The 143,176-nt window shown below is 39.2% G+C and overlaps 8 protein-coding genes, 2 long non-coding RNA genes and 2 pseudogenes across 12 annotated transcripts; 3 read left to right on the plus strand and 9 right to left on the minus strand.

Annotated features, from left to right (window-relative positions):
* Positions 1 to 11,713: 11,713 nt before the first annotated feature.
* Positions 11,714 to 14,195, minus strand: LOC121805876 (rac-like GTP-binding protein 3). Of its 2 annotated transcripts, XM_042205910.1 has the most exons (8): positions 13,788 to 14,181; positions 13,524 to 13,611; positions 13,294 to 13,403; positions 13,135 to 13,198; positions 12,853 to 12,917; positions 12,707 to 12,772; positions 12,269 to 12,366; positions 11,714 to 12,012 (listed from the first exon to the last, which is right to left on the minus strand). In XM_042205910.1, the coding sequence occupies exons 1-8, from the start codon at positions 13,890 to 13,892 to the stop codon at positions 11,976 to 11,978; spliced, it is 633 nt and encodes a 210-aa protein (XP_042061844.1). In that variant the 5' UTR covers positions 13,893 to 14,181; the 3' UTR covers positions 11,714 to 11,975. The 2 variants fall into 2 exon arrangements, with proteins under 2 accessions (XP_042061844.1, XP_042061845.1); XM_042205911.1 differs by lacking the exons at positions 11,714 to 12,012; positions 12,269 to 12,366 and adding an exon at positions 12,373 to 12,621 and having other exon boundaries at positions 13,788 to 14,195.
* Positions 14,196 to 14,545: 350 nt separating this feature from the next.
* On the minus strand, positions 14,546 to 16,792 carry LOC121805880. Its single transcript, XR_006051546.1, has 3 exons — positions 16,646 to 16,792; positions 16,367 to 16,574; positions 14,546 to 15,289 (listed from the first exon to the last, which is right to left on the minus strand). It is a non-coding gene; the product is annotated as an uncharacterized LOC121805880 (long non-coding RNA).
* Positions 16,793 to 17,574: 782 nt separating this feature from the next.
* Positions 17,575 to 19,193, minus strand: LOC121805877 (ABC transporter G family member 9-like). The gene is made up of 3 exons (XM_042205912.1): positions 18,779 to 19,193; positions 18,400 to 18,713; positions 17,575 to 18,318 (listed from the first exon to the last, which is right to left on the minus strand). The coding sequence occupies exons 1-3, from the start codon at positions 19,170 to 19,172 to the stop codon at positions 17,653 to 17,655; spliced, it is 1,374 nt and encodes a 457-aa protein (XP_042061846.1). The 5' UTR covers positions 19,173 to 19,193; the 3' UTR covers positions 17,575 to 17,652.
* A 2,425-nt stretch (positions 19,194 to 21,618) lies between these two features.
* Positions 21,619 to 23,451, plus strand: LOC121805878. The gene is made up of 2 exons (XR_006051545.1): positions 21,619 to 21,750; positions 23,083 to 23,451. It is a non-coding gene; the product is annotated as an uncharacterized LOC121805878 (long non-coding RNA).
* A 5,143-nt stretch (positions 23,452 to 28,594) lies between these two features.
* Positions 28,595 to 30,868, plus strand: LOC121802236 (39S ribosomal protein L47, mitochondrial-like). Of its 2 annotated transcripts, none has more exons than XM_042201855.1 (4): positions 28,595 to 28,739; positions 29,107 to 29,295; positions 30,120 to 30,277; positions 30,548 to 30,868. In XM_042201855.1, the coding sequence occupies exons 2-4, from the start codon at positions 29,133 to 29,135 to the stop codon at positions 30,653 to 30,655; spliced, it is 429 nt and encodes a 142-aa protein (XP_042057789.1). In that variant the 5' UTR covers positions 28,595 to 28,739; positions 29,107 to 29,132; the 3' UTR covers positions 30,656 to 30,868. The 2 variants fall into 2 exon arrangements, with proteins under 2 accessions (XP_042057789.1, XP_042057790.1); XM_042201856.1 differs by having other exon boundaries at positions 28,719 to 28,853.
* Positions 30,869 to 38,969: 8,101 nt separating this feature from the next.
* Positions 38,970 to 45,551, plus strand: LOC121805883. Its single transcript, XM_042205916.1, has 4 exons — positions 38,970 to 39,164; positions 39,263 to 39,704; positions 40,702 to 41,073; positions 41,157 to 45,551. Exons 2-4 carry the CDS (start codon positions 39,549 to 39,551, stop codon positions 45,399 to 45,401), a joined length of 4,773 nt encoding a protein of 1,590 aa, XP_042061850.1. The 5' UTR covers positions 38,970 to 39,164; positions 39,263 to 39,548; the 3' UTR covers positions 45,402 to 45,551.
* A 3,124-nt stretch (positions 45,552 to 48,675) lies between these two features.
* On the minus strand, positions 48,676 to 50,500 carry LOC121804260 (annotated as a pseudogene).
* A 7,247-nt stretch (positions 50,501 to 57,747) lies between these two features.
* LOC121802833 (probable CoA ligase CCL7) lies at positions 57,748 to 60,102 on the minus strand. Its single transcript, XM_042202534.1, has 6 exons — positions 59,006 to 60,102; positions 58,723 to 58,912; positions 58,508 to 58,653; positions 58,376 to 58,443; positions 58,175 to 58,277; positions 57,748 to 58,064 (listed from the first exon to the last, which is right to left on the minus strand). The coding sequence occupies exons 1-6, from the start codon at positions 59,990 to 59,992 to the stop codon at positions 57,951 to 57,953; spliced, it is 1,608 nt and encodes a 535-aa protein (XP_042058468.1). The 5' UTR covers positions 59,993 to 60,102; the 3' UTR covers positions 57,748 to 57,950.
* Positions 60,103 to 64,416: 4,314 nt separating this feature from the next.
* On the minus strand, positions 64,417 to 65,740 carry LOC121804261 (serine/threonine-protein kinase STY8-like). Its single transcript, XM_042203769.1, has 6 exons — positions 65,728 to 65,740; positions 65,327 to 65,463; positions 64,976 to 65,290; positions 64,691 to 64,825; positions 64,572 to 64,597; positions 64,417 to 64,426 (listed from the first exon to the last, which is right to left on the minus strand). The coding sequence occupies exons 1-6, from the start codon at positions 65,738 to 65,740 to the stop codon at positions 64,417 to 64,419; spliced, it is 636 nt and encodes a 211-aa protein (XP_042059703.1).
* Positions 65,741 to 78,653: 12,913 nt separating this feature from the next.
* LOC121803499 (transcription factor bHLH168-like) lies at positions 78,654 to 79,854 on the minus strand. The gene is made up of 3 exons (XM_042203153.1): positions 79,689 to 79,854; positions 78,941 to 79,267; positions 78,654 to 78,842 (listed from the first exon to the last, which is right to left on the minus strand). Exons 1-3 carry the CDS (start codon positions 79,821 to 79,823, stop codon positions 78,765 to 78,767), a joined length of 540 nt encoding a protein of 179 aa, XP_042059087.1. The 5' UTR covers positions 79,824 to 79,854; the 3' UTR covers positions 78,654 to 78,764.
* A 9,627-nt stretch (positions 79,855 to 89,481) lies between these two features.
* LOC121804262 lies at positions 89,482 to 95,799 on the minus strand (annotated as a pseudogene).
* Positions 95,800 to 115,515: 19,716 nt separating this feature from the next.
* LOC121804263 (transcription factor bHLH168-like) lies at positions 115,516 to 119,543 on the minus strand. The gene is made up of 4 exons (XM_042203770.1): positions 119,351 to 119,543; positions 116,525 to 116,667; positions 115,684 to 116,016; positions 115,516 to 115,593 (listed from the first exon to the last, which is right to left on the minus strand). The coding sequence occupies exons 1-4, from the start codon at positions 119,541 to 119,543 to the stop codon at positions 115,516 to 115,518; spliced, it is 747 nt and encodes a 248-aa protein (XP_042059704.1).
* Positions 119,544 to 143,176: the final 23,633 nt, after the last annotated feature.

The following is a 143,176-nucleotide window of genomic DNA, read 5'->3' on the forward strand; positions in this document are numbered from 1 at the left end:
GCGGTAAAGAAGCTCGGTATGGAAGCTCGGTAAGGAAGCTCGGCGTTGAGCTGGAATGAGCCGAGCAGGAAGAGTTCGGTTGTAAGCCGAGCCGAGAAGGAAGAGTTCGGTTGTAAGCCGAGAAGGAGTTCGGTTGTAAGCCGAGGAAGGAGTTCGGTATTGAGCCGAAGAAGGAGTTCGGTCTTGAACCGAGAAGGTAGAAGCAACCTAGCCGAACTAGCCGTTGGAGCAGCAGTTAGTTAGCTGAGATGTAGCGGTTATTCTTCTTGCTTTCTTGATTCTTCTTGTAGTTAGTTAGTAGCAGTTGCTACATGATTATGGAGCTTTAAATAGCTCACCGTGTATGTAGTTTAGAGTAGAGAGTTTAATCAATAAAGAGTTTTCCAGTTTTCTCTCCAAGATTATCATCTTCAATACTCAAAGTGTGAGTGTGTGTTTTCTGCATTGTGTGATCTCATACAACAGTGAGTGTGTGTGTGATCTGTTTGAGTGTGTGAAAGCCTTGTGTGCGTAAATCCCAACAAGTGGCGCCGTCTGTGGGAAAGGGATATTGAAGCTGATTTGCAGAGGATCAAACGGTTTCAGAGATGGCAGCAAGGCTTGATGCAGAGAAGTTCACAGGCAAGAATGATTATGGCCTGTGGAAGATGAAGATGAAGGCGATCTTAATTCAACAAGGCTTGGCGGCAGTTCTTGCAAAACCAGATGAGAAAGGAAAGGCTCCAGTGCTTGATGAAAAAGCTCAGGCAAAGATGGAGGAGATGCAGCTCAAGGCACATTCTGCAGTGATTCTGTGCCTTGGAGATAAGGTCTTGAGGGAAGTTCAAGAAGCCAAGACTGCGGTGGAGATCTTGGACAAGTTAGATGAAGTTTACTTGGCCAAATCCTTGGCTAACCGGCTGTATCTCAAGAAGAGGCTGTATGCCTATAGTTTTTCTGGAGATAGGTCCATCATTGAGCAGCTAGAGGAGTTCAACAAGATCATTGATGACCTGGGATCTGTTGATGTCAAGATCTCAGATGAGGATAAGGCCATTCTCACATTGAATGCCTTACCTAGCTCGTATGACCAGCTAAGTGATGCAATTATCTATGGAAGAGATAAACCTATCACCTATGCAGAAGTCTATTCAGCCTTGATGGCCAAAGAACTCCAGAAGACAGCCAACAGAGGCTCTGCAAGCTCCAATGCTCAAGCTGCAGAGGCCTTGAATGTGAAGAAGTTCAAGAAGCAGAACTTCAAGAAGAAGTTTGAGGGCCCTAAACCCTCAAGTTCAGATGCTCAGAAGGAAACCAGAGCTTGCTATTGGTGCAAGAAACCTGGACATTTAAAGAAAGATTGTCATGCATGGAAGAGAAAGATGGCCTCAGAGGGACACAATCAATCTGATTGTGTGGAGAGTGCTGATCCCCCGGCTCAACTCATGAATATCAGTGATAGTGGGGTCAGTCATAGGTGGATTATGGACTCGGGGTGCAGCTTCCATATGTGCCCCAATAGAAGCTGGTTTCATGATCTTCAAGAAGCATCGGGTACGGTTGTTCTTGGTAATAACCACATTTGTCAGATCAAAGGAATAGGGAAGGTAAAGCTAAGCCTACAAGATGGCTCTATAAAGATCCTAACTGGGGTGAGGTATATTCCAGAAGTAAAGAGGAACCTCATCTCATTGGGAATGCTGGAACAGAAAGGGTTCACCATATTGATGAGTCAAGGAAAATTGTTTGTGAAATCTGGAGATGCAGTAATGATGGAGGCTGACAGAGAGCATATTCTCTATTATCTGAAGGCTAAGGCTGTTGATGGAGAAAGCAATGCAGTGTCAGATGATTCCATAATGCTATGGCACAAGAGATTGGGCCACCCAGCCGAAGGAAGCTTGAAAGAACTCATCAAGAAGGGTCTGATCTCTGGAGATTTCAACAAGATGGACCCCTGTGAGCAATGTATACTTGGAAAGGCTAAGAAGGCACCCTATCCTACAGGTATTCACTCTTCTACAGCCCCTTTAGACTACATACATAGTGATCTTTGGGGGCCTTCACCGGTGTGTTCAATTGGTGGAGGAAAGTATTATCTAGCTATCATTGATGACTATACAAGGAAGTTGTGGGTATATATTCTTAAAGAAAAATCTGAAACACTCACAAAGTTCAAGATATGGTGTAAGGAGGTTGAGCTAGAGAAGGGTAGAAGTGTTAAATGCTTAAGGACAGACAATGGCCTAGAGTTCTTGTCTGCTGAGTTTGATCTGTTTTGTAAAGAGAAGGGTATGAAGAGGCACCGGACTGTTCCTGGTAATCCTCAGCAAAATGGTGTTGTGGAGAGGATGAATAGGACAATCCTAGAGAGGGTGAGGTGCCTACTTCTTGGGTCTGGTTTGAGCAGCAGATTCTGGGGTGAGGTTGTGTATACAGCAGCCTATCTCATCAATAAATGCCCATCTACTGCCCTGAAATCTGAAACTCCTGATTACATGTGGTATGGAGCTCACAGTGACTACTCAAAATACAAGGTGTTTGGGTGTGCAGCCTATGCTCATGCTAGGCAAAGTAAGCTTGAAGCTAGGGCTCTGAAATGTATCTTGCTGGGGTATCAGAGAGGTGTTAAGGGGTATAGGCTCTGGTGTATTGAGCCCGGTAAGCAGAAGGTCTTGGTGAGTAGGGATGTGGTGTTCTTGGAGGATCAGATGCCATTCCTGAAAGATAAGCCGGACTCCAATGAAGATGAGGGTGATTTCTTCAAGGTGGAGCCTGTGGGGGTTGGCCTAGGAGCAGGTGGAGTTATTGACTCAGGGAGTGAGTCTGATTCAGATAAAGAAGAGGCTCCAACTCAGGGCAACCAGGCTAGTGAGTCTATATCAGACTCTATCAGGGACTATCAGCTTGCAAGGGACAGAGTTAGAAGAGAAACAAGGCCACCAACAAAGTTCTCTGATGTTGTGTATTATGCTCTGTGTGCAGCTGAAGGAATTGATGGTGCAGATCCACTCACATATAAAGAAGCTATGCAGAGTAAAGATAGAGAAAGATGGATTGAAGCCATGAATGAGGAAATAGAGTCTTTACTCAAGAACAAAACATGGATTTTGGTGGACAAATCCAAGCTGAATACAGATGGAAAGGAGAGGAAGCTGATCAGTTGCAAGTGGTTGTTTAAAAAGAAGGTAGAAACCACTGATAAAGACAGAATCAGGTTCAAGGCAAGGCTGGTGGCTAGAGGCTTTACACAGCAGGAGGGAATCGATTTCAATGAAGTGTTTGCACCTGTTGTGAAGCACACTTCGATTAGGATTCTATTGGCTGTGGTGAATCAGCTTGACTGGGAGCTACAACAGCTTGATGTGAAGACAGCCTTCCTCAATGGAGATCTAGAGGAAACTATCTTCATGGAACAGCCAGAAGGCTATGTGAAGATTGGAGAAGAAGGCAAGGTGTGCCTGTTACAGAAAAGTCTTTATGGACTTAAGCAAAGTCCTAGACAGTGGAATAAGAAGTTTGATGCACAGATGAAGAAGATTGGCTTCTCCAAGTCAGAATATGATGATTGCATCTACATCAAGAAGGCAGGCAAGACTCCCATTGCCTACCTATTACTCTATGTGGATGATATGCTACTTGCAGGGCCTTCTATGACAGAAATTCAGAAAGTTAAACAAGATCTGAAGTCAAGCTTTGAAATGAAGGATCTAGGAGAGTCAAGGAAGATCCTAGGCATACATATTCAGAGAGATAGAGGCTGCAAGAAGCTGTGGATGCTGCAAACTGATTATATTGAGAAAGTGTTGCAGAGATTCAAAATGGAAAATGCAAAAGCTGCATCAACTCCTCTGTCCCAGAGTTTTAAGCTATCAAAGGAACAAGCCCCTAAAACTAAGCAAGAGGCTGGTGAGATGGAGGCTATCCCTTATGCTAGTGTGGTTGGAAGTGTAATGTACACTATGATTTGTACAAGACCAGATTTGGCTCATGCTATCTCAGTGACTAGCAGATACATGGCAGACCCGGGGAAGGAGCATTGGAATGCTCTTAAGTGGATATTGAGGTACATGAAGTCAACTAAGGACTGGGGGATTGTGTTCAATGGCTGGGAAGGTGAATCTGAGAAGGTTGTGCAGGGCTATTGTGATGCAGACTATGCTGCAAACCTGGACAACAGAAAGTCCCAAACAGGTTATCTTTTCACCATGTTTGGAACTGTAATCAGCTGGAAGTCAGGGTTGCAAAGTGTTGTTGCTCTCTCAACAACAGAATCAGAGTATATAGCTCTCACTGCAGCTGTACAGGAGAGTTTTTGGATTCAGGGAGTGATTTCTGACTTTGGTTTTGACCAAAAGACAATGGTGATTCATTGTGACAGCAGCTCAGCTATGTGCTTGGCTAAACATCCGGGTTTTCATGAAAGGAGCAAGCACATAGACATAAAGTTGCATTTCATTAGAGATGAGATTGAAAAGGGGAGAGTGAAGGTGATTAAGATTAACACCTTGCACAATCCGGCTGACATGCTAACGAAGTCTCTAGGTAGAGACAAGTTTGACCATTGCAAGAAATGGATCAATGTTTGTGCAAGAACTGAGATGAGCCCTCAGGTGGAGAATTGTAATAATGGAGTGCTCATTTCAGTTGGAAGAAGCTCGGCTAGAAAGGAGTTCGGTAAGCTCGGCTTACCGAGCTGGGACTAGCCTGGAACTAGCCGAGAAGAAGAAGAAGGCAGAAGTCGGTAAGCTCAGCGGTAAAGAAGCTCGGTATGGAAGCTCGGTAAGGAAGCTCGGCGTTGAGCTGGAATGAGCCGAGCAGGAAGAGTTCGGTTGTAAGCCGAGCCGAGAAGGAAGAGTTCGGTTGTAAGCCGAGAAGGAGTTCGGTTGTAAGCCGAGGAAGGAGTTTGGTATTGAGCCGAAGAAGGAGTTCGGTCTTGAACCGAGAAGGTAGAAGCAACCTAGCCGAACTAGCCGTTGGAGCAGCAGTTAGTTAGCTGAGATGTAGCGGTTATTCTTTTTGCTTTCTTGATTCTTCTTGTAGTTAGTTAGTAGCAGTTGCTACATGATTATGGAGCTTTAAATAGCTCACCGTGTATGTAGTTTAGAGTAGAGAGTTTAATCAATAAAGAGTTTTCCAGTTTTCTCTCCAAGATTATCATCTTCAATACTCAAAGTGTGAGTGTGTGTTTTCTGCATTGTGTGATCTCATACAACAGTGAGTGTGTGTGTGATCTGTTTGAGTGTGTGAAAGCCTTGTGTGCGTAAATCCCAACAATAAAAATACTGATTATATACTAGAATGTGTGAGTGATAAGAAAGAAGTGAAGTGACAAAGAGACAGAACATGGGGTTTGTTTGGATTGTTTAATCCCTAAACCATGTAGGGACCAACCCTCAGTAGCAGGTTGCTGAAGCCTTTATTTTCATGTAATACACCAAACATTTGTTAGCTAGGGATATATATCTTTAAATATTTGGTGATGCTTCCTTCCTTTCCAGTCACTACAGCTATTTATCTTTATATCCCTATACATACTCTGAGATCACATCATCACATGGTTCGCATCTAATTTCATTCTATCTTTTGGAAAATAATCCTTCCATGAACTGTGGAATTTATGATGGTATATATTACATTTGTCAAACCATATCAAACGGAACGGGATATTCCCACCAAGAGAGAAGATTGCGGAATAATTGATTTTCATAGATTGATTCATTTGTATAATGCTCTAGAATAGAGTGATTGATTACATTTATGGTATTATCATAGATAGGGATAAATCTACCATATATATTGAAGGGGTTGTAATACATTCAACATCATCTAAGAAATACACGACATCTTCTACTCACAAACTCTTCTTTCGCCAAGATGAACATCGCCTCTCTCGATTACCATCGTTAAGATGGTATCAGAGCAGGTTGATATTCGGGCTTGGGACTCAGAACAATGTCATCATAGTCCCGAGTACCTTTCCCGACGAACAAGATGTCAGAATCTGAAAACCCCTCAAACAAAAACTCAAACAGCCTCGTCATCCTCTCTGCAGAACAATTCGCAGAACTTATGAGACTAAGCATGTCTCAAAACTCTCCAAAACAACAGCCCCAATTCGAAACCCAACCAGAATCATTGGGCGACATAAATATGAAAACCAAGCTCGATGGGGAGAACTACCCCCTATGGGCGAAACTAATGGAACGGGCCATCGGGGAAGGGGTTGACCTCTCACATCTCTGGAGTTTCAAACCCCCTCCCTCACCGACCGACCCGAACTATACAAGATGGTTGCAACGAGATCACTATTTCTTCAACTGGATCATCAACAACATCGACGACAGCCTCGTGAATGAGGTCTCCCAATACGAGACGGCTCAAGATCTGTGGGAGAATCTGGCCATCACGTACGGAAGCGGCGCCGACCCATTCCAAATTTCAGACCTGCATTGACTAGCATACGGGATGAGACAAGGAAACTTGTCGTTGGAAAGTCGGTGGCAGAAGTTCCAAGACTTATGGATATCCATTGACAGCCGAGACCTCAACCCAATGGACACCCCATCCTCAATCGAAAAATACAATCAAAACACCCAACGACACAGGTTGTATCAGTTTATATGGGCCCTCGACGATCGATACGACACAATTAAACTGGAGATCCAAAACATAGACCCGATTCCCACAGCCAGGAAAGCTTACAGACTGGTCAGACGGGAGTCCGTCAATTGGAGGCTGATGAATCCAGAAACAAAGAACTCTGGAATCGGCGTCGGCCTCACCACATTTGATCGGAGCCGAGTGCACTCCAACCAAGGCGTCGGACACCAGCCTCCGCCAACGAAACCCTACCGGCGAGATGAAGACAAAAGCAAGTTGATGTGCAGCCACTGTGGGGTAAGAAGCACACGAAGGAAACGTGCTTTCACCTTCACGGATTCCCGGAATGGTGGGAGGAGATGAAAAAATCCCGCCAACAGAGGAATGGACACTGAAACCACGGCGGTGGCGGCGGAAGAGCAGCGGCAACCGTAACGATCAGTGACCGAGCCACCTACGCCGATACATCGGCGGGCGGCGTCGGTCCGATGGTGGTAAACGACGAAGGCAACGACAGAAGCAAGGCAACACCAGAAGCGACGGCAGTCGCCTCTGTATCGGCGGAAAGGGTGTGGTCCGAAGGTACAGTGACTGGAGACACTATCACCGTCCAAGGGCGGACGGCGACGACTAGGGTTCCCACTGGAGAAGACCCATCGGCGGCTAGGGTTCCGAAATTGAAGGCGACTAGGGTTCACAAACAAAGTCCTGAAATTTCCTTAAATACCGCCAAGTCTTGCAAATCCCAAACCAACCCCAAAACAATCCAAGAATCCCGCTCTGAACCCCCAGATTTTCCTAAATCCCATGCCGACCCCCGAACCCGAAATGTCGCTCACAAAATACCACAGAACTCCCACAAATTACAACCTGACCCCAGAACACGAAAACCACCCGTTTTTTACCCCTAGAAAAACAAAAAATTCCAATCTGACCCCCACATACCAAAAACCTTACAAATTACTCCCCAAACTTCTGACAATTTGGAAAACCTACCCTCTATACCGTGCAAAAATTCCTTCGATGCCTTAGCTTGTTCCTCAAAGTCCCAAACCGGCCCAAAAGATACCCATTAGATTTTTGATTGCGGGGCAACAGACACAATGTCTTTTGATACCTCAGATTTTTTGAACATCTCAAAATCCACCAAATCCTATGTCCAAACAGCCAGTAGGGACCTAGCTCGAGTACAAGGGGCCGGAACAATTGATATTTTACCTACTTTACGCCTGTCTAACTGTCTTTTTGTACCATCATTGTCACACAAGCTCCTATCTATCAGTCATGTGACTAAGGAGCTCCATTGCAAACAACTAATGCAACCCCGTTTTTGCATGTTACAGGATATCAAGACGGGGATGATAGTTGGGTGTGGCACTGAGCGCAACGGACTGTACTATGTGGATGAGATAGCCCAACAGAGTGCCGCATTGCTGACTCACGGACCGACATACAGGCAGGCTTGGCTTTGGCATCGTCGGTTAAGACACTCATCCATAAGATATTTTCGCATGCTTTTTCCTAAGTTAGTTACTTCCATGAATTCCTTTCATTGTGAAACTTGTTTGTTAGCCAAAAGCCACATACACACTTTTAAGTTGAACAATACGAGAATGAAACAACCTTTTGCTTTGATACATTCTGATGTTTGGGGCCCTACTCCTATTATTAGGGGACAAGGCTTTCGGTATTTTGTGCTATTTATTGATGATTATTCTCGCATAACTTGGATTTATTTTTTGAAGAATAAGTCCGACATTTTTGAAAAATTCACTGCATTATATACCCTAATTCAACCCAATATCACCAAAAGATTCAAATCCTTAGGTCAGATAGCGTGGGGAATTCGTCAATACAAAAATGCAAGATTTTTTTCCGGGAAAAGGGATTAGTTCACCAAACATCGTGTGCCTACACTCCTAAACAAAATGGGGTTGCAGAGAGAAAAAACTGATATATCCTTGAAATTACCCGAGCCCTTCTACTTGACTCCAAAATACCTAAGACATTCTGGCCCGAAGCTGTAGCTACTGCAGTTTACCTTATGAACCGTTTGCCCACTGGGATCCTAAACTTCAAATCTCCCTTAGACACTTTCTCCAAACACTTCGAGCTCCCATCATCCTTATCTTTAGAACCTAGGGTGTTTGGGTGTACTGTTTTCGTTCATATTCCTAAACACGAACGGACCAAATTTTCACCATGTGCTCTCAAATGTGTTTTTCTGGGTTCTGGCAAAAATCAGAAAGGGTATAGATGTTATGATCCAACCACTCGACGCTTACACACCACCATGAACTGTGATTTTGTGGAAAGAATACTTCTACAGCCAACCTAGTAGCCAGGGGGAGACACAACCTTCAAATGATCATCCGAACAGTGACCTACTAGATTGGCTACCTACACCCATACTTAACACTGGTCCAAGTGAAACCAACTTAGAGGGAGAGCCACAGCCAAGCCCTGTCACAGACGTTGGTCCAACAGAGGAGGTTAACGACACCACCGGGCCGTCAAATCCGGTAGTACAGGACGGAGAGCAACATGACATTGACCAAAGATCAACCCCGACTTCGATTCCTGAGGTAAATAGTTCAAATAATGATGAGAGTATATCTTCAGAGAATACTAACGTTGATAGGAACAATGGAGTCGAGTGTGAAACCAGTGGCAGTAATGGAGATATGGAACAACAATACGAGCTACCTCCAAGAAGTACAAGATGAGTTCCACCTCGGAGGTAACTCACCAGAATGGAAGGGAAGAAGGGTCAGATATGCGGTGGCCAATACAACACAGGGACAGCTATCAGAAATGGCTCGAGCATTCGAAGCCGCTCTATATGACGAAGAGGAAATTCCTCAATCATTTGAAGAGGCATCAAAACATAGACACTGGCAAGAAGCTATGAAGAAGGAGATAGATGCTCTCATAAAAAATGAAACATGGGAGAAGTGCACATTGCCTAATGGAAAGAAGACAGTTGGATGTAGGTGGATCTTCACCATTAAAAGAAGAGCCGATGGTTCAATCGAGAGATACAAGGCGAGACTTGTGGCGAAAGGATACACACAAGTGTATAGAATAGATTATGAAGAAACCATCTCTCCAGTTGCAAAGCTCAACACCGTCCGAACTTTATTGTCTGTAGCAGCATGCAAAGACTGGCCCCTGCACCAGTTCGACGTCACCAATGCCTTCCTTCATGGAGAATTAGAAGAAAATAAGGAAGTCTATATGGAAGTGCCACCAGGCTGTTCAGCAGAATTCGGAAAAGGCCAAGTATGTCGTCTAAGGAAAACCTTGTACGGGCTAAAGCAATCTCCAAGAGTCTGGTTTGGGAGGTTTTGCCAGGCAATGGCTAAACAAGGGTTCAAACAAAGTAAGTCAGATCACACGCTCTTCACGAAGAAAAGAGGAGATAAAATCACTTGCCTAATCATCTACGTGGACGACATGATCATCACTAGAGATGACAATGAAGAAATTCAAAGCATGAGAGAAAACCTGTTCAATGAATTCGAAATGAAAGATCTAGGAGCATTGAAGTACTTCCTTGGAATAGAAGTGTTGAGATCCAGACACGGAATATTTCTAAGGTAAAAGAAGTATGTCCTAGATTTGTTAACAGAAACAGGCTTATTGGAGTGTAAGCCGGTAGAAACCCCCATGATCCCAAACCATGGCTTAAAAATGGAAGAGGGAGTTGTACTTGCAGACCTCGAGCGGTATCAACGACTAGTAGGAAAGCTTATCTACCTATCCCACACTCGGCCAGACATTACTTACGCAGTTGGCATAGTAAGTCAGTTCATGCATCAACCACAAGAGTACCACATGGAAGCAACCTTGAGAATCGTCCGATATCTGAAACGAACAGTGGGTTATGGAGTATTCCTAGCTAAGAGAGAGATACTGGAAGTTGACGGATACACTTATGCGGATTGTGCAAGCAATCCCGTCGATAGAAAGTCCACAAGAGGCTATTTCACGTTTGTTGGAGGCAATCTCGTTACATGGAGAAGCAAGAAGCAAAAAGTGGTGGCCCTATCTAGTGCCGAAGCAGAGTTCAGAGGAATCAAGAGTGGACTCATGGAGATCATGTGGCTAAGAAGGTTGTTAACAGAAATTGGCTACCCACCTACACGGAAGAGTCAACTATTCTACGACAACAAGGCAGCGATCAGTATCTCCGAAAATCCGGTGCAACACGATAGAACTAAACATGTGGAAGTTGACCGACACTTCATTAAAGAAAATCTTGAGGCAGGCACCATTGAGTTCCCGTTTGTACGCTCAGAAGAACAGCTAGCAGACATCTTGACCAAAGCAGTTCATCCGAAGGCCTTCAAGGATATTTTGGGCAAGTTGAGTATCGGAGATACCGTTTCTCAACTTGAGGGGGAGTGTCAAATCATATCAAACGGAAACATATCAAACGGGATATTCCCCCCAAGAGAGAAGATTGCGGAATAATTGATTTCCATAGATTGATTCAATTGTATAATGCCCTAGAATAGAGTGATTGATTACATTTATGGTATTACCATAGATAGAGATAAATCCACCCTATATATTGAAGGGGCTGTAATACATTCAACATCATCTAAGAAATACACGACATCTTCTACTCACAAACTCTTCTTTCGCCAAGATGAACATCGCCTCTCTCGATTACCATCGTTAAGAATATTTATTTGTTTTTTTGCATTATGTAAATAAATATTTATAACACGATGTTTGCAGGTTTGCCAGAGAGAGCATATAACTTCATTTTTGTGGTCGATTTACATCGAAGAATAAAAGAGGGAGTTCGCTATTAATCATAAATAAAAAGAAGTGTCACTTTTTATTTGGAACACATTATGAGACTTCTATTGATTAGAATAATCACTTTTATTATTGAAACAATTATTTTTATTCATAACAACGATCACTATTATCGTTAATTTTTAGTTATATGAACAGACACTTATAGCAGTGATTGTTATGTAAAAACAATATTTACTTGAAGTTCTTAGTTGATGAAATCATAGTTTTCAGTTTAATTAAATTTCGCTCAGGCTCGACCCAAATGCCAAATTTTATAAGTTCATCAAAAGCATTTTTCTAAGGTGGATGGCGATTCAAGTTGACATACATGATTTTTTCATCAACTAAAATTTAAACCATTCTTGTTGTATACTATAATCTGCAACCATAATCAGTGTAGTAGTAGTAGTTCCTACTAGGTTTTAACATTACTCCCAGAAAAAAAAAAATAGTATCTCGGATTCAATTCTGCCCAGATGTAAAGAATTGAGCCCGGAGAGACTAGTCTATCACACTAATATTAGAAACAGCCTTCCCCTCGTTAGCGTGTGCACCCGATGGAACTGTGGACTCGAAGCGTGTCATTCCTGGTAGTCTGTTCTTCCACAGAACATATTCCTGCAAAATCGGAGGCGTTATGTCAGTGAAAAAGAACAACCAATCCAATTGAGGGAAACATGAAAGCACTACTATATTGTTATAACACTTTCCATATCACTGAGCTTAAATTCTTACAATAAGCCAGTTAAGTTAAAATGATACAAGCAAAACAGATCATTTAGTTCAGTTAGAGCGTGCGAGGGTACAAGAGCCAATATACGAGGATTCATGTTACAAACATTATATGAGACCGCAGGTAAGGTCATGTACTCACAAAAAACATCCTTTACGTCGGTGCCTTTTCTTCTCCTTCTGCTTCTGTGGTGGCTTGATGACTACTCTAATAGCAGCATCAAATACTACTTTCACATTCTGCACATTGCAACAGTACTAGAATGTCATTGATCCACCACTCAACATTTGGAGATCATGAAAAAGATAACAGCATGAATTTGGTGGCTTGACATTTCAAGACTATGGCTTTCAATTAGTATCCTTTTACCGTGACATTCCATCTTCGGATGTCATAACCATGTCGATACTTTACAAACACGATTAATATTACTGTGGATGGATTTAAGTGACTCTGGCTGGGAGCTCGACATATATTTTTTTCCGGATAGGTTCCTACATCATATGATGTTCTAAGAATTGCTAGATTGTGAAGGAAATCCCATAAAGAGAACCACTTTACTTCTATCACATATTCTACCTGTTGTGTTTTTGAACTGCATTCGATATAGTAGGCAGCACCAATTTGCTTCCGGAGCTCCTCCCCCTGATCATGCATAACCCACCATCATTTCAAGATGTAAACAAAGTACAACAGGCATTAGTCGGAAATGAACAAACAAATACCTGTGCAGTGGTAACGGGCACCAATCCAGGATGATCAGCCAAGTAATGCTTATCCTCGCGAAGATCTGTTTTTAATATAACATAAACAGATGAACATATATATACAGCATCGGTGAAAGAAATATGAAAGCATGCAGAAAAGGTTCTGAGTCCCAAATCCCATGCCCACAACATATAACACAGAGAACACAGAGACAAAGGCAGCACATTAAGAATACTGAATAATGGTGTAACTGAACATTCTACAGTAACAAATTGAACAATTTTCTCAACACAACATACCTAGTTTGGTGCCAACTAAGACAATTGGAACCCCAGGAGCAAAATGGTTAAGTTCAGGGATCCACTGCCAAAATAATGACAAGTTAAATACCTAGTAGTGCAAGAAATGACAGACCACGAAACTTATAAAAAATCTCACTGCTCTACAATGATAATCACCTTCTTAAATATATTTTCGTAGCTTGCACGGCTAACTAATGAAAATGCCAAGACAAACACATCCCCTCCTCTGTAGCTCAGAGGCCTCAACCTATTGTAGTCTTCTTGGCCTGTTAACAAGATCAGACACCACACAAACTACTTTATTTTCATGATTCTTCTTTTCTCAAATGGAAGTCAGGAGCTTTCATGTTTTAAAGCTATATTCAATCAAAAGTTCAACTAATTACCTGCTGTATCCCAGAGGCCTAAGTTGACTGTAGTTTCTTCAACTACCACATTTGCACTGAAATTATCAAACACTGTTGGTATGTAGTCCTAATTTCCCCAAAAGAAACGAAATTAGAAGACTCGCCCAAGATTATTAAACAATCAGATCACGAATTTCAAGAAACATGCCCTTTTTTTGTTTTTGCATAAAAGGAAAGATGATAGAAACATAAAAAGCTGCAAATCCCAGAACTCCCACTAATTGAGAGAGAGAGAGGACTGACAGTGGGGAATTTGTTACTGGTGTAGCAAATAAGCATACAAGTCTTGCCAACAGCACCATCACCCACAGTCACACACTTGATGAATCTTGAAACGCTTGCAGGCATTGTAGCATCACCGTACACACACACCGGTATTCAAGAAAAGTGTTGAAATGGAAGTCAATGACAATATCCAAGAAAGCCTTGAGTAAAAAAAATAAACCTTTTCACGCCCGTGGTAGTTGGAATGGTTGGGGAATCAGCCTATATTATATTATATTATATGCGCCTTCATGAGAGAGTCAACTAAGCGTAGGTCACATGATACTTATCAATACAATAACCTCTTATCCTGACAGGGTTGTTGAAGATTGTAGATTGTGGTAATCAAATTTTAATCTGTGGCGCTTTAAAGACTGCCATTTTTGCCTCTGATTCATAATTGTATTGTTGCGCTGCATTAAACTCTGCTAAATATACCTAAAATTTGATTAGATGCGCACATTTATATACAATTTCTGGATATTTTTAGTCTATGTGGGGAGAAACTGAAACATTTGTCTGACAGTATTTAAGAATCCCATAAAATTTCTGGAACTGCCTCATCAGAGAGTGGGCCCGTCTAATTATTTTAAACAAACTTTTTTTTATTTTTATTACTACTAATCTAGTAATCTCAAATGTAAACTTTTTATTACTAGTTGTAAGATCGTATGGCTAAGTATAGTGGAACTTAATTTTTGTAATTCATTACGTTGAGGTTAGATGATACTGCGAAAATAAGTATTATCATAAATTACCTTAGAAATTTATATTTTTTCTTTTTATAGAAAGAGGAAATTGATTTTTAGAGAAAAATATTGGTCATGATTGTTGTTTCAGAAGGTCCCAAGATTTATTAAAACATTGTACATTATATATTGCAAAAGATTGGGCTCATGAGGTTTTTTTTAATTTGTTTGGTTTTTTTTTCTAATTTTTTTAGGAGGGCGCATGCTTCTTGAGTTGCTTGAATTGTGATTGTGCAAGTAATGAACCAATTTTCAGGACTAATAGGATGAAATTTGAAGGTAGCATCAATTGTTCCTCTATACAATGAAATAATCAAATAAGTGTATTTGTGAGCATATTTCTGATAATAAATTATATTTAATGCATATTTTCTTAATATAGCACAAAATCATGACGGTAGATGAGGACGGTTAGCCATTAAATTATCCTCTACTATAGACTTAGACTAGTCAAGATTTTGATGCCTACCTTGCTTCTAACTGAAGTTGTACATTTGTACCCATGTATTTATGTGCGTCCTTGCAAAAAGTTGAAACCTTAATCCTAAGGGTCCTCCATATTTCGATCCGACAGTATTGTGAGAGTATTCAATTAGAGTACGCAGTGCCTATTAAAGGGTAGGGCCATTAACCTCACATTTGTGTCTGAGAAATGTTGCAACTACACAGTAGTGAGAATAGATCCTTGCCCATTCTTGCAACTTTGTCCCTCTGGAATCGACTACGCTGCCCCTACAGGCAAAAATAAAAAATTAATTAAATTGGGATGGGATATTCCAATCAAATTTTAGGTTAATTTTATTCAAATTACGAGCTAATCACACTAAAACATTAGATTTCAGGTTAGCATGGGAATGTGCACATATTTTATACTTGCTCTGCATTAATATTAATATGGTGTATAAGAGGTGTTTTTAAGCCTGAAAAAAAATCTTTAAATTCGTCCATAGTGGCCTCCTGAAGGGAAGAGAGTATGCATAAAAAGGCAAGAAATCTAGGGTTTATGCATAACGGAATATTGGGTTCACTTGAGTACGAACTCAGTTGGTCGTTGGCTCGGGTCAGTTCTTCCAGGACACTCGTAAGTCGTAACGGGTCGTTGGGTTGGAGGATGGCAAACCCAACAGGTTACTTGGTTGCTTTTGTCTCAATTTCGACCCCAACTTTTGCACTTTGCATTTTGTACATATTTTAAGCCCATTTCTCATATTTTATTCCAGGGTTTTAAGGATATTCTTATTAACTCTGTTAACTGCTCCAACGGATATCAGGCAGAGCCATCCGGTCCTGAACCTATGGTCGAATCCTGAGCCATTGACGAAGAACATGTCATACTTTTCAGTGTGTGGATCGTTCACTGCAGCGTAGCCACAGGCCACAGCTACATTGGTCTAAAGATGGCACTGAGATGTTGGTAATCTCTTATTATTGCTTCTTTAAAATCATTGATAATTATTTGCAGAGTTTCTTGTTTTATTGACTCTAAAAGAATTTGGTCACACACTTTGGTAGGGAAAGGGCTCTAGTTATTAGGCTATATATGGTGCTATTAAAGGCATTATAATTTTAATTATAATAATGGCAGCAGTATTATTCATCCTATTGTTTTTTTAGACAATATTATCCCCCTAAAATTTCATCAACTCCACTATAACTCTTTTAATTAATACATTTAATCTTAGTTATTCATCATGCAACTCAAACATAAGAAAAACATCATAAATTCTAGGCAAAAACGATGATACCATTTGCCCCAAGAACAGAAAGCTTTATTTTGTTATAAATTTGATGGGAAACAAAGATTCATACCTAAATCAGCAGAAAGCTGCTTTGTCACAACAAACAAAGCTTCAACTTTCTACTGGCCTGTGTTGTTAACAGCAGCTTTTAAGAATCCATCGGGATCGCTCGCCCCAGGCAACAAACACGACTTCAGATAGACGAGGGAAGGATCCGACAACTTCTTCTCCTTGGCCGCGACACTGGCTAATCAAAGCACCTTCCTCGTCTTCATGACCTTTCACACACACACACACAAATCAGTCAAAACATAAGAAAGTGCTTCTTTTTCTGTAATTTTAGGTTTACCGGTGTCCAACATCGCCTTCTCCAACGAAGGTCCAGAGTGCAAAGGAGCAGGCCCCAGATAGTACTTGTTTGATATCGTATCTGAGTGGAAGTGAACCTATATCCGAGCCATGCTAAATTTGGTAAGGAAGAAAACCGCAACAGATTACTCACACTATAATAGTTGAAAGCACAACTCACACTCACCTTGTAGAACTATACAAGTGTTTTCTCGTCCTACTGATCACATTCTCTTCTTTCCAAATACGATATATATTTAATTTTATAATGAATTACACTTTTATCTTTGCATTAAATTTAGACTGTACATATGACGTATTTATTACACAGTTATTTTATTAATTGCATAACTTTAAATGTTATAGTACTATATTTTTGTTTTTCTCCTTATTTTACACAACTTTAAAAAAATGTGGCATAAATAATGGAATAGATAGAGTATTTATTGTATGATAAGTATCACTAAATGACGTATAAATATTTGAGTTGATTAAAATAAAAATATTTTTAAAGTAAACAATAGGAATCATATGTCACTTTATGCAGGTAGGAGGTATCATTTTATTATGGTGGACAATTGGATATTCACTCCTATCTGTATATAAACTTTGAGAAGCAGTGAAAAAGTATTTGTTAATATTCGTCATTTGGACTTTGGAAATTGAAAAATGAATACCTGAATAAATTGCGAATAATAGAATAATACTCTCTCCGTCCGTGAATAGGAGTCCCGATTCACTTTTACCATAAATGGTAATAGGGTCCAACCTTCCACTAACTCATTTCACTAACATTTACTTTAAAAGTTATATATACAAGTGGGACCCTCATTCCACTAACTTTTTTCCACATACTTTCTTAATATTTCTTAAAACCGTGCCGCCATGAAATGGAACTCCTAATGGCGGACGGAGGGAGTAATACTGAAATCGAAGAAGTTGAAGAGTGAATGAAGCACTATTTAGTTCTTACACAAGAATATACTAATACTAAATAAAATAGGCCTACTACCCCTTAACACCAACTCTCATACGGAAGAGGTAGGCTATCAGCCAATAAAACATAACCATCCCAGCCATGGCGACCAGCGAAGTGGGCACGATGGTCCCTGTTCCGCCGATTCGCACAACTTTGATGGACAGAAAATCTCTGACGAGGCAAATCGCGTTTCCACTGCAGCGATAGGTCTCCTTAGTCTCATACTGCGAACCCAGCAGCAGATTGAGGGTGTGTGAGGTGATGGAGATGTACATGATCCAGCTAATAAATATAGGAATGTGCTTCACGAAGTAGCCACTAGACAATAGGAAGATGAGCATGATCACGGTTCCAAGTGTGACGGCAGATACCTCGTCCATTACAGCTGCCCCAATGGCCAGGCCGAGCCCCTGTGAGCACATGACGCTGTAGAGAAGCACGAAGAGGCCCGAGAAGAAGGCTCCGGCTGTGTGCTTGAGGCCCGCCATGAAGTAGGTCATGGTATAAAAGATGGTTGGGAGGACTAGCTCCATGGGCAGGTCACCTAGGGTGAGGGCCATGAAGTAGGACGACAGCCTGTACATGCCAGATGCTCGCTCTTTCAAGAGCACCATGCGCTCTTGAGTGCACATGAAGATGGCCTCGAACATGGGGTAGAACCCACAAAACTCCGAGTAGAAAAATAGGAGTCCCACCTGCATTATTAATCATAAAAAGGGTTAGTGGCTACCAATACAATACGAGTAATTCTTTTCAAACTCAAAATTACCTATTACCTGGTCTTGCAAGTGGTTCGAGTCGGATTGCCACCAAAAGAGTCTAGTGAAAAGGACAACCACCAAGACTTGCACAATCTTGATTGTTGAAAAGGATCCAAACTTCCTTTCTTTAATACCCCTCCTAAGCAAGATTGAGAACTGATCCAACCATGGATATGACCAACGATTCAGTTTCCTATCATCGGTTGGAAGACCACTATCATCAACAATCAGCTCTGACCTCACAGTGGCTGATAGCTCTGTTTTATAAGCATTCACCAATCTTAGCTTAACCTCTTCTTGATCTTCATTTGAATCACTTGTTGCCACTCCTACAAGATATGCAACACATTTAGATTAATCCAATCTTTACACAAGAAAAAACAACAAATCTTACCATTTGCTAGATCCAACAAGAAATCGGTCGTGTTCATGGAAACCCCTAGGGCAAAGCCCACACTGGAAAAGTAGTCCAACACATCGGCTCCTTTGCCGAAATACACCGGATCCCCATTCGAGAGCAGAAGTACCTTGTTGAACAAATAGAAGAGCCTGCTCGAGGGTTGGTGAATTGGCATCACCGCTGTGCGTCGACCCTCATTGGCGAGCTCCCACAGCGTGGAAACTATCCTTTGAGCGGTGGTTGAGTCCAATCCCGAGGTTGGCTCATCAAGGAATAATAAGCTGGGGTTGGTAAGCATCTCTTGTCCGATGCTCACCCGTTCCTCATTCTTTTCAACATCTTTTCTCTCAATTTTCTCTTGCACACTACCCCAACTCAAATTCTTCATCAATTCTACACACCCACACTCTCATTCATCCATTGCATCTCAATTTTCAAGCTTTCATCCAATTCACTCCAACACAAGGTATGGATCCTAACTTTAATCTCTGAGTTTAGTTTCAATTCTTTCATGGATTTTGCTCTCTATTGTTGAAATTGTTCGGATGAAAAGCATGTTTTAGTATGGGGGATGAGTGTGACGATGTTTATACTTGTTTTTCATGGTTTTATTGTTGCGAAGGGTAGTGAATTGTTAGTTTTTGTTGGTGGATTCCCTCTTGTTCTTTATTGTTTATAAATTGCAATCATGTTCATAGCATTGAGAGCCTATTATTACTTCCATGAATTGCAATGCTTGTGTAGATTATACCGATTACTGTTTTGTTATGTCTATGTTGATACGTCTCTGCATGGGGGATTAATTCACGTTGGGGTGGATTATTATTGTTCCTTTGTGTTGAAGTTGTTTTACATGTTCACATACTACACTTTGGAACACTTATTGGTACAAACTTGCACATCTTTGTTGATTCTTGATATATGTTTGGTTGAGTGCAAGTTTGGGGGAAACCCTTGTTGTTTGTCTACTTGTTTGGTACTCTCTTAAGAGCTTGATTTGCTTTTGTAGGAAGATGACAATACGAGGGAAGCCTGAGAACGCGAAGAGCTATGGAATTAGCCTTCCGTTGGATGACCACAAGGCATTGTGGAAGAAGGTCTCGGCTAGAGACACGATGCCGCCTAGGTACCCTCACGAGCTTCCCCTCGCCACCTTGGGGATCATTGAAGATTTTTGGGCGTTGTGCGACGTCGGGGAAGGAAATGGCTTGAGCCACATGTTTGAAGGGAGGTGGTCGTCCTATAGGAAACTCACCCTCGAGTTTCTTAGCACCCTCATGGTGCACAAAAACCGTCGTTCTTGCATCCCCGAGTCGATAGATTTTCACCTCGGCAACTGCAACCGTTCCTTCTAAATGGAGGCTTTATGAGAGGTGTTTCAATGCTACAACCTCAATCCCGGGGAGGAAGTGGAGTACGGCTACTCCGATGTTTGGGGTGCATGACTATCGAGGGGAGGACTTCATCCCGGCTTATGCCAAGTCTTCATCCATCCGCAACCCCGTCGATACCTCCACCGGGCAATGACTCAATTGATGTTTGCTCGGACCGACGGTGGAAGTGTCTCCCAAACCGAGTTGGACGTGATGTGGAGTCTCCTCAACAAGAAGGGGATCAACTTTGGAATCCTCATCACCATCTATGTCGACAGCATCTCGAAGAAGGACGTGAGCACCATATGTTGCGGGGGCTTGATCACGGCGATTGCCGAACACCTCGGCATCCCAACCACGGACTTCACTCCGGACATGGCTGAGATGTTTTTTTTAATTAAATTAACTCTTATATAAGGGAGGAAATTACAAATAAACTCTTACAAATAAACTCATATACTATAGATAGGAGGAAATTACAACTGATCTCAAGAGGGCTCGAACTCGGTACCTCATGCAATAATGTCTAATCTCCTTGCCGCTAGGACAAAGGCTCTGGACACACATGGCTGAGATGTTTATCATCTATGAAGTGCTTTTTGCGATAGGGTTTTTGAAGACCGACTCAAATGGCCAAGCTTTCTTTCTCCAAGTGGAGCGGGATCACTTTCCCGTTCCAATCCCATATTTGACCAAGGTCGATACGTGGGATAATAAGGCAAATTGGAAGCTCGACACCGCCGCCCACCGGAGAGCCATTGAGGCTAATCCCATTCGACCCGGATGAAGGCTCCGCCTTCGATGCCATCGATCAATACCACGAGGGCGGAGAGCATTCGCATGCTCAAGAAAGTGGGGCGCCGCCGCAAGAAGAAGAAGAAGGAATCGCCGACGAGGGTGGCCGGATCCTCAAGAAGAATTCCAAGCCGGCACTTCCGCCCAACTAGGAGAGAAGTTCTCCTACATGCAAAATATGTCCAACACTTGAGACAACCGTTGGGTGGAACAACAACAAGTCAGCGCCTTTAATCAACAAGGTTGGGAGGCGCAAGGCGATAGGCGGGTGGCGGAGCAAGATTTTTGGGAGGCTCAAAGGCTCGCAGATGTGCAACAATGTCAACAAATCGCCGAGCTCCAAAGGATGGCAGCCGAGGCTCGAGAGGAGCGCCAAACCATGAGGGGTGATATCACCTATCTCATTGGCGCCTTTGAAGACCTCAATGTCTGTTTCCCTCCTCCCCAAGAATGATGAAGCCAAGCTCATGACTTTAAATGAGCAATTGTATCATTTGTTTTTGTTTTAAGACAATTTTATTTTTGTATTTTGATGATTTTTTGTTATGTTTTTTAGTATTTTTTTGTTTAATTTTCATTTTTGTGTTAATGAAAATTTTCGCAGGTTTCTGGACTTTCGCCAGCGACCTCTGCAGAGTCCGCAGCGGCCCGCTGGCCACCTATTGGAAAGGTTCTGACTCGCCGCAGCGACCGCTGGTGGACTCCCAACGACAGCCGCCCAAATACAGTTTCCAGCGCGATTTTTTCTAATTTTTCTAATTTTCGCCCCGTCCAACCACTACGCGAAAAAATTTCAAAGTACGTTTTATTTTTAGTAGTTACTCACATCCCTACCGACTCTACATACTTATTTTACACTTTGTTGTAAATAAGTTTGGGGGATGAAGTGGTGGACCGTGAGTTTAGGTTTTTGTTTTGGGTTTTTAGTTTAAGTTTTTATTTTAAAAACCCGAAGGTGAATCCATGTCATGAACTTAGCATGAAGAACTTAGAAACACGCATGCTTAGGGACACATTAGACCGAGTTGCCAGTGATATTTAATTCCATCTATGTTTAAGTATATCTTGACGTCTTGATTTGAAGGTTTGGTGAAAATGTGCATAATTAGTGAATTGCTTGTTCACCTTGAATCATGCTTATGCCTTGTGAGAATTGAGCCTTAAATTCTTTCTTGTGTGATTATCTACATTCATGTATATGTTTCTAGAACTTGCTCCTAGTCTGCCTAAGTTTATATAGTATTTAAGTTAATTTAGGAGGATGTTAGACCATCTTTTCTTAGCTACTTTATACTCAAATTTTCGACCCTCTCAAATTTTTCACTTTGGAGCCAATTTTGAGCCTTTAAGCATATTCTTTGGAAGCTAAATAAATGGGGATAATTCCTTGAGTTATTTTAGTTTTTTATACTCCCTCCGTCCCACGTTACTTGAGTCGTATTCCTTTTTGGGTTGTCCCAAATTACTTGAGTCATTTCCTTTTTAAGTAAAAATTAGGAAATTTTAATAAATAATTAGCTATAATTAATCTATCCCTTATTGTAATTAACAAATTAATCTCTCTGACACCCACCCACCCACCACTCGCCCGTAACATTCATTTTACACATTCTTCTTTCTCACTCTTCAATCATCCTCTTCAGTTTCTCTCTCTATTCGAATATTGAATCCCTAAATTTTGCCTCATCTATGCAAAAAATCTCTACATTCCAGAGGTAAACTCCTATTTTTCACATCCATCTTCGCGACTCTCTATATCTGAGAGGTGAAACCCTAAATTTTCATTGGGTTCTCTCTTTAGTCTCTCTCTTCTGCCTACTCTGTCCTCTTGGTTCTCTCAGATCTACCATGATCGGCTAGAGGATTTGTCAGGGTGGATGGATTAATTCATGTCTCCCACGCACGCCGATTATAAAAATTTGCATCTAGACGTTCGGTGATATTTTTGGTGAGATTCTAAAAATTTGCATGGTGAGATCTTTAAAATCCAGCATAGATTGACATAATTGTTGGGATGGATACGAGTGTTAGATTTTGTTTGGTTATGTTCTTGTGTTGTTTGTGCTTATCTAGACTTCTTACCACTTACTAACTGGATTGCTTTTCCACTTTCTTGTTGCTTCTCTGCAGCATTCCAATACCTTGTGCATCTCTGCCTTGATATCGAGAACTTAAGTTGAGCTTCCTTGAGTGTACCTCGTGGTGGTTTTCCTTTGATGCAACGTTCGAGGATGAATTGAACCACTTGGTTTCGTTGTTCCGAGGAGTATTCACGAGGCCTCATCCTCTCTTTTGTTTCTATTTTGATCTTTCCAGTTTGACGGGATGTGTGAATTTCGGATTATGTATTTATAGGCAGTAAATGCTTAAATTAGGCGCCAAGTCTGTAATTGTTTTGTTCTTTTGGTTCTGCCGCCATTTACAGAATTTGGGAGGTGGATTTGTAATCTATTTTTGGTTCTACCGCTAAGTAATGAAACTTTATTAGACTTGATTCGACTTTTGGTTCAAATAATTATGGATATATAAATTGAGTTGTAATCGCAGATTTAAAAAACAGCGCATAAAAATTAAATCAATACCCCTATTATAATTGAAACATCTAATCAACTAATCTACTTAATTAGACAACCCACTTAAAACACTAATCATCCATTTCTTAATCTCCGTGCCCAAAAGATATGCCTCAAGTAACTTGGGACGGAGGGAGTATCTTTTAAGGAATTGGAGAGATAAGGAGGAAAGTATAAAATGTAGTGTGCTCAATGTAGAAAAGTGCAAGTTGTGAAATAGAAAAATTCAAAATATTTGCTTGATCTAGAAAGGATGTTTATGAGAAGAATAGAAAAAGAAAAGAAAATGAAAAAGAAAGAAAGGTTATTTAATGAAAAGAAAAATCAAAGGATTGGAAAGTGAATTGAAGGAGAAAATTAAGTGTTAAAAGTGTTTTGGGTCTTAGAAAAGTGGAGTCAATTTAACTCTACTTGGGATATTTTTATTTTAAGTCACTCTTTAGCCAAATATTCCTCACCTACCAAAGAGCCTACATTACAACAAAAAGACATTTCGGGCTTTTGATGCTTAATCACATCTAGTAGAAGATGGATTAGATTTTGAGCAAGCCTATGGTAAACTTTGCATGATGCATGATTTGAGTGTTCATACACTTTACCTTTATACACTTTGAGAGTGAGAAAGAATCACTTCCCATCTTTGGAAGTTTGCCACATGTGAGTGCATGAATTCAAGGTGTTCCACGAGTTAGTAATGAAAGTGCACTAATAAGCATTGCTTGATTTGATTGCGTTAATTCATGCTTAATCTATTCTTCCATCTTTTGAGGCAATTACGACGTCTAGTCCTTGTGCATTCCGTGCGTCTATTTTGTGTCTTTATTGGTTTGTTCGAGGACAAACAAAAATGTAAGTTTGGGGGAGTTGATACGCTCGGATTTTGCACTATTTTATTTGGTCTGTTTTTAATGTCAAAATCACAATTCATGTTCATATTTTACATATTTTCTCTATTTTGGTATTTTGACGTGTTTTGTGAGATTTATGCATATTTGAGCCTAAAAACAAAGGAAAAGGTCGAAGTTGGATATCTGGAGCATTCGAGATGCTCAACGGTCCGCTGCAAAATGCACAGCGACCGTTGTGTCCCAACGACTGCTAAGCCAGTAGCGGTCCGCTCTGGAGAAAGTTGTGCTGAAAAGAAAAAGACGTCCAGCGACCGCTGGGGAGTGCGCAGCGACCACTCGAAGAGTTTCTGAAGCTACTGGAATATTCTTAGCGACCGCTACAACATAGTGTAGCGACCGCTATCCAAGAGGCAGAGGCTACGGATCAATGTGCAGCGACCGCTGGCCAAGGTGCAGCTGCCCGCTGCAAAAACGAAGCGCACGAATTTGACCTACTTTCTCTCCAAGATTTACCAAACTTAACCACTTTTTGCCTTAATTGATGGAGCTCGATTTTCCCTCTATAAATACCCCATAAAACCTCTTCATTATCATCTTCTTTTTGCCATTTAATTCTAGAGCATAAAATTGAGAGAGTTCTTCATTGTGCAAGAGGTTGAAGAAGGAATCAAGAGAAGATCAAGGCTACAAGGATTCAACCTTTGGGTTTTATTCCTTTAGTTCTTATGCTCACTTTGTTTTCCCTTCATTCTATGTTTTTAGCTTATTCAATTATGTGTAACTAAATTCATACGATTCTAGGGATGTGTTAGTGACGATTTTGGTTATACAATTCCGTTTTGCTATTTAATATCCGTTTTGTTTTTACTTTGTTTCTTCCTTAAGTTGTTGGATAATGCTTCACGTTTGAGTGACACATTCTGTGATGAATTAATATAACTTGCTACATAATCGTGAGAGGAGGTTGGCGAGTTAGATCCACTTAGTAGACACTACAATTGGCTTCACTTAAAACGACACTGTTAATTGAGAGTGAGGACTTTTCAAGGGTCTTAGGAGCTTTTAGGAGTTACGGATCTAGGATTGACAACCCTAGTGTTAGTAATCTACGCTTGTACCGCATGGGCAAAACTTATGTGACTTGTTCTATCGAAGTATAAACTGTGCTATAGTATTGTAATTGGAATTTGTATAACCATAACTTTGAACGCAAATGCCTAGAATTCTCTTATCTCTTATACTTTTACCTCTTTAATTATTTGCAATTAGTTGTTTTATTGCTTTCAAATTGCTTTTAGTTTTCAAAATTTCCAAAATTCTCGTTTTTCCAAATAGTGAATGAAGCTTAGTAGAAGGTAGCCAGTCTGTGACTTTATTCCCCATGTTCGATATCCGGTACTGACCTTTAGTTATACTATATATACTCTGTATACTTGAAGGTTTATTTAGTGCTAATAAAAAGTGCATCAAGTTTTGGCGCCGTTGCCGGGGAATACAATCACTTTGTGATTGCTTTCTGTTTTTAATTTATTTAGTTTAATTTTTGTTTTGTCTTTTTCATGTAGCGTATGCGAACGCGTTCTGGGAAGGACATCTTAGAGCCGCTCGATCTCGAACTTAAAAAGGACACGTAGGAAAATAAGAAGTGATCGAACCACAATGGATGATGAGACTAGAGTTGAGTTGGAAAGGCTGCAAGACCAAGTAAAGCAGTTGATGGACGAGAAGATTGCCCGAGAGGCCCAAGAAAAGAAAAATAAGGAGATAGTTCATGTTATGCATATATTTAATCACGGGAACATGATCACCTTTCTCGAAGGTCCTCGTGTAGATGATAATAATTTTGAGCTGCGAATATCCCTTATACAAACGGTTGAGCAGCATCCTTTTGCAGGTAGGGCTACAGAGGATGAAAACCGCCACCTCTCGAAGTTTGTGGAGATTGCAAACACGCTGAAATTGAATGGTGTCGACGACGACGCCATTAGGCTAAGACTATTTCCCTTTTCATTAACAAATTATGCTAAAGAGTAGTTTGAGTGTTTACCTACAGAGCCTTGCTATGTAGGTATATATTAATATATATATAGAGTTGTGATCAATGTCGAACCAATTTTAAAGACCGAACTAGAGACCAAATCTGGGCCATTAGATCTAGCTTTTTTTGATAAGATGTGTTGGTGTGTAAATTTTTCGGTCTTCATTACAAGCCCATTTTACTTCATTGTATAGGTTTATTACTTCATTCCGTACGTAATACCTTGAAACTACAACATGTTTTTACTTTCTTCCAGTAGGTTTTGAAATGATTCAACATATGTTTCATTTGAATTCATTGACCTGAGTTTTTACTTTATTTACATTAAAAAATGCAATTTATTCAAGTGCGTTTATTACTTCATTCAGAAACGTTATTACTTCATTGGATAAGGTTTTTACTTCATTCCAGTAGGACTTCAAATGCTTCTACACATACTCCATTCCAATAATTTATTACATCATTCCATATGTGTTTATTACACCATATCAGCATTGTGGCGGTGGTGATAGATATTGTAGAGAGAAAGAACGGCACGCGACGGCGAAACCGCATTTACGTACTGGAATGAAGTAATAATCCTACTGGAATGAAGTAAAAACCTACTAGAATGAAGTTAAATCTTCGTAACATGTTAGTATGACTTATTTACCTTCGGATGAATTAAAATAGGCTCGTGATGAAGGCGAAAATAATTGATAAATTTGTGTCTCTCATCCATAAAAAACTAGATCTAAAAACCATAATTTGGTATGGTTTGGTGGTTCGGTCTTTAAGAGTGGATTTGTGAATAATGGGACTATATATATATATATATATATATATATATTAATTTAAGTATCGTGCATGTCCAAACTTCAAAAACCGAACAAAACCGACAAAACCGAAATTACATGAAAAAACAGAAAAATCGAAAAAAAACATATATATATATATATTAATATATATAATATATTTTATTTTATATAATAGAATATATATCTATAAAATATAAATTAATAGAATATATATAATATATATTATATAGAATATATTAAAAGAATATATATATATAATATTATATTTAAAATATAATTCGGTTATTTGGTTTTTCGGTTTTTTTTCCGCCCGAACCAAACCGAACCGAAAAACCAAAATTTTTGTATTTTCAAAACTGAAACGAACCGAACCGAAAAACTGAAAAAACCGAATCGAATTTTAGAATTTCGGTTTGGTTTGGTTCGGATATTCGATTTTCGATTTTTTTGCTCACCCGTAACTAATCGCTTTATTTAATGATACTAATACTAGTAAAAAGAAGGGTGTGGTTCTCTCCACTCTCATCGATGCGACTTTGTTCAATACTACTCCCTATATAAGAATTTTGGAGAGGTTATCAATTGTAAAAATTGACGTACATATTTCCATGCTTGGTGGATTAACGGAGCGGATCTCCTACTCCACACTCACAACTTAATAAAATAATTCCACCATCACTTAATCATCACTTATATATTTATAAGATTATTTTATTAAGTTGTGAGTGTGTGGAGTAGGAATAGTATAGGAATGGTGGAGGAGATCCGCTCCGGTGGATTAAGGGTAAAAAAAGAATCAATACTACAGTTCGGCGACGGTCATTTATTTCACACTCAGTCCAATTTATGTTGTACAGTGTACATATGGCGTCCTTGTTTTTTCCCTTAAAATATAATATTATTCGTGTTAAAGTCAATAATTTACCGCATATCTGACGGATTCAATTTCACATAAAAGTTAGGTGCTTTTAAATAGAAAAACATATAGTGTATCATCGATTCATCGCACACAAATAGCACGTTCACATCATCAAACTAATAAGTACTAGTACTACTCGCTCTAACTGTAGCCAAAACCATCATCACAGATGTTTGATTCTTTATATGTAATTCCATACTTTCATCTGAAACCAAGATGAACTGCGTGCCAATTTGATGTAAACTTGTCCTAGATTTGTGTACAAGTGCACCTTAATTTCGTTTGCCTTGTTTATACGACGTTGAATTGTTATATGTATGGTTCGGCCTTTTTAGTTGAGAATTATAAGTTCTCGATATCGATAGCCCAAAATATAATGGGTCGTTCCACTTCTATCTAACTCAAGTGTTGAAGATGAAGAAATCTTGATCCATCAATATATTGAGCATCAAGACTAAAATTTTAACACAAACTAAAATTGGAAAAAAAAAAAAGAAAAAGAAATAAGCTACGGAGCTCGCAGCAATTACAAAGCAGTCCTTCACTAGTATACAGTTCTCTCGAATCTGCATCTCTCATCGCTGCGCTAAACTCATTCCTAATTGTTTCGCGGTATGTCTTCTGCTACTGGTGTAATCACTGTTTTACCTATTGATATGTGAATCTTCCTATATATACTTAATAGATGGGCTCTGTGCAAAATGGCTACTGAACTCAGGGGTTATGGTAGGGTTTAACTTTAATCCCCTTTTCTCTATGAATTCTCAGTTCCAAATCACTGAATCGTTTTGATTTAGTAACAATAAATTGGCACAATGTGTCAATTTAAACAGGGTGCGGGTATTCCACTTCCAATCCTATCATTTTTGTTCCGCTCGACATAATTTTGCCGTGTTATCTTAATTTCAATATCAGTTGTTCAGATTGCTGTCTAGATTTGCGATTTTAGGTTTTTTATTGCTTTACTTGTTTCCTGTAGATAATCGTTAGATTTGTAAAATACCAATGTTCTTGACGAGGGTGTTTGGGAGGGCACTCTTTGGTGCTGCAGCCAAATCCGAGGCCACAGTTTCCGCAGCTGCGGCTTATTCTACTGGTGCACGCAACCCGCTTGAGGAATTCTTTGAGGTCGATAGAAAGCCAGATGATGAGAAGCCTGTTGTCTATGGTAAAATTAATATGTTTCCTTTATAGTATATGCTTTAATAGCTTTTTTTTATTAGTATTATTTTCATTATCTTTACTGCGAAAGGTATTTCTCTCTTGGACTTGAGAAATGACAATCTGATAATTTTGTTAAGCTGGTTGGTTGATAAGCTTAGTTGAAGATATCCATTGAAAATTTCTCTCGCCGGATTTTACGACTTTGGTCCATGTTGTTGAATGTTGATCTTTTTCTGAGGTTAGCCGTTAGCCTGACCAGTGTGACCTTGGACCGTAGCTTGCTTGTGATAAAAATGGTGAAACCTTTGGTCCTGTGAATACAATGCAACAGAATTGTACATACTAGCTCATTTAAATGAGTTTCGATACCCACTTTTTTTCTGTTACTAGAAGGTTTGTATTTTACAACATATCTACATCTCAAGTACTCCCTCCATCCCACTTTAGGAGTCCCGTTGGAATATTCCATAAATGGTAATAGGCCCCACATTCCACTAACTTTTTTCCACTCACATTTTATTATAAAACTAATGTATAAAAGTAGGACCCACATTCCATTATCTTTTTTCACCAACTTTCCTTTATATTTCTTAAAACCTGTGCCGAACTCAAATGGGACGTCTAAAGTGGGACGGAGGGAGTATTTTGGAAGCTTTGACAGACTCAGTTCAAAGTAAAGAATGTTTTGAAATTGTAATGCCTCTATTTGCATGTAAATTTTCTTAAGAAAGATTTCTGTTTGTTTATTTGGATATTTAGAAATCCTGTATTCATACTTTGAACAGATAAGTGTTGCAAAAAATGAGTTACCTTTCAACTTTTTTTTAGGGCGGAGTTGGAAGGCTTCCGAACTTCGTCTCAAGTCTTGGGACGACCTTAATAAGCTCTGGTATGTTCTCCTGAAAGAAAAGAACATGCTAATGACTCAGCGACAAATGCTGAATGCTCAGAACTTGAACTTTCCCAGTCCCGAGCGTATTTCAAAGGTTTACTTTTTTTGTTTGCTTCAATGTTGAGTTTATACACTATTTTATTATTCTTGAATCCTGATATAGTCTACTGCAATTCTCCACCATCTTCAGTTTTGAAATCTATATATATGATATGTTGGCAATTGACTACGTGCAATTCATGCGTGTTTTTTGTCAGTGTATTAGTTGCATCTGGTAAGCTGATAGCTTGATTGCTTGTCCTTATAGGATTTTTGCTTCTTGTCGTTCTATTTCTCGTGCTTAATTATACTTTTGATTAAACAGGTACGCAAGTCAATGTGCCGAATCAAACATGTCCTAACTGAAAGAGCCATTGAAGAGGCGGATCCTAGGAGGTCTGCTGAGATGAAGAGAATGATCAATGCCTTATAACTTCCAATTTCGTGTTCGGTGTTTAACTGAATTCATTGATTACTTGATAGGTCCTTTTGTCTGAGTGCAAGTAATCTCTCAACATTATGGATTATTTTGCTGCAGCATATTAGTCATGTTTCATCTTTGGAGGCGTTTATAGATGAGAAATTAAACCCTTCTGAGTGTTGACTGACTTATTAATATATATTCATTACATTATTTATTTCTTTATTATTTTGTGTCCAGTTGAAGGATGTCTGTTTGGCATGAATCTGGCCTAATTTGATTCTTGATATTTAAAAAATCGTTTGGTTTTTTCGTCTAAGAAAGAGAGTAATAAGGATCTAAAAAATAAGGAGAGCAATGTAACTTTACATGACTCTTAAATGAGAAAAAATGGATAAAGTAATGGATATAAACTTTCTATTTTTTGAAATGAGACTATTTTTTAGGACATTCTAAAATGGCAAAATGACACTATTTTTTGAAATATAGTTTTTCTTTATTTTTTTCATATTTCAAAATTCTTACAAGTAGTATTTACTTATTTAGATTATTTTATTTAAATATAAATTATAATGATAACGATGATATTATTATTATTATTATTATTATTATTATTATTATTATTATTATTATTATTATTATTATTATTATTATTAGTATTATTATTTTTTCCCTTAGTCGTGGAGACAGGGCGATAAGAGTGGGTGTAGGGGGTTGGGGGCTAACGATCCCTCCGCTTAAGATTGTAGTGAGAGTAAGACCGGTGGTTTATAGGGATGGATCATGGAAGGAAGAATGATTCTCTTAAAAGGAAAATGGAAAAAATAAAAAAAAAATTGTTTATTTTAACAAGAAAATGTTTCAATTCATTGGCCGCTTCGTTTGCGTGTGATTTTTCATCAGCCACAACAGCCATGATTTCCCTGAAACCATGAGTCCTTGAAGATCCATTGAGAATTAAGGTTAAAATTCATGATTTCTTATCGATTTTTTACGGGATATACTAAAATTTAATCGAAACTCATGATATTAAAGGTAATTTGGCTTGTAATTTAATGCTTTTATGTAATGTATTATTGAAAGTCGCACATTATTGCTCTAGTACGGATCAATGACAACTTGAAATTTAATGTTGCAATTTAAAAGAGTCCAGGGTTACTTGCTTATTTTGTACTCTATCTAACTCATGATAATTCTATATTTGATACTACTCCCTCCGTCTCATAATAATTATCACTTTTGATTATAGAACTAGTTTTAAGAAATATAAAGAAAAGTTGGTTGGAAAAGTTAGTGGAATGTGAGACTCATTTTTTAATATTGATTTTATAATAAAATGTGAGTGAAGTGAGTTAGTGGAATATGAGAACTACTTACCCTTTATTGTAAAAATGAAGTGTGAGAATTATCGTGAGACGGCCGAAATAGAAAAAAATAATGGGACTGAGGGAGTATATAAGTTTCAAAATTTATGATTCAAAATTACAACATGAAGTTTTTTTTAATATTTGATAGGCTACATTATTATTATTAGGTGACAGTGACACATACTGGTATGCAATCAATTTACAGCAACACTTGAACCCGACACAATCTTTGGAAAAGTAAAAGTCTTTAATAAAGCTTTATTACCTAACCTTTCTTTTTTGATAAAGGAATTGTGAATAATAGCGAAAGGGCAAAACCATATTTTAAGGAAAAAGTCCAATTATATGATTGTCCACAAAATCAAATGAATATAAAGTGAAGAGTAATTGGGCCAACAACTTTGTTTTATGCATAACTTTCCGAAAGCACTTCTTCACGTGGGAGATGATGATCCAGGTTTCATGAACTGTACCTACAGACAACCTTAATGCCACGTCATGCAACAGTGCTTACCTGACAAAAAAAATTGATCTACCGAAATTGCCCTCCAGTATGCAACACCGGTGATTTTACCGCTGTAGAATGGGGTATGGATTGGTCGGCGCACTTAGGCCATCCACAACGCTGTTTCTATACCGTTCTTTAAATCACTATTTAAGGGCCCCACTGTACTTTTTTACTTCATTCCTTAACTAAGGAACGGAACCTGCAACCATCCGTTCCTTAACCGTTCCTTAAATTACTATTCATTCAATTTCATTTTTTTTTATTTCCAACCCAATTCAATTTAAATAAACACACTTTATTAAAAAACAAACACACTTTATTAAAAAACACACAACATTAAAAAAAATTTAAACTTTTAGAAAAATAAAAATTGGGGTGGAAATATAGAGGAATAGATGTGTGTTTGTGATTGAAATGAGTATAAAATAGGAGTATTTATAGAGTAAATAAATAAAAAAAAATAAAAAAAAATACAAAACGGATATAAAAAAACGGTCACATTACCGTTGCAAATTTTTTTTTTATTAAATTCCAATTTTTTTAAAAAAAAATTGAATTATTGCGTCACCGGGACGAAGCCTACTCGCGGGGCAGCGAGTGGGCTTCACGCGTCGAACGGGAGGTCGCCACGTCGCCTCGGCGCGTGGCGGAACGTTTCGTTCCACGTTCCTCCGGAACGGAACGCGGCACGGCATAGGAACGGCATGGGCACGGAATGGCGACGGAACGAAGCCTGCAACGCGTGCCGCCGCGGAACCGTTCCGCCGGAACGGCATAGGAACCGCAACGGCACAGCGTTGCGGGTGCCCTTAGGGTGTCCACAATAATTAGAGCATTCACAACCGTGCTCTGCCCCGACCCCACTTTTTCTGCCTGCTCTCTGGCAAGAGCACAACACCCACAACTGTGCTCTTCCGCAAGGACGAGCACAATTAATTTAAAATTCAATTACACAAAAACATTTCCATAATACTAAAATTCATTAAAAACCCACAATAAATATTACAAATTACAAATAAAATAAAAAAGACATATCCTAAAAATTAAAAATTACATAATTAAAATCATAAAAATTAAAAATTACATAATTAAAAAAACTAAAAATTAAAAATTACATAATTAAACTCCTAAAAATTAAAAATTACATGATTATTGGCTAATATTACCCGAGGAAGACTACGCATCCGGCGGCACCAACCCTAATTGTTTTTTTAGACCCAATATTATGTCCTCGTGCGTTTGAAGTTGCGTGGGGGTCATAGTTGACCTATCGGCCATATTGAGTTGGGCTAAAACGGCCCTCAATGAGTTGTTCGGGGGTGGAGGTGGAACATAGGGTGCGGGTTCGGGGGCGGGGGCAGATGGAGTCGCGGCGCGTCGGGAACCGCTTGGTCCGGCGTCGGCGTCGGGAACCGCTTGGCCCGGCGTCGGGGCTACCCAAGTTAGCTTCGGCGAGTTGGCTAGCCACTTCTTCGCCGGCGTCGGATAGAGATGCCGACTGTGACCGTTTGGAGGAGCCGCTAGAGGAGGATGTTACGCCTCCCAGATACTTCGGGTGCGTCCTCGTTTCCTGCCAAACATTTAGGTACTTGAACGACTTACCGTTCATGGATTGGTAGGTGCTCAGCGCCGCAGTGATGATGTCGACCTCGCTCCGGCCGCTCCCGGCATTCCGCGACTCCTGGAGGAAATAGCCATTGGACTTGCCAATTTCGTCGTTGGCTCGGCCGATGCAGTTGCGCACCATACTCTCGTTGCGCTCGATCGTTCCCGGCGGCCGGTTTGCATTGTACCGCCGAGAGACGTGCCACCAAAAGTGATCGCCGGATTGGTTCGTGCCAACCACCGCATCTTCGGAGATTTCCAGGTACGCCTTGAACAATCTATCCATCTCCGCCGGTGAGTACGGTGTGCGGACACCGGCGCGAGATGGAGGAGTCGGAGTTTGGGAAGGGACGGGAGGCCTAGGCTCCGGTGTCCACCCGTATCGCCCATCGGAGGCACCTTGTTCGTCGACCGGGTATGGCCGGTAGCCACCCGGAACGCCCGAATCTTGGGTGAGAGGAGGGGCCGAATAGTCCGTTTCCGGACTAGGAAACAGTTGTGAACCGAACCATTCGGGGTTCCAACCGTGGGAGCCCATAGGGTTATCGTCTTGGCCGGACATAGTGATGTTGTAGGGTATGAGAGAATGAAGATGAAAATGGGTATGAGAGATTGAAGATGAAAATGAATATGAGAGAATGAAGATGAGAATTGTGTAGTTTGATGTGAAATTTTGGGAGTGAAATTGGGGGTATTTATAGATGAAAGTGTGTATTTTTGGGGTAAAAAAATGAAAAAAAAATAAAAATTGGAAAAAAACGGTTATAAACGAATATATTTTTTTTGGAGGGGAATTTTTTTTTATCGATTTTTTTAATTAAAAACCGATTTTTTAATTAAAAAAATTTAAACACAACGGCTATGCCGTTGACGAATGCATCGAGCAGCGCCGTGCCAGCGGCGCGAGCACAGCGGCGACGGGTAGCGTCCGTGCCAGTGGCGCGGACGGCCGTGGCGACGGCCGCCACCGTTGTGGATGCTCTTAAGCCCATAGAGGTGCTCGATTTGGCCAAGGCCAATAAACTTGGCCAGGCCACAAAAAAAGTTGTGCACCACAAATTAATTATTTTTTATATTTTTTTCATTTTTTGTATATTTTTGAACTCCTTATCAATCATTTGTTGAAACTCATCGTCGAAACTCATTTTTTGAAAGTAGAATTGTGAATTGAGATAAATTGAAAAGAGTGAAGATTGGAATGGGTAAAAAAATGGAGAGAAATGAGTTTATTTATAGAATTAAGAAAATTAAAATAAAATAAAATAAAAATAAAACAGAAAGTTGAGCTGAGTCGCGGCTCTCGACCAAGAGGCACGGCCGAGCCACCATCGTGGCTCTCCCATGGTCGCCCTCAGCTGCGGCCCTTCGTGGCCCTAGCAATAGCGAGCCGCGGCCAAGCCACCTCCTGCCCGGGAGCCGCGGCTCCCCTATTATGGACACTCTTATGACTCTTGCTAAGCATCCACTACTCGAACGCTTCATAACATTATTTATTTTATACATGTACATAATATTAATTAAAATTTATATATGAATGTCAATAATTGAAAATATAATAATATTAAAATTTTAAATATTAGTATATGATTAAAATAAAATTACATAATTAAAATAAAAGCTTGTAAGAAGTAGTAATTTCCAAATTCTCTTTGAGACAATAAAAATCGACGATGCAATTCTTTTGTATCCTCGTTCACGTGAGACGTGTCTTTGCATACTTTGTTATACAAACTTCATAAGACATTCTTCTTCAATTTCTCATTCCCATCACCATTTTAGTCTATTTTATTCATTGTCACTGTACTTGTGGTTGACATATTCATTTTCTCTTGCACTTCGCCGAAGTTTGTCCCATCAAAGACGTCTACTTGATTGTGCATCAGTGCTCCCCACTCATGTCGTCGCTTGAAATGAGGTCAACCTCCTTGCTTGTGATGAACTTGTCGTCATAGGTCTTTGGTCTCTTAGGTCTAGCTGATCCTTTGCTGCTTGCCTAATAAGAGCATTAGCAATAGTGTGGCCAATTGCCACCGCTGAGCGATCGGCCACCCAATCGGCCATCATCGGCCCCCATTGTGGTGAGAGGGCCGATCTCCATTCTTAACGGCCTCTACCCCTCAGCCGATGTATCGCCTGGGCCGATTTTTTTATTCATTTTTTATTCTCTATATATATGCCATTCCCCACCAATTATTCACATTTAATCCCAATTTATTTTATCTCACTCTGCATTTTACTTTTATGTAGTCACCATATTTTCAATGTTTTTAGTTTGTTTTTTGCTGTATTTTTTATAAATGTAAGATGTATTCTTTTTAATGAAATTTGTTTTTTTATTGAGTTGTTTTTTATTTATTTTTCTTGTTATTTTATACTCCCTCTGTTCCATAGTAGTGTAGGCATTCTTTTTCGGCACGGAGATTAAGAAAGGCAGAGAGATGAAGAGAGAATAAAGTAAGAGAGAGTAAAGTAAGTGAGAAGAAATGTGTTGACTTTTACTTAAAAGGGAAATGACTCCACTACTATGGAACAGAGAGAGTATCATTTTATTTCAGACTAATAATTAAAAGTGAAATATATAAAATAGTGATGATGTCGAAAAGAGATAGGTTGTGGGATGAGCTCTAGGATGGGCTCCCATTGCAAGGAGATAGGCTCTGAGATAGGTTGCTGACGTGGCAGGAGAAAATGGAGATAGGTTCTGATTCGGATTTTGGGCTCTTATTGTGAATACCCTAAAGGCATACATTCTCCCACTTCTTGAAAGATTTCATATTCTCTTCCAAATACTCCCTCCGTCCCGTAAATATTGTAACATCTTGACCTGACACGGGTTTTAAGAAATATAATAGAAAGTGGGTTGAAAAAGTTAGTGGAATGTGGGTCCTACTTTTAAATATTAGTTTTATAATAGAATGTGAGAGAATGAGTTAGAGTGTCCACAATAAGACCGAATAGGCCCGCCACAGCCCCAAAAAACACTCCCACCACGTCAGCACAACCACAAAAACTTGTCTGCATAGTCATCAAAAAATAAATTAAGAAAAAAAATAAAACATTTTTGACCGCCGCGGAACCGCTGCTTTGCCTCATCCACCGCCGGGTACTTGGCTCTTCCTCCACCGCCGCGACTCTTCCGCGGCCCGCAATAGACGCCGCGGCTCCACCACCATTGTGGTTACTCTTAGGCCATGTTTGGTTTCAAGGATTCTGTCTAGGAAAGTAATCTAATTCCTTAAATTTTAAATTTCTTTGTTTGTTTTGGTGTTTAATCAAACCAGGAAAGTAATCAGAATCCCGAGAACAAGGAAAATTAGTACAACTTTCCAGGATTATGAATCCTAACTTTTCTTAGGTATTATTTTTTCCAGTTTTAGGATTCTTAAATCTTTAATGCAATATATTATTATTATTAATTATAATATTTTTAAAATAATTTAAAATTATAAATCATACTTTATTTCAGTATAATAAATAACTATAATTAAAATTATCATAATTATAACTATGTTATTTAATATTTATATATAATTGTTATTATCATAATAATAATAAATAATTTATTAAATAAATAAAAGATAATTATAATATAAATTATATAAAAATAAATATTAATTACTATTTTATAAATTGCTAATTAATCAATAAAATCATAGAGATATTTTAAAAATTATAAAATTTATTTAATTATAATATCCGTAAATACTATAATAATAATAGTATCTATTATTGTAATATTTCATGTAACTATAATTATACTTGTGTTATTATATATTGTGATGGATGATCCATATTTGAACTATCCACCGTAATAATAAATATAATTATATAATATTATATAATTATTATTATTTATAATTAATAATTTATTCAAAAATTTATTATTATTCTTCTTTATAAATAAAATAATTACAAGTATATTTTTAGTCTGATGTTTAAATCAGATATAAATTTAAAATCTTGATATTTTCCAAACGCAGGAAAGTAAAGTTATTGGGAATCATATTCCGGGGATTCATTTTCCCATGAATCATTTTCCTTGTCAACTTTACTTTCCTGCCAACCAAACATGGCCTTAGTGGAATGTGGCACCACTACCAAAATTTGTAAAAAGTGAAATGTGACAAATTTTATGGGACATACGAAAATAGAAAAATGCGGCAACTAGGAACGGATGGAGTAGTTGTTTAGAGCATATTTTATAATATCCGATTTATTAGCATTGCTCCTCATTTGGCACTCAACGTTGTCGTACAGATTGTGAAATTTTTGGATTTATCATATAACTCTTTTAAAATGAACAATAATTTTCTCCCAAAATGCTTCAGAGTTAGCCACGACTGAATCATTCGAGATATTCACGTACACTTCGATCAACTTTTAATTTTTGTTTGCGGTTAGAAAACTTGAATATTGCAGAAAGAAATATTTATTTTATCGAAAAGGTTGATGCAACCAAATAATTTCTTGATTGCCATATCATATGCAATTTATCCTTAACTTTGATACAAAATAAATGAGAACATATTCAAAATATAATAAATTGTTTTTAGAGTTATGAATATGACTAGAATTTTAATCAAATTTATTATGGTTTTTACATAATTTTGGCCTCTGATTTAAATAAACATTTAGGCGACAGATGGTTGGTGGTAAATGATGATCTTATCAGTTATCATTCCCCAGCACATTGACGATGACACTTCGATTCAGATTCAGGAAAACAAAAAAAAGAAAAATAGAGGAAAAAACGCAAGTCAAATCAGACGAGTCAACTGACGAGGCGGTTTTGCAGTGCAGTCACGATATCCCACTGCCTTGGGGGACGACATTATTATTACAACCCCTGCCCGGTCTGCCCGCCTCCACTCAAACTCAACACGACGCCGTTCTCCTTTAATTTCTCTCTCTCTCTGTACCCACCCCCTCCTCTTTACCCCGCTGCTTTCTCTCTCTAAAATCTCTCTGCTTTCTCTGTCGATTAAAGTTCCGCAGGTTTTATTCTCTCTCTCTGGGTTCTGTACGCCGCACGTGTGTATGTGTGAGTGTGCGATGTTCAATTTCTTTTAATCTTGTGGTGTTTCTTCTGGTTTATAACGCTGGTAGCTTGGCTGATGTGGTTTATTTTTCGATCTGAAGGTTTTATACTCGAATTGCATTTGTCGGAGATTTGAAGAAGTTCGTAAATAAGGGTTTCTGTGGAATTAGAGCGATCTGTTTTTCGGTGGCCTAATTGACGATTCGAAGGGTTTCTTTTGCTGGGGCGAATTGACGATTTGGGGAAATGATTCGACCTTGTGGAAAATGAGGGGTTTTGATGATGCTGTTAATCTGGTGAAGAATTGTAATTGAAGATTTTGATGCTTGAAATTGGGGAATCGGATGGTATACAAATTGGGGAAAATGCAAGATACCGTATCTTATTATGCATGGGAGGTTTCAGCCGGACGAGGAGAGCTCTAGGAGTTTAAAGAGTAGCTGTCAGCACATGCGGTCAGTCCCTCCATTGCTGACTGCCGATACTCATTCTGCTATTGCTTCTTCTATCACAACCTCCACCACTGGCAATTCGTTCTTCAAGGTATTGATTTGGTGGGTTTTTCAAATTGTCGTTTTTTCATTACCTCTGTTTGCTGGCACCTAGGATGAAGTAATATTTCTGTGATGAGGAAATGTTTTCTGTTTAAAAGTGCTTTTGCCAGCATGTATTCTTTCAGTTCTTAATGTTACCTTTTGAAATGTGATGCATACATTTACCTGACTGATGGGCTGGTTTATCTATCCCGATGAGGAAGCTGGAATTACATAGATATTGGGACAACAAATTTAATATCTGATGCACTATTCAATCCAAGTGGTCGTCGCTATTTCCAGTTTATTATTTGAAATCTTGTGGACGGTCTCCCTATTATGGCTGACAGCTGATGTACTTACGTAGTTGGTAGAGTTTACTTGTCATTTTCTCCTCAGAAGGGTTTATGCTATGCATAACATTTTTAAAACTTTTGGAGCAAGGAGTATTTTTATCAATCCATTAGATCACCTATTGATATCTGTAGATTAAGAGCACATTTATTTTATCTGATCATAATTGCTTAGTGTCATATCGTTTTCCTTTAATAGCATTGCAATCAAATCCATGGTGCTCTATTTTATTATAATCTGGCAAACATTGGTTGTAAGCATGAAAATTGCATCCCACTTATTGGCAAGAGTTTATGAGATGACATTAGGATTTATAATTCGCAATTGCTGAAAAGTAGCACAATTTGATGAGCAAAATGAAAAGTTCTACTTGTCCAGTTATAAATAAGTTGTCTTCTTCCTTCCCTAAACCCTAAACCTTGTCTGGTTGTATTGTCCTTCAAGCATTATTTTTCTCTTTCTTTTTTAGTATACTGTCGTTTTTTAAAAATAATGATAGCATGGAGTTGTCCTCCCTTTCCAAGCAAAGTCTGAACTTTTTATGCCTTCCCATTCGAAGCCATTTTATGTTATTTTAGCTTATCTCTTTCAGACTAGGACTCTTATCTTTGGTTCAACTGTACCTCTATCTTTAGTTTAATTTCCTTTTGCAGGACGGTCGTAAGATTAGTATTGGCGACTGTGCTCTTTTCAAACCACTTAAAATTTCTCCACCCTTCATTGGTTTGATCCGTTGGTTGGAATTGGACAAAGAGTATAACCTGCAGCTGGGGGTAAACTGGCTTTATCGATCATCTGAGCTGAATCTTGGAAAAGGGCCTTTGCCTGACAGTGTTCCAAACGAGATCTTCTATTCCTTTTACAAAGACGAAACTCCGGCTGCATCACTTCTCCATCCTTGTAAAGTTGCTTTTCTTCCTAGAGGTGCAGAACTTCCTACCGGGAAATCCTGTTTTGTTTGTCGACGTGCCTATGACATTGGGAAGAAGTGTTTATGGTGGCTAACAGATCAAGACTACATTAATGTTAGTTATGATATTTGAGTAACTCTTCTCTATTTCTTATCCTTATTTTCATGTTAAATATTAATGGATGTTTGGTAATGTAGGAGCAACAAGAAGAAGTAGATAAGCTTTTACACCAAACTAGAAAAGAAATGCATGTGACATTACACCCTAGTGGTCGTTCTCCAAAGCAGGCCACAACTCCCACTTCAACCTCACAACTGAAACCAGCTTCTGATAGTGGTCAAAATAGTGGGACTTCTATACCTTCTCAAAACAAGGGAAAGAAGAGGGAAAGAATTGATCATGGTGCAGATCCTGTAAAACGAGAACGATCCTCTAGGACTGATGAGGGTGATTCTGGTCAGTGTAAAAAAGCAAGTAATTTAAGATATGAGATTGCACGAATAACAGAAAATGGTGGAGTTGTGGATGTGGAGGGGATTGAGAAGCTCGTTCAGTTGATGCAATCAGATCGGATGGACAAAAAAATGGATTTGGTTAGTCGTGTCTTGTTCGCAAGTGCGATGGCTTCCACTGATAAGGCTGATTGTCTCAGTCGGTTTGTGGAGCTAAGAGGCGTGACTGTAATGGATGAGTGGCTGCAAGATATTCATAAAGGGAAGATTCCCAATGGTAACCTAAAGGATGGTGATAAATCTGCAGAGGAGTTTCTTTTAATTTTACTTCGGGCACTGGATAAACTCCCAATTAGTCTTCATGCCCTTCAATTGTGCAACATAGGCAGATCTGTGAATCATTTAAGATCACATAAAAATACAGAAATTCAGAGAAAGGCCCGAACCCTAGTCGACACATGGAAGAAGCGCGTTGAATCTGAAATGATAAGCATTGATACAAAGTCTGCATGGTCTTCCAAATCACGACTTCCAGAGGCTTCTCATGGTGGAAGCATCACTCCTAGTGGGTCTGATGTTGCCATGAAAAGTTCTATCACAACGAACTCTGCTATGAAACCTACTTCTGTGAAGTCTTCACATGGGGAAACTGCAAAGTATGTCTCGTCCCCTGGGCCTGTGAAGCAAGCTTCATCTCTTGCATCTGGAAAGGAGAACCAATCAAGAACTTCTGTCGGGGGTACTGCTGATGCCCATCAAAATAGAGAGGACAGGAGTAGTAGTTCAAACCAGTCGCAAAATTGTGGTCGATCTTCCTCATCCAAGGAAGATGTAAGGAGTTCTGCTTCTGGTTCGGGGACGGTTAATAAAGTGTCATCTAGCAAACGTAATCGAAAAATTAGCAGTTCTCCAGGAAAGTCGGCATCTGGAAGCCAGAAAGAAACAAACTCTAACAAAAATTCTCCTGCACACAAAAGTACAGCTATACAGAAGTTGACTCACTCGGCATTAACTAGTGAAAGGGTTATTGAGGGGCCTATCAATGAAGGAAGTAGTCATAAGCTAATAGTTAAGATATCAAACCGGATAAGAAGCCCCGTGCAAGGTGTCAATGGCGGATCTCTTGAAGTTCCTACAGTTATGAGCAGTCGGGCTTCCTCTCCTGTGCTTAAGCACAAGCAGAGTGATGATCCTTCTAAGGGAAAGAGTGATTTACATCAACGTAATGCTGATGCAGACATGAAGACGAGTCAAGCCAGTGATCAGAAAGACACTTTGACTGGACCAGAAGGTGCTGGTTTGCCAGCAGTTCCTCCCAATGAAGAGCAAAGCATGACAATTGAAGACTCTAAGAGAACAATTGAGGGCCCTCCTGCCGCGTTATCAAAGTTGGTGAAGTCACATTCTTCTTTCAGTCCCATGAATGCTTTAATTGAGAGCTGTGCTAAATATTCCGAAGAAACTTCTCTGTCCCTTGAAGATGATCTTGGAATCAACTTACTTGCTAGTGTGGCTGCTGGTGAGTTATCCAGATCTGATGTGGTTTCTCCTACTAATTCTTCGGAAAGAAGTATGCCTATTGCTGATGAAGTATGCAATGGCGATGAAGAAAAATCAAAGTTTTCCATTGAAGATTCTGTTGCTTGTGATGGCAAACAACATGCTGGTTTAGAAGCTAGCTCCTGGTCGAATGATAGGTCGCATTTGTCTAAAAATGCATCACCTGAATTTTCTGGGGACAGAAAGTGTTCGCCATCATATTCGTCCCGAGATGTACCAGCTGGAGAAGGCACAAAAGACTTCGTCAACTCGAGTACAGATTTGACAAGCAATGCTGTTCTTAAGTTGGAGGGTGAGGAGAAGCCAAATAAAAAGACTGTCACCGTTCCCATCTCCTTGGAGAAGGTGAGAGATAGTGAATCTGGTCAAAGAAATCATGAGGAAAAGGCCACTGCCAGCAAGGTGATCTCTGATCTTCCAAAATGCAGAAGTGGTGGAACTGATGTCGTGGTTACTGAGGAGAAATGCAGTATCGGTCATTTTACTACTAATGAGTGTAAGCCAATGGTTGAAGATGATGGGTTAGATTCGTTGATTCAAGATGACCGCATCAAGTTTGAGAATGAAGGATTGAGCCAATGCGATTTCCAGCAGAAAGTAGCAGTGGAAAGTCTGAAGTCTGAACCTGGAGATAGTAAATCAGTTTCTGAACCTTGTGACACAGTAAAAGTCAGAGAACCAGAAGACATGGATGCTAAGAGTTGCAGGAGCAAATCTGAACAGCTGAACTATGATGAGGATGTTGATATGAATGCAGTCAGTGAGAGTCATAGTGTTGCTGTTACTTGTTCGATATCACATGATTTGGACAATAATATTAAAGAGGCCAATGTAGAAAAACAGGCGACTGTGGAGCAAATTTCCCCTCAGAGAAGGTGTCCTATTTCTGTGGACTTTGAAAGCCAGAAAGAAGTTGAGTTAGCTCGGTCTGGGTCTCCTACCACACAGCAAGATGAGACAAACAATTTTGCTTCCACTGGTGATGGCACTGCTTCTTTTATTGCTGAAGTAGAAGCAGTTCCAGGTGCAAAAATGAAGTTTGACTTAAATGAATTTAGTGCTGAGGATGTGAAATGTGGGGATTCTCTCAATAAATCATCACCTACTTCATCAACTGATCATAATAACTCTATAATTGATGGAAACTCTCCATCTGTTACTATAGCAGCTGCTGCAAAAGGTTCATTTGTTCCCCCAGATAATGTGTTGAAAAGTATAGTGGATCTTGGCTGGAAGGGATCTGCTGCTACTAGTGCATTTCGACCTGCTGAACCCAAAAGATGTCTAGAAATGCCGTTGGGTCTATCTACTGTGTCTTGCTCTGATTCCTTGACCAGTAAGCATGACCGTATTTCACTGGATTTTGATCTGAATGTACCGGATGCCAGAGTTCTTGAAGAAATGACTTCTAGTGGTTCCGCTTTGGCAGTTGGCTCAACAACTGAGTCAGCAAGCAATTGGGCTCGTGAGGCATCAGATTCTTTGCCTATTCGTGGTTCTTGCAGTTTGGGTTTTGATTTGAACAGAGTAGATGAAACGGATGATATTGGGATTTGCTCCACTAGCAGCACGCGTGATGGAAAGCCTTCTATCATGCATGACAAACCAGTAGGTGGTTTTCGTGTTCAGAGGGGTTTTGATCTCAACAATGGACCGGTGGCTGATGATGCAGGCATGGACCAGTTCATGGGTAATGAACTAGTCAATGGTAGTATAACATCACAGCTGCCTTCTGCAGGCGTTAGAGTAAATGGTCCAGTGCTGAGCAGTTTCTCATCATGGTTTCCTTCAGGTGGTACTTACTCTACTGTAACAGTCCCATCAATATTACCTGAACGACTGGAACAGCCCTTTCCAATGTTTCCACCTGGTGCACCTCAGCGAATATATGGCTCAGCAGGCGTCAACCCGTTCCATACCGATATGTACCGTGGATCAGTTTTGTCATCATCGCCTTCAGTGCCTTTCGGGACTAATTCTCTCCAATTCCCAGTCTTCCCCTTTGGAACTTCTTATCCTCTCCCTTCAACTACTTTTTCAGTCGGAGCAACATCATATGCTGAATCTTCATCTGGTGCAAGGCTTTTTGCTCCTCCAGTAAATACACAATATCTGGGTCCCATTGGCTCTTTTGCATCCCAATTTCAAAGGCCATACATGGTCAGCCTTCCCAACATTAACAATAATGGTGGGTTGGAGAGCAACAGAAAGTGGGGTAGACAGGGCCTTGACCTTAATGCAGGTCCTGGGGTCATAGAACCTGAAGTCAGGAATGAAATATTGCCTTTATCATCTGGTCTTGCCAGTTCACAGGCACTACAGGAAGAGCAGGCCAGGATGTTCTCTGTCTCAGGTAGTATTTTGAAGAGGAAGGAGCCTGAAGGGAGCTGGGATGAAACCTTCAGAAATAGGCAGCCCTCATGGCAGTAGAATGTAACATGGAATATACCAGTTGCCAAAATGCTGTAAGTTTTTCTTAGGGCAGTGCGTAATAAATAATAGCTGATGTTTGGGAGAAGCTAACTTGAATTTTTGTATGATATTAATGTTTATTTTTTCAGCAACACCTTTTTCAGTTTATAATAGTTGAGATGGAGGTTGATCTTCATGCTTTTGACCTGATTTATCTACCAAAGGCAAGGTGTTTTTCAATTTTTTGTTTTGGAGGATACTTTATCTCGGGAGTATAAGTCTTATCTTTGAACACAACAACATGTTTTTATTGTTGGGATTCAGTTGCCTGGGGTCAAAATCACTTTATGACATAGAACCCCTGAAGCAATGTGACTTGATCCTATTTGATTGAATTATTAGCACTTCTCATGGAGCATGTAACACCCTACTATTTTACTATTTTTTCTCACGTGACTCTAATCCTGGTTAAGTTACAAGTGAAATTCTCAAGCATTTGAGTTGTTTGGTTTACTCTAATTTAAACATGGAACTATATTACCGTAAAGCTATAACCTATTTTGGGGTCATGAGATCGTACTACATATACATAGTCAAGGAATTTATATTTCTACTGGACTATGATTGGATATTATGTTATTTTTCTTGTTTAGGCATATATGAAGCTACAATATTGAAAACAACTTGATATTCAGAAATCTTATCTACTAGAAGTATCGGTGGTTTATCTTATGGAATGCATGGCTTCAAATTATTGAAAAGACTTACTAGAAGTGGATAGGAATACTCTTTCCTATTCATACTAAATTCCAATTGCAGGCAATGTTTTTTCTACTTGTTTAATGCATTAGAAATCTGCATTGTTGCAAATTTGTGTTTATAGAGGCATTAGGCAGTATAGATCAGTTGAAATTTAGCAATCATGTTTTACGATTTCTCAAATAGTGACTTTATGCAACTGTCATCGTGGCATGTAGCTTACGCTGCTGTACTTCTTTTTAAACTAGTGAAAAATTCCACTGCCTTTTCCTGTGTACAATACTGATGTTGACCTTATTTATACTGTTCTAATTTATGCAACTGTAATTGTGTGGGACTAGTGATCTCTCTCTTTTGTGGTAAGTTGACTTGTTCATTTAATTGATATCTGAGCCAATTTAACATCATGCGGTGGTTACTTTTAGAATAGTTTGATGAGTTATGAGTAGATTTCACATGCTCATAATCCCCCGCAATTCCCTCATCCGCTTGGCAGGTCTACGCTGCAGAGTTTCATGGCTTATTTGTTGTTGTTTATCCCATTTGTAGATATTGTTGCTGCAGGAAGCACTAACTTTGCAGCCTAGTTATGGAAGGTTGATATGCTGAGTAGTTTTGTGCAACATCCTCACTATTCTCAGGCAGCTGGTTTTGGACTGATAGAAAGGATTTCAATCCTTCTCAGAAAACAGGCTGTGCTCATGCTCTGTTAATTTTTTCGACCAGACTTTTACATCTTTATATACCCCGTATATATGCTGTGTTGGACCTTGGCATATTTTTGACATGAGCCATTTGCGTGTAATACTATATATCTGCACCCAGAATTAGTGTAGTAGCAGTTACTACTACGTTTAAACATTACTCCCAGAAAATAAAACATTAGTATCTCTACCCAGATGAAAAGAATTGTGCCTGGAGAGACTAATATTATAAACAGCTTTCCCCTCGTTAGCGTGTGCACCCGGTGGATTCGATGCATTTCATTCCTGGTAGACTGTTCTTCCACTTAACATATACCTGCTAAATCGGTGGAGGTGTAATGTCAGTGAAAAAAGAGCAACCAATCAAATTGAGGAAAAAACAGGATGAATGGAGCAAAACATGAAGGCACTATTATCTTGTTGTAACACTTAGTTAAGAATAATTCCAGATCATGAGCTTAAATTCTTACAATAAGCCTGTTAAAATAAACTGATACAAGTAAAACATATGTAGTTCAGTTTGAGCGTACAAGAGCCAATACATGAGAATCGACGTTGTATTAACATCATATGAGAGTGCAAGTTAAGTGAATGGAAAGTCAATGTAAAAAAACATAGAAAATTGAATCTACAAACATGATTGGAAGAGTAGATGTAATTACAAAAAGCATCCTTTAACAGATCCAAGTGCAAAATTGAAGTTTGTTGTGCTGATGATGGGAAATATGGGGAGCCTATTACTTGTACATCCTCAGGTCCAGCTAATGTTCAAGCCATACTCATTACCATTTTCTGTGATGTCTATCCCACATGGCCATTCTGACCTGTTGAAAAATAGAGTGGAACTTGGATGGAAGGGGTCTGCTGCCACCAGTGCATAAGTTCACGAAACCTCGGATATTGATCTAAATGTGCCAGATGAAAGAGTTCTGGAGGAAATAACTTTGGCTACTGATTCAGTATTAACTAGTATCTGTGTCACATTGCTAAATGAGCCAGAGTTGTTGGATTCATGGTTGTGGTGGCGTGGATCTTGATTTGAACAGAGTCGTTGAATGATGCTAAACAGTTAGATAGTATACATGTTTGGAGGGATTTTGATCTTAACAATGGACCTTTAGTCAACAATTGTACTGCTGTGGATTTTCCAGTTATTAATCAACTAGTCAAGGGTGGTGGTCTTAGAACAAAGGGTTCAGTTATTGGCAGTTTCTCATCTTGGTTTCCTCATGGTAATGCTAATGCACACTCAACAGTGGGTGCATCCCAGAGAACATTTGGGTCTACTGGTGTTGCTCAGTGTTATCATCATCTCCTGCAATGCCATACCCATCCGGTCCTTTCCAGTTACCCGTATTTCCCATCACCCACATTTTTTATTGGTGCCCCCTCATATGTAGATTCTTCTGCTGCAAGTGCTGATTCTCATCTGCATTGCTGTAACTGGTGGTAAGCTTTTCTCATAATGGAATGCAATTGATTGTATTAGACAGCTCTTTTTTACAGATTGGTGAGCATCGACCTAGGCTTCAATTGCAGTCACATTAAGAAAATATGATATGTCACATGGGTAACAGTTGTAGGTACTGCAGCTGTATTATCATTTGAATGTATTAGTTAGATGATTGCATTAAGTAAAGATTCATTTTTAGGAAATCTAGAATTTGAAGTGACCAATGAGGATTTTAATATATTAGGATTTTAAGGAAGCGGTCTAGCAAGTGAAGTTGATATGGGGTTTTGCTTTTTGCTCTTAGATTAGATATTTATTGCATATTGTATGAAGCCAAGGCTATGATTAAAGGTATATGGTTTGGGTTGTTTGCTGCTCACCCTATAACAGCAGCGTCCACTATTTCAGGATGAGTGAGAAGCAGATCTTCTAGCTCTGAAGGTGCAACCTAAAACATCCACAACATCAGTAAATGTGACGAGTGAGAACAAGAGCGACAACTCGCTCCCTTACCTGAAAGCCTTTATATTTGATGAGCTCTTTTATACGGTCTACAATATAAAGTCGACCCTCGTCATCAAAATAGCCTACATCTCCTGTGTGCAACCAGCCTTCCTCATCTATGATTTCCGCAGTTGCCTTGTGGTTGTTGAAATAGCCTATAAACACGTGGCTCATAGGTGTCGAGAAGATCAGACATACCTTTCATTTCCAGGGGGCCTTTAATCCATATTTCACCTTTCTGAAAAGGAGAGAGACGTTGCATAGTCACTGAATCGACTATTTGAGCTTCAACGCTGGGAGCAAGTGGCCCTACAGAGCCTGGATGAGGTGATCACATTCTGTTCTCGAATGAAATAACACCTGATGCTTCTGTCATGTCAAAAAGCTCAACTCCATATTATGATTAACAAACTAACATTAAATATTTACACTTTTGATTTTCAGGTAACCTTGTACCTGACATACAACAGCTTGTGGAAAAACCTTGGAGCATGCTTCTATTATCTCCTTCCCTAATGGAGCCGCTCCAGAGAGAATCTCCTTCTACGTTGAAACGTCGTATTCCTTCACCATGTCCTGCTTCTTGATGAGCTCCAAAACTACAGGGGGCACGGCAAACACGTGTGTCACCTTGTACTGCTCAATAGCCTTCAACATAGCATTAATCTGATACCACCGCATCACCACCACCGTGGTCCCTCTCTGTAGCTGTGCATAAACCAGACCTGACATTCCAAAGATATGATACATGGGTAAGAAGCAAAGAAAAACATTCCTTGATTCTCTGTTCAATTCTTGATCGGATGCCATCATCATAGCTGATGTCATGATGTTTTTATGTGTCAGTACAACTCCCTTGCTAGCTCCTGTTGTCCCCGATGAATAAAAGATTGCTGCTGCATCATTCTGCATCGCTGTAGGCAATGACGTGGTTGATTTTGATCTAATCAGTTCTGAGTAGCTATGCAGCATTGGATTCTGTGAGGTATGAGGATTTTGGTTTAGCAGAATACAGGGAAGGTTCAAGTGTTTGATCCTATCATAGAGTTCGTGGACTGTAATGATCAGTTTCAGGCTGCTGTCTTTGATCTGTTTGGAAAGCTCGGGTTTTGTGTATTGTGGGTTGGCCGTGGTGGCGACGGCGCCAACAGCCACTGCCGCGAAGAAAGCGGATGGAGTTTGGAGACAAGATGAGAATGATATAATTTTTGGAGATGTTAAGGTTGAGGAAGGCGCGGGAGAGCCTTAAAACATGAGTTTTGAGGTTGGAAAATGTTAAGGTATGGATGAGTGCAGGTGAGTTGGCAATGGATGAGATTTTTGTGAATAGAAATGGGATCATTGAGAGTTTGGGGAAGAGAAATGGGAGGCATTGGTGATCGGTAGATACCATCGTTGCCATATATTTCTTGTACATTCGACATGGTTTTGTTTGGGTTTGAAATTTGAATAGGTAGTGAGTGAGTTCTGTTGTTCAAAGTTTGACTCCTTGCTTTCTCTATTTAGTATTTATAGTTATGTTTCAATCCTTCCTCATTACAGGATTAAGTAGCAAAAACAAGGAAAATAAATGTGTTTTGTGTAACTATATGACTATATCCCTGATTTAGGGTGAAAAACAAATAGAATAGATCCACAATGTGAGAGAAAACTCACAAAATTTGTAAATTTTGTGTACTAATTGAAGTTTCGGCTTGATTTTGAGATTATGTCCCCCTCTATCTAATTAAGAGATGCACATCAATTTCCATAAGGTCGTGTTTGACTAGCTTCTCCTAATTCATAGCTAGAGCTTTGGAACTCGAAGTGAACTTTGTATTCTAAACGTGAATTGTGTGAATTATTTTTTCTGTATATATATGTATTTTAGTAAACATATAGTCTATTTATTTTCAATTGAATGTCCTTTCCAAAACTTATCTGCCTTAAGGTGGATCGAATCCATAGAAATTAGTTTATATGGGTTTGTCATTTTAATGATTGCAGTAAATTGGAAGCAAAATACGTTATCAAAAGGCTCAAACTGATTAGGGGTTGAACAAAATGATATACATATCACATCTAGGTTTGTACATAATACACCTTTGGGTCAAGCCCGCACGGATTTATTTTTGGATCTTTTTCAAAAGGCCTCAACCTGATTAAGGGTTGGGCAGGATTATATACACCTTCCAACTTCCTCAGACTCCCGATGTGAGATGAGTTTGTACATAACAATTAGGGATTGCTTGTGTTACATAACCTATATTGCTTAGATACATATTATCGACTTTTCTGTCCATCATTAAACACACTGACACACACATATAGGGTGATAGCAGTTTTTGATATGATATAACAAAGATATACATTGTCACTTATATTCTCAACAGCATTAACTTTTATTCCATCTCGTTAGACCACGAGCTATTGTATTTTGTCTTGCTGTTGGCTTATGTTGTTTTTATTTGAGTTGCTATTCAAATGTGTTTAGTCGTTTGATTAGTAGTAGTTTTATGAATAAATGTCAATTTTGGTCCTAAACATATGGTCCAAATATGAATTTGGTCTAAAACATTTACTTTTTGAAAAATGGATCCATAACAAATGAAATCCGTGTCGATTAGGTCCATTTTTTACGGTTCCGTCAATGTTTGACGGTCAATCGCCGATTAATGAAATTTTGCTAATTATTTTGCTAATTAAACTGTTTTTAAGTCTTTTTTAATTCATTTTCCATTTCTAATTCAAATATCATTCTTCCACACCACTCCAAATACTTGGAAACGAATCGACTGCCTCCCCAACTTTCTCTTCTCTCTCCTCTTCTCGCCGTTCTCCACACAATCCACAAAAGCCCTAAGTCCGATTCCGACCGAGAACGCCGCCGTCGCCGATTATCTCTTGTTGGCCATGAGTTGGAGGTCGTCGTACCCTCAGTTCCGCTCCACCGACGGACTTATCAATTTCAAAGCAACATATTCGAGGAAGAGGAAGTCCATTCTCCTCCTCTGAAGCAAATGGAACAAGGTCCGTCGACTAACCCTAGTGCCGACACAGAAGTCGAGCTTTCTCCGATTCCAGAAGTTGAGCCCGGCAACGAAGTCCCTGAGGAAGAAGACGACACACTAGTTCTTCCGACCGTGGAGCTCTGACGTTCAATATTCCAGAAATCGATGAGGATTTTGAGAGGAGGACTAAGCTCCGACACAATTGTCTTCTTCAATTTTTAGGACCTAATTGATCACGATTATGAATATCATGGACTAGTTTGACGTTTATTATGTTGATGGTGTGTACCGGTTTTTTCATGGTAGGTACTTGTTTTTTTCATGGTGGATACTTGACTTTTGATGGTGGTTTTGATTGTGCCAGTGACACAAAAACTTGTTTTTTTGACATCATTTGGCATTGGACTTGAATTCAATTGTAAAATGTTTGGGACCTATTTGATGTTGATTATGAATATCATGGACTACTTTGACGTTGATTAAATTGTATGTTTTCTGATTCAGATTCACATTCAGAATTCCATCCAGATTTGCTAATCGAAATTAAAAAATCCATATCATAATGGTATGTAGCAGATAGATTCAAAATCAAATTCGGATTCAAAATCCATCTAGATGCTGGTGTTGTAGATAAAGATAAAATTAGGGTTCTTGGGGAAGAAAGAGAAGAAGGATAAGAAAGAGGAATGAGAAATGAAAAATGCCAAGTGAAACGCATAAATACATTTTAAAGTTTGCATTTTCAAATATTTCATAAACTTTGTTTTTAATTTTTTGCATTTTTAATTTTACATTTTCAATTTTTTTTAAAAAATAAAAATTAAATCAGCTACAGTAATCAAGATTGCATAATCGGGTCAAAATTTCGCTAATCGACGGTTGACCGTCAAAATTTGACGGAACCATAAAAATGGACCTAATCAACACTGATTTCATTTTTTTATGGACCTATTTTTCAAAAAGTAAATGTTTTGGATCAAATTCGTATTTCGGTCATATGTTTAGGACCAAAATTAACCTTTACTATAGTTTTATTTATGACATATGCTGTTTGCTCTTTTTTTTCTTGTCATAGACTCTAGCTCGCCGTCTTTGAGTTGAGCTTTTTCTTTTACAAAAATAATTACTTTAATTCATAACAATAGTCATTTTAACACAATTATTAATGTTAGAATTTTGGTAGAAATTTTTTGTCTCAGCTTATTCATAATCTTTCCGGAGATGCAATCTGTATGACATCGACAATGTAGAGTTAGTTAGACCTAGGGTAGCCCGCAACTTGTGGGCTTGCCCGAATAGCCCGCTAAATTTATAGGGTTAGAGTTGGAAATGTTTATCCAGATAAAATTAAAACCCGATTTACCCGCACCCGATTAACCCACAACCCGTTAGAGTCAGATCTGAAAATCCTATAAAATTTCTATTATTGTACTTTTTAACTCCTAATTTGACACTTTAGTAATTAATTTTATAATATAGCCGGCTGCTTTTGTTTTCATGATGCGTCTACATTTGAAATGTCACACTCAAACATTTCACACTCAAGCGGAGCCTAAAGAAAATTTCCATTTGAAATGTCACACTCAAATATTTTACATATGTATTGACATAAATAAGCGAGTGGTCATATCACATGAATATATTGCCGCGGTTCTGTTCCGCCACTAAATCCCACTAACTCTTTTACTGGCGGAAATATGAGATTTAGTGACGGAAATCCGCCACTAATTAGAGATTTTTTTGTACTGTAATTAGTTACATAATATTAGCCTAAAGGTGTGTTTGGAAACATGAAATTGAAGCTATGAAAATAGAATTGGAGTCTCCAATTCCAATTTGTTTGGCATCACAAAAATGTATAGATTTGAAATTGAATCATAATTCCAAATATTTGAATTCCATATTAAAAGTAGAAAATTGAAATTCCAAATAGTCATAAAATTAGATAGTTCCACTATGTATCCACAACACACACTACACGCACTACTCACATTTCACACACTACACATATTTCATACATTACACATACATTTCACACACTGCACATATTTCACACATTACACACACTACACTCTATGATTGTTTTTGCTACTAAACCCTTTAATAAGAAGAGATTGGAGCATGGCCACAAACATTGTAACTGAAACACAAACAAGGCAAAGATGGAATCTACAGATCACCAAGGCCATCCATTTCTCTTCCCCACCACCCCAATTTTACAATGATTAGAAACTTGTCATCCATTTCCACTTATTGATGCAGATTCTGCACAAACCTTAACGTTTTCGAACCTCAAAACTCATGTTTTAAGGCTCTCATGTGCCCTCCTCAACCTCAACCTCTCCAAAAACGACGCTGTCCTCATCTTGTCTCCAAACTCCATCCATTTCCCAATCGCTTTTTTTCACGGTGGCGGCTGCTGGGGCCACTGTCATCCCCTCCAACCCACTTTACACAGCAGCTGAGATTTCCAAACAGATCAAAGACTGCAGTCCCAAACTGATCATCACAGTCCATCAACTCTATGATAGAATCAAACAGTTCAACCTACCTTGCATTCTTCTAAACCAAAGTGCCTCAAAAAATCCAATGCTGCATAGCTATTCAGAATTGATCCGGTCGATGTGATGCAGAGTGACACGGCAGCAATATTGTATTCATCGGGGACAATGGGAGCTAGCAAAGGAGCTGTGCTGACACACAAGAACTTCATGGCATCTGTCTTGATGATGACATATCTTTGGACTCTCGGCTCTGGTTTATGCGCAGCTGCACAGAGGGAACGCGGTGGTGGTAATGGCGCGGTATGAGATGAATGATGCGTTGAGGGCTATTGAGCAATACAAGGTGACACATTTGTTCGTCGTGCCACTTGTCGTTTTGGAGCTGAGTAGGAAGCAGGAGAAGGTGAAGGAGTACGGTGTTTCGACATTGAGGGAGGTTATGTCTGGAGCAGCTCCATTAAGCAAAGAGATGATAGAAGCATGCTCCAACATGTTTCCACAAACTTCTGTATATCAGGTACAAGATAACCTGAAAATCAGAAGCGCAAACAGTGTCAAATTTCATGATTCAATCCATAAACATACACACTTTCGATAAAAAAAAGAGGTAGAAGATGCTAACTATTGATGTTTCGAGCATGCACATAGTGCGGCTTGAGTTAGAGATTATGCCCCCTATCTAATTAAGAGAAACACATTAATTTCCATAAGGTCGTGTTTTGAAGTAGAACTTTGTATTCTAAACGTGAATTGTGTGAATTATTTTTTCTGTAAATATATGTACTCCATTTTAGTAAACATACAGTGTATTTATTTTCAATCAAATGTCCTTTCCAAAATAAATCTGCCTTAAGATGGATCGAGTCCATAGAAATTATTTTATATGGTTTGTTGTCATTTTGAATGATTGCAGTAAATTGGAAGCGAAGTACACTTCCTCTCTAATCATATTATATCTATCAACATTGTAGATCACCTCAAATATTGTCTCTATAAGGCCATCCACGATAGGAATAGTCCAGCAATAGCCCAGCCATAGCCTAGCCACAAACTCCTCCTGCCACATCATCAATACTAAAAATCCTCCTGCCACATCATAAATAGTCCAGCCATAGCCTAGCCACATTATAAATAGCCCAGCCACATCAATAGCCACATCACTAATAACAATTATATAAAAATGAAATAATTAACAATCACACAATATACGGAATTTAATTTACGAGACATATACGAGAAACATTAATAATACTATTAAAATTTTAAAAAGTACAATAATTTAAAAAAAGTACAATAATTTTAAAAAATTACAATAATTAACAAAAAAGTACAATAATTCACTCCTCTGCTCCGTCGTCGTCTCCGTCGTTGTCGGCACCATCGCCTCCGCCTCCGCCGCCACCATCGCCTCCGCCTCCGTCGCCACCATCGCCTCCGCCTTCGTCGCCGCCGCCTCTACTCCCGGTGGCTCCCCTCTGTGCCGCCTCCAAATCCTCCTGCATGCTCAGGAGCAATGTTTGAAGCAAACTCTTCTCCACGGGGTCCACCGCCACCCGCCATTCGGCCATCGTCGTGACCATCTGAGCGCGCGTTTGTTGATGCGCGAAGAATTTGAGATCCGCTGTGGATTGGCCAAGGGGGGATGCCGACTGGACCTCCTGGGAACCCCCGGCGACCCCCCTCGCCTCCCGTTGAGCCCGCTTGTGCCCAACCGGGCGAGTTCGGCGAGCGAACGAACGAGGGGTCGGGACCTCCTGGGCCGTCTCGGGGAGGTCGTGGAAACCACCGCTGCTGCCGCTGAAATCACCGGTATAGTTCAGTCGTTGCTTCTTCGGCCAGCCAGCATCGACACCTACTCGGAACTTCTCGGAGTCGTTCAGCACAAGATAGCAGTTCCAGTAGGTGATGTCCTTATACACTCCCTTCAGGGGGAAGACTTTCTCCGCTATCCTCCTGCAGTCTTCCTCCGTTTGGCCACTGCTCATCATGCGGAGGGCGTTGGTGTACAAGCCCGAAAATTGTGAGACCGCAGCCCTGATTCGGTCCAACCCCTTCCGACAATCCTCCCCGGTGCATCGCCTCTCCTCCGGGCAAAACCTTTGGTTGGCCGCTGCTATCTTGCCCCACAAGTTGACGATCCTCTGGTTGTTCGAAACGAGAGGATCGTCGCAAACACTCACCCACGCCTTGGACAGCACGACGTTCTCCGCGTCCGTCCACCTCCTCCGTACCGAGCTGTCGTCCTCACCCGGCTGCGAGGACTCGCCGAACCTCTTCCCCTTGCTTTTCTTCTTTGGGGCACCACGACCCCACCCTGCGCCCTCCGTTTGAACGGGAGCATCCGGAACACCGAGAAGATCTAACCCCAAGTCATCGAAAGAGAAAGTGTCAAATTGGGGCAACGACTGCGCCTCCGTTGGGGTCGATGTGTGCGACGAACCAGTCGAAAAATCAAAACTGGGGCGATAGACGTCCCCCGGCGTCCCCTGTGTCGCCGGGGATCCCCCCGTCGTCCACTGCGTCGCCGGTACCCCCCCCGGCGTCCTTTGCGTCGCCTGTACCCACCCGGGCATCATCTGCATCCCGGGTGCCCACCCCGGCATCGCCGGAAACCCCCCTGGCGGAGTCCCCCGGCTGGCATCCCGGGCATCATCTGCTGCCACGGGTACATGTTGTAGTATGGTGGCATCTGACTCCATCCACTTCCCACGGGGACCGGGGGAGTTTGAGCTTGAGACCCGTTACTCCTTGAAGTAGGCTCGTTGTTGAGATCCATTTACCGTTGTTGATCTTGTACAGAAATTTAGATAGAGAGAGTACTCGTTAAAACAAGTGGTGCGAATGAAAATGACGTGCAAGACGCGTATATATAGTGTTTCGAAAAAAAAAATTCGCGCTAGGCGGTGCGCTAGGCGATCCGGACGCTGCAATAGCGCCGAGCGGATCGCCCAGCGCACCGCCTAGCGCCACGGAACCACCGAGCGCTAGGCGGTTTTTAATTCCGGAAATGGCTGGGCGGTTGCAATAGATCGCCTAGCGCCGGCGCTCGGCTAAGCGGTGCGCTAGGCGCTATTGTGGATGGCCTAAGTATTAGGGATTGCTTGTGTTACATAACCTACATTGCTTAGATACATATTATCGACTATTCTATCCATCGTTAAACCGGACAGGTGTGATTATACATTGCATACATAGATACACACACTGACACACACACTTATATGTAGGGTGATAGCAGTTGTTGATATGATATAACAAAGGTATACATTGTCACTTAAATTCACAACAACAATACAGTAACTTTTATTGTATCTCGTTAGACCACGAGCTATTGTATTTTGTCTTGCTGTGCTGTCTTATATATGTTGTGTTTTTGAGTTGCTATTCAAATGTGTTTAGTCTTTTTCTCGCCATAGACTCTAGCTCGCCGTCTTTAAGTCGAGCTTTTTCTTTTTACAAAACTAATTACTTTGATTCATAACAATAGTCATTTTAATACAATTACTCCCGGCTTATTTGAGGAGAGGTAATCATCTCATGTTAGAATTTTGCTAGAATTTTTTTGTCTCAGCTTATTCATAATCTTCCCTGAGGTGCAAGTAGTGCCAATTAGTGCCAAAATATGAATACTATTCATATTCTAATGGTATCACCTAGAGTTTTGCAACAGATTGTTGTCTAAGCTCTTTCCTCAAAATCTTTCCTATAGGTGATCTTGGTATTTCTCTAGTAAAAATCACCCTCCTCAATCTTCTGAATGGTGCAACCTGTTCACACAAGAACAAACAGAATTAGATTAAAGCAGTGCCATCTACATTTTATGATAAGGCTCAATTAGTTATTACTTGTGTTGTTAAAGCCAACTTGTCTAACTTACCTGTTGTGCAATATACTGCTGAACTTGTTGTGCTGTTAGTGAACTCATGGATGATGTCACAACATATGCTATTGGAATTTCTCCAGCTTCAGCATCACCTAATCTGCATCATTTTCAACTCTTACATTGGAAATTAATTGCATATTGTATGAAGCCAAGTCTATGATTAAAGATACAATGTTTGGGTTGTTTACTGCTCACCCTATAACAGCAGCATCCACTATTTCAGGATGAGTGAGAAGCAGATCTTCTAGCTCTGAAGGTGCAACCTAAAACATCAACAACATCACCAAATGTGACAAGTGAACAAGAGTAACAAACTCTCTCCCTTACCTGAAAGCCTTTATATTTGATGAGCTCTTTTACGCGGTCTACAATATAGAGTCGACCCTCGTCATCAAAATAGCCAACATCTCCTGTGTGCAACCAGCCTTCCTCGTCTATGATTTCCGCAGTCGCCTTGTGGTTGTTCAAATAGCCTACAAACAAGACTACAATCAACAACCATTAAACATTTGGCTCGTAGATGTCTACAGGATCAGACATACCCTTCATCACCAGGGGGCCTTTGATCCATATTTCCCCTTTCTGAAAAGGAGAGAGGCATTTCATTGTATCCGAATCGACTATTTGAGCTTCAACACTGGGAGCAAGTGGCCCTACAGAGCCTGGATGAGATGGAAACATCCTTCTGTTTTCTAGTGAAATAACACCTGATGCTTCTGTCATGCCATAGCCCTGTCAAAAATCTCAACTCCATATTATGTCAATATGGTCTGAATTTTGAAATTTAACGCTGTTCGTGCTTTTGATGTTCAGGTAATCTTGTACCTGATATACAACAGCTTGTGGAAAAATGTTGGAGCATGCTTCTATCATCTCTTTGCCTAATGGAGCTGCTCCAGACATAACCTCCCTCAATGTTGAAACATCGTACTCTTTCACCTTCTCCTGCTTCTTACTCAGCTCCAAAACGACAAGGGGCACGACTAACAAATGTGTCACCTTGTACTGCTCAATAGCCCTCAGCACAGCATTCATCTCATACCGCGCCATTACCACCACCGTGTTCCCTCTCTGCAGCTGCGCGTAAACCAGAGCCGACAGTCCAAAGATATGACACATGGGTAAGAAGCAGAGAAACACATTCCCTGACTCCTCATTTGCTTCTTGATCTGATGTCATCATCAGGGCAGATGCCATGAAGTTCTTGTGTGTCAGCACAGCTCCTTTGCTAGCTCCCGTTGTCCCCGATGAGTACAATATTGCTGCAGCATCACTCTGCATCACATCTGGAAACGATGTGGTTGGTGTCGACCGGATCAAATCCGAATAGCTATGCAGCATTGGATTGTTTGAGGCACTTTGGTTTAGCAGAATGCAAGGAAGGTTGCACTGTTTGATTCTATCATAGAGTTGACGGACTGTGATGATCAGTTTGGGATTGCTGTCTTTGATCTGTTTGGAAATCTCAGCTGCAGTGTATAATGGGTTGGAGGGGATGGCAACGGCCCCAACAGCCACCACCGCGAAGAAAGCGACTGGGAAACGTATGGAGTTTGGAGACAAGATGAGGACGGCGTCGTTTTTGGAGACGTTAAGGTTGAGGAGGGCACATGAGAGGCTTGAAACATGAGTTTTGAGGTTCGAAAAGGTTAAGGTTTGCGCAGAATCAGCATCGATAAGTGCAGGGGAGTTGGAAATGGATGACAAGTGTCTGAAGAGAAATGGAAGCATTGAAATATTGGGGTGGTGGGGAAGAGAAATGGAAGGCCTTGGTGATCGGTAGATACCATGTTTGCCTTGTATATTCGACATGGCTTGTTTGTGTTTCAGTTACAAAGTTTGTGAATCTCTCTTCTTATTAAAGGATATAGTAGCAAAAACAGTGTTGAATATGTAGCTAGACCCTAGTGATATGTTTTGTGTTGATTTACAAATAGATCCACAATGTTGTCAAATAAATAGCATCTATTTACAAAACTCATAAAAAGTTTTTGCCAATTTTGTGCATTAATCTAGAAACGCATTAATTAACTGCACAACGCGTCGTTGATGAATATTTATCCGATGAGCTATGATGGAGTGTATTTGTAAATAGGTTTTGGTTGTGAATGTGCAAATCGTTGTTCGTGCATGACCATCTCATCAAAGGAACTTGTGCACACTCCGCATTGGATGAGTTTTTATTATATTGATTTTAATTATCTATTTTTTTCTTATTTCAAATTTACTTTTTAATTTAATCATGCAGTTATTCAAATTTTAATAATAGGAAGGAGTATATTTTAAGTCCAGAAATATCATAATTTAAATATATTATATATAAAATCTAAAGGTAAAAAATAACAAAATAAATGGTGGGACCAAAAATAATAGAAGTTTAACTGAATTATTATTTTTTGTAATAAGATTTGGGAATTATCTTACCAATATCCGACAAAAGATATAAAAAAAAAGGAGATGGATAAGATTTAAAATGCGTCTTACCAATATCCGGCGAAGGAGATAAACAAAAAGAGAGTGTGTTCTCTTTTTCTGTATTAAAAAAAAACTGAAAACATTTTAAATTTGAGATATTGGCACCTAATATCATACAATTTTCAAAAAGTTGGATTTTTTCCACAAACTTAGAAATTGGCAAAATAATATCACAAACTTTACTCCGAGTTTGTTATTTCCTACCAGTGAAAAAATTCCGGCTATATTAATAGATAGAAGAACAAATTTGGAGGGTGTGCTTCAAGAAAAACTATTCTCAAAGATTGAAAATTTTGAAACTCTCAAAGTTGTTGTCGAGAAATTACGAAAAAAAATCCGTATCATGATATTATTTGCCAGAATTTTTTTATTGGTGGGAAATAACAAATTCGGGGTAAAGTTAGAGTTCGTGGGAAAAACCTAACTTTTTGAAAGTTCCGATGCCAATATCCCTTTAAATTTTGTGTGTATTATTGGAATTATCTAGTTTTATAATGTTATCTCAATATTATTTATATTCAATAATTATGACCTCATAATTGTACAGATGGAATATACACCTTTATGGAGTTATATTAGTAGATAAAATCATAAAATACTGTAGGGATTTGTATTAGATAAAATAATGTTTTTTTAAAAAAATTAGTTTTTAATGAATTTCAGGGGCGTGGGTTGGCCTACCAAATTCCAAAATTTCAAGCATTGAATGAAAAGAAAATGTCTTGGCTCCCTTGGCTTGGCATAGCGAATTGTGATTTTCATTGCTAATTGTAATTTAGATCCTAAATCCTCATGCTAATCTATAATTTCAGAAGATTCTGCTAATCTATATTTCACTTTATTGTATTGATTGACATTTATTAGTCACTATAGATATACTTTGAATCTCTATATTTGCGTTCCTAGATTAATCCTTCTCATTTTAACTTAATGTACAATTAATATTTGATTGTGTTTTATTTATTTACAACTATTTTTATGGGTTATTCTAATGGTTTATTGAATTTCAATGGCATAAATCACTATGAATATCAATCATATAATTGTGACATAAAAGTAATAGATGAATTATCATTGCAAAAGAAAATAGTTGATGAACTATTGGTTGGGTTTTGATTTGAGACTTTGATGTCGTTGTGTTGACGTGAACCATCGAAAGGTCCGATGCTTAGTTTCTAGGTTGTAGCACATAAATTATTGATTGAACTACAAAAATAGTCCATGGACTATGCATTTATCTCGCCCTTAGTCTCTGGACTTTCAAAATATCACCAGACAACCCTGGACTAAGCGTTTATCTTGAAAATGTTCTTTTTTCACTGTTTTCGGTTGAAAATACCCTTTGGGGGGGGGGGGGGGGGGGGGTTGGGGGCTTGAGCAATTTGGTCTTTTTACACTTTTAACATTTTAAATATGATATTATTTCAGTGATGTACTAAATCTGATATTATTTCAAAATTATCATTCTTCTTCCTTTTTGTCATCCTTCACTTTGTTTCTTTATTTCAATATTAGATTTAATTTTATAAAATTAAATTTTAAATTTCGATTTTTAAATATCAATAATTTTTTTTAATTAAAACTATTAATTCATGGACACTATAAATATTGATTAAAACTATTAATTTTGTTATTTAATATTCAGCTGAATTGAAGAAGTACATATTAATCATGATGGAAAAATAAGAACTATTCTATTTAGCCTTTGTTCGGTTGTTATAATTGCTTGTGATTAAATATTATGAAGTTGACTAAAAATTTGATACTACTAAAAATTTGATATAGGAGAATTTTTATTGAAATTTTCTAGTTAATTTTGATTGTTTTCAAATTATAAAATGAAAATTATATTAGTCTTACATTAGATGCATATTTATTTCAGAATAAATCATGTTATATGATCTATTTATGATTAAAACTATTAAATATTGATTAAAACTAAGGCGTCGCCATACCATATTGATTAAATATTAGACACTATCAAATATTGATTAAAACTATTAATTTATTATTTAATAGTAGTTTTAATAATTAATAAAAATTTATTGATATTTAAAAATCAAAATTTAAAATTTAATTTTATAAAATTAAATCTAATATTGAAATAAAGAAGCAAAGTGAAGGATAGTAAAAAGGAAGAAGAATGATAATTTGGAAATAATATCAGATTTAGTACATCAATAAAATAATATCAGATTTAAAATGTTAAAAGTGTAAAAAGACCTAATTGCCCAAACCCCCAAAACCCCCAAAAGGGTATTTTCGATCGAAAACAGTGAAAAATGATAATTTTCGAGATAAACGCTTAGTCCAGGATTTTCTGGAGATATTCTGAAAGTCCAGGGACTAAGGACACATTCATGGACTGTTTTTGTAATTCAGTCTAAATTATTTATATCATGAAAAAGATGGGCTGGATATGCAAGAGAAAAAATTCTTTAATATCATGTACAATACATAGCTGTGCTAATTAATAGGCTGTTTTTAGGTTACATGTAATGGTTGAGATTCGAGAATTGATATGAATGAAGATTACGTATCCCCAACTTACAAATACATCATTATCACCTATTAATACTTGCTTAATGCTATTCTTAGGGTTATTCTAACAAGGGACGCAATTCAGTGGTCGACTACAGATTTGTAGATCCAGGCAACAAATCATTCACACACTTAATAGTATTTGTTTGTTTTTTCTTAATATCAATCGCCGCTTTGTTTGTTTTTCCTTGTGCATAATTGCCTCTATTATTAATTAATCCACCTACTATATTGCTATTTGCCAACAAATTGCTATACTTTGAGGGATTTAAAGTGATATATTCAAAAATTGAAAAAATGTGTTTTGAAACGTCGGGCAAAATCACAAAGTATAGCTTCATTTCCGCCGTTGAATTATACCTATTTATTTTATCTAAATTAAACGTTAACTTTTGCCATACATCAATTAATAAATAATTTCATACATAATTGAGTATGATAATAAAATTTAAATATTAATATATTTACATATTAAATGTATTTTTTACTGAATAAAAAACTACACAACTTAAAAATTGAAACACTTGCAAATATTTTTGTTTTTTTAGAATTTTGTAGTGCACTAATTATGTGTATCGATGTTTTGTTAATTATTAATAGCATTTTCTTAAATTTCATAGTATACAGTGTCATTTTATTTTAGCAGATTTAATAAATGAATCTAATTAATTAAGTTTGATAATCAATTCTATCGGCCAAACTCATTTAATTAATTAGTGAACAGTTAATTCCGTTAGGCCAAATTCATTTGCGCTAATTAACTACAGTTGATAGGCCAAAGTTAATTTAATAATCAATTAAATCTAATTTAAATTATTTTGGGTTAATTACAATATATCTTCCATTTTAATTTAATCGTGCAAATTATTATACCATTTAATTTTTTTAATTACATACTTTTAAAACTTTATCTTATTTAATTTAAATTAAATTTTGAAACATCACAATTAAATTAAAAATATGTGTGAGTAACATAAAATAAAGATGAACCAAAAAAGTTAATGGTGGAATCATGAAAAGTTATGGTAATATAGTTTGTGATTTAATGGTTGGTGTTTATGGTAAAATATGTATGGTATGATCAGAGATTTGAATGACATAAATATAATGAATCATAGATAGAAATCATCATAAAGGAGTATAGTCTTTGGAAAAACAATCAAGAATCAAAATACTGAAGTACACCAAATTCTTAAGAGAAGGTGATTCCAAATTTTAAGTCAATCCAAACTGTGACAATTTATCACCATTGAGACAGTGAAAATTAGACTAAATCTCCTTGGTGTGTATAAGCACATACTATAAGAAACCCTCTTCAACGAAAAAGAGAATCAAATGGATTAATAATGATAGTATTTCATGAAGTTTACAATACCATTGCGAGAGGAAATGCTCCAACCCCTGTCAGCCATAATGAAAAATATCTGCATTAAGAAATTTTCTGTTCCCTCTGTGCATAATCAACTCGAGAATGTCGTTATTAGGAGATTTTACCTGGCGAACGACTGCTGAAGTCACCTCCGAGAAACTAAGGTCCGGATATGGCATGTCGCAACAATATATCTCCCATAAACAGATGCCAAAACTATACACATCACATTTCCTGTTGTAAGGATTTCCGTTGAGAACCTGCAAATCGTAGAGACATGGTGCAACGAACATCAACAGATTTATTCACCGTCTTTTTTAGCTCAATCTTAGCTCTATCGAAAGAGAGAAACCGACTTCTCTTTCCCCTGTTTCCTCGAATTTTGAAACGAAAGAACATGGAAAGAATACCTCAGGAGCCATGGAGCCGAATGTCCCGGTCTCCCCAGTCATGTCATTAGGATTTGAGGCTTCAACACGAACAACGCCAAAATCTGCAATTTTGACCATGCGTGCCTTGTCTAAAAGCATATTTTCTGTTTTCACATCTCTGTGAACAATCTTCTGGGAATGAAGGTAGTTTAACCTGCAAAGCCAGGAAACACAAACCGTATTGTTTACGTCAAAACACGCAAAAGCGTTACAACTTATGTCAAAATACATGCTACGAGCCACTTCTCCAATTGAGTTTTGATAAATGTTAGAACAACGCAAGGAAGAGTTACTCTAAATGTGGGAAATAACGATGATAACATAATATACCATAGAACTATTTACCTTTGTTACGTTAGGATGATCAAGTTTGTGCCACACGACAACTTCTTGAGTAAAAGCGGACCTTAGGGCTTGTATTTCAGCCTCTGTCCTGTGGCCCTCTTCTCCCCAGTCCAGCAGTTTAACTGAGGTTCAAAATAAGCCACCAAGATGTTAATGATAAGGAAAATAAATTCGAAATATACTAATAATCAAATGTGGCAACGACTAGCAGTGGCAAAGCATCTACTAAGGAATTAACTCACAAATCCACACCGTGGAAATAACTCAAAATCCATCTACTGATAACATTCAAGAAACTCCACTAGGTTATGGATAGTTTGAGGTTATATAAATTCAGTTCTCACTCTCATTTGATTTATTACATTACTTTGATGATCCCATAATACATACTGTGACCATGTTCTCAACTGATTTTCTGGTAGAATATACTTATACTACCCAATATATTTTAGTAACAATCTTCCATTAGTATCTAATTTCTTTCTTTTGTTATAAAGTTCTTTTGTCCAAAGCACAACAACATGGTTCTATTAGTAGCAGGGTGTAACATTTTATGTAAGGCAATAAGAAAGTGGTTCGACATATTCTCACAATACTGAAATCCAAAAATCCAACTTTTGTTGGCACCGAACCTAGAAGCTCGTAGTCTTCAACCTTAACAATCACCACTAGCTAAAGCTGCCTTTTTTTTTTCTTTTTGTGGCTCCGGTGATGGCTCATCGGGACTTTCTAGTCAAAACAGTGCACCTATCCCTATCAGAAGTTGGCACCTCCACTTAGTTTTAGTCTTCATCTTAGGCAGGCAGATCGATCCGTTTCTTCTTTTAAGTAAATCAATAATCATTCAATTAGTCAATTCCATAAAAAGTATGATGAGAGTGGCATGAAGGTAAATGAATAGTACCGAAAAGATCAACTAAAAGCCACACATTGTTGAAGGCTTTGAATGGGGACCGCACAAGCAAGGTGATGTTTATCTTTGTGTAGGTTTCGTGACAGCCGACTTTTGAGGTCAAACTAAATCCTACAGAGATACAACATCCAAGCAGAAAAAACCTACATTGAAGCCTGAAGGTAAGGTTAGATTTTCAAAGAGTCTTTACACCACCATAATTACATTTTAGCCTATCCCAGATCATGGATAAAAGTCCTTGCATCTCAGTATTCTTCAAGTTGGAAACTTTATAAACTTATTGAATCACAAGAAAGTTTTCAATAATACCAGCCTTAGTTATTGCAGTCACCTTCACAATTCAATCCAAACCCCCAAGAGTCACAGACTCCATAAGAATGCATTGATTTTTCTACTCTACAACCTCGAGAAAACAGGCATGATGCATTAGAACACTCTCTTCTTCACAAAAAGTAGATTTATTTTTATCTTAATTCAATCAGATTATTATAATACAAACAAAATAAAAAAATTTAAAGCAAGAATCGATATCAAGAGTTGACAAATAATGGTAGGGCCAAAGGGGAATGGACATGCATTGAAAGGAAATGGACAAAAGGAGCAAACATCCCCACAAAAAGATAATTCAAAATAGGATAAAGATTTGATTTTTGACAAAGGGGGTGACTGACCGACAACATCGCAATGACAGTCTTGATGATGAGCTTAGAGGGGTCAATCTCCCACTCCTGCCTTTGCCTTCTGGAGGTGGTGGTGATGGTCATGGCCGGAGCGACGGCGGCGTTTGCGGTGGAGTAATCTTCTTGATTCCTCCTCTTGTTCTTATCCACTGTCCACGCCCTGTTCAAATGCCTCTCCAGCTGCTCATCTAAGCTCTTCAAATCGATCTGATCCGATCCGATCCGCTCTCACAAACCCACCGCTGCTCTTCTCCATTTCTTCTTTTTTAAGTTTGTATTCTTTTACCTGAGTACTATGAATTATGTTACATTATTTATTCATTGATAATTTTATTTAATACGTATTTTACAATGAATTTGTTTGTAGATTCGAGAAAATCAAGATATAGCCAGCCATAGCCCTCCACTCTCCCAACCCGGACATGGTGATACTTGGCGGCGACGATTTTCAAATACAGCTCCTAATTTTCGACACACGATATGTTGGAATACAATTTAAAATAAAAAGAATATTATTGGGATCACAATATGGATTTATTTCTAAGTTTTTAAAATGCTATTGTATAATTATTTAGTGTTTATTAACTTGTGTACGTATTTTAGTGGATTGGATGTATGCGCAGTTGATTTGAAGATATACATGAAAAATACCACCAATATAGCTATTTTATTTTATATAGTACTCTCTCCGTCCGCTATTAGTAGTCTCATTCTTAATTACATGAGTTTTAAGAAATACAAAGTAGATGAAAAAAGTTATAAAATATGTTTCACTTGTATATATTAGTTTTAAATGAAATAAGAGTGAAATGAGTTAGTGAAATTTGTAACCCTATTACTATTTATAGTAAAAATAAATTGAGACTCTTATTTATGGACAGACAAAATGAAAAAATGAGACTCCTGTTTATAGACGAGGGAGTAGAAAAATGAAATTGGAAGCTGAGTGCGGAACTGCCAGATTTCAATATTAGGATATCTGGATATGGTTAAAACATTGCATGTAATATAGATGAATATAATGGGCCTAATATTCATAACTAGGATTTGATCAGATTAGGCCCTTTATTCCAGCCCAATCGCTAAATGTTGGGCTGCTTTTAAATTAGTGGTTATATCTAATTTTTTTAAGACCAAATTATAAGTACTGAAATAGATTTAAACAGGGTGGAGCATTAATTCAAGAAAAAATAGATTTTATACTCCTCCGTCCCATTAAATATGAAACATTTGATTTTTGGCACATGATTTTATGTAATGTTGTTTTATGAGTTAATGAAGAGAGAATAAAGTAAGTGAGAGGAAAAAGTAGAGAAAGTGTTGTTTCTATTTTTAGAACCGTTTCATTTTTAATGGGACAAATGGAGTACTTGTTAATTCACACTACAAGGACACATGTAAGTTAGAATTGATTAGGATTTCCGATCTAATCCAAAACGAGCCCTTGTGTGCAAAAAAGGAAATACAGTCAATTAATGTTTATCTAGCTACTATCTAAATTTCTGGATATAGTTTCCGAATTTCACAATAATACCTATTTTTGGGATTCTCTATAATTCTAATTGTAAAAAATTATTACTACTAGACTAGACCATGTTATAATGTCATTTAATTTGGTATGTCTATATCATTGAATTTTTGCTCCAGCAAACTAATGACTTGAATATAAAGTCCTAAGCTATAATTTGACCGGCCGCTTATTTTTGTCAAATCTTCCGTGGTATTTTTAATTATACGGGACATTAATTGCCGTCCATAATTTAATTATATTTTATGCTTTGGTGTCTATTTAATAATAGTGCAAGATGGAGTTTATTTTCTTAAGTGTATAAGTTAACGTGCATGTAAAAATAAATAATTAAATAAATAAAATTGGTGTATAGCCAAGTTATGTTAAGATTCTTAAGAACGAAGGATCTTAATAGTTCGATGACGTTGTATAAAACACAATCATTCATCGTTTTAATTTTTGGAGGATCAAGCATCTCCAATGCACGGATGTCCCACTCGGACATCCACTAGGACTTCCCAAAAACACCTCCTGTCACGTCATTAGGACTTCCCATCACTAGGACTTCCCCTGCACAATCCGCCATTCCCATCGCCCTTCCCACTAGGACTTCCCGCAATAAAAAAAATCACAATTATTTAATTACGTAACGGAATTATAATTTTGACACGGAATACGGGAAAATTGCGAATGAAATGAAGTTCAACGAGCCGTATATATAGAGTTAAAAAAAAAAAAAACTCGGACGTCCGACCCACGCCACAATGGCGGACGTCCGTCCGCCCGTCGCCCGGATATCCGAGGACATCCGACGTCCATACGGGACATCCGTATCCGAGTTGCTTTGTTACAATGGCGGACGTCCCGGTCGCCCGTCGCGGATGTCCGACCGGGCGTCCGCCATTGGAGATGCTCTGGCTAACACAATCACTTTTAAAAGAACGAAGACCAAAAATAATGTGTGGAAATGTGAAAATTCTCTCCTAGACATCAGGAGTATAGTATATTAAAGTGGGAAATATGGAAAATTCTTTTATGGACATCAGGAGTATTGTATAATAATGTATTATTGCAGTCCGCGTGATTATCAATCAATTTATGACTAAACACAGAATTTTAGGGAGTTTTGTCTAGGAAAATATTTGAATCTGTATGGATGCAGATAATGTAATAATTGTTCAACACATGCAGCTTTTTTGACATTATTGAGGAATATTATCTTATGTGCTCTTGATGTCGTTTATATATAAACGCACGCCCAAATAGTAGTTCCACATGTTGTGGACGGTACTTGTTTCATGTAACCTAAATACAGATGTCAAAATATCTGTTTCGTTTGGTTTGCGTCTCCTTTTTTCTTATTGCTGTGGATGATGCAAAATTTTCAAAATTTTGGGCTCATTTGGTTAAAATAGGCCCGGGTCACGTAGGAGCCACATCGATCGGGCCAATAATGATTATACACTAGCATTTGTGTCTAGTTATTTCGGGCGATTACATCCTCCGAAATATCAATGTAATCTACGAAGCTATATCTTGTTTCTACCATAGGCGTTGAAAATGTGAACATTGGATATGTCGTTGGAAAGTTAGATTTCATCCAACGAATGCGTGGGGACATTGGCGGACACAAGAAGAATGGATAAGGGGCTTAAGCCCCTCCCAAAAGATATTTTTAATCATTTTTTCTACTACTGTTATTTCCAGATTGGTTGAAAATCATGTTTAGCCCTTGCCAAAATGTGTCATTAAAGATTAAATTATTGAAAAGTGATTAGTTGGAAGGGGCTGGAATTTGAAATTAGAGAATGAGAAAGTATCAACTCTCAACAATGACCGCCAATCGTTTGATGAAGAAGAAGCAAACCAAAGTTACTTAATTGGAGTATAAAATTATTATTTAAGTAAATTCTTAAGCCTTTTTCACGCTATTTCCCTCGCGTGTTAGACACGTTTCATCTAGCATTCTAATATCTTACACTAATAGTTTTATCAATTTAACTTGATGAAATATTTATTAAAAGATTTAAAATTTGTTTCCTCAATGGAGTGCATTTATATTTAAACGGCTTATTACTTATTAGATGTTTTAATCTCTTATATAACAAGTTATTTATTTTTAATATTAATAAGAGTGTCATCCTCAATTTATTTCGATTAGAAATTTAGGAAGTACTTTCACAAAAATGGTCAAAACTAAAAGATATTTCGTTTTTTATTAGTCCATTGAATTATTGAATTAATATAAATTTTAATCTATTTGTTATATATTACTCCATATCTTTTTAAACTAAAAGATTTTCATTGTGTATATTTAATGAGTTTTTTCAATGATTCGTAACATACATATCTTGTAGCGTTTTTAATCAATAGAAAATGTAGTGTCCAGCGCGGAACTGTCATTTTTAGATAACGTGGGAGTAATTTTTAGTTCGTTATAAGTTCATTTTAAAAAATTTGAATTTTAAGAACATAGAGATCATTTTTGGATCATTTTAAGTCATCCTTACTAAAATAACTAAAAACTGAATAAAAATAACTTTTGCATTGTCTAAAATTATTCAATCTAGCCCCTGCCAATAAATTTTTCTGCGTCCGCCACTGCGTGGGGATGCCAACCATATTGGGGATGTACGTGCACACCATAGGGTACCAACGGGTAGGGCGTCGAAGATCCATTGTTGATGCTCTTGTGCAGGTGATAATGGGTATACTAATATGATTAGGATATTTTTTCTTAGGATAATGGTTATTTAAATTATGAAGTTTGACTAAATTTTAGTTAGTCTCATAACTTTTGAAATCAAAATATTAAATCACAAAGTTTCAATTTTTTTTTCTCAATTGTCTCAAATTCTAGTAGTATAAACGTCTGGCTTTTTGTATGACAAGAGTGTAATATCTCCGTCCACAAAAATAGTCTCATGCTTCCATTTCGATCGGTTCACCAAAATTAGTCACATACTAAAAATACAAAGTTTATCCATAACAAAACACTATGAATTATGTAGGTAATCTATGAATTATGTAGGTCATCTATGAATTATGTAGGTCATGCTCTACGAGACTATTTTTTATGGATGGAGGGAGCACAAATTTATGAGGTTTTGTATATTATACAAACTAGTATCTCTCACGTGCTATGCACGACACATTATATTTTTTTCCAGAATATATATAATACCAAATAATTATGTAGCATAAATATTAAATGAAAAATAATTTATCATAATTAATCCATGAATAATAATGAAAATCTTTTACATATCTAATATAAAAATTGTGAACACACATCAAGAACATATAATTAAAAAATATATAATTCAGTAATATAACACTATCACCAATAAATAAAAAAATACAATTAAAAACTTATGATGAAAAATTAAATGTTGAATAATATACTTTGTATATATACACACATACGCGTACACTGACATTACAAAACTAATTAATACATTCATAAATTTAAAAACATTAATTACACTCTCAATCTACTAAATTTTGGAATATTCTCCTTATATATTTGTTAATTATATAAGTATATTATTTGATCACATTCTGAATATGTCTTTTAATTAATTTTATACTTATTTACTAATACTACTATTAGTATAAAATATAAAGGATGAGATAAGATAAGATGAGTTCTCTTAGGATCTGAATATTTTAAATGTGATAAGATAAATTTGAAATGTATATATTCAATTCATTTAATATTTGATGCACAATTATTTTTCATATAAATAATTAATCTATTTACTGTATTTTTGCATGATATATCTTCAATTAACCTATTCTTAGATGTTTTATTACTTTGAGTTATATATATATTTTTTAACATTAATATAGTTGTTATTAATAATATTAAACCAAAAATTAATTAATTTAAATAATCATCTTTGTCATTGTTTTTATACTGTAAAATAATTTTAAGCAATGATAAAAAAAATGTTATCGTATGAAATCTAAAATCATAATTGTATAAAAATAAAAAATGTATTATAGAAATATAAAATCTAACAACTTTCAAAATGAAAAAGATGTACAGAAATATAAGTACTAATTAACTTAATATTAAATATATAATTATTTCATTAAATTACATGACTTTTATATACTAAAATATACTACTCCATTAAACATACGATTTGGCGTATGATTTTTATTTTTAGGATTGAAGTATGTATTATGCGTATCATTTTTATGATTTAAATTATTTCAATTAGTGTATTTATTAAATTTCATAATATAGTATGTAATTTATTTTAAGTTAAAGATGTTTAAATCAATTGGTCCATAGAATAAGTAAGATAATTTAATTAACTAACACAATTTAATAAATTAAAACATAATTTGTTTATTATCAATTTTATTTATTAACAAAATTAAAAGGTGATTGTCTAAACTATTCACTAAAATAACATAACTTAGAGTTTCCGCGGTATCGGCCTTCTTTCTCTTCCTCTTTCCACTGGTGAGGTCGTCTTCTTGTTTTTCTTATGGAGTGGCGAGAAAGAGCCCTGGATTATCCTCCTCACTTGAGACCACAACCTCCTCACCACGTTAGGGATCTGCAGCGATCAAGCCGGCGTCGAAGAGCTCCTCCAAGGGGAGAGACGTCGTTTCTCAATTATCTTGACGGATAGTCAAACGCAAAATCGAGATCATTATCTCCAGCTCACCACTGATTTTGGCGTGCCCGGCTTTTGATCCCCCCATTGAAACAACACCGAGCATGTGTCGAAGAATTTCGGAATTTTGATTGAAAAAATTATCTCGTAAAGAGTATTTATAAACATTTTGTTGTGTACCAAGAGTCTTTTTGATTCAATGACTCTTTCACCTTCTTATTCCTATATTAATTTATATGTTATGAGTATTGATTGTAGAATAAAGATAAAATTAATGGCAGAATGAAGATAGATCGATCAAACAATATTTTTTCTATTATTGTTGTCTAGTTTATTTTACTTTATTATTCTAATGATATAAAAGAGGGAAATAAATATTCCGTAACCTTCACATTTGAACATTTGAAACTGCCGTAGTTAAGGCAAATGTAATTAAAAAATAGTTTTAATTATAGTTTATAATTTTTAAATCTAAACGGCAATTTTGTAAATATTTCCAAAACTCCCCTTTTATATATGTATAGATAACTGGAATACATATTGTGTATATGAATGTGAGGTTCAACGGAATTTAAACTACAATGTATGGTGTTGATTTATTAGTTCAAATATCTTGCAGTAATACGTATATATTTTGCAAAACGAAAAACAATACAACAATACAATATATTTTGGGTTTATGCATATAATATTTTTGAAGAATTAAAGATATTCAAAGTTCTTTTAATTTTGTTCAACAAAATAACGTTAACATTTTAACGGAGTAAAGAAGTACTACTCCATGCAATATCGCTCTCTGGATCCTTTATTTTTGTTATTTTTGTTATTGTCAATATATACACACACACATTATTATATATAATGTGTGTATATATTACATGAAAAAATATTAGTGGAATGTGTGGTCTATTACCATTTAAGGAATATTTCAATCGAGACTCCTAAAATGGGACACCCAAAAAGGGTAAACCGGGACTCCTAAAGTAGGACGGAGGAGGTATTATTTTAAGATTTTATAATGCTGCAGATAACTACTAATATATTTCTACCATTGATTAAGTGAAATCAAGATAGTAACTGATATCATATGCTCAAAATTCAAAATTCATATACTCCACATGTCATGTGGAGTAGTACATACTATTTCTTTTACGCATGCATGTCATATATACTAGCATGCATATAGATTCAATTTGTACTATCACACAATGACTTATCGGTCTGGCACATCTAATGTGTATTTGTGCCCCACGACAATAAAAATTTACATAGATTAAAATGCTGCAACACAATTTTCATAGATTAAGTCCGCATGCATTTGTCACACTTCTTCAGTTTCAGCCTCTTTTCTACATTTTCATCGTGAACTTCAACGTCTTCTGACGCAAAGGTTAATTCTGCCAAAGTCTTCATCATCGCCAGAAAGGTTAATTCTAGGGCTGGGAAAATATACCGAAATACCGAAATACCGCACTTACCGTACCGAAAAAATACCGAAAATACCGAATTTTTGGTATACCGTACTTTTCGGTACGGTATCATACCGTACCGACAGTTTTAGGCAAGGTAAAGGTATGCAGTTTGCATATACCGCGGTATACCGCATCATACCGCAATTGCGGTATGGTGCGGTATGATGCGGTATACCGCAAATACGGTATATACCGCAGATATATACCTGGGTTTTTAATTTTTATTTGGATTTTTCTTTAATCAAGAAATTAGGATTAAGAGTTAATCTGCTGACGTGGGTGATTACTCATTCTTTAGTCATACGCGTGCTATATAGATTATCGAATAGTAGTAATTATTTTATTGATGAAATTTTGAATAAGTTTACAATATTTGCAAAATTAATTTAACATTCGGCAGTATTATGAAGATCATATATGTAATTCAATTCAAAATTAAGGCCATAAGCTATTTTTCATTAATTAGTTTGTGTAGTTGTTGACCTAATAACCACTAATACGGCGTATTTAGACGTTTAACACATCACTATATTACTGTATTCCGTACGTTCACATGATGTGGTGCATTTTATTTTGATACTACCTCTTTTTTAAAAAAATAAAAACATTTAAAATGACATAAGTTTTAATTCACAATTAATAAAATAAAATAAAAGAATTGATAAAGTAAGAGATATAATATACTCCATCCAATTCTATCGTCTGAAAGTATCATTCTATACGGCAAAACTATCATTTTATCAGTTTTATGTTATTTTGTCACGTTAAAGTATCATTTTATCAGCTTATATGCAATTTCTCCAGCTAAACTATCATTTTTATAAGCTAAATGTCATTTTATCCGCTTAGATTATCATTTTATAAGGTAAAAGTATCATTTTATTAAACAAAAATGTCATTTTATACACCAAAAATACCTATCATTCTATCGGCTGAAAGTATCATTCTATAGTCTGAAAGTATCATTCTATACGGCAAAACTATCATTTTATCAGTTTTATGTCATTTTGTCACGTTAAAGTATCATTTTATCAGCTTATATGCAATTTCTCCAGCTAAACTATCATTTTTATAAGCTAAATGTCATTTTATCCGCTTAGATTATCATTTTATAAGGTAAAAGTATCGTTTTATTAAACAAAATGTCATTTTATACACCAAAAATACCTATCATTCTATCGGCTGAAAGTATCATTCTATCGTCTGAAAGTATCATTCTATACGGCAAAACTATCATTTTATCAGTTTTATGTCATTTTGTCACGTTAAAGTATCATTTTTCAGCTTATATGCAATTTCTCCAGCTAAACTATCATTTTTATAAGCTAACTGTCATTTTATCCGCTTAGATTATCATTTTATAAGGTAAAAGTATCATTTTATTAAACAAAAATGTCATTTTATACACCAAAAATACTTATCATTCTATCGGCTGAAAGTATCATTCTACCCGGCAAAAGTATCATTCTATAGGCTGAAAGTATCATTCTATCGGGAAAAGGTATCATTTTATCAGTTTTATGTCATTTTGTCACGTTAAAGTATCATTTTATCAGTTTATATGCAATTTCTCCAGCTAAACTATCATTTTTATAAGCTAAATGTCATTTTATCCGCTTAGATTATCATTTTATAAGGTAAAAATATCATTTTATTAAATAAAAATGTCATTTTATACACCAAAAATACCTATCATTCTATTGGCTGAAAGTATCATTCTACCCGGTAAAAGTATCATTCTATAGGCTGAAAGTATCATTCTATCGGGAAAAGGTATCATTTTATCAGTTTTATGTCATTTTGTCACGTTAAATTATCATTTTATCAGCTTATATGCAATTTCTCCAGCTAAACTATCATTTTTATAAGCTAAATGTCATTTTATCCGCTTAGATTATCATTTTATAAGGTAAAAGTATCATTTTATTAAACAAAAATATCATTTTATACACCAAAAATACCTATCATTCTATCGGCTGAAAGTATCATTCTATCGGCTGAAAGTATCATTCTATAGGCTGAAAGTATCATTCTATCGGGCAAAAGTATCATTTTATCAGTTTTATGTCATTTTGTCACGTTAAAGTATCATTTTTCAGCTTATATGCAATTTCTCCAGCTAGACTATCATTTTTATAAGCTAACTGTCATTTTATCCGCTTAGATTATCATTTTATAAGGTAAAAGTATCATTTTATTAAACCAAAAATGTCATTTTATACACCAAAAATACCTATCATTCTATCGGCTGAAAGTATCATTCTATCGTCTGAAAGTATCATTCTATACGGCAAAACTATCATTTTATCCCCTCAAACTATCATTTTATGATGTAAAAGTATCAGAGTTGAATTGAAAAATAAATAAAGAACGAAAGTATCATTTAATTAGATTATCCATATTCCATAGTGTTTAAGAACGAAATTAATCAATGTCAATATCACTCTCATCTCATGTATTAAATCATTCCACAACAAGAACACAAATCTAACCATTCAACACTAGCTACTGAGCTAAAATATAGAACTCCAGTTTGTATTTTTATGCGGTATTCGGCATACCGTACCGTGATTTCGGTATACCGCACGGTACGGTATACCGAAATGTCGGTAAGGTATCGGTATCGGAATTTTGGTATACCGACTTTTCGGTATACCGGTATGCGGTATACCGAAAAAAATGGTACGGTAAAGGCATGCATTTTGGCCATACCGCACTTTTCGGTACGGTATGCGGTATGACCATTTCGGCGCGGTATACCGTACCGTTCCAACCCTAGTTAATTCCACCAACGTCTTCATCATTGGTAATTATAGATTAAAAAAATATATTAAAATTATACTATAAAAATAATAAAATTGATCCAGTCGCAAAATGCGGCCTGCAATAAGGCCACATTCCTAGGCTACGACTGAAAATAGATAGACCGGAAAAAATCGAGGCCTACAATAATAACACAAAATGCGGTGCTAATGCTCTTAGTGAAAAATAGCGATAATTTTAGGACAAATACATAAAAATAATATCGAGATACTTTATTGGATGTGATATGATGTTGGACACCAAGACATTGAGAATGTCAACTATGTCAGAATGAGGTGAAATTCGCACTACGCTTGTGAAACAGGGTTGAAGAGTCAAATGATGGGCATTGTTCAGCTGAGCCAGCTGGGGTTCGTCGCAGCTCATGCACTACTAGACCTACTTGGAAGTAAAAACAATTAGAAGGTGGAAGAAGTGGGAAACGTGGGAATGGTGGATGCAGTAGTTATTTTATGCTTTGTGGTGTTATTTTATGTTATTAGCATAGCAGTTAGTGGAGTAGTTATAAAATAGTGGAGTAGTGGCTTTAGTTGTGATTTGCATTTGTATTTAAATGGGTTATCGTCATATTAGGAGTTATCTATCAAATTATCAATAAAAAAAAGAGGCACGGCAAGAGTTCTGCTGAAATTCATCTCGTTCCTTGTTCTTGATGTTTCAAACTATTACGTTCGACTAGTTCGATCCCAACATCAAACCCATTGCTTTTTCCATGGTGTCATTTAGGGATGAAAACATCATTTTATTATTTTTTGGCATTTTTTATAATTTTTGTAATTTCGTTTTATTTCATTTTGAGTTCCTAGAGTTTTCGAATTACTTATAAATAGTGGCTTTCATTGTTTGAAATTCACTTTTGATCATTATTAATATATTTAGAATTTAAGAAACTAGAGTTTCATTATTTTCTTTATCGAGTCGATCATTCTTGTGGCAAGTTTGTGTTACAAAAATTTATAAGGCAATATTACCCATAGTTAATTACTTAAAGATCAAGATTAACTACTTGTTAAAACTCTTAAATCTTGTCTCACATCGACTTGGTGATGATCCCAGCTCATCTATATTAGTATGGATAACCCTCCCCCTTATATGGCCTTTTAAGGAGTGAGTAGCCAATTTCTAATACTATTTCCTCCAACATCCTCAATAAACACCATTCATAATCTCAAGAAGCGAATACAAATATTTAAAATTATATTACAATAAAAACTGAAATCAGATGGAGCTAACAGTATCCTGCATTTCTCTATTCTAAGGTAAATGTTGAGGAACAAACTTGGAAGAGAAATTACAGCTAAGCTCCTTATAATCTTGTAACTTACCATAGACGTAATTATTATAGACTAGTATAATCGAAGTAGAACTTTATAATTTCGCAACAAGAAATTTTATAAGTTTGAGGAAATGATCTCCTGTATCCTATCACTTATTCTTGAAGTGTCCACCCCAACCCTTGAAATTTTAACCTGCACCCATAAACAATGTGGTAAGAATTTATTTAGATGCTCATAAAATTATACTACTATCACAGTTAGTAATATAAATGACTTGATTCAATGATCACCTGAGCATGGATAGTGTGGATGATGCTTTCGCCAACACGGGTGATGTTAACGCTGAGAACTTGAGCTGCTTCTTGTTCGATTAAGCTAATCACTTGACTTAGCATGAAATTCTTGTTTAGGCCACTAATCAACATCACCTCCACACAAAAACCTAACTCCTTCACAGTAAGAATCGGATACTTGTGCCCGGCTCCGCCATGACCAGTTCTGGTTACGTAGGAACTTATGAGCTGTGCCTTTCTTCTATTCAGTACTTCAATTCTCTCTCTCACCATCTTGATGTAAGAAGATGCTTCATCTATCTGATCTGGATGTGACAACAATTCCTACACACACATATATATCATAGAAATGTGTAGTATTTGTTATGTGAAAACAACTTTCTCCTAGCAAGATATGGTTTTGATACTCTCAAGATAATTCAATGCTTGAATGTAGATTTTTCCAAGTAAAACAGGTATTTTCTTTTTCAACAGTCAACAAAAACAATCATAAATATATTTGTGAGCATTTGGATAGATTCAATTTTGAAATACTAAAATTTACTAAAATTGTAATTAGAACTTATTCACAATACATCCGAATTTACGGGATTGTAATTTCTTTTAGTACTAGTTTTATTATTTGTGTTATTCTCCGACCTATATTTCTTGATGGAAACCCTAAACATGATTGCTATGTAAACTTGTCTAAATCTATAGAAAGTAAACATTATGATTCTGAATAAAAGACATATACACATAGTACCTTGGGTTGGCTGAAATGGTGATCTGGAATGATGGAAACAAGCTTATAACAAAAAGCTTTCATTCGAATCCTTCGATTTTTTTCAATGGTCTTCCTCAATAATTTGTTTTGCGAACTTGTCTCGTTCCGCTTCATTGCAAACCATAGATTGATGAAAAATGATCTAAAAGAGAATTAATAAGCTGTTATGACTTATGAGCGAAAACTTACATGTGTGTATTTATATATATATATGAAAGAGAGAGAGACCCAGTGGTATGGATCTAATACCACCACCGTTTCAAAGATGAGTAGGGCCACAAAGTTTGAATAAATAAGAAAAATAAAGTGAGTTTTGAATTTGAATATTCTAACGCCTTACGATTTATTCGTTCCCATAAGGCCATCCACAATGCCGCCCAGCCGACCGCCGGCGCTGGGCGGTTCGCTGGGCGGTCTATTGCAGTCGCCCAGCGGGCGAATGGAGAGAGAAACCGCGCAGCGCTGGGCGGTCGCGTGGCGCTGGGCGGTCCGCTCGGCGCTATTGCAGCGCCCGGATCGCCCAGCGCACCGCCTAGCGCGAAATTTAAAATTTTTTTTTTTTTCCGAAACACTATATATACGCGCTTTGCTCATCATTTTCATTCGCACCACTTGTTTTAACGAGTACTCTCTCTATCTTAATTTCTGTACAAGATCAACAAGGGAAATGGATCTCAACAATGAGCCTAGTTCCGGGAGTAGCGGATCACAAACTCCGTCGATCCCCGTGGGAAGTGGATGGGGTCAGATGCCCGGGTACTACAACATGTACCCGTGGCAGCAGATGTATTCCGGGATGCCAACGGGGGGGAGTCCGGCGGGGGGGTATCCGGCGATACCGGGGTGGGCACCAACGGGATGGGCACCCGGGATGCAGATGATACCCAGGGGGGTACCGCCGACACAGGGGACTCCGGGGGTCGTACCGGCTACACAGTGGACTTCTGGGGGGTCCCCGGCGACGGCGGGGATGTCTATCGCCCCAGTTTAGATTTTTCGACTGGTTCATCGCACACATCGACCCAAACGCCCTTGGGGTTTGATAGTTTCTCCTTAGATGACTTGGTGTTTGATACTCCCGGAGCTCCGGAAACTCTCGTTGAAGGGGGGGCAGAGAAGAAGGTCGGCGAGTCGTCGCAGCCGGGTGAGGAGGAGGTACGGAGGAGGTGGACGGATGAGGAGAACGTCGCGCTCTGCAAGGCGTGGGTGAGTGTTTGCGACGATCCTCTAGTTTCGAACGAGCAGAGGATCGTCAACATGTGGGGCAAGATAGCAGCAGCCTACAAGAGATTTTGCCCGGAGGGGAGGCCACGCAACGGGGAGGATTGCCGGAAGGCCTGGAACCGAATCAGGGGTACGGTCTCCCGATTTTCGGGTTTGTACACCAACGCACTCCGCATGATGAGTAGTGGCCAAACGGAGGAGGACTGCAGGAGAAAAGCTGAGAAAGCCTTCCCACTGAAGGGGGTATACAAGGACTTCACCTACTGGAACTGCTATCTTGTGCTGAACGAGTCCGAGAAGTTCCGAGTAGGTGTTGACTCTGGCTGGCCGAAGAAGCAACGACTAAACTACACCGGCGATTTCAGCGGCAGCAGCGGTGGTTCCCACGACCTCCCCAGACGACGCAGGAGTTTAGGGTTTCGGTCGGTGGCCGACCTCGCCCGATGGGGCGCAAGCGCGCTCAGCGGGAGGCGAGGGGGAACGCCAGGGCTTCCCAGGAGGTCCAGTCGGCATCCCCCCTTGGCCAATCCACCGAGGATCTCAAATTCTTCGCTCGCGCCCAAACGCGCGCTCAGTTGATCAAAGACGATGGCCGAATGGCGGGTGGTGACGGATCCCGTGGAGAAGAGCGTGCTTCAAACCTTGCTCATGAGCCTGCAGGACGAGTTGGAGGCGGCACGGAGGGAGACCGGCGGCGGCGGCGGTGGCGGCGGCGATGGTGGCGACAGCGACGGAGGCGGCGACGACGGAGACGAGGAGTGAATTGACACTCTTTTTTATTATTGTATTTTTTTAAAATTAATGTATTTTTTTAAATTGTTGTACTTTTTTAAATTTTAATATTATTATTAAACTTTTCCCGTATATGTCTCGTAAATTAAATTTCGTATATTGTGTGATTGTTAATTATTTCATTTTGTATATATTTGTTAATAGTGATGTGGATATTATGTGGCTAGGCTATGGCTGGGCTATTGCTGGGCTATTTGCTTGTTTTGATGATGTGGCAGGAGGATTTTAAGTGCTGATGATGTGGCAGTGGCTAGGCTATGGCTGGACTATTGCTGGGCTATTCCTATTGTGGATGGTAAGCATCAGATAAAAACAGAACTTGGTAATGTGTGACATCTATTTATGGTAGTTGGCAAAGCATGTCAGCAAAAGCAAAATATTAATAATACTCCCTCTGTTCCCTCACAGTTCCCTTATACTCCCTCCGTCTATGAATAGGAGTCTCGTTTTTCTGTTTTAATCTGTCCGCGGATAGGAGTCTCGGTTCACTTTTACCATAAATGATAATAGGGTCTCAACTTCTCACTAACTCATTCCACTCACATTTTATTTAAAACTAATATATACAAGTCAGACCATTATTCCATTAACTTTTTTCCATCCACTTTTCTTAATATTTCTTAAAACCCGTGCCGTCCATAAATGAGACTCCTAATGGCGGACGGAGGGGGTAGTTGTTTCATTTCCATATATAGTAATACTACAAGATTAATGAACTTCAAAGTTGGAATTATTTTTTCATTTTGGGAAGTTCATTTATTGTTGTTTCATTTTGATATATAGTAGTAATACTACAAGATTAATGAACTTCATATGAAACTGACTAACTTTAATTAACTATTTTTTCACTCACTTAGAATCGATTTAGAAAAAACAAAGGAAATATACCACATTCATCCATATTATTCAATTTCATAAAATTAATTATTTTGTCACCCTTAGGACCGTCAAATTACCTTGACTGGACTAGATGCCAACATGATTATCTACTGTGTCCTAGCTTGTTAATGGGCGTGAGAAATCTATCCAATCCTTGTTTACGCAAATTTAGGAGAATTATATGATTTCATGGAGTGACTAATATTGTACTTAGTCACGACTCTCATTTATTCACGTCACTAATTTTATGGTCTAGATTTCTATTGGTTTTTGTTAAGTCATATAGTACAAAAATATTTCTTTGTTTTCTCTTTTTTTGATTGTTCTCGTTCTAGTCATAATTCAAAATAAAAGATGCGCATGAAAGAAAATATTAACAAAAAGTTTAGCTAAAAAACTAGAAAGGTGGTGGAATTAGAAGAAAAATTTCTTGAATGAAGAAGATACTTTTTGAAATATGTACGTATAGAAATTTAAACATAAATATGAGAGGTAAAGAAAATATAAGAAAAAGAAAAGTTAAAAAATAAAAATACTACTCTATTCGTCCCTCATTAATTATCCACTTGTTATTTTTGTCCGCTCCATTAATTTTCCACTTTCACTTTTTACTATAAATGATAAGTATGTTTCACATTCTACTAACTCATTTCACTCGTATTTTACTATTCTATAAAACTAATACTAGTATTAAAGAGGCTTCATTCCTATATGTAACAATTATATGCACAAATGATGGGTTGTGAAACCCATGCCGACGCGCGCGTCGCCCACATGATAAGTTTGATTTCTGTATCTTTTTTCAACAACAAATTAATGTTGTACTATTCTAATAAGAGAATTTCGCTCGAATTAAATCTCACATGTTCATTTTTCTTAGTGTAATGGCAAAAAAGTTACGATTACAATAAACTTTAAATATAGATTTGGATAAAATTGGTTGATAAAAATGATTTTTTTTTTCTTTTTTGCATTCTTCTCATTAAAGATAAAACGTTTCTTAAAATAAAAATAATTCATCTCTATTTTTTCCTCTACTTTAATCTCTCTTTATTAACTCATAAAAAAATACTTAAGAAATTTCGTGGCGAAAACATACTTCATATTTAATGGTACGGACCACTTGATACCTATTTTGAAAAATCTAACCTACTAGTGTAGAATATGAACAGTAGGTGTGACTCATTTGTAGTTATAGTACTATTAATTTGCGTGTGTATGATTGAATTGAGATGTACTATTGCCGATCCTAGCTAGCTAACTAGTTGAATTGAAAAAGGAATATTAGAGTATCCACAATGGTGGCCTTCAAAGGCCATCAAATATGGTCCGGCCATCATTCGTGGCTCTCTTGTGGTCATCACAATGGTAAAAGTTAAAATTATAACAAAAATAACAAGGGCCACCAAATGTGGCCCTTTAAAAAAATTTTAATTTATTTTCTTTTTTAATGTTATTTTTTAATTTAACTATATTAAATTTTTGTAGACTAATAATTTGGGATCTAACATAATTTAATAAAGTTACGAATTATAGATAAATTTTCGTCGTATTTTTTATAGGGGAAAATTCTACAACGAAAATTTTTAAAAAACACAACATAAAAACATAAAAAAACTCCACCGCTAACTACTCGGTGGCGTCATCGGAATCCGGCACATCTTCTTCACCTCCTCCACCGCCGCCGACACCGGCCCCACTGCCGCTTGCTTCGCCCGTCGCCGACCCATCGGAGAAGCCCAACTTCGATCTCAACCTAAGAATGAGGTCGTAGTACATCATCTTGGTGATAGGGTCCGTCGACTTCTCGTACAAGGACAAGTTATCCTGGAGTTGCTTCATCATCTGCACCTCCAGTGTTTGAGTCAACGCCGCGGTCGGTGGTGAAGGGTGCGGTGTCGCCGCGCTCGCCCGAGAGACTTGGGAAGCGGATCTAGCTTCCCGGATGGCGGATTGTTGGCCATGCGGGCGCTGGCGCCTCGACATTGTCGAGGGGGGCTCATCCCTCACATCGTCATTCAGGTCGAATGCACGTGAGTCGGTACCACTGATGTAGGTGCCGTCGGCCCCAATTTTTGTCCGCTTCCCAATAGGACCGGTCTCATCGTCGCATATCGCCTTGAATTGAGGGGAGTCTCAGAGAAGCATGTATTCATTCCAGTAGGTGAACTTGGGCCAGCTTTCAGTATTAAACAACTGATACGATAACGCCCGTTCGTCGGCTTCGCTGCGGCCGCTTTCGGCATTCTGGAGCTGTCTCTCGTAAATGTTCCTGAACCTCTTCACAGCTCTACTGATCCGGCCGAACTTCTTCCGGATCTGGCCTTCATCACGTCCGGCACTGCCTTCTGGTTTGAAGCCGTTGTACACCGTTAGGACGCGCCTCCAGAAGCAAATGTCGGTCTGATCCGTGCCGATGACCGGATTCGTCGTGACCGCCTCCCAAGCCCGCGCAACAGTGAGGGATTCGTCGTCGTTTTACTTCTCGCCCCGCCGATCACCACCGCCTCGGCCACCGCCGGTGGCCGGCTCTCTGTCTTCGCCTTGTCCGCCGCCGGTGGGCCCATGCTCTCTGCCGCCTCGCCCCCACCGCCACCGCCTCGCCTTCCACCGCCGCCGCCGCCTCGCCTCCCACCGCCACCGCCTCTCCTCCCACTCCCACCGCCGCCGCCTCGCCCCCCACCACCGCCGGTTCGGCGACCCCCGGCCGGGGCCTCCATCTCCACACAACCGGATGTCGGGGTCTCCGGTGTACCCATCAACTGTTCCCATGTGTATCTATCAGATTCAGACAGAGGAGACGGGGAGTATTGGAATTGGGAGGATTGGAATTGCTGGGACGGGTTGTTGATCGCGTCCATATTCGGTCGGTAGTCCCCGAACCCCGATGGTTGGCGAACCAAGTTCCTCTGCTGGGATGGCTGGACCCGGAATTGGGGCGAGTGCGGACTCCACGTCTGATTGGGGAAGTTGCCGTATCCCGAGTCTCCATACCCCGGAGAATTACCATCTCCACCTTGCATTTTTTGTAGTGTTTGAGAGTGTAAACTGAAGGGATTGGAAGTGTAGAATGAAGTGAAAAAAGGGAAATGGGAGTGTATATTTATAAAAAAATTTTGAAATTAAAAAAAAAATTTATAATCCGCGGCCCAGCCGCGAAACGCGGCTCGATGCAATGGAGGGCCGCGGCTCACACGGCTCAGCCGCGTGAAGGCCGCGGCCGCGGCTCAGCCACGTCTCTCGCCCTAGGGCCCCGGCTCTCGGCCTCTGCAATGGGGAGCCGCGCACCGAGCCGCGGGCCGCGGCTCCCCCATTGTGGACACTCTTACTACCTCCTATCCACCAAATATTATCTCACTTTGACCCGGCACAAGTTTTAAAAAATATAATAGAAAGTGAGTTGAAAAAATTAGTGGATTGTGGATCCTACTTTTATATATTAGTTTTACAATAAAATGTGAGTATGAATGAGTTAGTGGAATATGAGGTCCACTGTCAAAAATAGTAAAAAGTGAAATGAGATAAATTTTGAGGGACGGACAGAAATGGAAAAATGTGACAAATTTTCAGGGGCGGGTAGTATAATTTAGAAAATAGCATTACATAGTTGTTCATTTTATCACGTGCTGCAACTCAATCAAGAAAAAAATCGGAAAAGCGTGTGATTTTGATAGAGATATTATATTAGTACCCAGTTGTCAATTCATTATATGCAACTACTAATAACAATTTTTTCCTATCATATAGGGATAGCGATGGTATCCTCAATTTATATTCAATTGAACAGATTTTGATGCAGAATTTAATTATACTCCTAAAAAGTTGCGTTTATACTTTGAAAATCATATGGACAACTGGAAAAATTAAACTTGAGTGTGATGTATCATATATATATATAGAGTTCGAGCTGACTTGGAATTTAGTTGAGGATACTGTCTATTTTAACCTTTCATTTTATGGTGCATGCCCACATAAATTATTGATTTTGCATATACATAATGTTCAGGTAGATGCTTGAAATGTCTCCACCGGCCAATGTACTACTCCGTATATACAATTTAACTAGTTTCAATTAATGTCATTCATTAGTTTGTTGCTTCAACCGATCACAATGACGTTTCCAAATATTAATACTCGTGTGAAAAAATAAAACATTTAAACAATCTTATGTCAAATTGTACTTGAGTGAATATTCTTGTATTTTGATGGAATGCCGATTAAATACTACTACTACTACTAATTAGCTTCACATTATTTGAGAAGTTCACGATCCAAATAATTGAAAATTAAACCGTGAAACGTCATGTTTTAAGAGGAGGAAAAGGTGTGATTAAAAAAAAACGAGAAGAAATAAATGTGAAGAATGAAGATAGACCAACGAGTCCTAGTTGTGATCTAGAGCATGAAGGACATGAACTCCTAGTTTCCTAGTAATTTCACTTTTATCTAACTATATAGTACTATTACTAATATTTATCAAAACTAAATAATTACTAAGTTTAGCGCAGTTGGTTTATCTGGCATCTCAATTCCAAGAGAAAAGTTAATTGATTTGGCTGATTCACACGCATTTTCAAAATCATTTCGTTATATCATAGCATGTGTCGTATCACTTTCTTTTGCATTCATTCATTTTACATGTGTAAAATTATTCTTTTTTTCTTATTCATATTATAAAAATATAATTATATATATTTTAATATTATGTTTAATTCATTCATTCATCCATTCATTTTAATGTTTAATGTCATTTCTTCATATTCTACTACATATATTCAATATTCTTTTTTTACATTTTTATTATAAAAAATATCTACATATATTTATTTAGTTTATAATATAATTTTCCTTCATTCTTTATGTTTAGTAGCGTTTCTTTATTTCTTACTACTAAATATATTCACTATTTTAAAATATGGAATATATGGGTTGGCGAACTCTAGCGCTTGATCATTTAAAATTGAATATTGATGCCTCCTTAAAGAATGAGTTGGGTTGTGCCTTTGGGGGAGGCCTGATTAGAGACGTAGCAGGATTATGGAGGTATGACTTTATTGTTAACATTGAAGTTTATTCTATTCTAGCAGTAGAGATTCGGTGCTTGTATCACAACCTACTTTTGGCCAAGTCTAGGTATCCGTAAGTTGGAGGTGGAAAGTAATATTGGGACACTCTGAAACTTCTATCAATTGTCGCTCTATAATGAAGAGGGTACGTGGGTTACTCCAGGATTTCAATTTTGTGGTTCTGCAACATGTGCATCGAGAAGGGAACTTTGCTGCTGATTTTTTATTGCATTATGCTTATTCTTATCCTATAGTGTTCATGAACTCGAGGTCCCTCCGTCGGGGCTCTATAGCTGGATGCTGCATGACATATATATTCGTTGATTTTTTCTTTGTATTCGGGCTTTGCCCTCTATTTTTACCTAAACAAATTTAGTATTATTTTATCTTGAAATTGTTGGAATATGTATAAGATATATATGTTGGACGAGTAATTTAGTTTGGAGGAAATATTTGAGAGGAGAATGGGTGAAATATGTGGGAAATGATTTAGGAGAGGTTGGTTATGTGGAAAAGAAAAGGAACACTTTTATTCTCAAATTTGTTCAACTTGTTCAACTTATGAAAATGTACAACTATGCCATATTTATAGGCAATTCATTTCCTTTTCTAAAATTCTCTACTAGATTCTTTAATATTTTATATCTAGATTTCTCTCCATAAAAATCTAGATATTTTACTACATTCTAAGGAACTCTACTAAAAATATTTAGATATTTCTACTAAAACATCTACATATTCTCATACTTAATTCTTTTGTATTTTAAATATCTATATTCTAGAGAATTCTATCTCTAGTTAATTCTACCAAAATATCTAGATATTTTCACCCTCAATTCTAGATAATTCTACTTAATATCTAGATATTTACAAAATCAAGTTTATATTTTAATATTCCAACATCCCCCCTTAAACTTTATTTGTCATTTCGAGCAGCATCTTGATCTTGATAAAGTATTCGTACTTGAGGTGCTTTGTGAAAATATCGGCAACTTGATCTTGCGATTTCACATACTCGACTTGAATCTCCTGATTTGCAACACATTCTCTGATGTAGTGATAGCGGGTGTCGATGTGCTTACTTTGATTGTGGAACACTGGATTTTTAGATTGCGCAATGGCCGACTTGTTATCCACACAAATAGTTGTTGGCTCCTTTTGTGGCCACCCGAGCTCCGATAATAAACTCCTGAGCCAAATTACATGACAAACACTAAAGGTGACAGCTACATATTCGGCTTCGCAGTTTGATAATGTGACAATGAGCTGCTTCTTAGACATCCAAGTGAAAGCAGTGTCTCCCATGTAGAACACATATCCACTTGTACTCTTTGAGATATCTAAGTATTCTCTTCGCTGCCTTGAAGTGAGTATTGGTTGAATTCTCCATGTAGCGACTTACGAGCCATATAGCATACAATATATTCGGCCTTGTGCAAGTTAAGTACCGTAGGCTTCCAACCAAGCTCGTGTACAGTGTCGGATCCACCTTTTCCTCTTTATCATTCTTTGAAAGCTTGACCTCGCATTCCACCGGTGTGTTGATTGGTTTGCAATCCTCCATTTTGAACTTCTTCAGGATCTCCTTTGCGTAGTGTTCTTGTGTAATGAATACTCCATCTTCACGTTGCTTTACTTCCACTCCGAGGTAGTATGCCATCAGCCCGATGTCTGTCATCTCGAATTCTTCAGTCATGACCTTCTTGAATTCCTCGAACATGCTTGGATTGTTTCATGTGAAAATGATATCATCCACATACAAGCACACTATTAAGATATCATTTCCTTTACTTTTCACATAGAGCGCATGCTCATGTGGGCATTTGGTGAAAACCGTTATCTTCAAGATACTTGTCGATTCTGTTATTCCACGCCCTTGGTGCTTGCTTTAGCCCATACAAGGCTTTCTTCAACTTCAAAACTTTATCTTCTTGGCCATTCACCACATAACCATCAGGTTGTTTGATGTAGACTTCTTTATCAAGAAATCCATTCAAGAAAGCCGACTTCACATCCATTTGATAAATCTTCCATCTATTTTTGGCTGCAAGAGAGAGTATTAATATAATAGTTTCTAAGCGAGCTACATGAGCAAATACCTCGTCATAGTCGATTCCAGTTCTTTGGCTATATCATTTTGCTACGAGTCTAGCTTTATATCTTTCAACTTCACCGTTGGAATTCTTCTTAATTTTACACACCCACTTAACTCCAATGGCCTTGTGTCCCTTTGGTAGTGTCACCAGCTCCCACGTGTCATTCTTCTCTATGGCTTTGATCTCTTCATCCATCGTGACTCGCCAATTTTCACTTGTTGTAGCTTCCTCAAAGCTAACTGGTTCACAATCAGCAAATAGGAAAAATAAGGTGAGATCTTCTACCCTTTCGGTGTCTTCATACACTCGATCCAAACTTCGTGTGCGTTCTATGGCTCTTTCATTAAGAAAAGATGGTGGTGTGCTTCTGACAGCTGATGTAGGAGATGTAGGTGGAGTTGTTTGTTCTTGTTGCTCATCTCCCGTCTGCTCGCCTATTCTTTGATCTCCAAACGTAGGTATGAAGGTGAAGTCAGTGTTCGAGCTAAAATCCCATACTCCTTCTTCATCGAACTCCACGTCTCGGTAAATCATGGTTTTCTGCGAAGTTGGATCATATAACTTATAGCCTTTAGTGTTAGAGTCGTACTCGATTAAGATTAGTGGCTTGCTTTTGTCATCAAGTTTACTCCTCGTCTGGTTTGGTACATGTGTATAGGCTTTGCTCCCGAACACTCTCAAGTGGGCGATCCCTGGTTTTCTTCCGCTCCGAGCTTCTTGAGGAGTCATTCTGATAAGGTTCCTTGTGAGGGAAACCTTCCATGTGCCCAAGAAATACCCAAAGCGGTGTTTGATCTCACTTTTTTTGTGTTTTCAAAGATAAAGTAAAGATAAAGAGCCTAGCCTCCAAAAACTAAACTCAAAATGATTTTGGATGGAGAGAAAGAAGGTGAGAAGAAAGTGTAAAGAAGGAGGAATCCTCTTTGAGGACCTATGACCTCCCACAAAAAGATGTGGGCAACCCTAGGCTACTTTCACCCAAAGCAAATACTCCATTGGCTCCACATTCATGACTACACAACCATAAATGCATACCTATACTTGATTTAGCCAAATGAACATAAAACAAGCAACCTACAATGTAGGAATTTGGATAGAAATCTCACATGGGAGATGCTCTCAAAGGAGTCTTCATAATAACATTCATCAAAGTCTGCCCTTAAAGTCTTACAAAAAGGATATTTATAGTTAGGGTTGGAAACCCAAGAAAAGGGCTAAAAAACAAGGAAAAACGGATGTAAAAGTTGAATCGCCCGGCCGGGCGTTTTGGGAAAGTGAAATCGCCCGGTCGGGCGAACTTTCTGGATTCGGCGCTGCTTCTTCAAACGCCTGGTCGGGCGTTCTGGGATGGTGAAATCGCCCGGTCGGGCGAACTTTCTGGACTGTGGACGATGCTCAGCGCACAAACGCCCGGTCGGGCGTTTTGGAGGTGTGGATTCGCCCGACCGGGCATTCCATCTGCCTCCTCCATTCCCCTCCTAATGAAGTTTGAAACGCCTTCCCGAAGCCTTTGTCTCATTGATCTCGTGACGGGCCTTCCGGGCAGCTTAAGGGGAGTCGTGGTCGGGTCAGCCCGGGCCTTGGACTTCCCGTTTGTATCATCCTCTCCCTCTTGAGAAGGATTTGTCCTCAAATCTGGGTCGTCCCCTACAAAATCAAACGGGCTCAAGTCAGCCACATTAAAAGTACAACTCACGTTATACTCACCGGGAAGATCAATGATGTAGGCATTGTCGTTCACACGCTCTAGAACCATAAATGGGCCATCCCCTCGCGGGGCAAGCTTGGATCTTGCTTTGTCGGGAAAACGTATTTTCTGAAAGTGTACCCACACCCAATCTCCGGGGTTGAACAACATTTTCTTTCGCCCTTTGTTCACCCTTTGAGCTACTTGTTCCCCCATCTTGCGGATTCGTTCTTGCACTCGAGTGTGCACGTCTTGTACAAACTTGGCCTTCTTCATCCCACCTACATCAACCATATAAGACAAAGGCAAATCGGCCGTGGACAAGTCCAACGGGGTGAGTGGATTGAAACCATAGACAACCTCAAAAGGGGATTGTTGGGTGGTGGAATGTATGGTCCTATTATAAGCAAATTCGGCTATAGGCAAACATTCTTCCCAAGAAGTTTTATTTTCAAAAACCAAGGCACGGAGAAGAGTTCCCAATGAGCGGTTTACAACTTCCGTTTGACCATCCGTTTGGGGATGTGCGGTGGTAGAGAAAAGAAGTTTGGTGCCCATCCTACCCCAAAGCGTTTTCCAAAAGAAACTCAAAAATTTGACGTCTCTATCACTTACAATAGTTCTCGGGACCTCATGGATTCTTACAACCTCCTTGAAAAATAAACTAGCAATGAATTTGGCATCACTTGTCTTCCGACATGGAATGAAGTGAGCCATTTTGGAAAACCTATCCACCACCACAAAGATGCTATCATTTTTCCGAGGAGACATTGGGAGACCTAGAACAAAGTCCATGGACAAGTCTACCCAAGGATGTGTAGGAGTAGGCAAAGGGGTGTAAAGACCATAATTGTTAGATTTAGACTTGGCTTGCCTACACTCTAAGCAACTACTACAAAACTTTTCAACATGCTTCTTCATGCAAGGCCAAAAGAAATGCTCACTTAGTATGTCAAAAGTTTTAAGCAACCCAAAATGATCCATTAGGCCCCCTAGGTGAGCCTCCTTAATCAACAAGTTTCTCAAAGAGCATGAAGGTATGCACAACCTATTCTCTCTAAAAAGATAGCCATCCAACTTATAGTATTTATCAAAAGCACCTTTTTCACAAGCTCCGTAAATAGAAGAAAAGTCATGATCATGCTCATAAAGGTCTTTAATAAACTCAAATCCAACATATTTGGAGGCACACATAGTAAGCACACGCTTACTCAAACACACGGTATCACTCACAAGTAAAGTGCCATCATGCAAGGTCTCAAAAGGCTTCCTAGAAAGAGCATCGGCAACCACATTGTCCTTTCCCTTCTTGTACCTAATGACATAGGGAAAAGTCTCTAGGAAAACACTCCATTTAGCATGCCTTTTATCAAGTTTATGTTGACCTCCTAAGAACTTAATAGACTCATGATCCGTGTGTATCACAAACTCCTTGTGCATCAAGTAGTGTTGCCAATTCTCAAGGCAACGGACTATAGCATACAACTCCTTGTCGTATGTGGGGTAGTTCAATTGGGCTTGATTTAGTTTTTCCGAGAAGTAAGCTATGAGCTTACCCTCTTGCATGAGAACTCCCCCGATCCCCACACCACTTGCATCACACTCAAGTTCAAAAGTTTTATCAAAATTAGGGAGTGCTAGTAAGGGAGCATGCGTGAGGTCATTTTTCAAAGTACTAAACGCTCTCTCTTGCTCCTCCCCCCACTTAAACTCAACATTTTTTTGACAAGGTGGTTCAAGGGTGAAGCTTTTGTGGAAAAATCCCTAACAAACCTCCTATAGAAGCTAGCAAGGCCATGAAAGGACCTAACCTCACTCACATTCCTAGGTGTTGGCCATTCCCTAATGGCTTTCACCTTTTCCTCATCTACCCGCACTCCTTCCTTTCCCACAACAAAACCAAGAAACACAACTTCCTCAACACAAAAAGTGCATTTAGGCAACTTGGCATATAAAGTATGCATTCTCAACACTTCAAGCACATTCATAAGATGACTAGCATGCTCTTCAACACTACGACTATAAATCAAGATATCATCAAAATATACCACCACAAATTTCCCAATAAAAGGACGAAGTACATGATTCATCAAACGCATGAATGTAGAAGGGGCATTAGTTAAACCAAAAGGCATCACAAGCCATTCATATAAGCCAAATTTGGTTTTGAAAGCGGTTTTCCATTCATCTCACTCTTTCATGCGAATTTGGTGATATCCACTAGCCAAATCAATTTTAGAGAAACATATAGAGCCATAAAGATCCTCTAACATGTCGTCTAACCTAGGTTTAGGGTGTCTATATTTGATGGTGATTTTGTTAATAGCCCTACAATCTACACACATCCTCCAACTTCCGTCCTTCTTAGGTACAAGAATGACGGGTACGGCACAAGGAGATAGAGATTCACGAATTAGACCTTTGGCAAGGAGTTCCTCGACTTGCCTTTGTAGCTCTTGTGTCTCCTTGGGGTTCGCCTTGTATGCGGCCCGGTTTGGGAGTGATGATCCCGGCAAAAGGTCAATTTGATGCTCGATCCCCCTCATGGGAGGGAGTTCACTCGGGAGTTCTTCCGGGAATACATCTTCAAATTCCTGCAACACACTTTGGACAATCAAATGATACGGGTCAAGGTTAGTAGCTAAGCACAAATCCTTACGGACCACGAGGAGAACGGAGAGGTGATTGTTTAGTGCCCACCCAAGGTCGGTTTTACTAGCTATCAAACATTCATTTCCCCCTCTTGGTTGTGGGTGCTCTCCTTTGGGCGCTTTTATTTTTCTCTCACCACCCCCACTCTCACTTGGCTTTTTTAGCTCACATTCTTCTACTAGCCTTTTTTCCCTATCTCTCTCTCTTTCCTTTTGTAGATGTTGGCTAGCCTCAAACACGGCACTAGGTAGCAATGGCTTCAAACGAACCTTCAACCCGTTGAGCATGTAGAAATACTCATTCATGAAGCCATTTTTGTAGGCCCTTCTATCAAACTCCCATGGCCTCCCTAGCAAAACATGACATGCCGTCATAGGAATGATATCACATAGGATTTCTTCCTCAACTTCTCCAATCTTCAATGGAACTTTGCATTGAGCCTTCACCCTCAACTCTCCGGAGTCCCCTAACCATTGCAATTTGTAGGGGTTTGGGTGTTTAAGTACCTTCAATCCCAACTTGGCCACCAACCGGTCACACACCACATTTGTACAACTCCCTCCATCTATGATGACCAAGCACGTCTTGGACTTCACCTTACACTTCATATGAAAGATGTTGCACCTTTGCTCCTTATGTTCCTCAAGGTTGGGTTGTACATTGAGCATTCGGAGTACAACCATAGCCCTTAAGGGTGTATCTTCTTCTTCGCCACTAGAAAAAGCTATGTCGGTGTCCGGGCTCACTTCTTTAGTGCCCACACCCTCCCCATCTTCTTCATCTTCCTCACTATACACGCTACCATCTTGCCCGATAACCATTACCCGTTGGTTTGGGCACTCGCGTGCATAATGGCCATACCCCTTGCACTTGAAACATTGAACCTTCTTGTCTTCCATAGGGGCTATAGCTTTAATAGGTTGAGTACCCGGTAAAGCCTTCGCGATCGGCCTCCCTTGCGTGTTTGGATTGGCCATGTTTTCCACCTTCTTGCCGGGAGCACTCCACTTGCTAGTCCCCGTCCCTCCGGTTTGGCTAGACGCCCATTTAGCCCGGCTAGAAACCAACTCCTTACTTTGCCTCTCAAAAGTGTCGGCAAACCCAATCACCTCATCCAAGGAAATTCCCCTCAATGCCTCCACTTGCACCTTGTGCTTCAAGTTGATGTTAAGGCCATGGATAAATCGATCTTGAGTCGCCTCTTCTCGCTCCTCCACCCCTACCTTGCTCATCAATGATAGGAGTTCATAGTAGTACTCCATTACGCTCTTCGTCCCTTGCTTCAAATCTTGAAACTCCCCTCGAAGTCGGAGGAAATAGGACTTTGGTACAAAGGTAGTCCTCATGAGCTCACACAACTCCGCCCACGAACCCACTTCCCCTCCCCTAACCATCCTTCTCCTCCTCATCGTATCATTCCACCATGTATCCGCATTGCCACGAAACTCGGCTATTGCCACCTTCACCTTATCACCTTCTGAAAAGTTATGGAGTGAGAAAATTTTGCTCATTTGTGACTCCCATTCCAAGTAGGCCTCGGGATCAAACTTGCCGTGGAACTCGGAAAATGTGTGCTTGATAGACTTGGTGGGATCATCATACCGCGGCTCCATCTCCTCCTCATAGTTTCTATATCTTCCATGCCTACCATTCCACCCATGGTGCCCCATGTTTTCATTCCCTTTTCCGCCCATTATGTTCCCGAACCTACCATTCCTATTCCCATTCCGTCCTCCTCCTTGTCCCCCACGCCCCCCATGATCGTACCAACCATATGGCTCTTCCTCTCCATTACTCCCCTCGGAGGCATCATGATGTGTGTGATTGCTCCTAGGGGTGTTTGACCTTGATAGTCGCACGGCCTTCAAAGCGTTGAGCTCGTCGTGGAGAAAAGTTTGGTTTTCATGGATGGATGCTTGGTTCACCTTGAGTTCCTTCAAATCCCCGAACATAGCATCTTGAGTGACATGCATTGTGGTTTGGCCTTCTTTTAGATCCCTCAAATCCGTCATAATTTTTTCCATCAAGTTTTTCAACTCATCCCCCGCCACACTAAGACTCGTGCTCGCACCCGGTTGCGGATCCCCCATCGTGGTGGATCTAGTACGAGGTGGCATTCACAATGGTACCTACAATAAGAAATAAAAATAAACTAGGATCTAGTCCTAAGGGTTAGTAAAATCCACACTCACACACACAAGAAGGGGAGATTTTAGTAAGAACTCACTTCCCAATTGGTAATCCCACCCCCAATTCACTCACCAATGTCACTCGGAAAAAGGCTTAGAATATAGTGAGGGCTAGGTTCACTCACTCTCAATATCCAACTTCCAAAATGCAAGTGCTAAGACAAATCAATCAAGGTATACACATAGGCAATATAACCAAGCAAGTAAAGCCAATAAAGCATGTGAAAGTAAGGTTCAATGCCTAAGGAAGCTAACAAACAAACTTAGTTGAGCTGAAAATTTATGTAACTCTTGGCTGATCTTTATGAATTTTTTTGATATGGCTACCCAACCCCAAAATTGATGAAACTTAGTAGATAACAAGATTAAAGGGTTTAGAATGAGGGAAAAATATCCCCAATATAGCAGGTTATCAAGAGTACCCTCGATTTTACGTTTTCCCCAAATCTGTCAAACTAGGGCACAAAACAGGGCAGCAACTTCACACATTAATTTGACCTATCAAATGATGGAATTTTGGGCTGAGATTTTTCAGGAAAATAGTTCATATCTCAAGGTTCATGCACACCAAAAATCAGCTCAATCCTACAATAATTGACCAATAAACAAGCAAAGGCTAAAACAAAAGAAATAAGGAAAAACAAGGAAAATGAAATTTCATAGAGGTTTAAAATCAAACACTTGGTAGGCACCTAGGCTCTAGATACCAAATGATAAGGTTCCTTGTGAGGGAAACCTTCCATGTGCCCAAGAAATACCCAAAGCGGTGTTTGATCTCACTTTTTTTGTGTTTTCAAAGATAAAGTAAAGATAAAGAGCCTAGCCTCCAAAAACTAAACTCAAAATGATTTTGGATGGAGAGAAAAAAGGTGAGAAGAAAGTGTAAAGAAGGAGGAATCCTCTTTGAGGACCTATGACCTCCCACAAAAAGATGTGGGCAACCCTAGGCTACTTTCACCCAAAGCAAATACTCCATTGGCTCCACATTCATGACTACACAACCATAAATGCATACATATACTTGATTTAGCCAAATGAACATAAAACAAGCAACCTACAATGTAGGAATTTGGATAGAAATCTCACATGGGAGATGCTCTCAAAGGAGTCTTCATAATAACATTCATCAAAGTCTGCCCTTAAAGTCTTACAAAAAGGATATTTATAGTTAGGGTTGGAAACCCAAGAAAAGGGCTAAAAAACAAGGAAAAACGGATGTAAAAGTTGAATCGCCCGGCCGGGCGTTTTGGGAAAGTGAAATCGCCCGGTCGGGCGAACTTTCTGGATTCGGCGCTGCTTCTTCAAACGCCCGGTCGGGCATTCTGGGATGGTGAAATCGCCCGGTCGGGCGAACTTTCTGGACTGTGGACGATGCTCAGCGCACAAACGCCCGGTCGGGCGTTTTGGAGGTGTGGATTCGCCCGACCGAGCATTCCATCTGCCTCCTCCATTCCCCTCCTAATGAAGTTTGAAACGCCTTCCCGAAGTCTTTGTCTCATTGATCTCGTGACGGGCCTTCCGGGCAGCTTAAGGGGAGTCGTGGTCGGGTCAGCCCGGGCCCTTGGACTTCCCGTTTGTATCACATTCCCCACACACTTTTTGTTGGAGACCGGTTAGACAGGTATACAACGCACACCACTGCTTCTGCCCAAAGCTCTTTCGCCAAATTCTTCGTCTTTAGCATGCTTCGAGTCATCTCAACGATGGTCCTGTTCTTTCGTTCAGCCACTCCATTCTGCTGGGGGACCTCGGAACTGTTAGTAGCCGCCGAATTCCGCTTTCTTTGCAAAATTCCAGAAACTCCCTTGATGTGAATTCTTCACCTCAGTCGGTCCTCATTGCTTTGATTTGTAGACCGCTTTCTTTCTTGACGGCAACCTTGAACTTCTTGAAGGCGTCAAATGCTTCTTATTTCAGCTTCATGAAGTATACCCACGTTTTCCTTGAAAAATCATCGATGAAAAGTAGGAAATAATTATTTTTACCGACAGAGGTTAGCTTGATTGGTCCACGCACATCTGCATGGATTAACTCCAATGGCTTCAGAGCTCTCGAACTCGACTCCTTTGGGAACGACTTTCGGAAGTGCTTCCCAACTAAGCATCCTTCACAGAGTTGATCGAGGTGCTCGATGGGTGGTAATCCTCGTACCATTTCTTTATTTGATAGCAATTTTAAGCTATCAAAATTCATGTGCCCAAATCGAAGATGCCATAGCCAAGACTTATCTTTATAACATGCTTGAAGACACTTCACCACATCATTTTAGACATTTAATAAAAACATTCTATTCTTGGACATTGGCACCTTGGCGATTAAATCATTTTTGCCATCTCTTATTGAAAAGCTATAATTTTTCATGTGAATGTTATAACCTTTCTCTAAGAGTTTTCCAAGACTCAGTATATTGTTTCTCATATTGGGCACATAATATACGTTAGAAATAAAATCATGAGCTCCATTCTTCAAACGAATTATAATCTTGCCTTTTCCTTTAACTGGAATTTTATATTCATCACCAAAAGAGCCATTACCACATACTGATTCATCAAGCTCCACGAACATGCTTCTATTCCCTCACATATGGTTTCTCGCTCCTGTGTCGAGGTACCACATATCATCTTTTCTTCCAGCTTCTCCCTTATAAGCTAGAAGGACACATCCATTTTCTTCATTCGTATTCTCCACGTAATTGGCCTTCTCTTCAACTTTTGATTTTGTATCACTGCACTCGGAAGCGTAGTGCCCATATCTATGACAATTATAACACTTTAGTTCCATATCTATGACAATTATAACATTTTATCGTACCTCGACTATGGCAATCTCCTTCCTCGTCCCATATTTGGGAACTCCTTTCTTTCTTCATTATGTGTAATGTATCCTCGTCCATGCCCACGAGCATATCCCCGACCACGACCACGACCACGATCTTGTCTTTTTCCGCGACCTCTTCCTTGTCGACCACCACCATTGCTCGAACTTCCTTCTTTCTCCTTCAGGCTTACTTGCAACTTTAAAAGTTGCTCAACAATTTCTTGTTTCTTATTTGTTTCTCCCCATATGCTTGTAGCGAACCCAATAAGTGGTCGATAGTCATTTCCTCCAAATCTTTTGTTTCTTTTATTGTAACTACTATGTGCTCAAAATTAGGGGTTAGAGAACGCAATATTTTCTCCATGATTCTAACATCCTCCAATTTTTCACCATTTATTTTCATTTGATTTGAAACCACCAAGACTCTTGAAAAGTAATCCGAAATTGATTCGGACTCTTTCATATGTAAAGATTCAAATTCCCCTCTTAAAGTTTGGAGGTATACCTTCTTTACTCGCTCCACACCAACACACGAGATTTGGAGCTTCTTCCACGCTTCTTAGGCGGTGCTTGCACTCGAGATCTTCTCGAAATCATCGTCCCCTAGAGCTTAGTAGATGCGATAGAGAGCCTTCTTGTCTCTCTTTCTCGCATCTCGAAATCTATCCCTTTGTTGTTGGGATAGATCGGTCTCGTCTTGCAGCTCCTCGTAGCCACTCCCCATAATCTCCCAAACGTCGTGGGATCCCAATAACGCTTTCATCTTGATACTCCAATTATCGAAACTGCTCTTATTAAACATGGGGACTTGGAACGACGACAAATTAGCCATACTACAGGTAGGAACTTATGGCTCTGGTACCACTTTGTTGGAATATATAAGATATATGTTGGATGAGTAATTTAGTTTGGAGGAAATATTTGAGAGAAAAATGAGTGAAATGTGTGGGAAATGATTTAGGAGAGGTTGGTTATGTGGAAAAGCAAAGGAACACTTTTATTCTCAAATTTTCTCAACTTGTTCAACTTATGAAAATGGTACAACTATGCCATATTTATAAGCATTCATTTCCTATTCTAGAATTCTCTAATAGATTCTTTGATATTTTATATCTAGATTTTTCTCCATAAAAATCTAGATATTTTACTACAATCTAGGGAACTCTACTAAAAATATCTAGATATTTCATTAGAAATATCTAGATATTCTCCTACTTAATTCTTTTATATTTTAAATATTTATATTCTAGAGAATTCTATCTCTAGTTAATTCTACCAAAATATCTAAATATTTTCACTCTCAATTCTAGATAATTCTACATAATATCTAGATATTTACAAAATCAAGTTTATATTTTAATATTCCAACAAAAATTTTTGTATCAAAGAATCCTTGTAAATAATCAATAGTAACAATTAACAATGACTCATAAACATAAACTAAAGATTGTACTACATTATTAAATGGAGTACAAACAAATTGTTCATATTTTTAGAAATGGCTGCTTTAAGGGTGATTTTGCTATAACAAAATAATCGCCTTTATGAACAAAAGTAATTATTTTCATGAATAAACAATAATGTGTTCCAAATAAAAATCACACTTTTCAATTTTCATTATTAACAGTAACTGTTAATAGCATCCGAGGTACCTACTACCTAGTAGTAAAATCTTTCATCAGATACCCGTGTTATTAATTTTTACCTTTTCAATAGGTTATTCTTCCTATAATTCAACCTAGGAGTAGAATAGTTGAACTTGAAACATGGAGTTCGAAAGGTGATAAGAAATGGTCGGCATGGTTCTTGCCAACCACATGCCGAAGTTTTTGACATCAACTGTCTTAATTTATTCATGCATCTCTAACAAATTTAGATACACTATTGAAAATCCGTCGTGAATAAACTTGAAAATGTCAAAACTTGTCAGAACGTATCCCGGTTAAAACTGCTCTTCTATAATACGCATTCAAATTTCTTTTTAGTTTTGTTAGCAAAACCTATTAGAAATGATTCACTCACCCTTAAAAGGGCTTATAAGGGGAGAATTATCCACATTTATAGGGTTATCCACACTTATATAGATTAGATGAGATCTTCACCAAGTCGATGTGGGATAGAATTTAGAGAATTTAACACGCTCTCTCACGTGTGGGCCGAAAAGGACATCGGTCCGGCCTACATGTGAGGTAGATAAGAGATAATTTAGAGAATTTAACACACCCCTTCACGTGTGGGCTAGAAAGGAATCGGTCTTCCATTACGTGGGTAGGCAATGCAAGAGAACCATCATCGATGTAGGCCGGAAAGGACATCGATCTTCCACTCGTGAGGTAGATAAGAGATAATGAGAAAACCATCATCGACTTAGACCCGCTCTGATACCATATTAGAAATGAGTCACTCACCCCTTAAAAAGCCTTATAAGGGAAGAGTTATCCACACTTATATAAATTAGGTGAGATATTCACCAAATTGACGTGGGACATAATTTAGAGAATTTAACAAAACCCTTAAAAAATTATAGTTGTACCATTTGTTCAAATTCCGTCGCTTTATTAAGAAGCAGCTATAAGTCTATGCGGTCATGTTAAGGCTAATTTGCTAAATCTTAACCGGTTTATGATCATTTATAGTTTGTCAAATAAACACACGTCTTCCGATGGACCAATAATCAACATTCCAAGTCAAATATTGATTCTTTTAGTGTGTCGTGAAAAAGGACGCAAAAAAAATTTATGCATTACCATAATTTTATTAATTTAATTAGTATCTCGAATGAATTAAGATGAAATTAATTGCTGTACCCATTATAATGTGAAGTGATAATGAAATATTTTATTAATCATTTTACCGTGCAAGTTCCCCATCTTGACACTAAAATGGAATTTAGCAAGCAAAAATTATTGTGAACCGTAATTCTCAGTAATTACTACTATACATCTTTCTAACATCTACTAAATCTTGAATGGTGTATTTAATAGGCCTTTAATCCTATCAGATTGTGAGCACCGTTGTTTGTTGTAAAGATTTAAGAAAACAATAGCAAAACCTAGTTGAAGATCCTTCGAGAATTGAAACTTTATTTCATATATCTCGATAATTTTGACTCTCTAATGGATCCTATTATTTATAGAATCACAACCCTGCTTGATTCGACTCTACGATTCGGAAAAGAATCAAGAAGAAAACCCGAAAAGATTTAGTAAATATATCCTAATTGTAAAAGGTCCGATGAAAGGAAATAAACAGCAAAAATAAGGAAAAGAAAGCAAGGAAAAACAATTAATCAATATCTATCTAATAAAGCTCATAACCAACGAGGTGTTTTGGCATGCCCGCGTTGCGCTTCGGTCGTTCTGATCCTTCGGTCACGGGCTGCTCCTCCTCATCGTTTGATTTGTCGACTTCTTCATCTTCTACTTCTGTTCCCAGTGGCTCTTCTTCATCTTCTACGTCTGTATGGGGTGGCTGGTGCAGGCCCCTATCAACTCTCCCCTCCATAACAATGTCCTTGTCCTCAAGGACAAGATTCGGGAAATGCTTCAACAACTCAAGTTTCGACTCCCATGTAGGCTTCGTTGAATCCGAGGACCATAAAACCAGCCACTGGCATTGCAGAATACCGTGGACCAGTGCAGTACGCTCCCTAATTGCTTTGATCGGAGTATCAAGCGGTTGGCTTCGGCGGAAGCGCTCTGGCAATTGCTGAAATGCCGAATCTGACAGAGAAGGGACAAATGGTTTCAACAATGAGACATGGGAGACGTTATGAATTCGACTACCAATCGGCAACTGTAGTCGATATGCCACCTTTCCTATCCTCTCCAAAACCTCATAAGGACCATAATAGCGTCGACCCAATTTTGCAGATAGAGGACGACCTACCGAAACCTGGCGATAGGGTTGAAGACGTAGTAGCACACGATCACCCACTTGAAATTCTACGTTTTTTCGGTGTTTATTAGCCGTGTCGCCCAAGTTATGCTTGAGGAGATTCAATAGAGTTGTCCGCTCGCCCAACGTGGCAGCCACCAGCGGATTCTTGGCAGGCACAGCTGGAGTGCCGAATATGTTAGGAGGTTCTCGACCATATAGAGCTTGAAAAGGTGACATCCCAATACTGACATTAACACTACAGTTCATAGCCAATTCTGCCCAAGGCAAGAACTCAAACCATTTTCTTGGTTGCTCAAATGTAAAGGCCATCAATATTGGTCCAAAGAACGATTGGTAACCTCGGACTGCCCATCTGTTTGAGGGTGGTAAGCGGTCGTAAATTGTAACTTCGACCCACTAAGTGTCATCAGCTGTATCCAAAAATCACTCATAAAAATCGAGTCACGGTCAGACAGTAGTTTATCGGGAAAGCCCTGCAACTTTACCACCGTATGCACAAAAGATTTCGCCACCATTGGTGCATCAAAACCAGTCGGCAAAGCTCCAAAATGAGCATACTTAGACAACCGATCGACAACTACCATGATTGCCGTATAACCATGCGAGGGGGGAAGACCAACTATGAAATCCATGGACGCTGCAGCCCAAACCGAATCTGGAATAGGAAGTGGTTGAAGTAAACCGGATGGCTTGTCGGTGACATACTTCGTCGCCTGGCAGATTGCACAAGCTGCTACATAGCGACGAATATCAGATCGCATTCCTGGCCAATAGAATGAAGCTGCAACCCGTGCAAAAGTGCGCTTCTCGCCTGGGTGGCCTGCCATCTTGGCATCGTGCAGCTCCCGCAAAATATCCAGATGAACTGAAGAGTCCCTACTGATGTACAGCCTATGCTTGAAGTAAAGAAACCCATCTGCAACAGAGAAATGAGCCGGTGCCGAATTTGTAGAAACAACAGAATGAAGCTGTATCAAATCCGGAAGTGATTGATTCTCGGTCCGAATAGTCTCGATAAGCACGGGAAAAGGTCGAGAATACAGGGTTAGTAGTGATGCTCCATCGTCCGTACTGTCCGGATTCCTACGTGATAATGCGTCTGCGACTCGGTTTGATGCCCCGGATTTGTACTCAATCCGAAATTTAAATCCCATCAACTTTCGGACATAAAATTGTTGATCAGGCGTTTGAACTACCTGTGAAAGCAAATCTTTCAGACTTTGTTGATCACTGCGGATCACAAACTCTCTACCCAAAAGGTATTGTCGCCATTTCTGTACGGATTCAACAATAGCATATAACTCCTTATGATAAGTTGAAGCCATCCGTCGTTTAGGTCCGATCTTCTTGCTAAAGTAGGCCAATGGGTGATTATTTTGGAGAAGGACCGCCCCGATCCCAAAATCAGAGGCATCTGTTTCTATTGTAAATGGAAGATCAAAGTCTGGCAAGTGTAACACTGGAGCATCGGTCATTGCCTTCTTAAGAGCCAAAAAACTTGCCTGAGCTGTCGTCGACCACGAAAAACCTTCCTTTTTCAGTAGATCCGTTAGGGGAGAAGCAATAAGAGAATAATCTTTGACAAACCGTCTATAGTAACCAGTCAAGCCCAAGAAACCCCGTAATTGCTTAACTGTCGTCGGCGTAGGCCAAGCTGTCATCGCCTCTATTTTGGTAGGGTCCGCCCGAAGCTCTCCCGCAGATATGATGTGTCCGAGATAATCAATGGTATCCACCCCAAAAGAGCACTTAGAAAGCTTAATGTAGAAACAATTAAGACGAAGCACATGTAAAACTTGTTCAAGATGAGTAGTGTGGTCATCCATAGAACTACTATACACCAAAATGTCATCAAAGAATACGATGACAAATCGACGAAGGAAGGGGCGGTAGATGCAATTCATGGCGGCCTGGAATGTAGACGGGGCGTTGGTCAATCCAAACGGCATCACTAGAAACTCAAAGTGGCCATCATGCGTCCTAAAGGCCGTCTTATGAACATCTGATATATGCATGCGAATTTGGTAATAGCCAGAGCGAAGATCAAGTTTTGAGAACACACGAGCCTTGTTGAGTTCATCGAAAAGCTCCTCTGCAGTCGGAATAGGAAAATGATCTGGGGTAGTAGCTGCGTTCAACTCCCTATAATCCACACAAAAACGAAACGTGTAGTCTTTCTTGCGGACGAGGAGGACCGGAGAAGAGAACGGGCTAGTACTGGGTTGAATCACCCCCTGCGTTAACATCTCTTTTACCTGACGCTCTATTTCCGCCTTTTGAAAATAAGGGTACCTATAAGGCTTCACATTAATAGGTCGGGCCCCTTCCGGAAGGTGTATCTTGTGATCCCACTGCCTCGGAGGAGGAAGCGTCGTCGGGAATGAGAAAACTGTCCCAAAATTATCCAAGACCGCCTGTACGCGAGCATCAGGTGGTGGTGTCGTTGCGGCTGTTATGGACGAGGAATTGTCTAGCCACGATGAAACCAACTCGAACAATTCACACTCTGGCTCATGACCTATAAGGGAAAACAAATTATTGTACGAAATCTGTTTAGGATTCGCACCGTCCCCCTGTAGAAAAATAGGTTTCACTTCTCAATCAAACTTCATTGTCAAATTCCGATAATTCTTTGTGACATCCCCTAATTCCTGAAGCCATTGAACACCCAATATAACATCCGGTCCTTTAACCTGGAGAATAAATAAGTCTATGTCGAAAGTGTTGCCTTGCAATGAAATAGGAGTCTTTAAACAAGGATAAGAACAACGCAACGATTCGCCGTTTCCAACAAAAACTCGAAATGGAGAGATCTCATGAACGGGGAGACTTAGCTTTTCTGCGACGGCAGGCTTGATAAAGTTATGGGTACTGCCACCGTCAATCAGTACAGTCACGACATAGCCATCTATCTGACCCTTCAATCGAATAGCACGGGGACGAATATTGGGACTGATGACATGTATGCTGGAGACATCCCCAGTGATTACCATATTTTCACATTCCTCTTCTCTCGGCTCGTCATCATCAAACTCTGGTACCTCCTCATCATCCTCCACACCAATAAGGGCATCTGTTGTAGACATGTTCCCGAGTGAACTTCTCTGGGCAATAGTAGCAGAGTCCCCTGCGTGCTCTATCTGCCCGTTCAGTCGCAGTCAAGCGGACCACTGGATATGGTTTGCGATTATTGTCTGTTGCGGCCTTCGGCGGGGCAGTTGTGGTCAGCGCCGGCGTGTTGGTCTGACGGGGTCTGGAGTCCCGGTCTGCCCATGTGGAGCGGGTAACCGGCGACGCAGCAGCTGCCCGGTTTCGGGCTGCAATCCTATGAGCAATGGCAAAAGCCTCATTAAGTGATCCTGGTCTCGTGGTTAAGAGTTCTTGTTTAATATTTTCCTGTAACCCAGCGATAAACAATGAAACGAGAGTGTCATCATCCACGTTTGATATCTTCTGCATAATCTCCTCATATTCCGTCTGATATGCAACCACAGAAGACGTTTGGCGTAACGTCGCGAGACAACCCATGTGATCAACATAAAGATCCGGATCAAAACGATGCTTAACTGCCAACAGAAATTCGTCCCACCCTTTATTCGAGCAATTATCTTCCCAATAGGTCAACCAACTCGATGCAGGATGATCGAATAAATAGGAAGTCAGGTAAATACGATCCTCAAGCGGTGTATAGTGATGGTTATAGTATCTCTGAATCTTGCGAATCCAATCCTGAGCGTGTTCACCATTAAATCTGGGAGCCTCCGGTTTGACTCGCGGGAGAGGCTCTGTGTCGGTGCCTGATGGTGGTTCAGTCAGGGATGGCGGAATACGCCAACGTTTAGCGTTAGCGGTGGTCGTGCTCGGCAGTGGCGAACCGGTGTGTTTCGACTGAGACGCTGCGATTAGGAAGGCCAAGCTATCCTCTATCTTCTTGGTTCGGACATCGTGACGTCGAGTAAAGGACTCTAGGTCAAATTGTAGGTGGGCCAACTTCTTGTCTTGGCCTGTAAGTAACGCTCTAGATGCGTAAATCTCCTCCGTCAGCTCCTCGTTTGTTAACGGAGGCGGCGGGTTGTCGTCCTCAGATGGAGGCTTTGATGTAGAAGACATCTTTGGCAAAGGAAAAAAAAAACGGCGATGGAGGAAGAGAATTCAAAGAAAGCACCAATTAATAGGCCTTTAATCCTATCAGATTGTGAGCACCGTTGTTTGTCGTAAAGATTTAAGAAAACAATAGCAAAACCTAGTTAAAGATCCTTCGAGAATTGAAACTTTATTTCATATATCTCGATAATTTTGACTCTCTAATGGATCCTATTATTTATAGAATCACAACCCTGCTTGATTCGACTCTACGATTCGGGAAAGAATCAAGAAGAAAACCAGAAAAGATTTAGTAAATATATCCTAATTGTAAAAGGTCCGATGAAAGGAAATAAACAGCAAAAATAAGGAAAAGAAAACAAGGAAAAACAATTAATTAATATCTATCTAATAAAGCTCATAACCAACGAGGTGTTTTGGCATGCCCGCGTTGCGCTTCGGTCGTCCTGACCCTTCGGTCACGGGCTGCTCCTCCTCATCGTTTGATTTGTCGACTTCTTCATCTTCTACTTCTGTTCCCAGTGGCTCTTCTTCATCTTTTACGTCTGTATGGGGTGGCTGGTGCAGGCCCCTATCAGTATTAGGCATAGTTGAGGAAGAAGAAGAGGAATATTTGTAGAGAATGTATTGATTGATATATTGCTTGATTATATTGGTTGTACGTTGTGTCCCTTTAAATAGGTATTACAAGCATGTATATATGGGATGATATCAATCAAATAATGAGAGTATCAATCTATTCTCGGTGCATTATTTTGATTGACTCTCTACGCTCCTTTCCTTGTTTAACACTCCCCCTCAAGTTGAGTGGTGGGATCCCCAAAGCTTAACTTGCAAAGTACACTTGTGAAGCTTCTTGAGTTGACTGCCTTGGTGAGTATATCTGCCAGTTGATCTTCTGATCGAACAAAGGGTAGCTCTACTGCTCCATTCTCGATGTTTTCTTTGATAAAATGTCTATCAACTTCAACGTGTTTGGTTCTATCATGCTGAACTGGGTTCTCGGATATACTGATTGCTGCCTTATTGTCGCATAAGAGTTGGCTCTTATCTGGAGTGAGTCCAATTTCTTTCATCAATCTTCTCAGCCATAATATTTCCATTAGTCCCCTTTTGATCCCCCTGAATTCTGCTTCAGCACTGGATAAAACGACCACCTTCTGTTTCTTGCTCCTCCAAGTGACTAGATTACCTTCAACGAAGGTGAAATAGCCTGCTGTCGATCTCCTATCCACGGGATTGCTTGCCCAATCAGCATCTGTATATCCATAAACTCCTCTATGTTCGTTCTTTTTGAACATTATCCCATGTCCAACTGTTCCCTTGAGATACTTGACAATTCTTAATGCAGCTTCATAGTGATCCTTCTGTGGCCTATGCATAAACTGGCTCATAATCCCTACTGCATAGGCGATATCAGGCCTAGTGTGAGAGAGGTAGATGAGTTTCCCAACTAGGCGTTGATATTTGCCTTGGTTTGCTAGTTCCGCCTCTTCTGATATATGTAGGCCATGATTCACTGAGATCGGTGTGTCAACTGCTTTGCAGTCCAAAAGTCCTGTCTCAGCCAAAATATCCAAGGTGTATTTCTTCTGTCTCAAGAAAAGTTCTCCTTCAGACCTCAATACTTCTATTCCCAAGAAGTACTTAAGACTTCCCAAGTCCTTCATCTCGAATTCTTGGAAACTCCCCTTAAGTCTCTCGATTTCTTCTGTATCGTCTCCAGTAATGATCATGTCGTCTACATAGATAATCAAGCATGTTAGTCGACCATCTCGCTTCTTCAGGAACATTGTATGGTCCGATTAGCTTTGTTTGAATCCATACTTCGCCATAGCTTCAGTGAACCTCCCGAACCAGACCCTAGGAGACTGCTTGAGTCCGTACAAGGTTTTCTTCAATCGACACCCTTCTCCCTCCTTGTACCCTTCTGAGAATCCTGGTGGTGCTTGCATATACACTTCTCTCTTCAATTCTCCATGGAGAAATGCATTTGTGACATCAAATTGATGTAGAGGCCAGTCTCTGTTTGCAGCAACGGATAAGAGTACCCGGATGGTATTCATCTTTGCCACTGGGGAGAATGTCTCATCATAATCTACTCCATAGGTCTGTGTGTATCCCTTGGCTACCAACCGGGCCTTGTATCTTTCTATGGAACCGTCTGGTCTGCGTTTGATAGTGAACACCCACTTACAACCAACTGTCTTCTTTCCGTCTGGTATTTTGCATTTTCCCCATGTGTCGTTCCTCTCTAGAGCACCCATTTCTTTCAGCATTGCCTCTCGCCAAGGCTTGTGTCTCCAAGCTTCTTCAACAGTGTAAGGAATTTCTTCCTCTTCATACAGTGCAGCTTCGAATGCATGGGCCATTTCCGAGAGTTGTCCCTTAGCCAAGTTGACTAGTGAGTACATAGCCTTTTTTCCTATGAATTCAGGGTTGTATCTCTTCGGTGGAACCCCTCTGTTGGGTCGCGATGGCAGTTTATATCCTCCAACTCCTTCACTCACCTGTTCTTCTAGTAAATCACAGATCTCTGCCTCATCAGAGTCCGGCTCAACATCTGTCTTAGGTTCAGTCTCACCAAATTTATGAACACCATTACCAAGATCAGGAGATTTATCAGGAGTACTTACAGCGGATATCAGAAGAGGATTTTCTTGGAGTGTGTCACTGATTGGCGAGGGCTGTATATTAGAGATTTCTTCAGAATTCTTGATGACTTCTTCCAGCAGGCCAGAAGTAGAGCAGTGGAAGCCTGGTGGGCCAGTTGGAGGACTTGACTTTGGTAACCGGCTTAGTGGGTCATTATCACTCTTCCCCTGACCGCTAAGGTGGTTGAAAAAATAGTCTGTTTCAAGGAAGTCGCAATTCATGGTGGTGAAAATACGGTTGGACTTAGGGTCGAAGCACCTGTACCCTTTCTGAGATGCCCTATATCCCACGAAGACACATTTTACGGCACAAGGTGAGAGTTTTGTTCGTTCGTGTTTTGGTATGTGAACGAAAACTGAGCATCCGAACACTCGAGGCTGAAGTGTCAAGGGCAGTGGAATTTGGGCTTGTGTTGAGAGGATGTCTATTGGTGTTTTGAGGTTCAGGGTAGTAGAGGGTAATCTGTTTGTCAGATAGACTGATGAAGCAATAGCCTCAGGCCAGAAAGTTTTTGGGGTATTGGACTCAATGAGCATGGCCCGAGCCATTTCTAGGAGGGTACGGTTTTTCCTTTCAGATACCCCGTTTTGTTCTGGAGTATATGGGCAGGTAGTTTGGTGGACTAGACCTTTATCATGACAGAAGGCCTTCATTCTGGAGTTTACAAATTCCCCCCATTGTCGGATCGGTGTATTTTTATATTTTTCTGAAATTGAGTTTGTACAAGGGTATGGAAATGACTAAAGTGTTCAAAAACTTCATTTTTTTGTTTCATAAAATAGACCCATGTCATTCGAGTACAGTCATCTATAAAAAGAAGAAAGTATTTGAACCCTTGTCCCCCCGTAACTGGTGATGGACCCCACACATTAGAATGTACTAGTGAAAAAAGAGAATCAACTCTGGTATTATTGGGTTTATATGAATGTCTATGGCTTTTGGCCAACACACATGTTTCACAGTACATATCTTGATTAAATTTAGGAAAAAGAGTTTTTAAATAACCCGTGGAAGGATGTCCTAAACGACGATGCCAAAGCCAAGCCTCCCTGTCAATTGATTCGTGAGTGAGCAAAGCATTTTCTTGTTGGGCAATCTCATCCACGTAATACAGCCCATCTCGCTCAGTGCCACGTCCAATAATTTCTCCTGTTCTGATATCTTGCAGTAGGCAAAAATTGGGTTGCATTAGGAGAGTGCAATTTAACTCTTTTGTCACATGACTGATTGATAATAGTTTGTGTGACATGGAAGGAACATATAAACAGTTGGATAATGTCAGAGTAGGTGATATTCTAACAGTACCTGCTCCTTCCACAGAAGTAAACTCTCCACTGGCAGTTTGAATATGACCTTTTTGTGCCCTATGCATATCAGATAAATCAGAAATATCATATGTAATAGTGTCAGTGGCTCCGCAGTCAAAGATCCATTTATCATTTTTATCTCCAGAGGAAACAGACAAGGCATACGATGTAGGTAGGTTTTCAAGTAACTGGAATCGGTTCTCGCAAAGTATTGGGACTGTTTGGGTTTTATTTTGAATTTTTGGGCCTGATTTGAGGTGTTTTGGGATTTTGGGGCTGGTTTTATAATTTCTAGCATTTCGGGGTCCGCTTGGTAATTTACTGAAGTCAAAGGGGTGGCTTTTGATATGTCTTTCCTGGTGGGGTATGGAGTGTAATAAGTTAGGGGTTGGAGGGTTTGAGAATAATTTCTCAAATCCTAATTTACCTCCATCAATATTGGGCTCCTCCATCTCCGAGGGTTCCGACTGGGGTGAATTTGCGCCACCTCCTCTGGCGATGGATGCCACTCCGACCGCCGTCTTCTCTGTCACTGAGTTGCCGCCTTGGCTGTTAGCGACCCCAGGGTTGCTCCCGATGCCGGCAATGGTTGTCCCCCCCCTGCTACGGCTGCTGCCGCCCGGCCTCCTCGGAATGGTGTCGATGGATGGTTGCTCTTCTTTCTTTCTTACCACAACTCCGGGTAGCCGTGGAGTTCGAAGCAGGTCTCCCGTGAATGTTTTTTCTTTCCGCAGTGGGAACAAACAAGTTTCGATTTGTCTTCTTCGATCCGTTTGTTCCAATTTCTGCCATTTCCGCCGCCACCGGGTTGAGGGCTGTTGCGGTGGGTTGTCTGATTTTGCCACCTCTGAGTCGCGGCTAACCCGGCACCGATCCCCTGAGTGCCGAGGTCTCCAGTTTGTAGAACACTCGATCTGGCATCTTCTTGCCGGAGGATGGAATATGCTGTTTCTGCGGAGGGGAGTGGATTTGCCCTTAGTATCTCCTTCTTGATGCTTTCATATCTACCATTTAGAGCTATTAACAATTGAAACAACCTCTGTTCTTGTTTCTCAGTGTTGTAAATTTCGATATCTTCTGCGTACTTCATCGGATTCGGGTGTTTCCGATCTATGGAGATCCAGATATCGTTTAGTGTTGTCCATAAGTCTTCCAGAGATTCATCCTTCTGTTTTAACGTTATTCCCTTTGCGTACAGGTCGTACACTTGAATCTTGTCGCCTCCGCTAGCATATGTGACCTCTAGGCTGTTCCATACTTCTCTGGCCGTCGGGTATTGAGAGACGCGGCTGACTAGTCGGGACTCCATGTTTTGCATAAGCCACGTGAATACACAGTGGTCTGCTTGTTGCCATCTTTCGAATGTTGGGTTGGTCCTTGCCGGAGGGGATGGGACTCCAGTGATGTGAGATATCATCCCTCTCCCACTGACCGCTGCTTTCATGAGAACGGCCCAGAGGGCATAGTTTTCGCCGTTTAATCTTTCACTGATGATTAACGGTGATGAATCAATTCTGTAGATTTCTGGTTTCGGATCTGGAGGATTGGCTGGTATTATTTGGTTTTGGTGCGCTATACTCGAGCGCATAAACTCGGCAAACATTCGAGCAAATTGCTCTGTTTCCGTTGGTTTGGGTTGTTCTTTGTCGTATGACATGTTTATTGGTTTTGACAGAATTTGCCGGGTTTTGGTTATAGGGTTCGAGATTGGTCCGAGACAGTGATGAGACTACTCTGAGTCTCACCCCTGCTCTGATACCATCTTGAATGGTGTATTAGGTATAGTTGAGGAAGAAGAAGAGGAATATGTGTAGAGAATGTATTGATTGATATATTGCTTGATTATATTGGCTGTGCGTTGTATCCCTTTAAATAGGTATTATAAGCATGTATATATGGGATGATATCAATCAAATAATGAGAGTATCAATCTATTCTCGGTGCATTATTTTGATTGACTCTCTACGCTCCTTTCCTTGTTTAACACTAAAGACTTGTCCATATCAACAGGTATAGTGCATGAGTGGAAAATGTGGGATCGGTTGAACTACACGTGTCATTACATACTGATTATACGATATTCTAGAGTTACACGTGCGACTATCTTGATTATACAATAAAATATACTCCTTACATACAAAATTTAATAGGTATAAATTTTAATAAATTGTTGATGAAAATAACTAGGAGTATATGTTTTTAGTTGATAAGATTAAAATATAAAAATAGAGTTTGAAACTATATATGCCCTAAAACGGCCAAAAGAAAATGTGCTAATAATTTTTTCTTTTATGTTTGCCACTTGAATAAAAAATCAAGATGATTAATTTGTGGTAACCCTTAGATAATTAATAGAACAAATAGGTCCAATTTAAAATGGTTAAGATATAACTGTTCTAGAACTGATTCGGGGCCGTAGTTTAATTTAATGGGCCTTTTTCATACTCAATATTCATTGGACCAGTGATGATAATTATACACAACATTGTCTAAATAAGTTATGGAGCTTGTTGAATAATATGAAATACTAATATTTTTGTGTTATGGAGTATGAGTTAAAATGCAGCATTTATTAATGAATTAAAATGGCTTATGGTACACGACATAATTTACCGTATAGTACTTTTATTTTACAATTAAAAAAAAGGCTTATGGTACACGACATAATTTAGCGTATAGTAGTTTATATCTTAGTACTATATTTATCATTAAACACTCCATTTCAATATGAAACGGAAGAATAACGAATTAACTCCTTTAATTTGTCTAACTGTTTTTAGAAAATACTTAAAAGTTTAGTAAAATCAATAGCGACTTGAAACTTCTCCAATCGGAATGATTTGACAAGCATCCAGTGGAATATGTACCTTGTGGGGCTGTCTTCATTTAGTAAATGATAGCAAAGTCTTGATTCCGTAAACAGTCCTCAATTGACGCCATTAATGACAAAAAGGTGAGATTGATAGTTCTCATTTAACAACTTTTGTTTGGCTTTTGCCACGTACATTGCACTTTCGTGCCTAATAAGTTATTATTACCGTATCTAAGTTATTTTGGTAATTTTTTTACTACAAACATAATCTAGACGATAGTTACGAGTTCTTATTGATGCCATCTTCATGTCCTCATTACGTACAATATATATAACTTTAAGAGCATCAGCAGTGGAGCGCCCTATAGCCCGCCCTATAGGGTGCCCTATACTTCGCCACGTCAACATTTTATCCTCCTACCCATCCACCTGCAATAGTTACGAGTTCTTATTGATGCCATCTTGATGTCCTCATTACGTACAATATATATAAGTTTAAGAGCATTAGCAGTGGGACGCCCTATAGCCCGCCCTATAGGGCGCCCTATACTCCCCCACGTCAACATTTTATTCTCCTACCCATCCACCTGCAGTGGGGCACCCTATAGCCCGCCCTATAATTTAAACTCCTATTTTGTATTTGTTTTTTTATTTTTTATGTTTGCAAATATATCAATTAGCAAGAATAAATATAAAAACACCACAAATTAAAGGCAAATCCTATTTTCAGTATTTATTTTTTATATTTTATGCTTGCAAATATGGAAAATCGTCGAAATTCATTATTGAATTTAGAGAGAAATTGAGATGGGGAAGAGAGTGAAGTGAAATGTGTGAAATGAAGTAAAAAATTAGTGATATATATAGAAGAAAATATAAAAAAAATTTAAAAAAATGAAAATGTGTGCATCGTCCGGACCTATCCTCCTTACCCCGCAATGAGGCGGAGTAGGCCGGAGGATGCAAAAAATGGTTCATTGTCCGCGGAGGATGCATAGGGCTCGGAGGAAGGAAGTTGCATAGGGCGTGGAGCTGCAGTGGCGCCCTAAGGCGCGCCGGATGCATCGGGCGGACTTTAGGGCGCCCCCACTGTGGATGCTCTAAAGTTTTGTTGTTACCAATTTTCTGTAAATTATACTCTCACCTCCCGCAAATAGGATTTTCTTTTCTTTACGGCAGAGTTTTAAGAAATGTGAACGAAAAGTGAGTGGAAGAAAATTAATGGAATATGAGTCTCACTTGTATGGAAGAAAATTATACTCTCAGCTCCCGCAAAATGAGACAAAATTCGCACAACGCCTGTGAAATGGGATGACGAGTGAAAGCCATTGCTTTTGTCATGGTGTACGGTGGATTTTCGGGCATGTTGCAAATTCACTAGTTTGGCATGGCAAGCCTAATAGGAAAAATGACATTATTCGTCCGATCATAACTATGAAAACTTAACTAAGTACTCCACCAACATCTTATATAAACACCATTACAAATATTTAAAATTATATTACAATGAAAACTGACATCAGAAGGAGCTAACAGTATCCTGCATTTAAGGTTGAGCTCCTCGTACTCTTGTTATCACTTACCATGGCCATATTGTAGAACTTTACAATATTCCAACAAGAAATTTCACAAGTTTGAGGAAATGATTGCCTGAATCCTATCACTTATTCTTGAAGTGTCCACCCCAACCCTTGAAATTTTAGCCTGCACCCATAAACAATGTGGTAAGAATGCTCATAAAATTATACTACTATCACAGTTAGTAATATAAATGACTTGATTTAATAATATCACCTGAGCATGGATAGTGTGGATGATGGTTTCACCAACACGGGACATGTTAACGCTGCGAACTTGAGCTGCTTCTTGTTCGATTACGCTAATCACTTGGCTTAGCATGAAATTCTTGTTTAGGCCACTAATCAACATCACCTCTACGCCAAAGCCTAACTCCTTCACTGTCAGAATCGGACACTTCCGTCCACCACCGCCGTCAATGGCTGCAGTCTTGGTTGGGCAGGAATTTATGAGTTGTGCCTTTCTTCTATTTAGTACTTCAATTCTCTCTCTCATGTTCTTGATGTAAGCAGATGCTGCATCTATCTGTTCTATATGTGACAACAATTCCTACAGTGTATGAAAAAAAGAACTTTCTCCTTAGCAAGATTTGGTTTTGACACTCTCATGATCATTCAATGCTTAACTGCAGCTTTTCCAACTAAAATAGGTAGTCAACAAAAACAATCGTAAATGACAACGGAATATATATTGTCGGTTAAAAGGGACCATAAATTAAATTTTTGTTTGAATAGATTCAATTTGATTCACAATTTTGAATTAAAATTGATCAATTGTAATTAGAATTTAATTTGGGTGGATTCACAATACATCGAATTTACTGAACTGTGATTTCTTTTACTATTTCTTTTCTTTTCTTGGATTATATACTAGTGCTGTTATTTGTGTGTGATTCCAGATCAAGTACATTATTTTCCGACCTAATTAAATGTCTTTATGGAAAATTTGCTCATTTCTGTGATGAAACCTTAAAACCCTAAACAATTTTCTTTCTGATTGCATTCTAAACTAAATCTATAGAAAAATATAATTGTGAATGAAAGACATATACACATACCTTGGGTTGGCTGAAATGTCGATCTGGAACGACGGAAACAAGCTTACAACTAAGAGCTTTCATTCGAATTCTTCGATTCTTTTCAATGGTCTTCCTCAATAACTTGTTCTTGGAACTTGTCTCATTCCGCTTCATTGCAAACCCTAGATCGAAGAAGAATTATCAAAAAATTCAATATGAAAGTTAATTAGCTGTTATGAGTGAAGACTTATATGTGTATATAAATATATCGAGAGAGAGAGAGAGAGAGTCCTTCGAAGGCTGGAATATATATATGATTCTAATACTAGTACTACGTACCAGCATTTCAAAGATGAGTAGGGCCACAAGGTTTGAATAACTATTAAGTAATCAGCCTCTTTAATTGAATTAAATAAAAAATAAGAATAACATACTTAGTTTGGAATTTGCATTCTTGCGCCTTAAATTACAATAGTTCTAGCCTCCATTAATGCATGACAAACAAAAACCTTAAGTGATTAGAGATGGGTCCCGCCTTTGGGTATGAAGCAGCATCTGTCCCACTCATTGAGGTGCACATACAAATCAGCGGGAGAATTAGTCACTGAGGGCACCCACAATGGGGCGCCCGATAGAGTCCATCGTCCGCGCCTTTACTTAAAAAATTGATGGCACGCGGCGTCCATCGTCCGCGCCTTTACTTAAAAAATTTATGGCACGCATTTTACTTAAAAAATTGCATTTGTCGGGGTTCAAACCCAGGTCTATTGCTTGGAAGGCAATAATCCTAACCATTGGACTACACACACTAGTTGAGATATCTTGAAAACTAAATTCTTTTATACATTTATTGAGATGAAAATGTGATAAAAATTAATTTTTATAAAATGTATTAATTTTTATAAATGTATGTAATTTTTATAAAATGTATGTAATTTTTATAACATGAATTTTTCTAATTTTAAATCCAATTACATTACTAATAATGTGACTCTACTCTTGACTAACTCATAAGCATATGAATATTAATTTTTATAAATGTATTAATTTTTATAAATGAAATAGAGTTTTTTCCCAATTTTTGTAGTTATTTAAATATTTAAATAAAAGAAAATGCATAGGGCACGCTTTAGGGCGCCCCACTACAGGTGGGGGTAGGAGGATAAAACTGATGACGTGGCGCGCCTTAGGGCGGCTCACTGCTAATGGCATGAGTCCGCTGGTAGAAATCCTTGATAATTAAAAAAAAGGGAACTATCCATGATTGTGTAACATCTTTTTAGGTACTTAAGAAAGTCTGATGATTGTGTAACATCTTTTTAGGTAGTTAAGAAATTCTGTCCAATAAAGGAAAAGAATCAAAGAATAATAGTAATACTAGCTAGCATCCAGAGTCAGAGATCCTTTTCGTGGGTTATATGTTCTGTGGTCAAGCGGAATTTATATTTTTTTCATTTTTATTTTTATTTTTTCTTTTTCTAATACTTCTACTTTATGCTCAAAATTCTATACAGAATATTATTCTAAAATAATCGTCTTAAATTGTTCTTCTAATTCCACCACCTTTCTAAATTTATATCTAAAATAATCTTTTCTTTTCTTCTCATATTGTAGAATTTATATTCAAAATTTTATCTAAATTTTTCTTTCAAATCTCTCCCCAAACTTTTGGAACGAAAGTGTCATTTCCATTCAAAATACTGTTGTTTTTAATTCCAGCCACCCTTTAAATTTATTATAAATCTAGATTTTTGTCATCTATTTTTCCACTATATTCTTTAAATGTTAAAATTAGATGCATTCATTTTGAATCTCCAAGTTGCTATAATTCTTTATCGCACACTCAAACCGAAAATCCTGAATATGCCTGATACGAGTATATCTATAGAATATTCTCATATCTCTATTATTTCATATATTATTGATTTAGCATATCTTTTATATTTCTTGATCACTAAGTTAGGTTATTAGGGAGTATTATAAATAGGAGTCTTTGTTATCTTTTAAATCATTCATTGAAGAAATACAATTTATCCTTTTTATCGCCTTTTACTTTTCTCTGCAATTTACTTTATCAAAAACTCTAGTTGAACGATAGTTGGCTGCTCGACGGGAGGATCCCGCGAACGAACCATCATCTTCTCCGCGATCTCACAGTTATCTCTCGATACGAGTTTACTCGTATCATCTGGTGTTTTCATTGTGTTCTCATCCTCCGTCAGCATGTACCAACAACGACAATTCTCGGAGTTGCAATTGTCCAACAATGGATTGCCATATGATGTGCCATCATTCAACGCGGCAGATCAATTTCAGCCCACTCCCTACCACCAGAACCCTTCGGCAACCGTCATACACAACCGCCGCAGCCACGACCCCCTTCCTGTTGGGACCCACCTTGGTATCACGTGCAACAAGAGTACAGATCCTATGTTCAAGAATCCCCAACCGTCTGGCCATCTACCTGTTGGGACTTGCCGAGACAACACACACCTCAACACCACCACCAAGATCTGATCCAGCCGCCTTATGGCTACGAAACAGCGTCAACTTGTGATCTAGATCCCTACCGACGACAATGCAGCCCTCCTGACTGGTCGTCGCCACCGCAGCGCTCACCCTCTTCCTGGTATCCACCGAAGCACCAACGCACAACAACAGCTATCAATTATGGAGAGAAGGAATCCGTAAATGGTCCTAATGATTTTTGGGATTCTTCTAAATACGAAGAAGACGTGATTGCTGGCTATAGTGAAGAGACTTGGTTTTTGGCTCATGAAATTGTTTACCAAAGTGACACTGTGAAGGGGAAAGGACATGGGAGTACTCCACCCACGGAGACGCGGGATTTGGAACCGGACCTACCATTGGCTGCCTTGGCTTCACAGCTTGAGCGCTTGACCGCAGTTGTCAAGCAATTGGTGTCCCAGATGGATGCAAACGAGCGTCGCTTGAGCGATTCACACGCTGCAATGCGTCCTCCACCAGCCCCAGCGTTCAGCGTCCATCCAGTCCCTCCGTTAAGCATCTCGTACACAACGCCGGTATTGTGTCCCATACAGCAACCGACCGTTGCTTCCCCAGTTGTTCTCCGTCACGTTCCACACCAGGTTTTGATGCCGTACTCGCCCGATATGTCGTCCTACTCCGCTGCACCCTACGATTTGCAATCGCTCGTGAACCGCGACACCGCAGGCAGCTTGCAACAGCCACATCACTGCAGGAAGCGGCTTGCCGGACCCTTCACCAAGGATGCCGCTCACATCGAGCACCCCTTTGCTTCAATCGCCAAATTGGAGTCTTTCTTGGATGACACCGACCGCCACGTGGGGGAACTGCACACCCAGCCTCGACCTCCACTAGCCCCGCCCAACGTACAACTGTCGGGCTCACATATGGGTCCCTTTTTGGAGTTGCAGATTGAACATGTGGTTAAAGTCGAAGAGAAATTGTTAGATGATGAAGGAGATGGTGGATCCAACCCCCTATCCGTCATTGACTCTGTTAAGTCACCATTTGGGTGTATATCGACTCCACTTGAGTATATATCAACTGTATTGAAGAGTAGTGATTGGAAGAAATGCATCAATGGGTCATTACAAGACTTGCAAGAGTTAAATGATCTCTATTTGCATATTATTTGGAGAGGTTCAAGCAAATTCGGTGATATATATTATGAAGTCCATTTTGTGAAGACGGTGGAGCTTGATATTTTGTTAAGCTGCTTGATGAGAAGATCAAGAGATTGTCACCATTTGCAACTCGGCTATCGACTGGTGCTCCTCCATTTGTGGATGTTTTACTTGAGTTGTCGAGGAATGAGAGATGTGGCTTTATTCTCGGTGATATCTCTATTAAAGCTCTCATTTTGGACATGTTTGTGGCCGGAAGTGATAAAACGTTCACACTAATTGAGTGGACATAGGAGAAATCGTTTATCTACTGTATCTCATATTTACATTAAGCATAGAGACAATAGATAAACGATTTCTCCTAAAAAATCACTGCCTCTTCATCTTTCTCATTCCTTCTCTGTCTCATCTACCTATCCGGCAACGATCAGTCCTACAAAATATCGTGCCTCCCTCTAATGATTCGACCTCTCCAATCTCCAGCGAGTTACAACGAAACACAAACCGCGGTCAAATTAATCATTGTTGATCCTTTCTTCATTTAATTCTTTTTTTATGCTCATCTTTTATTTTGAATTATGAAACTAGAACGAAATTAAGCAATCAAAAACGTGAAAATATGGAGCAAGTGTATATTTTTTTGTATGACTTAATTAAAGAGCATAAGAAATCTGGAGCATAAAATTCCATGAGGTGCATAAATGAGACTAAGTACATCTCATTATCTAGGATTCGGATAGTACTATATGTTACTCACTCTGTGAAGTGTGAAATCATATCATTTTTCTAAATTAGCGTGACAATTTTATCACGTGCTTGAGAAAAAAATTGCGTGTGACTCATTAATATATAAATAAATTGCGTGTGTATGATTGACTTGAGATGGACTATTGCCGATCCCCACTTGACATTTTATCACGTGCTTGAGAAAAAAATTGAAAAGACTTGTGTGTTATATGCAAACTTTTGCCTATCGTGCAAAGATAGAGACAGTCTCCTAAATTTGAAATAATTATTTGTATATTAGAATATACCTCATCAAAGCAATGACAATAGTTGCCCAAAATCTGGCATGCATATACTTTTTGGATAAAACGAGATTTGTTTTGAAAAGGCGTGTTATACTATGCAACTACTAAATTTATTTAAATAAGCTGTACTTTGAAAAATCACTCGAAAAACATGCGTGTGATATATATATACAGTTAGAGCTGAGTTGGAATTTTGGTCAATTTTACCCTTTCATTTTATGTACACATCGTAGATCCGAGAGAACGAAGAGAGCGGAGAAATACGAAAGAGAGAACTCAACAAAAATTTTCTAAAATATAGAGACGGGTTGACCTCTGAAATATAGAGATGACTGTCAAATCGTGCGGGTTCGGTCGTTATCTTGTCAACCCATTATCAATCCAACCCAATATGGTCAAAACCCAACCCAACCCGAAATCTTCGGGTTCTTATCGTGTCCCAACCCAACGAGTTCGTGTTGGATTCGTGCGTGTTATCGTGTATCTAAGAAAAAAGTCAACCCTCTGTTAATGATAGTCAAATAGCTTGACACGACACGATAACGACTAAAACATGATGTTATTATAAGATTTAAACATGATATTACACGATAAAATAAAAATAATCAAATTAAAATAATTATTTTCTTAATTAAAATAATAAAATTAAAGTATAGTAATATTAAATCTAAATACTCCCTCTGTCCCACATAATTTGGGACACTTTGACCGGGCACGAGTTTTAAGAAATGTAATGAAAAGTGAATGAAAAAGTTAGTGGAATGTGTGTCCCACTTTTATATATTAGTTTTATAATTAAATGTGAGTAGGAATGAGTTAGTGGAATGTGGGGTCCACTACCAAAAATAATAAAAGTGAAATGGGTCAAATTATGTGGTACGACCCAAAATGGAAAACTGGGTCAAATTATGTGGGACGGAGGGAGTAATAAAATTAAATAATTAAAAAAAGAATTGATTTTTATTCAAATCTAAGCATAATATTTTCTTAAAATTCATAAAAAAATTAATTAATATTTTTTTAATTAATAAAATTAAAGTATAGTATTTTTTTATTAATTAAAATTAATGTATAATATTTTTTAATTAATTAAAGTTAAAGTATAATATTTTTTTAAGCAACAAAAATAAATAAAATTAAAGTTTAATAATTTTTGAATTAATAAAAAGTAGTAATTATTTGTTTCTTAACGTATAACACTAACCCGACCCAAACCCGACCCGACCCAACCCGTTATCTTCGGGTTCTTATTGGGTCGACCCTATAAGGACCCAAACCCTAAACGTGCGTGTTCGTGTCGTGTTAATTTCGTGTGGGTCTGTATCGTATTATCGTGTTGTATCAAATATTGCAAGCCCTATATTCTCGCATCTATGGAGACAGAATTTTGGAATGAGAGACTAGGAGAATGGATGAGGAACGACAAATGAACTAAAACGGGTGAAATGAATGTAATGGGTGAGTGGTAGTGAGTGTGATAGATTAATTTCTTAAACAAATCAGTTTGTTAATTACAATAAGGGATAAATTAATTAGAGCTAATTGTTTATTTAAATTTATTAATTTTATCCAAAAAGTAAATGGTTCAAATAATGTGAGATAGGAATATCTCTTTTCAATTTTATTTGCAATTTCAATTAATACCGATCATGTTTCGTAAACCAATTACTAAGATTTAGGGGCCCTAATTAAATTATCTAGTAGCTCCATTTTCAGGCTTAAAACTACACCGTTTTGAATTGAACCCACGTGGCATAAAAAATCCAAAACAAAGTAGGGGAGGTTTGCAGGAGAGGATTGGGTGGATATCGAATTTTAAATTATAATTTTTAATTTAGAGCTTTATCGATGTATAAGACTATCTCCATCTGTGACACTCACCCAACCCAACCCCTCAACCTTTTAATAAAATATTCATTTCTCTATCCTCCACATACACAACCCTCCTTTAATTCAACCCACATCAACTTTTTTACTTCCAGCAGTGACCCCAACCCAACCCAACCCAATTAAATATTTTCTTTTTCATATATTTTATATTAATATTTTGATTTATAATTAATTTAGATATATTAAGAGTTTGGATATTCTGATAATTGTTGATAATTTTGAAAATTGAGAGTTTGGATATTCTGATAATTGTTGATAATTTTGGAAATTGTGATGGTTTGGGAAACAAGGACGATAGTGTGGATAATTTGGATCCATGAAACCAAATTTATCAAAACAAGAATGAAAAGAAAGTTAGTTTGTTTGTGAAGAGTTTTGCATGCTTAGTGGGATATATATAGAAAAAATGAAGCACAATCAAAAAGTAGCAAATAATAAAGAAATAATAAAAAAATATAAGTAATTAAAATAAAAGAAGTACAATAAAAGATATATAAGTAATTGAATACAATAATACTAACAAATTAAAGTAGTAAAAGACAATTAAAATTAATTAAATATCCCACATCCAACAAGAAGATGACATGTGTCCTTGACTCCCACTTTTTGCCAAGGGCGGCAGGGTGACATTGAAATAGGAGGGTTGGGCCATTGAATTTCATTAATAATTATTTTTATTTATGGCTTTTTTGTCTTATATGGGTGACATTGGTGACATAGTCATCGATGGAAGTAGTCTAAGTATTTACGTTACATTTCATTCATTCTCTCATTTTATTTTAAAATCGACATTTTCAAGATAAATGAGCAACGATAAATAGATTAGATTGTTAGTTCAAAGGGAAGAGGCCATCAAACTAGAAAATATAGGCGGATCATACTCCCCTTATATGTTGATGGGTGTTAGAAGATATTGAAAGATATTAGAGAATATCACGAGAAATCAAGAGAAGATACGGGAGCATATTCAGCCTAAAATAGAGGAAGCAATTAATGTAAATGAGGTTTACCTTTTGTAGATATTGTGTAGTCTATATAACATGTAATCTCTATCGTCTAAATTACAGTGAATGAGAATGATACAGATTACCAAACCTATCGTCTAATATGGCCTCAGAGCAGATCGATCCTTGGCTCAGAAACGATTCATCATAGCCAATATACCTTTCCCGACCTATTTCCAGCCAAAACCAATCCAGAAACCATAACCCTGCATCAAAATGTCAGAGGCAGAAGAGACAAAAACGACCACAGAACAGATAACAAGCCTAAGGAATAGCAAAGGCATTACTGTTGCATTCAAATTGAATGGAAAGAACTACCCCATTTGGTCACGATTGATCAAGGTTAAAATTGGAGGCCGAGGAGCCTACTCATACATCCGGAACGAGCCGCCGAACCCAGGGAGTAAAGAGTTCGATGAATGGGAGGAGAACGACTTGGTAGTGTTCTTGTGGATCGTCGATAATATCGAATACGACATTATCTCCGATTTTGCACACCACCAAACGTCCAAAGCGCTGTGGGACAGCCTTGCTGTGACATTCGAGAACAAAGCAGACCGATATCTCATCTACAACTTGGAAGAACAAGCAATCTATATCAAACAGGGTAACATGGATCTGGAGACATACTACCAAAAAATCCACGGGCTGTGGATTAACATCGATCGATACCAGAAACAGCCGATCAGTTGCTGCGATAAAGGAATCGACCAATTCCGAGTACATTCAACCGAGAAACGGTTAATCAAGTTCCTAACGGGACTGAATCAGGAGTATGACTCAATTAGGCGAGAGATCCTGAAGGAAGACCCAACCCCATCAGTCGAGGCTGCCTACGTAATGGTGAAGAAGGAGGCGGCCGCCCAGAGTCAGCGTCCCACGAATCGAAAGGGCCCCCACCGCCGCGCTACGCCGCCACCAACCGCTCCAACCGACCGGACACCTCAAAATTATGGTGTTCTCACTGTGGAAAGCAGAAACACACATGGGAGAATGCTTCAAGCGATTGGGATATCCAGAATGGTGGGAGGAACGGCAAAAGGCGAGGGCGACGACAGCCCAAGCGAAAATGGCCTTCGGAGTAGGCGGTGAAGGAATCCCGCGAAAAAACGATGGGGAAAACACTGGACAGGGTATCGGAGTCCGATTGGAGGGTCAATCAGCCGGCGGCAACGTGCGAGGAGCCGAGAATTTCACGGAACGGACAGAATCGAGGAGCGGCGCCGAGGGTAGAGGTAAAGGGTTTGGGTTAAAACCAAACCCTAACTCTTATTTGACAAATTATACTTTTGCACCCCATGAAAACAGAAATACAAGAAGAGACCCCATTTTATTTCATGTCGGCCCCCAGACTATGATAAATCTGAAATTAAGTCCAGAACTCCCCTAATTCCCAAAAGTAACCCCAATTTTGTGTCTAAAAATCAGTTTGCCCCCTTAATTTCCGATGCATTCCATGTTCACCATGTATCTGATAGAAAATCGAAGGGTTGGGTTTTTTACTGTGGAGCAACTGATACCATGACACCTAAAAAGGATGATTTTGTTAACTTTAGTGAAGTGACAAAAACCTACATAAGAACAGCTAATGGGGAATTGATTACTGTTGTCGGGGCGGGCACAATTCAGATATCCCCAACCCTGCAACTCACGAACTGTTTATATGTTCCTACTTTGTCCCAAAGGCTGTTGTCTATTAGTCATGTGACTAAGGAATTAAATTGTACTCTTTTGATGCATCCCGACTTTTGTATTTTACAGAATATTCAGACGAGGAGGATACTTGGGCGTGGCACTGAGAAAGAAGGGCTCTATTACGTGGACGAGATAGCTCAACATGGCAGTGCGATGCTGGCTCACGGATCCACAAAACAGGAAACTTGGCTCTGGCACCGAAGACTAGGACACCCTTCTCCGGGTTACTTTAAATTGATTTATCCGAACCTTTCTATTCCGTCTGATTTTTCTTGTGAGACTTGTGTTTTGGCCAAGAGCCACAGACAATCTTTTAAACCAACAAACACTCGTATGAAATCTATGTTTTCTTTGGTACATTCTGATGTGTGGGGGCCGGCACCGGTCATTGGGGGGAACGGTTTTCGTTATTTTGTGCTTTTTATTGATGACTGCACTAGAATGACGTGGATCTATTTCTTGAAACATAAATCTGAAGTATTTGATAGATTTACCGCCTTCTTTAAACTTGTCCAAACACAATTTCATACCACTATCAAAACCCTTAGGTCAGATAATGAGAGTGAATTTGTAAACGGTACTATGAACCAATTTTGTAGAGATAATGATATAATCCATCAAACTTCCTGTGCATATACGCCAGAACAAAATGGTGTGGCTGAGAGGAAAAATAGAACTATTCTAGAGATGACCCGGGCCCTCTTGATTGAATCTAAAGTTCCAAAATTCTTTTGGCCAGAGGCAGTCGCCGCCTCGGTCTACCTTATCAACCGCCTACCCACTAAAATCCTCCTTATGAAAACCCCTCTCGACATGTTATCCAAACAAGCCAACATTCCCGAACACTTGAACCTCCAACCCAGAGTCTTTGGTTGTACTGTCTACACCCACATCCCCAGACATGAGCGAACCAAACTTTCACCATGTGCAACTAAATGTGTGTTCGTAGGATACGGGATGAACCAAAAAGGTTATCGTTGCTTTGACCCACTTACCAAGAAAATTACCACGACCATGAACTGCAATTTTTTGGAAACCGAGTTTTTCTACCATACCCACCTTAGTAGTCAGGGGGAGAGTGATCCAGGTAATACAACGGACTACCTAAGTTGGGTCGTGCCAGTTCCAAGCTCCTCGATTGAGGATCTAACAGAACCAGAGATAGTCACTGCCACTGAGCACGTTTTACCACAAGAGTCATCTCATCCAAGCCCAGGCAATCCCTCTCCAATGATATCCGAGGTAATTTCTGAACCAAGTCCTATCGAAAATTCGGTTGCCACTGATCCTGTTGATACAGAGCCTGCGAACGAAGATAACACAGTTGATGGTGACACGGGGCAGTACGTGCTTCCCAATAGGACTACAAGAGGAGTTCCTCCCAAACGATACTCTCCTGAGAAGATTGTGAAGAAAAGTCGCTATGGAGTAGCAAATTTTGCACAAGGAAATCTGACTAAAATGGCACGAGCATTTGAGGCTGCACTATATGAAGATGAGGAAATCCCACAGTCAGCAGAAGAGGCAATGAAACATAAGAAATGGAGGGAAGCAATGCTTACCGAGATGAAGGCACTTATGAAAAACAACACATGGGAAAAAGGGAAATTACCGGAAGGAGCAAGGACTGTTGGATGCAGATGGGTATTCACAATCAAGAGAAGACCAAATGGCACAGTTGAACGATATAAAGCACGGCTAGTGGCAAAGGGGTACACTCAGACATATGGGGTTGACTACGCTGAGACCTTCTCACCAGTGGCGAAGATCAACACAGTAAGAGTATTATTTTCAGTTGCGGCAAACAAAGATTGGCCACTACACCAGTTCGATGTGACGAATGCCTTTCTGCATGGGGAACTGCCGAAACTTGTTTACATGGAACCCCCATCCGGGTTCACTGGTGAGTTTGGTACAGGGGAGGTATGCAAACTTCAGAAGACACTGTATGGACTGAAACAGTCTCCGAGAGCATGGTTTGGAAGATTTACCGAAGTGATGAAGAAGTATGACTATACCCAGAGTAATTCTGACCACACTCTCTTTCTTAAGAAGAGGAACGAGAAGATCACGTGTCTGATTATCTATGTAGACGATATGATCATTACAGGAGATGACGAGGATGAGAAAGCTGAATTGAGGAAGAATCTTTTCCAGGAGTTTGAGATGAAGGATCTAGGTCTTCTTAAATATTTCTTGGGAATAGAGGTGCTTAGGTCGAAGAAGGGAATCTTCATAAATCAGAGGAAGTATATTCTAGACTTATTGGCAGAGATTGGGATGATTGAATGTAAGCCAGCAGACACTCTTATGGTTCAGAACCATGGATTGCAGATGAAGGAGGGTGCGAAGCAGACAGACAGGGGGAGATACCAACGGTTGGTTGGGAAGCTAATCTATCTGTCTCATACCAGACCAGATATCGCCTACTCAGTCGGGGTGGTAAGCCAATTTATGCATGCGCCACAGGAAGAGCACTGGGAGGCAGTCCTAAGGATTGTTCGGTAATTGAAAGGAACCGCAGAACATGGGCTTATGTTCGAGAAACATGGACACATGGAGATACACGGTTTTACTGATGCAGACTGGGCAAGCAACCCAAACGACCGAAAATCAACTGTTGGGTACTTTACTTTTGTGGGAGGAAATCTTGTGTCGTGGAGAAGCAAGAAACAAAAGGTGGTAGCCCTCTCAAGTGCCGAGGCAGAATTCCGAGGAATTAAAAGTGGATTGACAGAGATATTATGGCTAAGGAGGGTGATGACAGAACTAGGCCTACGGTCGACCCATCCGTGCAAACTCTTTTGTGACAATAAGGCGGCCATTAGTATCTCAGAAAATCCAGTCCAACATGACAGGACCAAACATGTGGAGGTAGACCGACACTTCATAAAGGAGAACCTTGAGGCAAAAGTGGTGGAAATGGCTTATGTCAAGTCTGAAGATCAACTGGCTGATATATTGACAAAGGCAGTGAACTCAAAGTCATTGCAGGATGTATTGAGCAAGCTAAGTATCGGCAATCCCGTTACATAGCTTGAGGGAGAGTGTTAGAAGATATTGAAAGATATTAGAGAATATCACGGGAAATCAAGAGAAGATACGGGAGCATATTCAGCCTAAAATAGATGAAGCAATTAATGTAAATGAGGTTTACCTTTTGTAGATATTGTGCAGTCTATATAACATGTAATCTCTATCGTCTAAATTACAGTGAATGAGAATGATACAGATTACCAAACCTATCGTCTAATAATGGGGTCTAACAACAACCCTTGTCAACAGTCGGCAAGTGAGAAACCGATGACTATGAGGCTAGTGATATGGAGCTGATGCCAAGCCGGGGAGAGCCAAGAGCAAGAAACCGACTTGTGCAGATTGGCCGAAGAGGTACTCTCTGGATGAATCTTTATATTTGGCCCGCAACTATATCGACGTGTCTAAAGACCCCATCCGTAATAACAATCAAATATTCAGGATGTTTTGGGATCGGATTGCCTGGTTGCCGATAGGTGCACCCAACATGATTTTTAATTTGGAATATTATTTTTTTAGGACTTATAATTTTGATGTTTTAATGAAGTAATTTAGTTATATATAGTATTAAGTATTTTAATTTTATAAATTAACTAGCAACAAAGAAATTAAAAATTTTAAATTATATGCGGAAGATCTGGAGAGAGATATGTCCTAACTCCTAACATAGGAGTTGTGATATTACATAGTAGTATCACAAAAGAGGCCATGAGGTCATGTTAGACACTTAGACAGATAGGCATCTCAATACTCAATCTTCTCCGGTGTATGAACTTTCTTAAGTTAGTCAAATAAATACTACATGTCATCCCAATCAATCGAGGAATATTCAATATTCCAATTTTCAAGTTAAGATATTGCATGCGTTGATTGGATTTTAATATGTGTCGTGAAAAAAATTGTGGAAACTACTTTATTTAAGCAAAATTAATATATAAGCAAAAATTGCGGAGTAGTATTATTGTAGGCTGTAGCCACCATATTCCATATATATATATATATATTAACGTACAGTAATTAATTAATGCAATAAAATAATCATGTTATTACCGTGCAATCTTGCCCCGCCGCGATTATATTGACACTAAAACGGGATTTAGCAAATAAACATTACCGCGAATCATAGTTCTCACTAATTACCGAGCACTCTCCATAACTCTATATATCAACAAGCTTACAAAATTGAGTTGTAAAATATGGGGAGTTTACCGAGCATCACTTGTATGCTCAGTAATTGTTAGGTAAATGTTCGTACAAAAATTGTTTGACAACTGTTTGCGAAGGATTACCAACCACAAGATTGATCGGGAAACCTTTTAATTTTTTTAAAAATCTAAGTAGTAAATTACTCAATATATTTAATTTTCAAGGAATGAGAATCTTTAATATCCAATATTTCATTTAATGGGCCTCTTTTATACCCAATATTCATTGGACCAGAAAATACACTGCTATCAAGAATCTAATAGTGATACATTACATTGTCTTATTGAATAATTTGAATTATTTTCGTTTAATTTCTTGCATCTCATATTTAAATTTTTCCACTTAATATTTGTAGACACCTAAAGAGTTATGGGAAACAATAATTTGAGTAAATTTATATTTATTTTTATTCAATGATTCTTGATCTTCAATTCCTAGCATTGCTACTTTTATTGATGACTTAAATTGTTAAATATATTAGATCTACCAAAACAATTAGTACCATGCTTCTCTTAAAGATGGTACTCGAGAATTAGGCGATTCATAGTGCAGTTCTAAGTAAGAGAGAGCTTTTAGGAGAAGATGATTGTATTATTTCTGATGTATATGCTCTCGGCAATTCCCTCAATATATAGGGAAGATGTACAATGCAAATTAGGTAATAGATCAATCTATTTCTAGACTATGTATTACACATTTATTCCATATCAATTTAATATATTTCTCCTCTAATCATGCTTCTTCCTTTGGTAATTCCTTGATTTGTTACTTTTGACACTACCCCTCAAGTTGAGCAAGGGTATCTCCAATGCTTAACTTGGACAATACATCTTTGAACACACTTGGCTGAACCGCTTTGGTTAGTATGTCTGCCAGTTGCTCCTCTGATCGGACAAACGGAAATTCAATGATGCCTCCGTCTAGCTTCTCTTTGATGAAATGTCGGTCAACTTCCACATGTGTTGTTCTATCGTGTTGAACTGGATTTTCTGAGATACTGATTGCCGCCTTGTTGTCACAGTACAGCTTACTCTTTCGAGTAGGTGGAAAGCCAATTTCCGTGAGTAGTCTTCTTAGCCATAGGATTTCCATGAGTCCACTTTTCATTCCTCGAAACTCAGCCTCGGCGCTAGATAGAGCCACCACTTTTTATTTCTTACTTCTCCACGTAACCAAGTTTCCTCCTATGAACGTAAAGTAGCCCCCTGTAGATTTCCTATCCACCGGATTGCTTGCCCAGTCGGCATCGGTGTATCCATCAATCTCCAAATCTTCCCTCTTGGCTAGGAATACTCCATATCCTATAGTGCCTTTCAAATACCGCACAATTCTCAAGGAGGCCTCCATGTGATCAGTTTGAGGTTGGTGCATGAACTGACTTACAATGCCAACGGCGTATGCAATGTCGGGTCTCGTATGAGAGAGATAGATGAGTTTTTCGACAAGTCGTTGGTACCTGTCTCTGTCTGCGAGTTCTGCTCCTTCCTCTAGTTTTAAACCATGGTTGGGAATCATTGGAGTTTCTGTTGGTTTACATTCAAGGAGACCAGTTTCAGCCAACAGGTCTAGAAGGCATTTTTCTGTCTTAGGAATATTCCGTGTTTGGATCTTAACACTTCTATCCCCAAGAAGTACTTTAGTGCTCCTAGATCTTTCATCTCGAATTCCTTAAACAAATTCTCCTTCAACCTCTGGATCTCTTCTACATCATCTCCAGTGATAATCATGTTGTCAACATATATAATTAGACATGTTATCTTGCCGTCTCTCCTTTTTGTGAAGAGTGTGTGGTCGGAGTGACTTTGCTTGAATCCGTGCTTGAACATAGCTTGGCAAAACATGCCGAACCATACCCGTGGAGATTGTTTCAGACCGTACAACTTTTTCGTAACCGACATACTTCTGCTTCTCCAAATTCGCTGGACAAACCTGGTGGGACTTCCATGTATACCTCCTTGTTCTGTTCCAGTTCCCCATGGAGGAAGGCGTTGGTCACATCAAACTGGTGCAAATTCCAGTCCTTGCTTGCCGCTGCGGATAATAGTGCTCGCACGGTTTCCATCTTTGCCACTGGTGAGAATGTTTCTTCATAGTCCACTCCGTAGACTTGGGTGTATCCTTTTGCCACAAGTCTCGCCTTGTATCTCTCGATTGAACCATCTGCTCGTTTTTTTATGGTGAATATCCACCGACATCCAACTGGCTTCTTTCCCTCTGGCAGTGTACATTTCTCCCATGTACCATTTTTTACTAATGCATCGATCTCCTTCTTCATGGCTTCTCGCCAATGTTTATGTTTGCTTGTCTCCTCAAATGATTGTGGAATGTCTTCTTCCTCATACAGAGCAGTTTCGAAAGCCTGGGCCATTTCTGATAAATGACTCTGTGTAAGGTTGGATATAGCGTATCTAGCCTTTCTTCCTCTCCATTCTGGTGAGTACCGTCGAGGAGGCACCCCTCTTGTTCTCCTCGGAGGCAATGGGCAACTTTGTCCACTAGTTCCACATTATTCATCATTTCCCCTATCAATGTTAGTGCCGTCCAAAGGGATATTATCGAAATCTGAACTATTTACCTCAGGAATCAAAGGCGGGATAACGGTAGGTTGGTGTCACGTTGTTCGTCGATCTGTATTATCTGATTTGACATCCTCTCCCCCTGTCTGTGGTTCCCCTGGTGACTCTTCCCCTAAGTGGTGGTTTTGAATATCAGGTAGCCAATCTAGGAGGTCACTATTTTGACTATTGTCTAAAGTTTGTGTCTCCCCCTGACCGCTAGATTGGTAGTAGTATTCCCCTTCCACAAAATCACAGTTCATGATTGTGTGTATTTTACAGGTTTTTGGGTCATAACAACGGTATCCCTTTTGATTTTTTCCATAGCCAATGAAGACACACTTGTGGGCACATGGATCAAATTTCGAGCGTTCGTGTTTAGGAATGTGGACAAAAACTGAGCATCCAAAAACTCTGGGTTCAAGGGACAAGGAGGATGGTATTTCAAAGTGTTTGGAAAAAATATCTAAGGGAGTCTTAAAGCTAATGATGCCAGAGGGTAGTCGATTTATGAGGTAAACGGCGGTGGCTATAGCTTTCGGCCAAAAAGATTTTGGTACTTTGGATTCCAGTAGAAGAGCTCGGGTGATTTCTAGGATGTAGCGGTTTTTTCGTTTAGCTACCTCGTTTTGTTCTGGGTTGTATGCACATGAGGTTTGGTGGACTAGCACTTTGACTCTAAAAAACTCTTGCATTTTTTGGTTGACAAATTCCCCCCCCCCCCCCCGCGTTATCCGATCTAAGTGTCTGAATGGTTTATTTATACTGAGTTTGAATAAGGTTATAGAGGTCTACGAACTTATCAAACACATCATTTTTATTTTTCAGAAAATAGATCCAGGTCATGCGGGAATAGTCATCAATAAATAGCACAAAATATCGAAAGCCTTGGCCCCCAGTGATGGGAGCGGGACCCCAAACATCAGAGTGTATTAAAGCAAAAGGTGATTTGACTCTTGTATTGTTTAACTTAAAAGAATGCCTATGGTTTTTGGCCAACACACAAGTATCACAATGAAAAGAGTTCAGAGTTCTAGCTAGTTTTGGAAAAAGAAGACGAAAATATCCCAAGGATGGGTGCCCTAACCGACGATGCCTAAGCCAAGCCTGTCTGTCAGTCAGTCCGGGAGTCAGCATCATTGCAACACTCTGTTGGGCTATCTCGTCCACATAGTACAGACCGTCTCGCTCAGTGCCACGCCCAACTATCGTCCCCGTCTTGATATCCTGTAACATGCAAAATCGGGGCTGCATTAGTAATTTGCAATTCAGTTCCTTAGTCACATGACTAATCTATAATAATTTATGAGATAAAGACGGAACCAAAAGGCAATTAGATAGGCGTAGAGTTGGCGGCGATATATTTATGGTGCCTGCCCCCATAACTTGTGCTAGGTTCCCACCGTAGGATTTTTTGGAAGCGGTAAGTGAAACAAAGTCTGAGGCTTCAAACGATATTGTGTCGGTTGCTCCACAGTCAAAAATCCAGTGAGTGTCCTTAGGGCATGAAATTGAGGTAGAGGAACAGGCCAATGCTTCGTAAGAATTATGGCATGCTATGGTCAGCTGATATGTAGGGTTTTCGGACTTTGGGGGTGCAAGGTTTTCGCAACTGGGGGTTGATTTTGCAAAAATTGTGAAGTTTGGGGTGAGTGTTGGGAATACTTGTGTTTGTGGGGGTAGGTGTGGGATATACGAAAAATATCAGGGTCAATCTGGAGGTTCTTTTTAGGGCGGGGGTCAATGTGGGATTTCGGTTTTCTTTGGGGTGGAAAAATGGAATGTATGAGAGGCGGGGGTCGAAGCGGGTTTTTTGGTTTTGTGGGGGAGGGATTTGGGATATTTGAAAAATAGCATGGTATAAAAGGGTTTGAGGAAACCCTAGCCGCCCTCTCCTTGTTGCCTGTGGGAACCCTAGCGGCTCCTCCTCCTCTCCGATCACTGCTTCCGTCGACGATTTCGTCGGCGAGACCACCAATTGGTGATTTATTACCTTCAGTCCAGGTCCGAGCCATGGAGACGGATGCGATTTGGGGATTTTCTTAGGTTCGAACCTCGCCACTACTTCCGGAGACGCCACTGCCACCGCTGCCACCCGTCGGATTTTCGGCGTAGGAGGCGCGGTCGGCGTTTACGCGGTCGTGAGCTATGGCGGCTGAGGCTCTTCCGCCTCCCCTGCCTCCACCGGTTCGGCCTGCATTCCTGGCTTGCCTCGCCTTCATCATCTCTTTCCACCACTCCGGGAACCCGTGGATGTGGAAACATGTCTCTCTGGTATGCTTCTTTCCTCCACAATGGCTGCAGACCAATTTGCTTTTATCTTCGTCCCTTGAGTAGTTTGGGTTCCTGGATTGGTGATGGAGGTGTTGTGGTGTTCGATTGCGGTCGTGGACCGCGAGCCCTAATCCGATTCCCGATTCTTTTCCTTTTGGGTTGAGAAGCTTCTCATTGACTGATTCTCTCCGGACTAACCCGTATGCTTTTCTTGCCGTCGGTATGGGATCCATATTTAGGATCTCTCTCTTTATTGTGCTGTATCTTTGATCGTCTAGTGCCCATACGAACTGGTATAAGCGATGCCTCTGTATGATCTGATTGTACTTTTCAATGCTCGATGCGGTTTCCATGGGGTTTGGATCCTTGGTATCGATTGATATCCAGAGATCCTGTAGTCTCTGCCAGAGACTCTCCAGCGATGATTCTCCTTGTTTGATGCTATATGTCTGTCTGTGCAGGTCTGAGATCTGGAATTGATCGGCGCCGCTCCCATACGTTGTGGCTAGACTATCCCATAAATCATAGGCCGTTTTGTATTGGGACACCTCATTTACGAGGCTGGCGTCGATGTTGTTGATGATCCAATTGAAGCAGCAATCATCCCGCTGCTGCCACCGGTTGTAATTTGGGTCTGTCTGAGGAGGGGGATCTGGAACTCCATTTATGTGAGAGGCCAACCCCTTCCCTCGGATTGCTCGATTCATCAGATTTGCCCACAACGGATAGTTATCCCCGTTGAGTTTCTCTATCAGGCGCAATTCGCCTAGTGATTTAATTGATGAAGGCTGTTGGGGTTGATGTTTCTGAGACATGCTTAGTCTCATTAGTTCAGCAAATTGTTCTGCTGAGAGGGTGACGGCTGTATTGGTTTTTGGGGGGTCAGAATCTGACATTTTTGGTTTTGTTTTTGCAGGTCCAACGGGTCGGGAAGGTATTCGAGACTATGATGAAGTTTTTCTGAGTCTCACGCCCGGATAACCTGCTCTGATACCATCTTAAAGATGGTACTCGGGAGTTAGGCGATTCATAGGGCAGTTCTAAGTAAGAGAGAGCTTTTAGGAGAAGATGATTGTATTATTTCTGATGTATATGCTCTCGGCAATTCCCTCAATATATAGGGAAGATGTACAATGTAAATTAGGTAATAGATCAATCTATTTCTAGACTATGTATTACACATTTATTCCATATCAATTTAATATCTTTCTCCTCTAATCATGCTTCTTCCTTTGGTAATTCCTTAATTTGTTACTTTTGACAGCTTCAATATGAAACTTCATTTTGGACTGAGAAATAGCCCAAGAAATAAGGAGATGTTGCCTCAGGCAAGAGAGTGAAAAAAATTGATTAAGAAATTGTGTTAAAAAGTAAAAGAGATAGAGAGAGAGTAAAGTAGGTAATGCGATAAAGTAAGAATGATTAGATATTTTGATTTTTGTCAAAAAAGAATGACTCAACTTAGTTACGACATCCAAAAATGAATACGACTCAACTTAGTTTGGACAGAAGGAGTACTTTTTATCGTCAAATAAGTAAAATAAAGACCTCTTCAGTTCTTTTAACAATTGACATAGTAGTATAACTGCCTATATAAAATGTTAAAACTTAAAAGTAAAACTGAAAAATATTATGTCCACAATGTAAATATTCATTTTGTCATTTTGGATTGTCCACGATTTATAGAATCATTTAGTTTATTCTACTTTTAATATGCGGACTCCACATTTCACAATCTTTTTACATTCACAATGCAATATAAAACTACCCCCTCCATCCCTCATTAATTGGCACCAATTTATTTTCTTTTTTATCTGTACCCCATTAATTGACATTAATGGACCACATATTCAACAACTCACTCATATTTTATTATAAAATTGATATATAAAAGTATGACTGATATTCCACTAACTTTTCCCACCTACTTTCTACTACATTTCTTAAAACTTATGTCACGAAGTCAACCGGTGCCAATTAATAGTGGATGAAGGGAATAATACTTTAAATGGGTCACATATTCAACTCATTTTTTTTCTTTACTTTTGTTTACAAAGTCAAACAATTTATTAAAATTCGTATTGAATCAAAAGGGCTCTTTGAATGGTAGACGGATAGAGTAATAAGTACAATATATAATTCCACATGAAGGTGAAGGTACCATGCTCTATTGGGTACACAATCAGAACCCCTTCCGACAAGTGAGAGAAGTGTCATTCGCTTCTATTTAAATTTTCTTCACTTGTTCCTTTCTTGAATTTCAGCTCGAAAAATGGAAGGCGCAGACGCCAGCAGTCATAGTAAACGGAGTTTCCAAAGAAGCAGCAACATCCATGTGTCGATAATCGATGAGGTCGGGGAGGAATACGGCGATGAGGAGGGTGGCGCTGGCATTTCGAGTGTTTTTTATTTCATTTTCGGTTATGGCAGCTGACAAGACTCAGGGAAGGAGTGGCGATTCCTTTGATCGATATATTGAATATCAGTATCATATGATTCGTACACAAGCAAACTCTATACATATTTTTCATCTATATATCTTGATTACTTGCAATGTTTGTGTGGATGATTTTATACTAATATGGTTAGATTGGATTATTACTATGTGCGTGATACGAACCTCTATTATTATTATTTAGTTTAGATATTATAGGGATTTAGCATATCTTTTTCTATATCTTTGTTTTCTTGTTCGTTAAGTCAGTAGCATTATAAATATGATGGATTGTTATCATTTTAGGAATCAATGAATGAAATAGTATTTTGCCATCAATTCAACGTGAGTTATTCTATAAACCCTAGCACGCCGCTGCCCGACGGAGGAGCTCCGCGCACAACCGCGACTAGATCGCCGCCGATCCTCGAGTAGGACGCCAGAATTGCTTTCGATCGCCGAGCGAGTAAGTCGCCGATCGACGTTAAGGAACTAAGACCTTAACAACTAGTGCTTTCATTGAGAGCTAACCCTCCCACCATCTCGAATCAAAGCTCCAATGCTGCCCGACGGAAAACATTCCGCGCACAGCACGTGCTTTGGTTGCCGAGTCCAGCCTGTCCGCCGAGCTCTAGCCGCCGGACAATCCTACTTCTGCAAAGCCCGACGGGAAGGATTCCTGCGTGCCGCGTTGAAGTCAGACCATTATCCATAACCCATACCTCACCACCCAAAAGAAAAGAGTGACCCTCTTCGTCCAATTCATCCAAAAAAAGGAAGAAAACCACCAAACAGAAGCTTCCCCCTTCCTTTGTAGAAAACATCCTATCTTCAGTCCGTCAACATGTCATACGACTATGCCGGCTATCACCGTTATCAACGCTTGTCCTATGATCAGCCACCACCCATGTACATGCGTGAACCCTACGGTCCGCCGCAACCTCACCGAATGGGGTATGTCCAGACGCGCCGCCCCACTTGTTGGGATCCGCCCCAACAACGAACCGATAACTGTTATCCACCACTGTATCATGATCCAGGTTTGGTCCCAGATTCATACGTCGAGCAGCGAAACTCCTACGCCCGATATCGCTCGTGGCAGCCTCAATATCACCCTCGTCCAGCCACCAAAGCGGAGGACCCGATTAATGCAAAGTTAGACCGCTTAGTGGAAGCATTTGACAAGATAGAAACGTGGTTCGATGCAACAAATCACCGGTTTAGCAAATTCCGAACGTTACCGCAGCCCGAGCCCGATCTTGATCAGCCCCATGTTTCTGCACCACTCCGAAAGATGGCATATCCTCCATCAAGAAATAATGAGGCTTCTTTTGGGCCTTCGCGTTTAGTCCCCAATGAATCAACGGCTCCACCATGCCACCGCACCAAATCCGATCAAACCCCAGCGCGTCAGCCTTCGTGTTGGGAACCCCCTCTAATGGCCACCCCTGCTGTAGACTAGATCCACCAACCCTAGCAACCGCCACTGCCGCTGCCGCGATCAAATCACCCGCAGCAGTCGAGTCCAGCACAGCCCTTGGAGTTGCCGCCCTACTCCACTCCAGGCCCTCTCCAGCCCTTGCAACCGCTACCGGAGATAGCTCCATTGTTGGCCTCTAATCGTCTTCCGCAAGCTGCTGTCCCGAGCTCGAGGCCAAAGGAGTGGCAAATGAATATGCAAAAGGCTGGTGAATATGGTTTGATAAATAAAGTTGTGCCTTGTTCTCATGATGTTGTGGGAGAAAAGAACATTATTGAAGATAAATGGAAAGAGAATGGAATCGGACCGAAGGGTTTAGTTGAGAGTAAAGATGATGAAGATAGTGACATACTTAAGATGATCGAAATGATCACTGTGCGCGCATTCGATCCCGGTATATGTGTCAGTCTCAGCAATCAAAAAGGAGAATTTCTTGCTGTGCAGATAGCAAAACCGGATCTACGTGATAGCAAGAAGGAGTATCCGCATGAAGAAGTAATCAAGTGCTTGTTTGCCACGGGGACCTTTCGCATAAAGCTACCCATGCCGGCAAACCATGTTGTCTTCAATACTGCTACGGAATTTAGTGGGGATTTGAATGTCACTGTTATTACAAGCATGAATCCTCGATTACCATCGCTTGACGCCGATGCAAGGTTGATTCCTCCACGAAATAACAAGCCCTGTTTGATCATTCAGGGACGTGTGGCAGAGCTTTCCATTTTAGCATTGAATTTGGATGACCACATCAGTTTGCCTTCGTTGATTTTTTTAGAGGCGATGAAGGGAAACGCTAAGCTGCTCGGTGTGTGTTTGATCCCGGAGGCGACGCTTCGCCAACGCTTTTGCTGTCAACTCTCGTCGTTGCTTCGTGGTTTCCACCTTGAGGACAAGGCGGATTTTAACCATGGGGGAGTTGATACGATCCTCTATATCTTAGGAAATCACAATTATTTAGTTATCTTTTATTTCCCAAATCTTTTCCATATCTTTGTTTTCTTATTCAATAAGTTAGGTTAGTAGTATTTTAGTATTATAAATAGGAGAGCTTGTTATCATTTTATGCAATGAATGAATGAAATATTATTTTGCCCACAAGATTGTGAAATATTCTCGTAACCCTAGTTTACTCGCTGCCCGACGGAGGAGTTCCACGCACAGCAAGACACTAGAACCACCGCCGATCGCCTCTCGAGACGCCGGAACAATCCCTTGATTGCCGAGCAGACTGCCGCCGATCTCCGTTAAGGAATTAAGTCCTTAACAGTGCGCTAGTGTGTTGCTCAACCTAACATTTTTATTCACTGTTCGTTTCCTACAATTTTAGTGATTTGATATCAAGGATGATTTTGTGATGAACATGAAGATGTTACCTGATAATCGAGATTTAAATAAGAAAGTGATGAAGCTATAATTAATACTCCTATCTAGTATGTGTTTTAAACAGATTCTGTCTGGCTGTAAATGTTATTGGATTCTAACTTCCAAGCTTTTGATATGGCCTACTGTTGGGAGAAGGGCAAGCATGTCTTCGTCCGCCATTCTGATTTTGCAATGGATCAGGCAAGTGATATGTAATTTGAATATATACTGATACATCTGATTGTGCTTTAATCTCAGTTGTAAAATTCAATACTATAAGCAACTGTTTATCTACAAGAAACAAGGGGGTCTAATAAAATTCAATCTTTAGTTTACTTGTATTTTAGCCCTGTATAAAGAAAGGTACTTCCCATAACACTCAGATTAAGGGTTCCGACTTAAGTTCTTATAGGCTCTGTGGTTTTATTTGGAAAGTAACAGCAAATCTATAACATTGTTGTAATGAGTTAATTCTGTATAAATAAGTGGACATGCCGTTGTAATAAGAATGTATACATTGATTCTCTTTAGTTTTAAATCACTAGATTCCTAATCTCGGTGTAATATTGAACAAATCTCAAGGCAAAGTAATTTTTATGTGCATCAGATTCTCGCATACCTTCTGATGTTAGTAATATCTTCAGCAGCCACCATGGGTGGATAACTGGATATCCAACTGGGGTGCAGACGAATTCACAATGATGGTTAGCGCGTCAATTTCCATGTCATTCCAAGCTTTCCTCGCCTTCGCCATCAGCTCCCTAAACAAGGAAGCCACTTGATATAGCATACATGTCTGTATACTGTACTTGCCAATTGTTGCAGATGTACATGGACTGTTAGGTAAATAGGAATTCAAGCCTTGACAATTCAAGCGCCTCCCCTTAAGCATGCACAAACCGAACCGGCCCGGCGGTTCAAGCGAGCCGGTTCAAGTTCGGGAATATGACGAACCGTCAACAGATAATTGAAGAACTCCTTGAAACGAGTCTAAACTTTCAATGAAGAAAAATGAAGAAGCTCCTTGATAAGAGCCTAAACTTTCAATGGAAAAAATGAAGAAGCTCCTTGAAATGAGTCTAAACTTTCAATGAAGAAAAAATAACTCCATGATATGTTTATAAACTACCATTGATGAATTGAAGAAGCTCTATGATACGAGCATAAACTGTCAATGGAAATTGAAGAACTCTTAAATACGAGTATAAACTATTTATCAAACTAAAGATCGTGCAAGTTAAGTGTTGAAAAACTCGATACTCAACTTGAGGGGGAGTGTTTGAATGAGGAAATCAATTAATTGGAGAACAAGAAGGAAAGAGATGAAGTTATGGCAAGAACAATGAAGGAAATCAATTTAATGATTATGGAAAATCAAATAAAAAGGATATTAGTATAATGAGAATATATTTTCCATATATAGCTAGAATTAGAGCTTATAAAAGGTGGTGTAACCATTGAGAGAATTAATTCAAGTCTAATACAATGTAGACGATAAAGCTTTTAGCATTCTTTACTTTGTGCAATAATCTTTTATTTTGCGCATTGTATTTTCTAACAAATTTCACTAGCAATATCAGTTGCATCTAAGGTTGCTGTGTTCCCTAGGCATGAATAAGTTCTGACATAAGCTCTCTAACACTAAGAGCATCCGCAACGGTGGTGGGGAAGAAGGCCGCCGTCCGTGCCAGCGGCGAGGACGAGGCTCGCCGCCGCTGCGCTAGCGCCGCTGGCACGGCGCTGCTCGATGCAGCGAGCAGTCGACGTGGCGGCACACGATTGGGCAACGGCATAGCCATTGCCTTTGAATAATTTTTTTTTTAAATTCGTTAATTAATTTTAAATAATGATAAAAAATAAAAAAAAATTTTATTTTCCAAATCCCAAAAATATGGCCATTTTTTTGCCTGTTTTTCTGAATTTTATTTATTTACTTTTTTTTCCCCAAAATCATCTATAAATACACACATTCATCATCCATTTATCACATCAAATCATCTCTCATTCATCTCTCATTCATAATTCTCATACAAACTATCAACACATTCATCCCTCACTCAAAATCTCAAATGGATTTCACCCATATTATGTCGGAAGCGGAGCGCGAAGAACAAGAATACTACGAACAACATCGTGCCGCTTACGAAGCATATGTCGCGGCGAATACCCCCGCTCCTCCTCCTCAACGAACTAGATCAAATCGCCGCTACATCCATCGTGACCGGGAGGGAGCCCACGAAAGGCTCGTTGCCGACTACTTTGCCGACCAACCGCGGTTTCCGGCAGATCACAAAGGCGGCGGCCCAACACTTATCCTTGAGGCAGTTGCCGACTACTGCCTATGGATTTGGCATGCATATTTCGGTGTTTCCGGAGCCAACAACGACTTGAACGTGCTCTATTCTTCACCACTCTTCAATGATGTGATGAATGGTGTAGCACCGGCGATCGACTTCACCATCAACGGAAATACATACCACATGGGTTACTATCTCGCCGATGGTATCTACCTAAGGTGGTCGACGTTCGTGAAGACGCTCCACAACCCGCACGACCCGAGACAGGTTCTTTTTGCGCAGCGTCAAGAGTCCGCGCGGAAAGACGTCGAAAGAGCCTTCGGGGTCCTTCAAGCCCGATTCAACATTGTGAAAGCCCCGACTCGGCTGTGGTACGTGAATAATATCGCCGACATCATGTTCACGTGTATTATCTTACACAACATGATTATAGCCGACGAAGGGTCGAGGGCGGCTAGTTTGTACGACGAGGATGAAGCCGGAAGCTCAACAGCGAGGTCTCCCCCACGCCGAGGTGAGCATATGACGGTTGGCTAGAGGATCGAGACAAGGCACACAATGCGCGATACCCGAACCCACATTCAGTTACAAGAAGACCTAATCAACCACATGTGGATGAAATTCGGCAACGAGTAGTGGTTTTTTTAATTTTTGGTATTTTAATTATGTAATTTTTAATTTTTAGGCTTTTAATTATGTCGTTTTTATTTTATTTGTCATTTGTAATTTTATTTAGGTTTTTTTAATGAATTTTATTATTATGGAAATGTTATTATTTAATTGAATTTTAAATTA

Source organism: Salvia splendens, chromosome 5, assembly GCF_004379255.2.
Source record: "Salvia splendens isolate huo1 chromosome 5, SspV2, whole genome shotgun sequence".
Classification (NCBI taxonomy): Eukaryota; Viridiplantae; Streptophyta; class Magnoliopsida; order Lamiales; family Lamiaceae; genus Salvia; species Salvia splendens.

Coding starts and splice junctions, on each gene's coding strand:
- LOC121805876 (XM_042205910.1), bottom strand. CDS start 13,892: ATGCCTGCAAGCGTTTCAAGATTCATCAAGTGTGTGACTGTGGGTGAT. Junction 12,918..13,134: donor CTTAGTTGGCACCAAACTAG/GTATGTTGTGTT, acceptor TATTAAAAACAG/ATCTTCGCGAGGATAAGCAT. Junction 12,013..12,268: donor CGACGTAAAGGATGTTTTTT/GTGAGTACATGA, acceptor CCGATTTTGCAG/GAATATGTTCTGTGGAAGAA.
- LOC121805877 (XM_042205912.1), bottom strand. CDS start 19,172: ATGAAGAATTTGAGTTGGGGTAGTGTGCAAGAGAAAATTGAGAGAAAA. Junction 18,714..18,778: donor CTTGTTGGATCTAGCAAATG/GTAAGATTTGTT, acceptor CATATCTTGTAG/GAGTGGCAACAAGTGATTCA. Junction 18,319..18,399: donor CGAACCACTTGCAAGACCAG/GTAATAGGTAAT, acceptor TTAATAATGCAG/GTGGGACTCCTATTTTTCTA.
- LOC121802236 (XM_042201855.1), top strand. CDS start 29,133: ATGTTCTTGACGAGGGTGTTTGGGAGGGCACTCTTTGGTGCTGCAGCC. Junction 29,296..30,119: donor TGAGAAGCCTGTTGTCTATG/GTAAAATTAATA, acceptor ACTTTTTTTTAG/GGCGGAGTTGGAAGGCTTCC. Junction 30,278..30,547: donor GTCCCGAGCGTATTTCAAAG/GTTTACTTTTTT, acceptor TTGATTAAACAG/GTACGCAAGTCAATGTGCCG.
- LOC121805883 (XM_042205916.1), top strand. CDS start 39,549: ATGCATGGGAGGTTTCAGCCGGACGAGGAGAGCTCTAGGAGTTTAAAG. Junction 39,705..40,701: donor CTGGCAATTCGTTCTTCAAG/GTATTGATTTGG, acceptor TTCCTTTTGCAG/GACGGTCGTAAGATTAGTAT. Junction 41,074..41,156: donor CAGATCAAGACTACATTAAT/GTTAGTTATGAT, acceptor TTGGTAATGTAG/GAGCAACAAGAAGAAGTAGA.
- LOC121802833 (XM_042202534.1), bottom strand. CDS start 59,992: ATGTCGAATATACAAGGCAAACATGGTATCTACCGATCACCAAGGCCT. Junction 58,444..58,507: donor TCAAATATAAAGGCTTTCAG/GTAAGGGAGAGA, acceptor TTGATGTTTTAG/GTTGCACCTTCAGAGCTAGA. Junction 58,065..58,174: donor AGCAGTATATTGCACAACAG/GTAAGTTAGACA, acceptor TTGTGTGAACAG/GTTGCACCATTCAGAAGATT.
- LOC121804261 (XM_042203769.1), bottom strand. Junction 65,291..65,326: donor CAAAGGTAAATAGTTCTATG/GTATATTATGTT, acceptor TCCCACATTTAG/AGTAACTCTTCCTTGCGTTG. Junction 64,598..64,690: donor CTTCAGCAGTCGTTCGCCAG/GTAAAATCTCCT, acceptor TATGGCTGACAG/GGGTTGGAGCATTTCCTCTC.
- LOC121803499 (XM_042203153.1), bottom strand. CDS start 79,823: ATGAAGCGGAACGAGACAAGTTCGCAAAACAAATTATTGAGGAAGACC. Junction 79,268..79,688: donor ACCATTTCAGCCAACCCAAG/GTACTATGTGTA, acceptor ATGTGTGTGTAG/GAATTGTTGTCACATCCAGA. Junction 78,843..78,940: donor TCCACACTATCCATGCTCAG/GTGATCATTGAA, acceptor TTATGGGTGCAG/GTTAAAATTTCAAGGGTTGG.
- LOC121804263 (XM_042203770.1), bottom strand. CDS start 119,543: ATGGGACACAATACCGGCGTTGTGTACGAGATGCTTAACGGAGGGACT. Junction 116,017..116,524: donor GACATTTCAGCCAACCCAAG/GTATGTGTATAT, acceptor CATACACTGTAG/GAATTGTTGTCACATATAGA. Junction 115,594..115,683: donor TCCACACTATCCATGCTCAG/GTGATATTATTA, acceptor TTATGGGTGCAG/GCTAAAATTTCAAGGGTTGG.